This window comes from Hibiscus syriacus, unplaced genomic scaffold, assembly GCF_006381635.1.
Source record: "Hibiscus syriacus cultivar Baekdansim isolate YM2019G1 unplaced genomic scaffold, ASM638163v2 tig00012104_pilon, whole genome shotgun sequence".
NCBI classification, from domain to species: domain Eukaryota; kingdom Viridiplantae; phylum Streptophyta; class Magnoliopsida; order Malvales; family Malvaceae; genus Hibiscus; species Hibiscus syriacus.
Window position 1 is genome coordinate 17,753 of NW_024062265.1, and position 122,809 is coordinate 140,561.

At 33.5% G+C, this 122,809-nt stretch overlaps 9 protein-coding genes, 1 long non-coding RNA gene and 5 pseudogenes across 13 annotated transcripts; 10 read left to right on the forward strand and 5 right to left on the reverse strand.

Moving 5' to 3' along the window:
- The first annotated feature begins 5,180 nt into the window (after nucleotides 1–5,180).
- LOC120205046 (probable disease resistance protein At1g12290) lies at nucleotides 5,181–8,026 on the forward strand. The gene has a single exon (XM_039204993.1). It carries the CDS (start codon nucleotides 5,333–5,335, stop codon nucleotides 8,024–8,026), a length of 2,694 nt encoding a protein of 897 aa, XP_039060924.1. The 5' UTR covers nucleotides 5,181–5,332.
- Nucleotides 8,027–12,472: 4,446 nt separating this feature from the next.
- Nucleotides 12,473–14,449, forward strand: LOC120205075 (annotated as a pseudogene).
- A 108-nt stretch (nucleotides 14,450–14,557) lies between these two features.
- On the reverse strand, nucleotides 14,558–17,078 carry LOC120205077 (phosphatidylcholine:diacylglycerol cholinephosphotransferase 1-like). The gene is made up of 2 exons (XM_039205014.1): nucleotides 16,603–17,078; nucleotides 14,558–15,081 (listed from the first exon to the last, which is right to left on the reverse strand). Exons 1-2 carry the CDS (start codon nucleotides 16,987–16,989, stop codon nucleotides 14,965–14,967), a joined length of 504 nt encoding a protein of 167 aa, XP_039060945.1. The 5' UTR covers nucleotides 16,990–17,078; the 3' UTR covers nucleotides 14,558–14,964.
- A 4,967-nt stretch (nucleotides 17,079–22,045) lies between these two features.
- On the forward strand, nucleotides 22,046–24,489 carry LOC120205047 (annotated as a pseudogene).
- Nucleotides 24,490–25,396: 907 nt separating this feature from the next.
- Nucleotides 25,397–28,053, forward strand: LOC120205078. The gene is made up of 5 exons (XM_039205015.1): nucleotides 25,397–25,728; nucleotides 26,085–26,229; nucleotides 26,906–27,135; nucleotides 27,433–27,606; nucleotides 27,765–28,053. The coding sequence occupies exons 1-5, from the start codon at nucleotides 25,555–25,557 to the stop codon at nucleotides 27,849–27,851; spliced, it is 810 nt and encodes a 269-aa protein (XP_039060946.1). The 5' UTR covers nucleotides 25,397–25,554; the 3' UTR covers nucleotides 27,852–28,053.
- A 7,709-nt stretch (nucleotides 28,054–35,762) lies between these two features.
- LOC120205079 (protein TSS-like) lies at nucleotides 35,763–53,532 on the forward strand. The gene is made up of 25 exons (XM_039205016.1): nucleotides 35,763–35,996; nucleotides 36,074–36,135; nucleotides 36,870–36,962; nucleotides 37,043–37,115; nucleotides 38,627–38,932; nucleotides 39,720–39,778; nucleotides 40,020–40,151; nucleotides 40,238–40,279; nucleotides 40,359–40,892; nucleotides 40,998–41,149; nucleotides 41,290–41,785; nucleotides 41,875–41,937; nucleotides 42,023–42,124; nucleotides 42,211–42,528; nucleotides 42,604–42,696; nucleotides 42,796–42,897; nucleotides 43,054–43,158; nucleotides 43,256–43,389; nucleotides 43,604–43,787; nucleotides 43,881–44,012; nucleotides 44,091–44,203; nucleotides 44,287–44,368; nucleotides 44,459–45,913; nucleotides 47,974–47,976; nucleotides 53,519–53,532. Exons 1-23 carry the CDS (start codon nucleotides 35,921–35,923, stop codon nucleotides 45,887–45,889), a joined length of 4,884 nt encoding a protein of 1,627 aa, XP_039060947.1. The 5' UTR covers nucleotides 35,763–35,920; the 3' UTR covers nucleotides 45,890–45,913; nucleotides 47,974–47,976; nucleotides 53,519–53,532.
- LOC120205080 (triphosphate tunnel metalloenzyme 3-like) lies at nucleotides 47,502–65,819 on the forward strand. 2 transcript variants are annotated; one of them, XM_039205019.1, is made up of 2 exons: nucleotides 47,502–48,186; nucleotides 65,809–65,819. In XM_039205019.1, exons 1-2 carry the CDS (start codon nucleotides 47,584–47,586, stop codon nucleotides 65,809–65,811), a joined length of 606 nt encoding a protein of 201 aa, XP_039060950.1. In that variant the 5' UTR covers nucleotides 47,502–47,583; the 3' UTR covers nucleotides 65,812–65,819. The 2 variants fall into 2 exon arrangements, with proteins under 2 accessions (XP_039060950.1, XP_039060949.1); XM_039205018.1 differs by lacking the exon at nucleotides 65,809–65,819 and having other exon boundaries at nucleotides 47,502–48,261.
- On the reverse strand, nucleotides 48,390–55,113 carry LOC120205081 (annotated as a pseudogene).
- A 149-nt stretch (nucleotides 65,820–65,968) lies between the features above and the next one.
- LOC120205086 lies at nucleotides 65,969–85,942 on the reverse strand. The gene is made up of 3 exons (XR_005524000.1): nucleotides 85,802–85,942; nucleotides 79,143–79,155; nucleotides 65,969–65,978 (listed from the first exon to the last, which is right to left on the reverse strand). It is a non-coding gene; the product is annotated as an uncharacterized LOC120205086 (long non-coding RNA).
- LOC120205082 (probable protein phosphatase 2C 60) lies at nucleotides 85,782–94,875 on the forward strand. 2 transcript variants are annotated; one of them, XM_039205020.1, is made up of 10 exons: nucleotides 85,782–85,923; nucleotides 90,260–90,323; nucleotides 91,002–91,110; nucleotides 91,498–91,651; nucleotides 92,918–93,043; nucleotides 93,337–93,460; nucleotides 93,580–93,656; nucleotides 93,930–93,985; nucleotides 94,248–94,299; nucleotides 94,425–94,875. In XM_039205020.1, exons 1-10 carry the CDS (start codon nucleotides 85,807–85,809, stop codon nucleotides 94,683–94,685), a joined length of 1,140 nt encoding a protein of 379 aa, XP_039060951.1. In that variant the 5' UTR covers nucleotides 85,782–85,806; the 3' UTR covers nucleotides 94,686–94,875. The 2 variants fall into 2 exon arrangements, with proteins under 2 accessions (XP_039060951.1, XP_039060952.1); XM_039205021.1 differs by having other exon boundaries at nucleotides 85,807–85,923; nucleotides 94,248–94,293; nucleotides 94,420–94,598.
- Nucleotides 94,876–95,203: 328 nt separating this feature from the next.
- LOC120205083 (putative ALA-interacting subunit 4) lies at nucleotides 95,204–97,758 on the reverse strand. Its single transcript, XM_039205022.1, has 8 exons — nucleotides 97,550–97,758; nucleotides 97,163–97,221; nucleotides 96,798–96,872; nucleotides 96,580–96,696; nucleotides 96,347–96,417; nucleotides 95,799–96,096; nucleotides 95,415–95,704; nucleotides 95,204–95,345 (listed from the first exon to the last, which is right to left on the reverse strand). The coding sequence occupies exons 1-8, from the start codon at nucleotides 97,632–97,634 to the stop codon at nucleotides 95,294–95,296; spliced, it is 1,047 nt and encodes a 348-aa protein (XP_039060953.1). The 5' UTR covers nucleotides 97,635–97,758; the 3' UTR covers nucleotides 95,204–95,293.
- A 319-nt stretch (nucleotides 97,759–98,077) lies between these two features.
- On the forward strand, nucleotides 98,078–99,238 carry LOC120205048 (annotated as a pseudogene).
- A 2,844-nt stretch (nucleotides 99,239–102,082) lies between these two features.
- LOC120205084 (Golgi SNAP receptor complex member 1-1-like) lies at nucleotides 102,083–106,268 on the forward strand. Its single transcript, XM_039205023.1, has 5 exons — nucleotides 102,083–102,343; nucleotides 103,657–103,896; nucleotides 104,328–104,495; nucleotides 105,601–105,714; nucleotides 105,844–106,268. Exons 1-5 carry the CDS (start codon nucleotides 102,302–102,304, stop codon nucleotides 105,955–105,957), a joined length of 678 nt encoding a protein of 225 aa, XP_039060954.1. The 5' UTR covers nucleotides 102,083–102,301; the 3' UTR covers nucleotides 105,958–106,268.
- Nucleotides 106,269–110,486: 4,218 nt separating this feature from the next.
- LOC120205085 lies at nucleotides 110,487–114,387 on the reverse strand (annotated as a pseudogene).
- Nucleotides 114,388–116,621: 2,234 nt separating this feature from the next.
- LOC120205088 lies at nucleotides 116,622–121,047 on the forward strand. Of its 2 annotated transcripts, XM_039205025.1 has the most exons (5): nucleotides 116,622–117,034; nucleotides 119,171–119,221; nucleotides 120,431–120,493; nucleotides 120,589–120,705; nucleotides 120,804–121,045. In XM_039205025.1, the coding sequence occupies exons 1-5, from the start codon at nucleotides 116,717–116,719 to the stop codon at nucleotides 121,011–121,013; spliced, it is 759 nt and encodes a 252-aa protein (XP_039060956.1). In that variant the 5' UTR covers nucleotides 116,622–116,716; the 3' UTR covers nucleotides 121,014–121,045. The 2 variants fall into 2 exon arrangements, with proteins under 2 accessions (XP_039060956.1, XP_039060957.1); XM_039205026.1 differs by lacking the exon at nucleotides 120,431–120,493 and having other exon boundaries at nucleotides 120,804–121,047.
- Nucleotides 121,048–122,809: the final 1,762 nt, after the last annotated feature.

Sequence of the window (122,809 nt, forward strand, 5' to 3'; positions counted from 1 at the left end):
ATTTAAAAATTAAAAATTAAAAATATAAATTATTTCAAATACCACTGACCATTAAGCGCGGGTTCGAAAATGCCATTGACATTTCAATTTTGTCAATTTTAACACTGATGTTTATGTTTATTACGATGACATTTCATCTCTGTGCCGTGACGGTAGTGATATGTCTCCCTCATCAAAACGACAGCATTTTGACGCAACCATTTTGATACTTAAAAAACCAAAAACTATTTTTTTGAAAAATTTAAAAAAACCCCAAAACTACATTGTTTTATTATATGTATTTGATTAAAAATTGCTTCTCATGAGATTTGAATCAATACTAAACACCCAACCACCAAGTTAACTTAAAAACTTATTCTATTTTTAACAAAATTAATATATATGTTAAATAATAGTTGTATACTTCCATCTTCCTCGCAAATTCATAGACGTTTCAGTGATGCCAATCAACTATTCGACTAAATGCCAAACTCAAGATTTTGATTTGGCTTCCAGGTTGAATACCCAATCTTCCTTGAAGATTTTCAATTCAATACTCGACGTTCTTGTTAAGAAAGATATTGATCAAGAACCCTTCGGCTAACGTATTATGTGTGCAAAATTATATTCTTGCACTCGTCTTTTCCATTGTCATCTCACATAATATGATACCAAAGCTTTCCTCTTTATATATGTATATGAATTCTCTCTCTCCTTTATCTTCAAATAATAAAAACCCCATACATGTTCAAAATGGGATATTGGCAGTGGTAGTGGTTATGGAGGCCAAAGAAGTTATGGTGGTGGTAACAATTATGGCACTGGTGGTAGCTACGAAAGCAATTCTGATCAGTCTGAACAAATTTTTGCCATCTTATACGTTGATCTTTGCCCTCTATAAAGCTTGATGCTTTTTCAGTGTTAAAAAAAATCTTGGAAAGCTCGAGCTTGGCTGTTGAAAATCTTGAGCTTGGCATTTTGACGAGCAATTGATTAGCATTACTGAAATGTCTATGGATTTGGATTGATAAGAAAGATGAAAATATACAAATACTATTTACCATATATATTAATTTTGTTGAGAATATAACAAGTTTTTAAGTTAGCATGGTAGTTGGGCATATAACATTTGTTTGTGGAGAACCTTGGTTCAAATCTCATGAGAAGCAATTTTTAATCAAATAACTCTAATAAAACATCGTTTTGGATTTTTTAAGCATCAAAATGGTTGCACCAAAACGATGTCGTTTTGATGAGGGAGTCACATTATCACCGTCACGGCATAGAGATGTCATGTCATCGTGCCGTAATGAATTAATGGTTGGATGGTATAATTGGAGCTAAACATAAACATCAGTGCTAAAATTGACAAAATTAAAACGTCAGTGACATTTTCGAGTCCGCACTTAAAGATCAATAGTATTTAAAGTAGTTTACCCTATTTTAAAAAATAACATTTTGAGATAACCTCAAAACTTTGAAAGCCTTCATTTGAACCCCTAAACTCATGTCGACCGTCGCCCTTTTCCGTTGATGAAGCTCCACCCAACTTCATCTCCCCCGAAAACCAAAACCCTTATGTGTATGGGATCCTAAATTAAATTAGAATCGAATTCTTAAATTTCATTGCAAAAACAACTAATTAATCGACTAGTTACCAATTTAGGGCGCTGCGGGTTGTTAATTTTCCCCCACGCGTAACTTACTCCTGAACTTGACTTTTTGGTAACGCATACCACAAAATTTTTTTTAATTAAAATGAATATTTTTTAAAATGACAAATACGTTTTTGGGTGCCCAATCACACCCTAATCAAAGGTTGGTGGCGACTCCTCGAATCATGTTTAATCATTAACATGTCACTAAATTATTTGAAATCGAGCTTGTGTTTTTTTTTAAAAATTGTTTTTGATAGTACCAATACTTTCTTATTCTCAACAACTAGAATTTTTCACCTTTTCGATGTTAATAGGAGAATATTGTTCGAAGCTCTTCAAAGTGAAGCAGGGAAGAAGCTACTGAGGAGATCTGGAAGAGCTCCTGATGATATTTTCAGTGTTGTTCTTGTTGAAAAAGATAGGTAAAATGATTCATGTCATAAACCGCAAACGACACGGTACTATCCCGGAATCGTATTGTGTCGGTATAGTAAGCACAATATTGTTGTTTCTTTTTATCGTCCGCTTAATCTCGAGATTTATGGACAACCGGAAAGGATAATTGCGGCTTATGGACATGTAGACATGTAGTAGGACATCGCCGGTCATTAAGTTGTTAAGCTTTCCGACTCGATTTGGTTTACCGTCTTTAATCATTAAATTTGTTGATGGAATTTCAGATCATATATTAAATCAGAAGCGGTGTTGAAGATCATGGAATACCTGGAATTGCCTTTCCCTCGGCTTGCATTCTTCATGCAATTCATACCCTTGTAAGTCATCCCTTTCGGATTCTCAATGGTGATCTCTGTCATCATTTCTTTGTTTTCGATTTGCGCCGATTGCAGGCTCGTAAGGGACTTCATGTACGACAACATCGCGAACAACCGGTATGCGATTTTTGGGTATTTGACTTCTTGCAAGATATGAAGCAATACAATGAATAGTAAGTCATATATCACACAAAAATGGAGGGCATCTTGATAAGTCCTGCTGTATATGAGTCCTGATGTTTCATCTTGTTTCTTGACTAATTATGTTGTAAATTATGAAAGGTCTCACTATGAATACGATACATATATTAAGCATTTATCGTGTTTAAATGTGTTGGTGTCGTGTTTATTACATTGTTTCACCCTGCTGTGTATGAGTCCTGATGTTTAAACATATAATAATCCTATAGCGATCCAGATTTCTAACTCTGCGTCGTGAAATCGTGTTGAAATGTACCTAAAACTCAATTTTTCACTGCACATAATCATACATGGAATGGTCTTCTAATGCATCATGCAAGGTGTGTTTTAAATAGTTTTGCCCGCAAGTAGACTCACTAAAATTGATAGTTTAAGTATTAAACACGTAATTTATCAAAAATATTGGCAGGCGAAGTTATAGCTAGGGATATTCGCGTCGTCGCTAGTAATATACATATCCTCCACTATTTCACCATTTTTTTCTTCATTAACATTCGCTAATAATATACATATTCGGATATGCTTATAGATGAGGCGAAGCTAATAACAGTTTTGCTACTTAAGAATACTGAAGTTGAATTAGGTTTGGAAGGTGTTAGGGATAGATTAAGAGAGGTGTTGGAGTGGGATCGTATCTCTCGAAAATTTTAAATTTTCATATTGATGAACTAATTCCATTTCCTCCAAATTATTAAATTAACTTCCTAAATGTTTGTAGACCTCACACAAAATTACACATCTATCCCTATTTTTTACACCCAATTAAGTTCCTATATTTTTAAATTTTATCGATTCATCCATTTGACAAACGATAATTGGTAAATCTAATGGATTTTTTATTAGTTGGTATCTAATATCACATCACAATTTTATCTAGTGATATATCTAAAAATTTATTTATTTTTAATATTTTTTTAAAAATAGAATTATTTTAGAATTATAATATTTTTTAAATAAAATTATATTTAAACATTTTTATAAATTTTATATGGTACTACCGTTGTGTGTCACATGAAAATAATATCTTAGAGATAATTGTTAAAACTTAACTGTCAAAGTTACTCAAAATGCTCAATTGATTCAATTTAACAATTCTAAGTTTCAATTAATTTGATTTTTCAAATTATAGATTTAATTGGATAAAAAAATAAGAGTTTAATATTTGTAAAAAAATTCTAATTTTTTTCAATTTAACAATTCTAAGTTTCAATTAAATTGTTAATTCTCGAGATGAACTAAAATACAAAAAGAAAAGGAAATTTTTTTTTATAATTTTTTTTAAATATTTGTAAAAAAATTCTAATTTTTTTCAATATTTTTTTCTAACATTCATTATTAAAGGCTCAATTTTTGTCAATACTTTCTATTTTTTCTATATTTATTATTGGGGACATACTTTTTAAAATTCAATATTTTCTAATATTTATTTGTTGTTATGAATCTAATTTTTCAATACTTTTTGTTGGAGGTTTAATTTTTTAAGTACTTCCTACCAGTTGGTTTTACCATGATATATTTTTTACACAATAATATTAAGTTATTAACATCTTGAAAATGGATTCAAAATCCTGCTCAAGCCATCGATATTAAAGAATATTCTCATCAAGTCATGTCGGTTAGGCAGAAGAAATCTTCTCATGTCTCTCCTTTTCACATCTCGATTATAGTCATAATGTTGATCACTTTCTTTCTTAACAACAATCGTTACAAGTTTTGTTTATTTTGCTCTATTTTAAGAAAACATATGCTTCTTCACCATCACTGTTACTTGAATAAGGCCCTTAAGCTTTCATCTATTTGATGGTGTCCCACTTGAATCGCTCTCGTTGCATCTTCTGGGTTCAAACTCTGTCGAATGTCGATGTTGCTACCTTTACATAGTAAGTCCATGATGTTACATTGTCGATGCCATCAGCTTCTGAGGATGAACGCGAAGTTGGTTTTCTTTCTTCTCTTATGAGTTCTCTCTATGATAAATGATGGGATTGTGGTTTCAAACTGGGTTTTTTTACCCAAAAATCACCTAAAAATAAAATATTCTCTATTAGTCTTCTTTTTCTAAATATTTTTTAATCTAACATATTTTTAGAGGAGAGAGAAAGAGGCGCGATTGGTGAAAAGTGCCTTAAGAAGAAAGAGAATATAATTGTCAGATTTCTCCTTGAAGACGCATCCCTTAAAGAGAATTTTACCTTGTTTGGAAGACGCATCTCCTGAGACGTGCCTTCCTCATTTTTTATTATTTAATTAATTAATATTTTATTCAATTTTTTATTATTTTTTGTTTAATATATAAAAACAATTAAATAAAAAAATTAAAATTCAAAAACGTGTGTACCTCTAGGAATGGCATGAGATACGAATCCGACAAGTTTCTACCCGATTCGACCCATTATTCTTATTCCATATTTGCTTTTAGTTAAAGGGTTTTCTCTGCATTTTGCAGTAATTTCATAGCACAAATCCTTTGCCTACTCAGTACTCATCTTCCAAACCAAAACCAAAAGCGCATCCTTTATTTTGAAGCAATTTCTTTTTGAAGCTTTGATTTCTTCTTTCTTGTTTTTGTTTCCCCTTTCCTCCATAACAAAAATTAATCTCTAGATTGTTTCTGTGTGTGTTCAATCTTACTTGCTTGTTTTTTTCTCAACCATCGAATTCCAGATCCTCTCACCAGGAAGTCTAGTTTGATTTTGAAGTCCCCAAGTATTTACCAGAGTCATGGGCAATTGCTTCTCTGTACAATGTAGTTTCGAAAATATCCTCATTCGTGGTTGGGATTGCATCGTTGGACGGGCTAATTACGTGTGCAAGCTTAAAGAAAATCTTCCTACCTTATCTGCTGCTCTTGATGAACTGAAGGTTCGAAGGGATGACGTGCAATGGAAGGTTGATCTGGAAGAACAACGGCTACTGAAGCGACTCCATGAAGTTGATCTATGGCTTTCACAGGCGGCAACTATGATAACAGAGGCGGAAAAGTTGATTGAAGATGGCCGTCAACAAAGAAATAACTTGTGTCTCGGCGGCTGCCTCTCCAAGAATTGTCTGTCTACCTACAAGTTCGGGAAAAAGGTGGCCAAAATACTTGAAGACATAAAGGATCACATAAGTAAAGGAGTTTTTGACAAGGTAGCAGAGACTCAGCCCGCTCCTTCAGTTGTATTACGACCCGAGGAGCGGCCAATTGCTCTTGAATCCACATTCGAAAAGGCATGGAGTTGCATCATGGACAAAGATGTGGGGATCATTGGCCTCTACGGCACAGGAGGCGTTGGAAAGACAACACTCTTGACCCAAATCAACAACAAGTTCAGCACCACACCACAGGGTTTCGACATTGTAATCTGGTCGCTGGTGTCTAAAGATTACAATGTTGAAAAGATTCAAGACAGGATTGGTGGGAAAATTGGGTTTTCGGATGAATCTTGGAAAAATAGAAGTGTTGACCAAAAAGCTGAAGATATCTATGGAGTCTTGCGCCACAAGAGATTTGTTGTATTATTGGATGATCTATGGGAGAGGGTGGATTTGAACAAAGTTGGGATTCCAAAACCAACCCAAGAAAATGGTTCCAAACTAATTTTCACCACTCGATTAAAAGAGGTTTGTGGCGAAATGGAAGCTCGACATAATTTTAGAGTGGAGTGTCTGAAATTCAAGGACGCTTGGAAATTATTCCAAGACAAGGTTGGAGATGAAACCCTCAATAGCCATCCAGATATTCCGAAATTAGCCGAGCAAGTAGCCAAAGAGTGTGATGGACTGCCTCTTGCACTGATTGCGATCGGCCGTGCCATGGCTTGCAAGACAACACCTGGGGAATGGAAATATGCAATTGAGAAGTTGAAGCGATCGGCGTTACCCAAAATGGAAAATGAGGTATTTCCGCTTTTAAAATTCAGTTATGATTATCTAGATCACACAATGAAATGCTGCCTCCTATACTGTTGCCTGTATCCTGAAGATTATACTATTCCCAAAAGGAGATTGGTGGAGTATTGGTTTTGTGAAGGGTTGTTGAATGAATTTGATAGAATTAGTGAAGCTCAAATGCAAGGAGACTACATTGTCAACTCTCTTCTCAGTGCCTGTTTATTGGAAAGAGGTGGAGAAGAACGTGTGAAGATGCATGATGTGATCCGTGACATGGGTTTGTGGATAGCATGCGAGGTTGAAGAGAAAGAGAAGAGTTTTTTTGTAAAATCAGGGGCTCAATTATTCGAGGAGCCAGCTTTTAGGGCATGGGAAGGTGCAAAAAGGATGTCGGTGATGAAAAATCAGATTAAAGTTCTCAAAGGAACCCCTAAATGCCCTAATCTTCAAACTTTGTTTCTTAGCGAAAATAACTTGCGGGTGATCAGCGATGGCTTCTTCCAGTTTATGCCTCATCTAACTGTTTTGGATTTGTCGGCGAACATTGAATTAGAAGGACTACCAAAGGGAATTTCACGATTGATTTCTCTAGAATGTCTTGATCTATCTGGGACTGGTATAACAGAGTTGCCAATGGAGTTGGAATCTTTGACAAAACTGAAAATGTTGGACTTGACTGGCATGTTTCTCAGAAGAATCCCACAGAATTTGATATCTAGTTTTTCCGAGTTGCAAATATTCAGGTTGGGGCATCTGTCAAGTGGAGTTTATCCCGAGGAAGACAATGTTTTGGATGGGGGTGATAATGAAAAGCTCATAGAGGAATTGAAAAATCTGAAACATCTGAATAGACTAGGGATAATAATACAAAGCATGTCTGCTCTACAAAGATTTCTAAGCCACCACTTGTTTCGATGCAGCACCGAAGCACTAGACTTGGGGTATTTTAGGGAGACAAATGTGTTTAATGTTTTATGTTTAGAAAACATGGAGCGTCTGGAGAGGTTAGAAATCTTTGGCTGTGGAAACATGGAGGAGATGAAAATGGAAAAACTGCATACCAGGGGTTCTCCGAGTACTAATTATACTTCAGGCTTCCACACGTTGAGGGAAGTTAGTATTGTAACATGTCAAAAATTGAAGGACGTTACCTGGCTGTTTCTTGCTCCAAATCTCAGGTCTCTTTCGATAGCTGGGTGTGCAAAAATGGAAGAAATACTGAGCGAGGGAAGACTCGGAGAAGTTGCAGATGTGGTGGGAATTCCATTCACTACACCATTTCTGAACCTTCAAACACTAAGTCTCTGTGCACTACCGGGATTGAAGAGCATATACTGGGATGCCCTACCCTTCCCATGTCTGAAACGTATTGAAATAGTCGTTTGTCCAAAACTGAAGAAGCTTCCTCTCAACTCTGACAGTGCAAAAGGGAATCACATCACCATTAGGGGATACCCATACTGGTGGGAACAGCTAGAATGGGAGAATGAAGCCACTCGAAATGCTTTTATGCCATCTTTTCAAGCACGTGTTTATTGAAGTGAAACAATGTCAATTTTTTATTTAGGGTAAACAAATATATATATATATATATATATATATAATTTATGTGTTTGAACTTGAAATTTAGTCAAATTATCAATACTATTTTTATTTGATTTGATTAATTTTTGGGTTACTCCGTTTTAGTACTTAAAACTTTTAATTTTTTTAAAATCATACTTAACGTTTAATTTTCATTTCATTTAATATCCACTGTTAAAAAATTAACACGTTTAGTACCTAAACTATTAGTTGTAGTTTGTTTCAGTACCTAAACTTTCAATTTTTTCAAAATCATACCTAACGTTTAGTTTTCATTTTAGTACTCATCGTTAAAAATTTAATGTGTTTAGTACCTAAACTACAAACTTTTAATTTTTTCAAAACCATATCTAACATTTAGTTTTCATTTCATTTTAGTACTTTGTAGTTAAAAAATTAACGCATTTAGTACCTAAATTATCATTTGTGATTTGTCTTGGTACCTAAAATTTCAATTTTTTCAAAATCATACCTAACATTTAGTTTCATTTCATTTTAGTAACTGTTGTTAAAAACTTAATGCGTTTAGTACCTAAACTATCAATTTTGGTCTATTTTAGTACCTAAACTTTTAAGTGTTTCAAAATCATATCTAACGTTTAGTTTTCATTCTATTTTAGTACAATGTCGTTAAAACATTAACGAGTTTAGTACATAAATTATCAGTTTTGGTCTGTTTTAGTACCTAAACTTCCAATTTTTTCAAAATCATACCTAACGTTTAGTTTTCATTTTAGTACTCGTCGTTAAAAATTTAATGTGTTTAGTACCTAAACTATCAGTTTTGGTCAGTTTTAGAATCTAAACTTTCAATTTTTTTCAAAACCATATCTAACATTTAGTTTTCATTTCATTTTAGTACTTTGTCGTTAAAAATTAACGCATTTAGTACCTAAACTATCATTTGTGATTTGTTTTGATATCTAAACTTTCATTTTTTTTCAAAACCATATCCAACGTTTAGTTTTCATTTCATTTTAGTACCCGTCTTTAAAAATTTAATGCCTTTAGTACCTAAACTATCAGTTTTGGTCTATTTTAGTACCTAAACTTTCATTTTTTTTTCAAAATCATACCTAACGTTTAGTTTTCATTTCATTTTAGTACCACGTCGTTAAAAAATTAACGCGTTTAGTACCTAAACTATCAATTGTGATTTGTTTTGGTACCTAAACATTCATTTTTTTCAAAACCATACCTAACGTTTAGTTTTCATTTCATTTTAGTACCCGTCGTTAAAAACTTAATAGGAGAATGAAGCCACTCAAAATGCTTTTATCCCCTCTTTTCAAGCTGATTGACGGAATAAATCAATTGTGAACCTCATCGTGAATGGATCCTTAAAAGAACTTTAAATTCTTTTTATATATTATATATTAATTTTATATTTGTATCTTTAAAATTTTATAATATCTTACCTCTGAATTTTTAAAATACTTTCTAAAAATAAAATCCAACGTGGGTTTCATAACTTACTCATGCTCACACTGTTCTTAAGGGTCAGGAAAAATGGTCTTACCTTATACCATGGTCAAGCCTACAAGCAAAGTTTTAGTATTCGACACGAGAAGTCAATTGAAACGAAATCATCGCCTAGAAGTAACCTGTTCATCCAACACATCAAAGATCTATCATGGCATGACATTTTAAAAATATATATATAATTATGTTTAATTTATCTTTCAAAAAATAAAAATCATAAAAACAATTAAAAAATTTAAACTTTTAGTTGTTTTTATTATTTTTAAATAATTTTTTAAAACCTGTTTAGGATTTTATTAGAATTTATTTTTACAATTTTCAATATATATTTTTTATACGGAAAGAAACCTGATTCAGTCACATTGTAAACACTTCCTTTTATCAACGAGATTATTCGGTAAGTTCATATAAAAAGAGTCAAAGTGAGAATGTCAGTATACTACTTGAGCCATTTTAGGTATTAAGCCAAACTGCAATAATTGCTTAGTTAAGGCATATGAAATTGATTGTTTTAAGATTTCGATCTAAAATTTTATGGAGAAAAATAATAAATTAAATATTTTATTTTAGTAAAAAAGGTATCTTAAACCCATGATGATTTTTCTACGCTCGACGAGCAGCGATGGGCATCACTAACGACGAGCACCATTAATTTAATTTATAAAAATTTAAATGCTAAATGACTCAACGTATGATTATAAATTAGTTAAAAATTTAAAGAAAAATTAACTAAAATAAATGGTAAACTATATCAGTTACCACTTAATTATTGTCCCTTTTCATTTTAACCAATATTTTTGAAATTTTGTCAATCGGGTCACTCAGCTATTTAAATGCATTCAATTAAGTCACTCGTCGTTAATATTTAAGGGAAAAGCTTATGTGGCAGTTAAAATATTTGGTATAATTACACATTTTGGTCACTGTTACTTATATATTCTATCAATTTAGTCCTAATTTAAATAAATTAAAATAAACTTAGCCCTCAAATCAAATGATGCCATGTATAATTACCAAATTCAACTTTTTTTTAATTTATTTTAATTTTAAAAGTTATGATATATTTTATATTTATAACAAATCTTTTTTCTAAAAAATTGAATAACTCAAGCAATAATTTATGATATTAAATTTAAAGCAAACTAAATTTATCGCCCTTTTGATATAGGTCAATCTTTTAGTGAAATTTTTTTCATGCTAAGTCCATCGAGAATCTTATCAATGTAAACTTTTATTAAAGATGAACATAAATTTTTATGGTAGGAGGTGAATTTTTAAAATTTTAAAGGAAGAATTTGTCAAACGTGAAAAAAATATATGTCACATTTTCTATTAGAAATTTACTAGATAAAAATTTCTTAGTTTTACAGGTTATATTAAATCACCTTTTTTTAGTAGAATGTCATTTACAAATAGTAATAGGATAAAAATTTTGTCCGGTAAATTTTATATGCATGGGCTAATCAACTATATTTTCCTTACAATCAAAAGAGGTTATGATACCATTGACGGGATGCTTCTAAGAACCATAAATAGAATTTCTAGTAAAAAAATTATTTCGTTTTAAATATAGAATATGCCATACCTTTTAAAATCTTTTAAAATTAAGATTTGAGGGTTAAGTTTATTTTAATTTATTAAAATTAGGACCAAATTGATAATATATATATAAGTAACAGTGATCAAATGTAATTATATCAAATATTTTAACTGCCACATCAACTTCTTTGTTAAATATTAATTGCAAGTTGCTTAATTGAATGAATTTAAATGGTTGAATGACCTGATTGACAAAATTTCAAAAATATTGGTCAAAATGAAATGAGACAACATTTAGGCGGTCTACTTGTATAGTTTACCCTTTATTTTAAATAAAGAATCTTTAAATTTTTAACTAATTTATAATTATCATTAAGTCCTTGAGAATTTAAATTTTTATAAATTAAATTAACATGACATTTTGCAGCGTTTTGTGTTCACAAACGCCGCTAACTTTTGTGGTGCTGCTTTGACCAGGACTTCTTGCGGCGTTTTTACTATCGCCAAACAGGAAAGCTTTTAGTGACGCTTAACTATAGGACTGAAAAACGCCACTAAAAGTTTATTTTATTGTAGTGATGACAAGAACTATAATAATCTTTTTAGAAATATATATATATATATATATATATATATATATATATATATATATATATATATATATTTAATAATTTATGTGATTATAAATAATATTTGTTCATAATTTTATAGTATAGTAATAACGTACACACATCATGTTAACACAATTACTCAAATATAAATTCTGAAAAAAAAAATATAATAGTTCATTTTATATTCGATAAATTTGAAATGACCATCTAGTTCAGTTGGTAGAGCACAAGGTTCTTAACCTTGAGGTCGTGGGATCGAGTCTCATGGAAGGCATTTCATAATTCGGATGTCTCCTACGGAAGCTGCCCACAACCTAATATTGGGGGCAGCCTACTATCTTACCTCCCCTTATCCCATTACATATGGGAACAAGGGACAACCATTTATATTCGATAAATTTAGAAATAATTTCCAAATATAAGTTCCATGATCAAAAGGATTGACTTTGAGCAATTGGTGATGTGATGAGGAATGATCGTTCCATGGCTCCGGGGGCCACTGTAGATATTTAAATTTTGATTTATTTTGATTTTGTCCCTATTTTTTATTATTAGTTATAATTCGTCCCTGAATTAAAATCTTGACTCGGTCCTGAATGAAATCCTGTTATTTCTGTGCTATCTTTTTGTTTTAGCCCTTGAGTTTCCTAAATAATCTTCCACTGTCATCTTCATGGATTAGATATTATTTCCCAGATTTTCTCTCTATATACTAATTCAATTCTTTCACCTTTTCTAACCAAAAGTTATCTCCTTTTTCATCATTGTATCTTGGGAACAAAAGGGTATTCTCCATTGGAAGAAAATGGCAGCTGTCTTTACATCTCCAACTCAACCCTTTTCATCATCCAATCGATTGAGAGGTACAGTGTTTGTATTCATGGATCGGTCGAGGGGAGTTCAGGATGATCACTACTGAAATTTTTAAATTTTCATATAGTTTAATTATTTTTTATATTTTTTTATTGATGATTTAATTCCGTCCTCCTAAAATTTTATGATTAGTAGATGGCATAAAATTAGGGTTATTTTCATGTCTAAAGTTGTGTGCTTTTCAATGCAGCTAGTAGCTTTATGGGTGCCTCATTGCCCAGTAATTCTCCAAAGTTGAAGAGATCAGTCAAGATTAGTGGGAGAATTAGTGCTGCTGCTACTACTGTTACAAAAGGTCCCATGGAAGATATTAAAGAGTATGGACTCCCAACTTACTTCTATTGATTCCTTTTTCTTACAAAAAGTTGTATGGTGAGATTTGAACCCAAGACCTCGAAGTTCTCGGGATGTCTTGCTTGTCGTTTACGGCAAGCCAAGAACTTGTAGGGGTGGAAAATGGAGGAATTCATCCTCTCCAAATGTGTTAATGTTACATGTTGAACTTAAATGTGCCTCTCAGGTATACGCTTCCTTCGTGGGCGATGTTCGAACTGGGGAAGGCTCCTGTTTATTGGAAGACGATGAACGGTCTTCCTCCGACTTCCGTAAGTGCACCATTGCTACGTTTTGATGTCATGTTGCTTGAGCTATACTCTTTAGTCTTTTTTGAATGACAGGGAGAGAAGCTGAAGCTTTTCTACAATCCAGCCTCGAGCGAACTTGCTCCAAATGAAGACTTTGGGATTGATTTTAATGGTAATTTCTCATACTCTTGTCCCTTTGCCTTTACTAATGTGATAAGAAGTACAGTCCATTGCTCGGTGACGAAAAGAACACAAACCTGTCGAAAACCCAAAATTACTCAAACATGAAATGATTTGAACTCAAAAAAATCAGAGTCCGATATGAGCCTATGACTTGATGAATTTGTAACTCTGCAGGAGGTTTCAATCAGCCTATCATGTGTGGTGGTGAACCGAGACAAATGCTGAGGAAAGCTAGAGGCAAAGCTGATAGTCCAATATACACCATACAAATATGTATTCGTAAGCATGGTATGTATGTTTCATAGATTTCAATTTTCTTTCTTGCGAATTTCCGATTTCTTTTTCCTTTGATTTCCGATCGATCACTTGTCATCATCTTCTCTAGTTTCATTTCGCAGCTGTGAACTTGATATTCTCATTCACAAAATGGAGTTGATTGGGATGGTCCTTACAGACTACAGTTTCAAGTTCCAAAGGCATGGCAAAACAGACCAACTGAATTCTTTAACCAGGTAAAATATGTTTGTATTTGATGCATATTTCGATATGGACATGAAAATATGATCTTCTAAGCTCTCGAAATGCATGAAAGTTTGGAAAATTTTGAATATACTCTATTCGATTCGACACGCACACCTTAATCCGAATATCGTGGTAACAGGGGCTAGCAGGGGAGCAGAGTAAAGAAGATGCATGTGACAGCAATATTTCCAGACACAAGTATTGTTGTGGATAGATGTGTGATGATTGGTAACTTGTCCAAGGAAGGAGTAAGTAAAAAAGAAACCTGTGTTATTTCATCTGTTTTCTTCCTCATAAGGTGAAGCATCAAGTTCATATATGAAAATTCGTAAATCCTTGACTCCATTTGCAGGGCGATCGTTGCAGTCTTGAATCTTGATCTGGTTATGGGATGCATGGACACGAACTCGCACCTGTACAACCCTCTGGCCAATGTAGACGACGGCTCATGTCCTATTGATTCCAATGCTGAGGACTAGTGGTTAGCCAGTTGCATCTCTTATGCATCTTAAATTACTCCTTGTAGTTCTCAAGATTAAAATGAAATGTTAGTTGTATAGGATGTAGATAATGGAGTCATCAACAGTGTTACAAAACAATAGAGGATTGGACCGATCAATTGTTTATCCGGTTTGACATGTCCAACCAAGAATCTTTGATTCGGTTAAGAACAGAAAAAAAATCGAACTCTCTCATCAAGTATCTAGTAGTACTACAACCCAAGACTCGAACTAAAATCATATCAATAGATGGAGTACTCTAGTTTAATAACATTCACCATTTGGAAGGATATCATCAAACACAAGTGCACAGAAGCTGATTATAAAAGCAGTATCTTTTTCTTCAAAATTCGAAGATCTAAGAACATGTTCATTGACAATACCATTACTAGTTCCTCCCTATTGACTACGCTTACTTCATTGGTACCTCACGTAAGAGCAACTTTTTTCCTGCTCTCTATATACTTGCCCGCGAGCGAATCGAATAAAATCCCGGCACCGACGCCAACCGCCAAATCGATCGTGTAGTGAACCCTTGTACCGAGTAATCTCATGGCTTGAAGCGCATTGAGTGTGTCGAATAACCATGCCAATTCCCATCACTGCATTCTCCTCATGTCCAACGATGCAATCACCGATCCATCAATGTGGCCGGAGAAGAAGAGGAAAAATGAGACATTCCCTACAGGAAAATCCATCCCTGACCCTACAAATTCCTGCCATTCATCAAAGCTTCAAACGTTAGCGCTTATATCAAAACCATATGTATGTATACCAATGTTTCAGATCAGAATATTTCAAACCATGAAAATTTAACACAAGCAGCTGACCAATCAGATAGTCTTGTTTTCCCAACCGGATAGCATTATGCAGACGGTCTGGTATTGTGCTCTTCGGAATTAGCCACCCAAGGTTGGAACCCGAAACCAAACCTAGGGTAGCAAAGCTTTAAGGCACTAGTAGGTGCTCAAACAAGACAATACCGAATCGCGAGCACGTTGCTATGCGATGCTACGGGGAGAATGAAAAGTGAGCTTTTTGCTACACGGATCACTGCTGATCAGTTGGAAGAGATTCAGGTGCTTTTCGGGTTTAAGATGGGTCATCTCTTTGTTAGGTATCTAGGAGTTCAGAATTATCTGAGAACTGTTATCCCCTTATTGAGAAGATTAAAGCCAAATTGGGACTTTAGGGTCATCTTCACCTTAGCTATACAGGTCGTTTGCAGCTTGTTCTTTCGATTATTTTTAGCATTGTTAATTTTTGGCGTCGGCGGCTCATTCTTCCCCAAGCGGTTGTTAAACGCATCGAGCAGTTTTGTGTACGGTTCATTCTTCCCCAAGGGGTCTGATTCCTCGGCTGCGGGTGCAAAGGTCAGCTGGGCTCAGGTTTATTTTTCTAAAGTAGAGGGGGGTTTGGGGTTGCGAGATTTAAAGTACTGGAATATTTGCGCCTTTTTTTTCCTTATGCCAGATACCTTGGCTAGACAGGGATCCTTGTGGGTTGCTTGGATTCATTGCTATGTGCTAAAGGGGACAAGTTTATAGCAAGTTGAGAGTAAAAGTCATTTTAGTTGGCCTATGAGAAATGCAGAGAGCAAGCTTTTCCCCTCCTTGGTGGTGTGTCGAACTGGAACATGATTACTCCCTCTTGGCTTTGGTCGGAGATAAGGGCTAAGGGTAGCATTGTTCCCTGGCATAGGTTGATATGGTTTCCTCTTAGGGTCCCTAGGCACTCGGTTATTGTTTGACTTGCGGTCTTGGGACGGCTTAACACGAAGGATAGATTGTTGCGTTGGGGTATTGTTGATGACAATTCTAGTGTGTTCTGCTGCCTATGTGAGGTTCGAGATCATATCTTCTTTTCCTGCCCGTACTTGAAGGAGGTGTGAGGGTAAGTTTTGAGATTGTGTAATATTCCTAGGCCTGTTATGGCTTGGGATCAGGAGCTGCAGTGGGATGTTACTTTTCCTAAAGGAAGATCGCTGATTTCTTGTATTTTGAAGGTAGCTTAGAGCGCTCATTTGTATTTTGTGTGGTCCGAGCTCAATTGTAGAACTTTCAGAGGCCACGAATTGAGCTCAACAAATTGAATTCAAAAACAAAACCCACATTTTCTTGTTGTTTTTGGTTTGAGATCTCAGGATATCTCATAGTCGTCTCGTGATCTCTCATTATATTCGGAATCGAATCGAGTCTAAACTTTTCAAAAGGAAAAGGAAATGAACAGTCGCATACCGTATTAAGAGCGGCTAAAATGGAATTAAGTTCCGGCCACGAAGCCAGTACGCGATGGAAGGAGCGTGTGACGACGAACCCCAGATCAAACGGCGGTGAAGAGTCCGGCACCATCCGGAGCGTGTATTCCACGAAAATGAAAAACAACAGCCCCGTCGCAAAAAAGCAGGGTATCCGGTGATATTTCGCGACATAAACGACGTCGTCCAGTGTCCATTTCATGAACGATGCCTTCCCGTGAGAAATGTCACCGTCGGAGTGATGAACGCCTGTTTTCTTGCTTGCCGTGACTTTGACGCCGTTTCCTTTTCCGTTAGCTCTGCCGGAACGTTTGTGGCGGGGGCTGAGAAGGGTTGTCGTGGCGACGGTTGCCTCGGCGGCGGTCATTGGCTGCTAATGTTGGTCGGAGAGAGGAGATTTGGAGAAATGAAAGCAGAAAGTGACACTGGAGAGTGAATGCTTTGATAGAAGAAAGAAAAATATAATGGCGGGGGTTTACAAGGAACTATTGACAAGAAAGTTGTAAACTATTTTTGGTATAATAAAATATTAGCCACTAAACTATATTCATATTTCTAATATGGATCTTAAATTTTTCTTTGTCCACTATTTTGGCCTTTTTATTGCGATAAACTAAAATGACTCTTCTAATCAATTAATGAGTGAATATGGAGGAATATGGAGGATTAAATTGAAAATAAACTTAAGATCTTGAAATGCTTGAGTCACTGTATTTCGAATTAAACGATTTTGATAGTTAAAAGAATCATTGTTATTTTTAGAGGTTCTGGATTCGAGCACCAGCGACTGTAAGATATTTGAGGGTTAATTATTAAACGATTGAGAGTATTTAAAATATATATTATCGTTTAAAAATGTTTATAACATATAAAAAAATTAAATTCAACAAACATTTTTCATTAAAGTGTACTTATAAAAAGAGTAAAGTAAATAGATGATCTCCCGACCATAGGGTGATATTTTATTGAGTCTCTCGACTATTAAAAATTACAAAATAATTTTCTAATCTGTGTTGCTTTATTATATACAGTGCACCAATAAATGTAACAGAGAATCGAATCATAGTCCTATAGAAATCATATTATAAACACTTCTAAAAGTTTTTATTATAAAATATAAAAAATGGGTAAAATTACCATTTCGGCATCCAACTTTATTGGTTTTGTTATATTAGCCCTTAAACTTTTAGTACATTTCTTTTTTTTTTTGAACATTTTCTACTTAAAGGAGAAGAATTTTATTTCTAATGAGTATTAAACCCACAATTTTATTTTTATCAAATTAATTCAAAAATGATAAAACAATAATTACATCTTTAAACTATCATCAATCATTTTTTTCTCTTTTGTCATGTCATTAAAATATCAATTAATTCATCCTTAATGAAATGTTGGTTTTACTTTTTATTTTTCAAAAATATATTTTTAAAAATTTCAATGAAGTGATTAAAACGATGAGATAGTTGACGTCAGTGTCTCAATAAGAATAAAATAAAATTATTTTATATTATATTTGAACTAGTTTGATAAAAAAAAATAAAAGTTTGAGAATTAAAAATATATATTAAAAGTTTACTCGCTAAAATAATTAAATTAGTAAAATTAGGGGACTAGAAATGTCATTCTCCCATAAAATAAAAACAATGATCATGGATTCCGTTTTCGGAGAATCCAAAGTGCATATTTTCGTGGACTTTTTTTTGTTAGTTTTTTATTCGTTTGATATAATAAATAATTTTATATAGACATAAAACAGTCAATTAATTAACTAAAATATTTCAATAAATATATGTTTTTTTATAAATAATAATAAATATATGATATTTTATCAAACGTTGAATATTATTTTTTGGTAAAAGAACTTTCAATATTATTAATAATATGTTATATCATACCATAACATTGAATAAAACTATATATTTATAAAAATTTAAATTCAAATCTTTGATATATTTTCTCCCATCGAATTTAACGATATCATCGTTGTGTTTTTATATCGAAACTAATCTACATTGTCTTTAAATTATTATAATATGTCGATCCATTTTTAGTTACCCTTATTATCGGAAAATCTTTTTTATTGAACAAGATAATCGTGTTTTTCGATCACTTGATCATCGAACAACTCAGTATATTTGAATGTCTCAGAGAAACCTTTACCCCTATTATCGCTTGATGTAACCTATCTTGATTCGAATCAATATAAAAATGGATTATAAATATTAATACGAACACGAACACGAGCAAAACTATATTAAATTAAAATCATCGTTGCTTTCGGAGAAAACAAAAAGAATCATGGCTGTCGGTGTTGGACTAGCCGTGAACCCGATGGGTCCTGCATATTATATAATATATAGCAAAAGTATAAATGAAGTTTAATATAAAATATAATTTAGTTTAAAAGGCCCAAAAAACGGAGAATATATTACATGAATATGCAGACAAAAGTGTATTTTTGTTTAAATTTAATGATTTTTATTTTATGGAATCGAGGGAAAATCAAATTTAAGTAAATAATAAAAATTAAATTTATTAAATTAATTGAATGAATAAGTGATGAGGATTAAATATAAACTATACTAATTTTATTAACATATTCTTCTATTAATATTAATAATGCATGACTTAATCAGCATTGTAAAAAATTATTATATAAAATCATCACATTTTTTTGAAATCCTAGTTTTATTAAATTGTAAAAAAATTTAAAATTATAATAAGAGTCTACAACTAATATCGTAAATTAAATATATAATTTGGACATTTTTCTATAATGTTGGAACAAGAAACTAGTCATTTTAGATCATATAAAGATCATATATGAAAATGTTAAAAACCCAACCAATAGACTCGAACGATAAATAGATACGAATAAATTTGATTGCATCCGTAAATGAACTAAAAAAGAGGATTAAACTATTGAAAGACCACTGAGAACTGCAAATCAGAACCTAATATAGTGAGAAACTTAGAAATGGAGAGCAAATTGAAGTACTTACCCTAATCGAATTTTGTTGGTATTCATAAGTGATAGAAATCATTTTATCTATTAATAGAGGACAAATTGATGTATTACAAAATTACGCAGCTATTGCCAAAGTTGTAGATATAGTGTTTTGAGAACACACCTTAACGATCGATGGTTAACGATGGCTCTGATGGGTGGTTCAACAATGAAATCACTATTTTAGTAAATGATGTTGAGAAGGGTAGCGACATTGATCCACAATAGGCTCAACAAGCTCTTGAAATAGCGGAAGCTAACTTTAGGAAAGCTGAAGGCAAGAGGCAAACAATTGAGGCAAATCTAGCTCTCATACGGGATAGGACACGAGTAGAGGCTATCAACACAATTTCGTAACTAGTTGGTTAATCAAAAGAATTTTCGTATAAACATAACTTTTGGTTTATACATCCCATTTTGATTTTGTCGATTAAATAGAATCAAATACAATCAAAAGTGAAATATGGTTTTGGTCTAACGAAAAATTTAAAAACTGAAAACGAAAATAGAAAAGGATGAAAAAGATAGAAAATCAATAAAAGAAGGTGGGTAGACAAACTTGACTTCAGAGTAAGAAAGATCAACAAGATTATAAATAAAAGTCATTTTGATCAGTCGTGACGTCGTCAAATTATACTCTGAAAAACATGAAGAGAAAAGAACGATCAAACGACCAATAAAAGAAGATAAAAATATCACAAAGATAAAATTATTCTTATTAAAAAATTAAAAAAAAAAGAATCAATGGTCGATAATCAGCATCACAATGATATCGTCGTAAGCTAAATAAAATTATTTATTTATATATATATATATATATATATCGACACAAACTTTAATAATAATAAAAAAGGGTGAGATTGTTTCTAGGAAAAACCCTAGAAGAAAGATAAAGCAAATCATCGTATTTAAATAGTCTCAAGTATAATTTATCCTACTGAAAAAATACATAAATATGTATGCAAAACGATGAGTCTTCATGAAAATTGTGGGACGTGGTAGGAGGAAGGGTTATTATTATTATATGTCCTAGTACAAAAGTATTTAAATAATATCTCAAAAATATTTTAATATTTAAAGAATTTTGTTGTTAAAAATATGTGTTTAAAATTTTTTTTCGTTATAACTTTAGGTGTTTAGATTTAAAAAAGATTATTGAGTGACACATGTCACGTTCAAATTTTTAAAAAAATTAAAATAGTATTTAAATAAATATGTTTTTTTAAAATCTAGATATAACATGTGTCACTTAATGATTTTTTAATAATATACACATAAAATATAATGGATAAAATTTTATGCACATATTTTTAACGAAAATTTTTTTATACCCAAAAAGTTAATTTTGACTTTAATTTACATACTTATTTTTATATTAAGCCTTATTATATTACTTATTAAATGTTTTCTTTATTCATGAAGACGACAGTTTTCCCATGAATGAATAAATAAATAAAGTAATCTCCCCCCGAAAAGTAAAATAATAAAAAAAAGTGGGACGGTGGTAGGTAGGGCTAAGAATCCACGTAACTTTCTAATGTTTGGCTTTTAATTTGTTTTATTTTTTAAAAAGAGAGGTTATTTTAAAAATGGATATATGTCGCTTTCCAATGTTTAAAACAGGGTAAATTATAATTTTTATCACTCCATTTTAACCTCATTTATGTTTTGGTCACTAAATAAGAGGGGAAAAGTTTTCCTCTGATTTTTGGTGGATATATGACGATCAAAACCTCCATTTGAAGACCTTAATGGCGGAGAGACCTCTCTTGAGACAGGGAACAATATATGTTTGTTCGGGCTCCATCCAACATTGGACAATGAAAATCGGAGAACAAGAACATGAAACGTTCAATATAATAGTGGATCCAGGAATATTTTTCAGGGTGAGCACATATGTATTAATAATAATAAAAATTCGTATGGGACAAATAGAAATAAAATTACAGGATAAACACTTTTAGTAAAATGAACAACTAATATAAAAAAATTTGAATTCAAGGGTGTGCATAATAAAATTTTAGGATTGACACATTTAGTAAAGTGAACAATTAATATAAAGAAATTCAAATTTCTAGACGGATCCTCCAGTGAGTCAGTGCTAGATTTATGGGGTTTAGGTTGATTTTCAGCCAAACGGCCACCATATTTGCCTTCAAGAGCAATGGAAAACTTGGAACTCATCAATCATGTAGGTGGTGGCCAACGCGATGGTCACTCGCGATTAGTAGTAAAATCTGGGTTGAATGATTAGTGCACTTTATAAATGTTCCGCAGTCATGGCAATCGTTAGTAATTAGTTGAATTACTCTTTATTGCTATCAAAATTTTCTCATTCCTACCTACGGGATTGGTTCGAATGCTATTAGGTTATTTGGCATAATTATGATTAATGTTTAAACTATTATTTGTTTATAATTTTTGTTATACTATCTCTGTAGGAAAATGCCTCAGCAGATTAAGGCACCCCAGCAGGTCCCTTCATTTGAGTATGAGCTTTTAGAAGGAGACCCTGACCAACTTAGGATAGTCGTGGCCACACCATCTCAGGCTGCACCATGGATTAACCCTTTGTCGCTGAAACTTAAGCATAGGATCGGTTGAGGCCCTTTCGGTGATGTTTGGCTGGCTACTCATCATCAGTCCGGTTTCGATTTTCAAGAGTACCATGAAGTTGCCGTTAAGATGTTGCATCCATTGAAGGAGGAGCATATGCAAAATTTCATTGATAAGTTTGAAAAGTTATTCTTGAAGTGTAGAGAGCTCCATGGTGTTTGCTGGTTGCATGGTATCTCTGTTCTAAATGAAAAGGTGCACCGTGCCGTACTTTTCAATGCCTTTTTCTACTTATGTATCGTATATGTATGTATGTATGTATGATTGTATGTATGCTCTAACTCAACATAGATGTCCTATGTCTTTGGTACCCTCATGGCACAGTTCCTTGAGAGTGTAAAGTGTTAAATTTCTAGTCTAGGGTTCGACTTGGATTTTCCTTTTGGACGGTGAAATTGAAAGTTCGATCTAAATAGATAGTATTTGATCACAAGATTGATTTGTTTTTACGCAATTTTACAGATTTGCATTGCTATGGGGTTTTATGAAGGATCTTTGGGTGATCAAATGGCTCAGTCAAAAGGTGGCAATCTCTCATTGCCTGATACGTTAAGGTGATAAGTTATATGTTTTCTTCTTTGTGAAGCGTAAGGTGATTTTAGTTGAATCCTTGGAGATCTTTTGAGAAACTCGCTGATATTTACAGGTACGGGATCCAGTTAGCAAGAGGGCTCATGCAGTTGCAGTCAATAGGGTTGTTGGTTCTCAACCTAAAGCCTTCCAATTTCCTTATAAGCGATCGTGATCAACTAGTTCTTGGGGATTTCGGAATCGCGTATCTACTTCTCGGGGTTCCGTTCTCCGACTCTGATATTTCTCTTAGGCTTGGAACTCCTAACTACATGGCTCCAGAACAGTGGGACCCTGAAGTGAGAGGTCCTTTATCCTTGGAGACCGACGTTTGGGGATTCGGGTGTAGCATAGTGGAGATGTTGACTGGTGTTCAGCCATGGTTTGAGAAATAAATTGAAGAAATTTACCATTCGGTTGTGATTAAGAAAGAAAAACCAGAGATACCGAGTGGCTTGCCTCCAGCAGTTGAGAATGTTATTAATGGTTGCTTCGAGTACGATCTCAGAAATAGACCGTTACTTTCAGACATTTTACATGCCTTCGAAAGGTGGTTACTTTTTCCTTTCTTTCTACCCTTGGCTTCTTATACTTCATTTCATTCGATGCATGTTGCTTTCTCTTTAGAGACGTAGGTGTTTGTGTTTGTGTTTGTTAAATGGTTTCCATGCATTCCCCGTTTCGTAACGACCCGATTGTCTTGCTGTAGTTTTACCGTATTTGTGTTTGATTGCATCAATGGGTACTTTGAATGTACTTGCAGCTCACAAAACGCTATTCATGGTGATGGGGGATGGATTGGCAGTGGAAGCCGACCGTTAAAAGAAAAATCAATTATTAGCGGTTACACCTCTTGGTATCTCTCCAAGGATCGTCTTCAAGTGGGCGATACGGTTCGGTCAAGAACCCCTTTGAATGCCCGCAGACCCCAAACCGTGGATGTTCGTGAAGGAACTGTTGTTGGTTTAGATGGTGACGCTGATAAGAATACCTTTGTTCTGGTGAAAGTTCCCGGAATGCATAATGCTCTCCGAGTTCAGGAGTCGACACTCGAGAGGGTCACATCTGGCTTGGCAGCGGGCGACTGGGTGCGCTTGAAACAGGAAACCAACACTCATTCTCCCATGGGAAATCTACATTTGGTGCGGCGTGATGGGACCGTGACAGCGGGATTCATAGGATTAGAGAAACTTTGGACAGACAAATCACACCAGCTTGAAATGGCTAAACCATATTACACCGGTCAGTACGTGAGGCTTAAGGCAACCGTGCTTTCTCCCAGGTTGGAATGGCCACGGAAGAGAGGAGGAGCATGGTCTAGCGGAAGAATTTCCGAGATACTTCCAAACGGCTGCCTTGTCGTAGAGTTTCCAGGTATATTTGTTTTCGGAAATGAACCCAACAAGCTTTTGGCCGACCCCGCCGAAGTAGAACCGGTGTCTTTCGATACTTGTCCCGGCATAACCGAGAAGTACCAACATCTCGAGGATTTCTATTGGACTTTTAGGCCACTAGCAATTGCCTTTGGTTTTATTAACAGCCATTAAACTCACCATAACGGTCGGTCGCGGTATAAACGCGATACTGAAGAAAAACCGGCCAAATAGCAAGGATGGTGCTGGCCGGAACCCGGGTTGGAGGAGGATGATATTAGATGGTGGTTCCACCAAGTAAATTAGGACATAGCTTTGCGCTAAGGTGAAGAAAGGAAAGCATAAATAAGGTTGTGAATAAGTGTGTAAATATTTATGTACTGAATTTGAATATCTTTGGCTGCTTCATATTATTATAAAGCATTCTCCATGGCCAACTCTGCTCTAAGCTTTCTCTGCTTAACATTTATCCTTTGCTTTAACTATTTAATTTTACAATCAAGATTAAAATAATTTTGGGTCTATTAATAAATAGTAAATTATATAAAATTAAAATAGAAAAAATAAATATTAGATTTTTAGTAGAGTCAACGTAAAGGGACTAGAATCAGAATTAGACCTATTATTACCTCAGATCACGTTAACGTTATAAAAAATCTTCGCCAACTTCGCAGCTCTGAGAATCTTACAACACGCGCCAGTCATCCCATTCTAAAAATGAGAATGGGTAAACTACGCATTTAATATTAGGTTTAATTCGTTTAAATATTTAAATATTTTATTTTTTAAAAATTATATTTAACGTTTAATTTTTATTTTATTTTAATATTTTACCGTTAAAAGTTTAACACGTTTAGCATTTAAATTATTAATTTCGATCCATTTTAGTATTAAAACTTTTAAGCTTTTTAAAATTTTATAGTTAAATTTTGAACAATATACTAAAATGAAACAAAAAAATAAAATTTATAACAATAAGTACTATAATAAAACAAAATTTAAACTGTATAATTTTTTTTTAAAAAACTAAAAATTTACCTATTAAAACGGATCCTAATTGATAATAGTTTAGGTATTAAAAGTGTAATTTATCCAAAAAACTAAAAAGATGAGAAACAAAATACGCCGCCGTTTTACAGCATTTTGCTTTCTTCTCGACGAGTTCACCACCTCTATAAAATTGGAAACACGTATCACCAAAAACCTAAGCCTGAAATTAGAATTCATCATTTTTCTCGTCGACCAAACAGAAAATTTCAGTCCTAAAAACTCGATTTTTTTCTTAGTTTTCTTAATTAAAGTAGAAAGTAAAGAGAGGGGGGGATTGAGGTCGATAGTGAGCTTCTTTTATTTGATTTAGCAAAGGATGTCTGCGGCAGTGTGCGGCAGCAAGAGATCATTCTTCGAGGATATCCCGTCACCGCCACCGGCTTCTTCCTCTAAGAAGATCCGGCGCTGCTCGCCGTCATCTCCTTCTTCTGTTCACCCGCTATCTGCCCTGAATCACCTCCAAGCTCTCTTCCCTCACATGGACCTCGAGGTATTTCGCCCATTTTATTAATTTTGTATTTATATTCGTCAATTAAGATGCGTTGTAAAAATCTTGATTTGTTTTCGGATGTAATTGCTTGTTGATGAAAGATTAAATTCTAAACTTTGATGCTGGAAAAGAAGGTAATTTGCTTCATTTGATTTTTTGGTAAAAGTCTAACAATTGCAACTGTGTGGATATAAGCCATGAGGGGTTGCAACTGTATTCCGGTCTTATTTTTGCAAGTTCCGGGTTATACTGGATCTTATAGTTGATTACTTGTTTGATTATGTTTAATCGATTCTTTGTTGAGGGTTCACTTCATCTGTTGTGCTCTGTTAATAATTAGCAATTATTCCTTTCAGCTTCTGGAGAAAGCGCTACTAGAATGTGGAAATGATATAGACTGTGCCGTCAAGATGCTGCAGGAACTTTGCTTAGGAGCGCCAGAGGTTAGAGGGGGGAAGACCCAGTGTCCTGTTGAGGAATTGGGCACAACTGCTGAGCAGGGTATATGCCTAACTCTTGAAATTGCGATTCATTTAAATTTAGCATTGCCAGCAGAGTTTCTGATCGACCTGTAATATCACCATTTGCTTAATTCTATTGGAATTTTTTGCTTACAGTTTTATTGTTGATTTGCGGTTGATGTTGCATAATAGTTTCTATGATGAACCGGAAATGTTTCAGTACCAACCCATGAATTGCACGATTCTATTGCTATCTACCTTCGTTTCGAGACTAGTAGTTTTTACTTTTTAGAATATTCTACATGCATAATGGTTAAATTTATATTCAGAATAAGGGAATAAAACATATAGGCTTACTTGGAGTCTGCAAACTGTGAGATTATGCAAGTGCTTTAAAATCATCCTTTTGCTACTAGTTATCATTGATTTGTTCAACTGTCATCAGAATGGATACATTAATTAGAATGAATTAACGAATCTTCTTTCTAGACACCCTATGTTGTATCTCCTAAACCATAGCTATATGCTTCCAATATTTTATTTTGGTTATAATCAGTTTCAGTAAAAAAAAAATTCTGTAGCTTTTACTTCATTGAAGACTGCTACCTGAACATTAATTATTCTATGTCGAATTGTTGTGCTGTAATATACCATCTACTTTAAGCCGGGAAGTTCTCACTTTGTAAGGGAATCTCGCATCTTCGTTGGAATTGCAGGTATATCGACTAATGATGGAGAAGCTGCTGCTGCTGTGACAGTTCAGAATCCACCCGCCTCTGAAAATCTGCCTGTTGATGGTGCTGCATGGGTAGACTTGTTTGTGAGGGAGATGAAGAGTGCTACAAGTATGGAAGATGCCAAAGCCCGTGCCTCTAGATTGCTGGCTGTTTTGGAGAATTCCATAAGTAAACGTGCTGCTGTAGAGACAGTACAAAGTTTTCACAAGGTCTTATCTCTTAACCATCTTTGCATCTCTACCTATCATGCTTTTTCTGGACTCGCCAGGAGTCTTGCAGAACGTATGAAGCTAATTTTAGTTGAAATGCTATATGGACACTCACGTTAGTTGTTGACATGAACATGCTTTAGCTTAATAGGGATCGATATGTTCTGCAATGAAACACGTCTGTTTGTGAAGCTAGGGTCAGCCTGCCTTTATATCAATTTTTAGTTGAATTGAACATGCTAATATCAGACACATACCTGTATCAGTATCAAAAGCTCACTTGAGGTCAATTATCAGGAAAATACCATGTTAAAGGAACAGATTGAAGCATTGATTCAAGAAAATACAGTCCTCAAACGTGCCGTGGCTATCCAACACGAACGACAAAAGGAGTATCAAGATAAAAACCAAGAGCTGCAACATTTGAAGCAATTGGTTTCTCAGTATCAGGAGCAGCTGCGAACTTTAGAGGTTGGAATCAAAATCTCTCGAAGTTCTTGATTTAGTTTTAGTCGATAAAATATTTGCCTATAACATATAAAGAAAAAGAATATCATCAGCATGTCATGTGCTTATGCCATACAGACTTATCAAACTCATTTTCGTATTTTGTTTGTATTACTGAACAGGTAAATAACTACGCATTGCTAATGCATTTGAAACAAGCACACCCGAGCAACTCGGTCCCAGGGCATTTCAACCCAGATATCTTCTAAAGGTAAAAGATGGAGCGTAGGGATGGAATGGTTTAAAGCTTTTGTAAGTTTCAGCATATAGTTTATAGCGCAAAGATACTTCTTAATCAGTTTGCTTTTGCTGATATGCTTTCTAAAGAATCGTGGTGCTTGGTAATAAGGTGTGTTGATTTAGAACCTCCTCACGGTTTGTTGAAGGAATCAATTGAGTTTTCATGCTATATACTAAGACCGCTTTTAATTGTTTACAGTTCGGGTTATTGATTTCTATGCTATCCATCACCATTTTCGTAACGAACATAGCCGGATATCCAAATTTTCTCTTCTAACAAATCGATGTCTTTTTCCGACCTAGCATGAAGTTTCAGAATTCTTCAACTTCCATTTTCAAGCACGACGATTTTCAGGAGTTGCGAAAGGCTGTGGTCCTCATTGACTTTGCCGTTAGGATTTTCAAAGCAGAAGTTTTTAGGTCGATTGAGTGCAAGCTTGACGCTGTCGTCGTCGTTGAATACACCAAAAGGATTAATGAAATTGAAAATTAATGAAATTTTTTAGTGGGATGAGACATTAGGTCCCTTAAGCAAGGTCAGAGGTTCGAATACCGGCGTTTGTGAATGTAGCAAACTGGGTTGGGATGGTCGTCCTCGTCTCTGTAATATCCGATCTAGATTAGTCGGTTAATAAATCGGATACCAGTAATCAATTAAAAAAAATGAAACGTTGAGAATGTCTTGCTATATGTTAAATAAATGAAGATTTTCTTTAAAAATATATCACAATAATTTTTAATGATTTAATAAATTTACGTCAGATTCTATCATTAAAATTAATAAATCGATTACGAAAAAAGAAGGCTATAAATAAAAGAGCTGATTATAAAATTGATTGTAGTTCAAATACAAGAGTTATTTCACCCTAAGTTACATGCTTCATGTAAAATTAAAAATAAATTATGTCACATTGAAGAATTGATTATTATTTAGCATCTAATCCGAAACTTTCACCAAAACCTAATTTCCTTTTTTTAGATGTGTGGGTGGTTGCTTTTCTTTTCCGTCTTTGTTGATCAGTAACGACATTAACTTTGATATTAGTTGTTGAGCATTGGTATTTTTTATTGTCGTTTTATTTTCTTATATTTTTTTATTTTCAATATGTATGATACGTTTTTTTCTGTCTTTTGGTAAATTTTTCAGTCGCTTGACTGTTATTTTCCTTTATCTTTTTCTGATAGTTGATTCGACATTGTCACGACGGATCGAGATGGCGCTTATCTGTTATTTTGTTCATCTTTTATGCTTTGAGCCCTCATATTGGATTTAGATACCCGATTTGCATTCGTGGATAGATTTTCAAGTCGCTCAAGTCTGACTTGCGACTTATCGGTGGTCTTTTAGTAGCTTGATTCATTTTTTTGATTTGTTTGTCAATGCGATCAGATCTGTTTGTACTATCTTTGTTCGTGTTTCTTGGTTAGTTTTTTAATCATTCCTTGTATGGTTTTTATGTGATCTTAAGTGACTAGTTTTTGTGTCAATAATTATAAAAAATTATCTTAATTGTGTATTTAATTTAGGATTATAATTGTAAATCTTCATTCTAGTTCGGGATATTTTAAATCATTTTATTTTAATAAATAAAAGCTATACAACTACATTTCAAAACCAGCACCAGTGGTCTAGTGGTAGAATAGTACCTTGCCAGTGCTACGGTATAATAGACCTGGGTTCAATTCCCGGCTGGTGCATCTCTTGGGCTGTGTCAACAGCTGCGTTAGTTCGAAGTCTAGGGTACTTCCAAATCGTCTGATACCTTGACGATCCCAGTCAGCGCTTCCGAGCCTCAATTTTTTCAACTGTTTTTTTTATGATGATGATGTACAGCTTCATGAAAAAGCAAATCGGTGCAACTTTTCTGCCCCAATTTTATCAAAACACTCCAAGTCTTTCCCAAAGATTCAATCCTTAATGGCTTCTTCATCGCTTACCCATTTCCCCCCATCATCTCGCTGGTAGAAACCTGCAAATCCACGGACCAAATCAAACGAAATCCACTGCCGAATCATAACATTAGGCCCAACTAAAACACCCATTTTCCCATAGCAAAGTTATTTCCTCTTGCCGTATGAGTAAATCGGGTGTCATGGGCCATGTACTCAAGGCGTTCGATCAAATTCCTCAACCGAAGAGCCTGTTCCTTTGGAATACAATGATCGGAGGCTACTCTAGGACTTATTGTCCAAAACATGAAGCCTGCAATGTAGACCGACTGGCTTATCAGTTTGACATGTACCAGGAACTATGGAACATGAATACGCAGATACGTCCATCCTAAAATTCGAATTTTCTTTGATCAATTATTTATTTTACTCATGGAATTCATCTTGAAAATTTTCATGCACAGTCTAAAATCTGAATTTTCTTTGATTAGTTATTTATTTTAAGTATAGCGTTCATCTTGAAATTTTATTTATACCCGTTTTATTTAAAAAAATTATGTTATTAAGGTCCGTCTGTTCACCTTAAAAATATTTCTGAATTTATTCCTCATTCAGTCTACTATTAGAATTTTCAGAAAACGATAATATGACTGTAAGAGTACCATAAAAACAAACACATTATTTTAGAACATATGCATGAATCACGATGTCGGCTCCTGTATGCGTGCTATGTAATGATTGAGATAAAGATATATATTCGACCCTAATCTCGTGATTTTGTAGTTTTGAGGCGTTACTTCCTATGACAAGTAACAACAACTCGAACTACAATAAATGTTTATTGTAGTATATGAATTTATTTTTAGGATAAAGTACATAAATAGTACTCGATTATAAGATATTGTTTTATTAATTTCTTCGATTATTAAAAGTTATAAAATGATCATCCGACTATATATTGTTACTTTATTGAGTCCCCGACTATTAAAAGTTGCCGAATGATCACCTCACTATTTATTATGTTCCAAACTCATCATTTTTTCGTTGAAAATATAATGATATTATGAGTTGAACATTAACTTGTTGATTGTAATAGGATAAAATCTGATCACATAATCTCAAACGACTATCATACATGTCAACATCCAGCTTAGATAGCCACCAAATTTTTTTTAAGGAATGGATTAGTTTGGAACATAATAATAGTCGGATGATCATTTTGTAACTTTTAATAGTTGAGGAGCTTAACAAAGCAACAATTTATAGTTGGATGGCCAATTTATAACTTTTATTAGTCAAATGACTTAATAAAATAATATATTATAGTCGAAGGACCATTGTGTACTTTACCCTTATTTTTAATAGTTAATTTCATATTTAATTTTTTATCTAATTAATTATATGTTTAGTTTAATATTTAATTTTTCTAAAAAATAATCAAGTGAGATTTAAATTCAAAAAAAGCTTATCTTAACCGTAATAAAATAATTATGAATATATCAAATTGAGATAGTAAAGGTGATAGTTTAAATGGGTAAAATGACAAATAAAGGCATTTATATTTAGTTGTTAAGCACATATATGTTTTATGATACTTTAGTCTTTATTAGAATAAAATTTTGAATATATTTTTTAAAATTTAATATTTATAAATATTAACCTTGTGAGATTGATACATACTATTAACCTTTATAAAATATCAACACTACGTTTTTCTACTTTTATGTTTTGTTATATTTTCTTAACTAAAATATATTTGAGAATCTACAATTAAAAAATAGAATAATAAAATAAAATTTCACTAAAATATATTAGGATGGAATGTATTTCATTAGATTAGGTTTTATGGCAATGATGTAATTATTGAAATAATAATGTCAAATATGTCATTTAACATCTTATTTTGCAATAAGCTCTCCCGAACCGTTGGAATTTTAAACGTTTTCATTTTCAACTTATTTTGCACAATAATCTCTTTCAAAAGTGTGTTTACCAGACACTAAAAATAGAGAATTTGACTACAAATAAATTATTTATGCTCAAATAAACTAAAAAAAATTCAAAAAAATTGTTTACCAAACACCTCCAGTGTGACGACGAGTATTATAGAGTAATTATGAATATAATTATATGATATTTATGAATTTATTTCAACGGTTAAATGACGTATTCTTCTTATTTGAAATCGTTAATTTGAGTATATGATGTAATTAACTTATTTTAATATTTTCCTTAAAAAATAAAGGCTTTCTTAAAGGGAATGCACGTATTCATACATGACAGATGCACCTAACTTACAATTATGAGATATATATAGGCTTAATACACAAATAATTAATTAAATTATCACGAAAAATGTTTTAGTACTTAAATAATTTTTTTTTGTTAAAAATAGGTGTCTAACGTTATACTTTTAAGTGTACAAATGTCAACCGTTATTAAATTAGACCGTTAAGTGACACGTGTCACGTTCTGGTAATTTTGAAAAATTTATTTAAAATAAAAAATATTTTTTTATTTAAAAAAACCCAAACTTTTAAAACTTTAATTTTAATCCCTTTGCCATCGCCCGTCGCCACCAACGCTGTCAATCGACCGAACACCCAACGAAGTATGACCGACAAACCACCCACAAACCAAAAGCTTCATACTTTCACAACTAATCGAACATCCAAAAATGGTGTAAATGAAAATTTTTGTTTTAGGGTTTCAAATCCATAAAAATCCCTTAGATCATGGTAGGCCGTTTGGGCACCTAAAATGGTAACAAAGAAAACGTTATGCACCTATTTTTAACGAAAAAAAATTTAAACACTAAAATATTTTTCGAAACAAAGTTTAAGATGCTATTTTTGTATTAATCCAAATATATATTTTGAAAAATGATTTTCTTGATTTGTCAATAGATTAGACGTGAAAATAAAAGGCCAGGCTACTTTTGTCATTTCGATTAACAACATATTTTAGGTAATATTCTCCATCGTTCAAAATTAAAGAAATATTGGAAATATCGAAATTATATTATAATATAAGGACAAATTTAATTCCACGATTAAAGAAACAAGGCATTAAGTACCTTAAGTAAGGTTAAGAGTTCAAATCTTGATGTTTACGAATTGAGCAAATTAGATTGGGAGGGTAGCCCTCGCCTCTATAGTGTCGATTTAGATTAATCGATCAATAAATCAGATACAATTAATTAATTAAAAAAATTAAATGAAGCACTAATTATCAATTAAAATAGTGCCGAAAATGGTACCTAACCACTTTATCAAGGTCAAGACTGACATCGTTCTTAGACAATTAAAAATAATAAATAAATACCAGATTTTGTCTTTGTGTAAAAAGCTTTGGATGAAGTACATAAAGGTCCCTAGATTATGCTAAAATGATCTTTTTAATCACCAAACTTTTAAAAGATATAAAATAATTATTAAATTTATTGAATTATTACAAAGTGATCATCATGATGTTTTTATAATCAGAGTTTGGTAAATTCAACGAAATTTAATAATCATTTGTAACAATTTGATAAAAATAATGATTATTTTGCAATAGTTTGATAATTTAATAATCATTTTATAATGTCACAATGATATTTTATAATAATTTAATACATTTAATGATTATTTTATATATAACTCCCGAAAGTTCAATGATAAAAAAGATTATTTGAGCATAACTTAGAGACTTGTAGTGTAAATTATCTAAAATATTTTGTTAAAATTTATTTAACTAATGATTTGTATATAGTGGTGGCAAAAGATAATGAGACTAGTGGGGGCATGCATCCCCAAAAAAATTGAAAAATTATAGTTTAGATATCTAAAATTTGTAAAATATTTAATTTGGTCCCCGAAAAATTATTTGAAATTCATATTAATTTTTAATTTTTTTGAATAATCCTAATCAAATACATCTCATAATTTTTAAAAATTCTCATTAAGCCTCTCAAAATATAATAAGTTTTAGTTATACCCTAATTTTTTAAAACTATAAATTGAACCCTTCAAAATTTTTAAAAATTTTAATTTAAAACTCTAAGTTTTTTTTAAATTTTAAGTTCACCCCAAGCTCTATCACCAAGTTCCGTGATGGTTTGTATACAACTTTATCAATATGTTATTTGTATTTTATGTAGTAATTTTGAGATATTTTATTTAAACACTACATAAAGATAAAAAATCATTATAAAAATATTTATTATCATATAAAAATAATTTTGTAATATTACATTATAGGGAAATTAAATTAGTTTTGGATATTTTTTATAAATTATTTTTTATATTATTAATGTTTTAAAAATCTAACTCCCCTGTATCATATTTTGTTCACATCAATCATGCATATCAATTTTTTAATAAATTAAATTTATATTAGTGTAATTGAATATTTGATAGAGTTGTAAATAAAAAAATATTCGATGAGCAGTTCGATTTCGATATATTCCTCGAGCTAACACTGATAAATATAGACAAAATTTTAATGTACACTCGATTCGAATCAAAACTAAATTTATTCGTTCAATTTCGATTCAATTTTAACCCTAATATCTCTCATGTGTACTATTTTTTTCTAAAATTATTTTATTATTATTTATAAATAAATAATAATAATTGCATGGCTAAATCAGGCATCTTCCTCCAACTGTCGGAGCCAAGTGGACGCACGAAACCAGACTACAAATTCTGATGAAAATGAAAAGATGCAAACCCAATAACAAGCTTCCACGTGGCGCTTTCGTGACCGTCCTTTTTTCTGTTACGATTATTGTATTGGTTTCACATTCTTTTTTACTCCATTATTTTATTTTTATAATATCTATGTCCCGAGATTCTGTAGTATTAAAAAAAATATCTTACCTACCAAATCTTAATGCCAATGGGGTCTCATAATAAAATAAGTAGTAATATAATATAGGGTAAATTACGTGTTTAATATCTTATCAGTTTTAGTATATAAAATTTTAATATTTTCAAAATTATACCTAAAGTTTTTGTTTTATTTTAGTACTCGTGTTCAAAATTTAACATTAATTTTTGAAAAAAAATGGAAGTTTAGGTAATAAAACGGTCCAAAATTCATAGTTTAGGTATTAAATGCGTTAAGTTTTCAATGGTGGAGGTACTAAAATGAAACAAAAACTAAATGTTAGATATGATTTTAAAAAATTGAGAGTTTACGTACTAAAATAGATCAAAACCGATAGTTTAGGTACTAAATACGTAGTTTATCCTAAAATATACAAGTTAAATATTAATCGATATAATAAGATAAAATATTAGATCTTTTAAGTAAGATTGCAAATTTAAAATTTGATATTATAAATAATAAAATAAATTTGAAAAAATTATCTTAAAATGAATCTCTACAATATTCGATATAGATTAATCATCGGTCAATCATATACTAATGAGTTAGGTCTTGGGTAAGAGCTTTTTTAAATTTGAATTTGATTTTATTATATTTGAATTTGATTTTATTATATTTAAATTCAAATTAAATAATAAAAAGTAATAATATTTAAATTTAATTATAAAAATATTAACATCAATTTTTTAATATTTTATCATTTTAAAATTCGAGTTATAAAATTTTATCGGTATACTTTATTAAAATTGAAAAATTAGTCCTACTATTTTAATTTGTTTACATTACTCCACATGCTATCTATTAATCCAATTGAATAACCTTTTTAAAACTTTGATGTTAAATTGTTAATCTCGAAATCAATAATTTAATAATTTCTAGTAATAAAATCAACGGTTCAAATCCATATATATTTTTTAATAAATAGACTAATTTTTTCAATTTCATAAAATTCGATGATTAGAGGAGTAACTTTTCAATTTTCATAAAATGAAAGGATGAAACTCATGATTAGTCCTTTAAAATCAAAGAAGTCTAAACTATATATATATATATATAACCTTATATAGTATCTCCTTAACATTTTCAAAAGATTTCATCATTCCTCAGCTCTTCAATAATTTTCTCTTCCCTTTTCTTCTCACTTTCGCCTGTTTCCAATCATTATTTTCCGAGAGAATCATTAAAAAAAAGCACATTTGCTTTTGGATTTTCCGGGAAAATTACAAACAAGGTTTTCATCTGCAAACTTCAGTGAAGCTTCTCAGTGTTGCTGCAAATGGCCCCAAAGTCGGGCAAAGGCAAATCAAACAAAGCAAAACCAGAGAAGAAGCATAAGAAGAAAGAGGATAAAGGTAGAAGAAAGCTCCCCCTACCCTTTAATGAAAATTATTATTTTATTTTATTTTATTTATTTATTATTATTTTGCAGTTATTCCCAGTGTTCTTGACATCACTGTCGTTACACCCTATGAATCACAAGTTGTGCTCAAGGTGCTTTGCATGATTCGATTACCATTTTCATTAATAGTTAAATGGGTAAACTATGTGTTCAGTCATCCAATTATCACTTTAGTTTTATTTTAGTCATATAGTTATTTTATTTTCAAAATCATCACTAAACATCACTTTTTGATCTTGACCTACCCTAAAAAATTAAAGGTAATATTGATATGTCGGTAATGTCATTTCATCACAGCAAAAATGTCACGTCAACGAATTATCAAAATAAAATTAAAATATAATGTTAGTGATATTATGAAAAAAATAATTAGATGGTTAAAAATATAGTTTACCCTATTTAAATTAAGGGCAAAATATGTATTCAGTACTTAAATTAATAATTTTGGTCTATTTTAATACATAAACTTTAATTTTTTTCAAAATCATACATAATATTTATTTTTTGTTTCATTTTAGTACTTATTGTGAAAATTTTAACACATTTAGTACATGTATTATTATTTTTTTATCTATTTTAGTATCTAAACTTTAAATAAATAAATAAATTTAATGTTAACTTTTAAACAGTTGTACTAAAATGAAATAAAAACTAAAATTTATGTATGATTTTGAAAAAATTAAAAGTTTAGGTACTAAAATAGATTAAAATTAATAGTTTAAATATTATACACGTAATTTATCCTTAAATTAATAATTAATCGTTTGAAATATATACTAATTAACGATTAATAAATGTGATTTTATTTTTATTTTATTTTTTGAAGGGTATCTCAACTGATAAAATAGTTGATGTAAGAAGGCTGCTGGCTTCTCATGTTGAGACTTGTCATCTCACAAACTATTCTTTAACTCATGAGGTATTCTTTTTCCTTCTAATTTTCCCCCTTTTTTACATATAAAATGTTCTTTAATTATTTATTTTAAATAAAATTGTTAGGTCAAAGGGAAGAGATTGCATGACAAAGTAGAAGTGGTTACTTTGAAACCATGTTTGCTCACAATGGTTCAAGGTAGGTTAATTTCTTATCCGGTTACGATTTAACCGATCGAATCGAATCAAATATTATCGATTTAATTTGATTTAATCGATTTTAAATATCGAGTTATTCTGTTAATTCAGTTGGTTACTGATTTTTTTATTTTTTATTCAAATAAATTATTAACATCCACACTAGAAAAATCAAAAGAAATATTTTCCTTGGGTGAGCGTTTAACCGAGTCGAATCGAGTAAAAAACTTTCGAGTTATTTGAGTTGACGAATCTTATTTTACAACTCAAAGTTGATTTGTAATTTTTTCGAATCGAGACGAGTTTTTGAGTTTTTGTTTAAATTTAATTGTAAATATTTATAATATTATGATATTATTTGATTATAAATTAAATGATTTTTGTTATAAACATATGCAATACATGTATATTTTTTCATATTTTTTCATATGTAATAAATATGTATCATACAAAATCGATGGACTAGATTCTGACATATAAATTAATCTACTAATTATTAAAAAATTTGAGTTATTCGAGTTACTATTTAAGTTATTCGAGTTTTATTTTATAACTCGATTTGAACTTGAAATTTTTTTGAGTCGAATTTATGAATTTATAACTTGAATTTAATTCGAATCAAGTCAAAAAATTGATTTTTAAAATCGAATTTTGCTTCTCTTAAAACTCCTAACATATTTGTAATGTGTAATAAAATGTAATATTATATGGCTAAATAGGGCAATAGGATCACATGCAGAAGACTGACGAAGCTTCAGTCATAAATATCTAACTTGTCGTTTTTCTTACATTACAACGACCTGTGAAAGATACCCTATTTTATAATAAAAAATAATTGTATTTTATCATTTAGAAAAATAGATACCACTAGTATTAATAAGGGTAAAGTATAAAAATTGTATCTTTATTATATGATATTATTTTATTAAATTTTTTAATTATTAAAAAATTTAAAATAATTATTCGATTATAGAATATTTATTTATTGAGTTCATGAGTATTAAAAGTTACAAAATGATCATCTGGCTATTCATTATGTTCTAAATTCATCTTTTTTTTTGTCAAAGAAATTGATGGTTGTCTAAGTTGGACGTTAACATGATGACTGAAATATGATAATTATTTGAGATTTTGTGATCATATTTTATCATATCACATTCGGCATGATAACGTTCAGCTTATAATATCGTTTATTTTTTAATGAAAAATGATAAATTTGAAGCATAATGAATAGTCAAATGATTATGTTATAACTTTTAATAGTTGTTTAAAAAAATAACACTTTATAGTTGAATGATTATTTTTTGACTTTTAATAGTCGATGAATTTAATAAAATAATATCATATAATTAGGGATAATTTATGTACTAATATTGATAATTCATAAAATTAAAACTTGAATTAAAAAAAAGTTTTAAAACGGAACGTTTTGCACGAGTAAAATTAACTTAATAGTTTTATCACATTGCCCAAAAGGTTGTCCTAAAATTACGTTCCTGCCACTTAATGCAGAGGACTACGCCGACGAAGCTCAGGCGGTGGCTCACGTGCGGAGACTCCTAGACATCGTAGTGTGCACCACCAGGTTCTCGAAGCCCAAACGAATCCGATCACAATCATCATCGTCATCAGGGCCGTCTGTTTCAAAATCCAGAAAGGTCAACGCTGCTCCTGCGCCGTCCGATGGAGGAGAAGGGTCAGCATCAGCGACGGCGTCGATTACGGAGAGCATGGAAATGGCTACCATTCATCCAACCCCCAAATTATCAGAATTTTATGATTTCTTTTCATTCTTTCACCTCTCATCCCCTATTCTCAGTAAGTGCCACATCCCCTATTTTTAAGGTAAATAACATGTTTAGCACCCGAAATATCATTTCTGATTTGTTTTGGTCACTTATCTACTGTGACTTAAGGGTCATTTTTACCCGTATAGTAGATTTAATTTATTATTTTAGTCCTTGTGATATTTTCGTATCAATTAACAATCAAAGTTGTTTAATTGCATCATCTTATACCTTAATCCGTAAATCCTAAATCCTAGCCCATAATCCCTAAACTTTAACTTAAAGCACTAAACGATAATAAATATTTTAAACATTGATGCAATTGAACAATTTTGATGATTAAATTTATGCGAAAATATCATAGGGACTAAAATAATAAATTGAGTCTATTGTAGGGTAAAAGTGACCCTTAAGTCTATCTATTATTTTTTTTCAAAATCATGACTGACTTTTAATTTTGGTTTTATTTTGCTCATCACAATTAAAAAAATTGACAATGATATTGACATATCACCATAAGGTAATATCATGTCATCATTGAAAAAATATGAAAAATACTATATTAGCAAATCTCTTATTTTTTTTAACGGAGGATGACAAAAATGGAATCAAAATGTAAGAATAGGTATAATTAAAAAAAATAGTTAGATGACCAAAATAGAATGAAAGTGATAGTTGGGTACTAAAACTGTAGTTATTGCTATTAAAGTCTTAATTTTTTACTCGAAAAAAGGGGAGTAGTTGTCCAAATTGAATTCAAGACCTAATGTTAAAGTTTTTTTAGTTAAATTGTTATTTACCAAGTATAGGTTTTGCAGATGTGAGGAGGTGTGAGGATGAAGAAGAGAGGCATGAAGGTGACCATTTTGTAATGCAGGTAAAATCTCACTCTCTACATGTTAATAAACCCTCCTAATGGTTATTTACATATGCTTTACTTCATGTTGTCAACTTGCCATTGTCACTATGATGTGGTTGTATTGCACTCTAATGGTTTACCAAGCCAGTTGAATGATGATACTTAACATTGTAGTTTTTCTTGTATATTAACCGGCTTTTCATTCCGATACGGCGTCGGTTTTGCTAATTCGATGTTTTTACATGTAATGTGTGTGCAGATAAGAATCTGCAATGGAAAGATGATGCAGGTGGTTGCATCAGAAAAAGGGTTCTGTACTGTAGGAAAGCATTATTTCCAGGCTCACTCTTTGTTAGATCTTCTGCAAAATTTAAGCCAAGCCTTTGCCAATGTGAGTACTCTCATTTATAATTCATTCGTTTCGTTAATTAGCTTATCGGTTCGATTTCGATTTCATCTCTGTTGTGCTTGTTGCAGGCATATGATTCCCTTATGAAGGCTTTCTTAGAACGAAACAAGGTGATGTTTTCGTTATTTGCATATGGGGTAGTTTGACCTTACCGATCATGACGTTGCTACACTTTTTTTTTCGATCCAGTTCGGTAATCTTCCATTTGGATTTCGGTTAAATACGTGGCTTGTTCCTCCCCCTGTTGCTGAGTTTCCGTCGAGCTTCCTCTCTTTCCCGTTGGAAGACGAACGATGGGGTGGTAATGGTGGAGGCCAAGGAAGAAGTGGTGAGTATGATCTTTGGCCTTGGGCTACATATTTTGCAGTGCTGGCTAGTCTTCCTTGCAAAACCGAAGAGGAGAGGATGGTCCGAGATCGCAAGGCTTTTTTGCTCCATAACCGGTTTATCGATGTCTCGATTTTCAAAGCCGTTGCTGCAATTCAACATGTAATGAATTCCTGGTTAATTGCCAATGGTACTGTGAATAGCCATCCTGGCTCGGTCCTTCATGAGGACCGCATAGGTGACTTGTCGATTACGGTAAGACGAGAACCGACAGATGCGAGTCTCAAGCCTTATGTAAAGGTTTTTGGCCATCTTTCATCTGGCATGACTGCTATTGAAACTGCTAAAAAGAACTTACTTGAAGGGATCACTGCAGATGAGAGTGTAGCTTTTCATGTAAGTCAAAATCTCCTCTACTTAGGCATAAGGGTAGAAGTTTCAGTTAAAAAGCCTTTTTCGAATTTAAATCGTTGTTTTCACTAAACCGTAACCGTCTTACAGGATTCTTCCTCATTGGGCACTGCCATTGTTAGACATTGCGGATACATTGTGGTTGTGAAAGTCGTTGGAGATGTGAAGGAAATGCATGGTGCTGAGTATATCGAAATTGATGATCTTCCAGATGGAGGAGCCAATGCCCTTAATATTAACAGGTCTGGGTCATTAGCGCATGCTCTTGTTCCTCTTTCGTGCATATATTACATACATGCTCTCATTCCGATGACTAGCTACGTTTTACCTGAAATCGATATATCGTTCTCTATGTAACGATGGGGTGTTGAACTTATTTCAGCTTAAGGGTTCTACTTCACAAGTCGGGCACTAAAGAAACGAGTGGAGGACAAACACAGCAAGTCAACTTGACTGTTTCCGAAGCTTCTGGATGCCTTGTTCAGCAAGTAGTTAAAGAGAGCCTGACCAAACTAGAGGAGATCCTGGTCGCTCGCGAAAGGTCGATTAGACTGGAACTGGGTTCTTGTTGGGTGCAATATCTACAAAAGCTGGAAAGTTCAACAGAAACGACGTCGAATGGACCCGGTCATGATCGTGAGGCTGAACCGGCTGTCAAAGGTCTTGGAAAGCAATTTAAATGTTTAAAGAAAAGGGGTAACATCAATAGCAAAGTTGACAAGGAAGAAAATGATTCTGAGCCATGCAGTATGAATGTGAATTTTAATCAAGGACATCAAAGCATTGGTGAGTCCAACAATGACGTGGAATTGAAGAACCTGATTTCAGAAGAAGCCTTCTCCCGTCTCGAAGAAAGCGGAACCGGTCTTCACGTAAAGGTTTCCGGGTCACTCTTTCATTTCTCCTATATTTACTTGTTAGTTTTTGCTTAAAGCTTGGCATTGATTTGTTGTGCTTTCTGTAACAGTCACTCAATGAGCTCATGAAGATGGCATACGAATATTATGACGACATTGCTTTACCAAAGCTGGTACAATTCAAATTCCCAAGCCATTTTCTTTCAAAACATTTTTTCAAAGTTTTATGCAGAGTTCATGAACCAAATAACTTATCAGGTAAAAGACTTTGGATCGCTCGAGCTCTCACCGGTTGATGGTTGTACACTAACCGACTTTATGCACTTAAGGGGACTACAGATGCGTTCTTTGGGTCATGTGGTGAGGCATTGCTACCTAAGTTAGATATATTGAGCTATCAAATACTGTTTCTTGTTTGTTGGCTCTGATTCTGTTGTATAAACCAGGTTGAACTTGCCAAGAAGCTGCCTCATATACAATCACTCTGCATCCATGAGATGGTTACTCGAGCTTTCAAGCATGTCGTCAAAGCCGTCATTGCATCTGTCGACAAATTTGAGGACTTGCCTATGGCTATAGCTTCATCCCTAAATTTTTTACTTGGAAATAATGGAGTGGAAGATGATGCTCGAAATGAAAACGATGACTATTCCCTAAAACTGAGGTGGTTAAGAAAGTTTCTTTATGCAAAATTTGGTTGGAAACTGGGAGATGAATTCCAGCGGTTGCGAAAACTATCCGTTCTTCGGGAACTTTGCCATAAGGTACGATCTGTTGTCGACTGCTTCGGCTGCTAAGTGCATCAGATACTGGGTTTCACTGGTGTTTTCTTTCACCAGATTGGGCTAGAGTTGGTTCCTAGAGATTATGACATGGAATGCAAAGAACCCTTCAGAAGTTGTGATGTTATTAGCATGTTTCCTGTTTGTAAGGTGGACATCTCTGTTGCGATATTTTTTTCGTTCTAAAATCGTTATTATCCAATTGATCCAGCTTGTTATGGAGTTAACATAACGATGCTTGTGTTGCAGCATGTAGAATGCTCTTCTGCAGATGGCAGAACGCTGTTAGAATCATCCAAGAGGGCTCTTGACAAAGGACAACTAGAAGATGCAGTTAATTACGGGACAAAGGTATTCGCCATGTATCTTATAATCCACATCCGCATTCATATATCGTCTTCAACTATGATACCGACTCAGTCGAGTCCTACAATAAATTAGATAAGTTTTACTTGCTTTATAGGATTTCCCAATAGCTCTCATATTATGTGTTACTTGCTTTTGAAGGCATTGGCAAAGATGATAGCCGTATGCGGTCCCTACCATCGAACTACTGCGAGTGCCTACAGTCTTCTCGCTGTGGTTCTCTACCATACTGGTGATTTCAGTCAGGTACCCTAACATTCTGCAATTATTGCAGTCAGGTGAATGAAATTCAACTTAAACTGCTTATGATTAGATCGAAACTAAGTTATTTCTTCTTGTTTAGGCAACTATATATCAACAGAAAGCTTTGGATATTAATGAGAGGGAGCTCGGCCTTGATCATCCGGATACGGCGAAAAGCTACGGGGATCTTGCTGTATATTATTATCAGCTTCAACATTTTGAAATGGCTTCGAGGTGAGTCCGAGGTTATTGTGGTCTAGCATTGCATTCAATCTGCCAAATATCTGTGCTCTCATTCTATACCTCTTAGGTAATCTTGTACTTGTAAAACTGATGCTTCGGATTTTCATCTCGAGTCCGTTTCTTGTTCGATGATGGTTCACTCTATATACTCGAATACCATACACTTACGAGCTTGTGTTATTCTTCATTTTTTCCATTTTCGCAGATATGTAAACCGCTCTTTATTCCTTCTTCATTTTACTTGTGGATTCTTTCACCCGAACACCGCTGCGACTTATATAAACATGGCTATGATCGAAGAAGGGATGGGAAATGTTCATGTCGCTCTCAGATATCTACATGAAGCTCTTAAATGCAACCAGAGACTACTCGGAGGAGATCACATACAGGTCTGTCTCTTTCTCTCCAACTGTATGCATATGTTCATCTATGCCCAAATTTCTCATCGCCTGATTGTTTTATTCGGTTTCCTCCCTCGAAAGACGGCTGCAAGCTATCATGCCATTGCTATTGCTCTTTCATTGATGGACGCATATTCTTTATGCGTGCAACATGAGCAAACTACATACAATATACTTCGAGCAAAACTCGGACAAGATGACCTTCGTACACAGGTAAATACCTCTGTTAACACGGGGTTTATCGAGATCAGCAGCAACCATTATCTGCGGATTAACCTTGTTAAATTGCAGGACTCCATTACATGGATTGAATACTTTGAATCAAAGGCTTTAGAACAACAAGAAGCGGCACGAAATGGAACTCGAAAGCCAGATGCATCCATTGCAAGCAAAGGTCATCTTAGGTACAGATTCGGTGTCCCTTGATTACTAGCTATTCATTTATATAATTTCTTGCAGCAACAAAACCTGTGACCATTTGTTGCAGTGTGTCGGATCTCCTCGATTATATTAGTCACGATCACGATTCTAAAGGAACCGATGTACAGAGGAAGCCGCTGCGTGCCAAGGTACAGGATGTTTCTGGCCATGTTGTCACAACTCTTGAAAATCAATCTTGATTTCACATATAATGGTGACATTTTCTGAAAACTTGGCAGGTGATTCCTATGAGTGATAAAACTCATGATCCGCATCACAATTTAGTAACAGATACTGCAGATGTTAATGAAATAGGAATGGTAGCTTCTAATCGTCTCGAAGAACAAGAGGAAACTAATGATGTTACTCGAACTGAGCCGATAGTAACAAGTGAATTCGTCGAAGAGACAACTTCCGATGAAGGGTGGAAAGAAGCCAATTTGAAAGGCCGGTCGGGAAATGCCGTCGGAAGGAAGTCCAGAAGGAGGAGAACCGCACTTGCAAATCTAAAGGTGAATGGATATGCAAACGTTAGAGAGTGCAGCTTCAGGCCAGAAAGTATTTCACCTGTGAGAAAAACTGCCTCTAAGAACATTGTAAAGGAGGTGCTTCCTGTGAAGCAATCCATGTCCCGTAACTCGAGCCCTGGTGCGAATTCAGTTAGTTTACGAGCATCGGTTTCCAAAGGCTTCCCCCCTTCAGTTGTCATAGACTCGAAATCGCTTTCTTACAAAGAAGTAGCTGTAGCACCTCCAGGTACAGTTCTAAGGCCATTGCAGGAGAAGGTAGAAGCACAAAATGAGAGTGACACTGAACAGAAGATGTGCACCAATATCTCTGTTGTTGATAATGTTGCGGATGATGATGATGAAACCGAAGGAACTCGTGTTAGCGAAAATCGATCAGAAACAACTGCTTCTGAACTTGATAAGGTTACTTCTGAGGCTGCAAATGTTGCAGATAATGAAGATGAAGGAACTGAAGGAACTCGTGATGGTGAAAATCGATCGGAAGAAGCTGCAATCGAACTCGATAAGCTTTCCTTCGAGCCTACAAACATCGAGGACGGGAACAATATCTCTGTTGTTGATAACTTTGCAGATCATGGCAATCATGAAACCGAAGTTCCGAGGGGGAGTAAACTATCAGCATTAGCGGAACCATTCAATCCAGGATCACTCTACATGAACCACCAAATAAAACCACTTGCTTTCACAAGTGTTTATGATGTAACAGCCAGTCAAGCCATGCTTGCTGAGCCCGTCGAACCTCCCGTTGCAGTTCGAGTTCGTTGCGGTCCCCGGTCGCCGTTATATCACAAAAACAATCATCCTTACACCATCACATACCGAACTCCAAACTCGAAACGAACAGAATTTCGACCTCCGAGAGTTATGAACCCCCATGCACCCGAGTTCGTACCAACAAGTGACCCTGCAGTAACCAACAACAAGCTCGAAAATTCGGAAACTTCTTTGGATGCCATAATGGAAACTCAATCCAGCAGCTGTGAACAACCAAGAACATCGGGCGTAAACAAAAACAAATCGCGGGACGGAGAAGGATTTACGATCGTAACGGATCTAAGGCGAAACAGGAAGCCGTTTACGAATGGAGTGAATGCAGGGCTATACAATCGTCATCAATCAATATGTGCTTCAGTTATATGAACATATTAATCTTGCTATTAGGAAGCTGGTTTTAGTTCCTATGTTTTTTATCTGCAGATCAGCTTGTAATGTAATGTAGCTAAATAATCTTTTGTAAATTGCTTCTTTGTTTACAGATTTTTGTTTTAATAAAAAGGAAATTATATTTTAATCCTTTTACTTTCACTTTTTACAATTTGATTCTTAAAATGTAAGAAAACTATCTCATGAAGAACAAAAGTGTGCTCTTTCAAAAACACAGTTGATAGAACACGATTTTATCTTATGTGGCATCCTACGTCAGGAAATGTACATCATTTTCTTAAATAATTTGTTATAGGTAGGGATCTAAACGAGCCGAGCCGAGTTGATCTTGAGTATTGCTGAGTTCGACTCGACTCGAAAACTCTAAAATAGAGCTTACGAGTTTAAAATTTTCAAGCTCGACTCGAACTCGAAATCATGAACTGAAATTCGTAAAAGCTCAAAAATGCTCGGAATGAAAAAAATTCTAAGACTTAACTCGATTGAAGCCTAAAACTCGAACATGAACCATAAACACATGAAAACCTTATTGTATTTAAAAAAAATCAACACATAAATGTTAATATTATTAATAATTTATTTTAAAAAATTAAAATCATAATATATTATATTTTTGAGCTGCTTATGAGCTTTTCAAGTCGAGTATTAAGTAGCTCGTTCTGCTCATTAAGAACTCGAGTCGAGTATTTATCGAAACTTGACCAAATCGATTTCGAGTAACTCTCGATCTATCTTCTCATTTACAGTCCTAATTTTAGGTGCTATTTTCTTGAATGATAAAAATAAGGGTAAATTACACGTTTAGTACTTAAATTATCAGTTTTGATCCGTTATAGTACCTAAACGTTCAAAATTTTTAAAATCATACATAAAGTTTAATTTTTGTTTTATTTTAGTATTTTGCCGTTAAAAATTTTAGTTTTTGTTTAGTTTTAGTACCCTTGTTCAAAATTTTATGTTTAATTTTGAAAACAAATGAAAGTTTAGATCTGAAACAAACTAAAATTGATAGTTTAAATATTAAATGTGTAATTTACCCTAAAAATAATGGTATTATTCATGTAAATTTACCCTCTATATGTCTTGCCTTATATTCTAAAGATAGGTATAGGTCGGATTAGGTCTAATTTTCAGTCAATAAGACCCAAAAATATACACCATCTACCTGAAATTTAACCCTACTTTAGGATGATTTCATCCACCCGAACTCGATCCGTTTTTTTAGATTAAACTCGAACTTGACCTGAAACAAATATTTATAAAAAATAAAGATCTTATTAAAATAATAATATAGGATGATTATTGTAATTATCTCTAAATACATAAGATATAATAAATTAATTTTTCGATCAGGTCGAGTTAGATATTTTTCATCCTAAACTCAAATTCAATCCGAACATATACTCTAAAAAACTTAATGTAACTCGAACCAATTTTTTTAAATAAAATTTGACTCAATAAAGAATCGGATCGAAACTGATCAGGTTTGATTCTCATACTCATCCCACGTTGACATCTTATCCACTAATCATGAGGTTGAGACTAACGATTCGATTCCTTAAACAATGTTGAAATATTTGTTCCCAACGTGGATTAAAACAATCCCTAAACTCCAAATACTTAAAAGATCACGCATTTCCCCCAATTCCTCGTTCGATTTCGAACCCCAAATGGAAGTCGAAGTGAAACTCCGTCTCCCAGACCCCGAATCCCACCAGAGGCTCTCCGATCTGCTCTCCCCGTTCCTCGCCGAGACTCTCATCCAAGAAAACGTCTTCTTCGACACCCCAACCTCCGCCCTCGCCGCCGCCAACTCCGCCCTCCGCCTCCGCTTCTACAACCTCGACTCCCGTTCCGTCCTCTCCCTCAAATCCAAGCCCAAGCTCTCCCGGGGCATTAGCCAAGTCGAAGAACTGGAAGAACCCATCGACCCATCACTCGCCCGCTCCTTTGTAACCGAACCGAGCGGCCTGCTGGAGTTGAGAAACGATTCCCTGATAATGCAAAGGGTGAGAGGTGACTTTGGGGTTAATGAGTTGATTTGCTTGGGAGGGTTTAAGAATGTTAGAGGGGTTTACGAATGGAAGGGGCTGAAATTGGAGCTCGATGAGTCTGTTTATGATTTTGGGGTTAGTTATGAGATTGAATGCGAGAGTAAAGAGCCTGAACGTGATAAGAAATTGATCGAAGAACTCTTGAAGGAAAATGGGATCGACTTTAAGTACTCTGATATCAACAAATTTGCTGTGTTTTTGTCTGGAAAGTTGCCTACTGTGTAGAGACAAAATTCTACATCTTGTTGGATGATTTTGGTGTTTTTAATCATAAATTTCGAGAATTTCTGGAGTTTATCGATCTCGATTTCGTTTTATATTCACGAACAATCTCGCATATACTCCATGAAAATGCTAGATCTTTCATATTTTGACTTGTTGAAGCAAGGTAACTTTGGTCCATTTACCTTAGATATTGTATATATAACAAAATACGTTAAAATCTACATCTTCCCATGTTTGTTCTGAGAGTTCACATATCTTTGATTGTCAAGCTGCAAATTTTAGAAGGAAAAATAAAAGATTGGTTAAATAAAATCCGATCGAACACTGCCGCGTTCCGGTCGGTCGAGCAAACGGAAGGGGGTTTATCTTGATGTTGTAACAAGCATACCTAAATTAGGGAGGGGCATCCAAACCAAGCAAATAAAAGAAACTGTGCTCTGTTAGGCCATTTTATCATCTCTGGGCTTGTTCTGATCCTGGTGCTCCAACCGAAGTTGTTGCCGCCATACTGCTGGCTGAGCCGTTTTCGACCGGTGGAGGCACACCCCATTTGTTTTCGGATTCGAGGGGCTCAAATACATGAACCCCACCATCCGAGAGTCCCAATGCGAATTCATTCGCCTCAGACGGATGTGCGGCGATTACAAGCGGTGAACGTTGGAGCTGCAACATAGAGGGAAAGATCGTGATTTAATTCAAACGGTTAAAACTATAATGTGCAAATACATGACAAGATCTTAGCCGTACGAAATCGATACCCAAGTCGATAAGATCTGGGGAAATACCTGACACTGGCCGGAAGATATGCAGTAGGATTTACGGCATCGCAACCTGAGGTTTGCAACATTAAACACACAAACTGATGCGTCCGAAAAGCTGGCGTATACTAGCTGGCTATCGCAAGAGAACGTCGCGTGCGTTATCGGAGCAGAAGTATCACGTGGTGCCCACTAAACAAGATAAAATTAACATTAGGAGTAGAACATCACATGCTGATGTTTTCTTGTAATAAATCAAACAAGACGAAAACATTTACCTGCTTCACGCAGTCTAGCTTCGTTGTTTCGAATATGGCAAGCTGAGTCTCGTGCACGACAAGAAAATGTATCTGGTCTTGATGGAACTGTACACGCGTGTCCGACAGCGCTGTTGGTGTCCTCCCTGCTGGAACCTGCAAGAATCTACTCTTCTGCTTTTCCCATCCATCAGTGTTCCATACGCAAAGCTAGAGAAAGAACGGTAGATTAATGAACCGAAAGCAAATTTGTTTTTGTCGATGAGAATGCTTTTATCTTTCGAGATCGAATGGTTGATTAGCGAAGAACTCCAGAAGCAGCAACAAATTCTTTGTTTTCTTATCATCGGATAATTTACTAAAATATTTCCCAAGCTATTTGCACCATTGGACAATGACCGAGTCACTATGGAGTGGATTAAATCTAGGATGAAGCTTACTCGCCGTACCATGTACGGAAAAAGAAACGTAGAAAAAGAAATACCTGAGAATCGGCTCCGGATGAGACGAGCACATTCAGTACATGCGAAAAGGCGAGGCCAGTTATCCGTTTGGAGTGGCCTTTAAGTTTACTCTTCACCTGGAAGATTAAACTTGTAAATAAGAGTGCTACGTCTTCGAAATACGAGTGACATGTATGATTCTCAGCATAATGTATCATACCTCATCCACACGGACATTATATATCTGAATTGTCGAATCGTCCATGCCTATAGCTATAATATTATTGTCCTGAGGGTGGAATGCAAGCGAAGTTGCCGCTGGTGGCGGTGGCATGAAAGTTGCCATTGTCTGCAAGGCATCCACAAAAATCATCAATGCTTAAAGCTTATATACACAAATCATCGACAATGGAGGGGAGACAGACGGACATAAAAATCGAAGAAGCATAGTTATTCCGTCATTGATGAGTTACCTTAAACGTCATCATATTAAACAAGGAAATCTTTCCTCCTGATGCTGACATTACATAAGAATCATTTTTCGACAAAGCAAAACACGGTACAGCCTCTTCCGGATTCGTATCAGCGACATCATTGGTCATGAGAATCCCACTTGATGGTTGCCACAGCTGAGGGGATACGCTCGCAGTTGCCTACACAATGATGAAACAAATATGATATTTCGTATTGTGGAACATGTCGTTTAAAGGTATTCTTTTATTATCGAAAAAGTTCCCAAATGATGAGTAGATTGTACCTTGCCATTCGAGTTACGATCACTTCGCTGCCACTTCCACAGCAAGTGAATAGCATTCGATGCCAATGCCAAAATAGCATTACCCGAATTTGTAAAGATCAACCTCGATATCTGCAATAATCACAGCGAAAGGTGATAAGGTAGCCTAATGGCATATAGAAATCCATGAATCATAAAGGTATGTGAATTTTTATATACCTTGGTCACCCTCAAGTTTTCGGGGAGCCTCAAGGATCGACACTGAGATGGTTCGTTGATTTCAGTGAGCTTCCAAATCTTTGATTTATCGCTGGATTCTTCTGTTATTCTGGGTTTTACATCCGCCACATTCCGGGTATCCCCATTCTGAAAAGGACATAACACACGAACCTTAAATTCATGCATCCGAGCTCCACTACTAAACCAACAGACGACGAGTACATAACCATAACAACAAAATGAACACCATCAAACAGACCATTCCAGCAATAGCAGTCACAGAGGCACTTCTCTCTGCAAGTCCAGCACTACTAGCAGCTGCGGCAGCGACCGAGATTGGATTTATTGTAGGCTGACGAAAACAATAAATTGTCGATGAAGATTCAATTAACATACAGAACCGGTATAGCAACGTGCTAAAGGAATTAAATGAGACAATAATACTACCTTTGGGGCTTCAGCTGTTCTCGAGGAATCATAAGAAAGATTCTCCAAAGTGCGCAACAATCGCATACCATCTAAATTTGCCAAAATCTTAAGCCCATTATCATTTGTAGAAACAGCCAAGAGAGAGCCATCCTTGTTAAAGCGGATGCGTGGGCTTGCCTAACGATTAGGAAAGAAAAATGTAAGCTGCTACCATCTTAGAAATGGTACGAAACTTAATTGGACATAATTGACTTACCGGAAGTCCTCCTTCAGCATCAAAACTGGTCAAAGGTTGAACGCTGTCCATATCCCAGAATTTGATCGAGAAATCGTCACCAGCGGCCAAGTATCTGTTCTTGGTTGTGTCAAACTGCACAACACCTAAAGAACGTTTGCGGAACCCTTGATAGGTTCGCTTCACAGCCCCTTCACTTTCATTCCATTCTACGATATATGACTCCCCCTCTTTACTGGTGCCACAAGAAAAGAGCCTACAACACCAACCATCAATTCGAGAAAGGTCATTAGAAAATTGAAGCAAAACCCTATCCTGATAATTCTCGACAACTAACAGAACATGAATACGAGATATAGTGAAAGCAAACTAACCTTGTACCATCAGCACTGTAGGCCATGGTTGTGCACCAACGACCAGGAGCTTCATAGTCAACCCGTGAACCCATATTATCATACAACCATGCCTTTATCTTTCCGTCTACAGCAGTTTGAAAAGATAAACTGAGGCAGAAAAAGTCGATAGTAAGCACATCATGAAGACAAATGGATATGAGCACACGCACATAGGATATGGAGATATGGTCTCCAAGGATCCTCCAAATACACGAAAAACACAGAAACATATGACCATACTCATGTCCCACACTCGAGTCCAAATAACATATGGCCATAGTCCAGTGAAGAGTGCATGACACCTACCGCAATAAAGAAATATCCTTACCTGAATGTTCTCTTTATAGTGCGGGCAGACGGAATAAACAGGAGCCTCGTGGCCTTCAAAGGTGTACTGTTTTGTACCATTGGTAGCATCCCACACCTAAAGCAAGACATGAAATTAGCGAGGACGAGCAATTTTTTCTTGTAAACTAATAACCAACCAAGTAAAATGAAAAAAACAACCTTAATTGTCTTGTCATCACCGCAAGTTATTACACAAAGTTGCTTATTTGGATGAGAGAACGCAATATCATTTACACCACCAGTATGAGCATCAATCTAGATTGGAATTTTAAATATGATTTTGGTCAGGCAAAAATCAGCAAGAGGATTAGAGGGAAAACACACACACAACCCAACGGAACTAGCTGCAATATATACCTCGAGATGTTGTCGAACCTCCTCGCCTCCATGATAAGAATATATTTGCACAATGTGCCTTGAGTAAGCAACTCCTGTTTTTGGAAAAGTATGACATGTCAATCAACGTTCCCATTTCACTACTACAACTATATACATAGGTTTATTCTCACCAAATAAAGAACCATCGGGGCTCCAAATTACACGGTTTACAGAGACAGCAGGATCTTTGACTAGAGCAGCCTGGATTCAAGTACATATATTCTGTTTAGCGTGTCAGAATAAACAGTGCAAATGAGCATGTTAAACAGTCGACGGCACTAACCTGTAGAGTCATTGAACAGGCACTAACATCCCAAACTTTAAAGCTTTTGGAAACCAGCCGCTCCCGAGAGCCAACTTCCCACAACGCTATGTCTCCAACGTTGGTACCAACTGATTCATCAAATTCGGAATATGTGGAGTAGAATCACCAGTGGACAAAAACAGAAAACCACGAGCAATTATGATAAAACAAGGCATTATACCATACCTAGAAGTAGAGTCTGTTGAACAGGATGGAAATCCATGCTCATAGGAGATGAACCCTGGTTGAGAATTCTCGCGACAGCCCTCGGCAGATCATCAGGTGCACTGAAAGCCTGACTGTGACCATGGCCCTGAAATGGTACCGACAACACATTGACTGGAAGATTTACCTGCACAAAGTGAGCAAAGATCAGTAAAATAACCTTAGGCAGAAAGAAACAAGATCACACGCAGATTACGTATCAAATAAGTCGATTAAAATAAAACCGCAGTACTTCGTCAGATATCCCCATGGGCCTCGTCCTTTTGGCAACATGATCAGAGTCCCCAGATGGGTAGTCTACAGATGGATTCGTTGGAGTCCTTGGATGCTTCAATGCAGCTATAAGTCAATAATGAAACATGCCGTTAAAACGAAAAAGGACTAGACGGAACAATGTCGTCATTGCTAAAAACAAACCTAGAGAGGAAGTGATTACAGAAGAAAATATTGAAAACATTGATAAATAAAGAGGAAGAAACAACTACCTGGTATTGAAGAAGGGCCAAGACCGATTGCTCCACCAGAAATAGCCGGATGAGTTACAGTTGAAGGATTTGACATCCAACCTGCAAGGGGTGCCGGAACTTGTGCAGGTGTAGGTTGAAAAGGCTGAAGACGTAAACCGAGGACATTAAGAACAGGATAATGAAAGAGAATTCAGAATGGTTCTATCGAGCTGGATACCCACCCCATGAGCCCCTAGGGGAGGAAAACCTCCAGCTTTCGATAAGGATCCAAGAAGTGGATTGTTTGCAGGTGATGGTGCTCGGGCACCATTTGGCTGTCCACATGAGTGATCCACAAATAGAGTTTTTATATCTGGGTTTGACCTCGGGTTTTTACAAAGCTGATGCTGCCAATTCAAGCTGTAATGGCAAGAGAGATCAGTTTTCTCTAAAAGGCCACAACTAATACAACTCCGTTTCATTTAAAACAACAACGCTAGTAAGAACTCGAGATGAATGCCACGCGAGTTCATTGCATAAATAAATGTTCATCGGAAACTACAACCCGTTCTTGAGTTCCCCACTCCATACTTGGACAGCTGTTCGTTCTCCCTGTTACGAAAGTTATGCATTCTTCAGTACCCTTGCTGCCATTAATCTATTTACCAAGACGCGAACTCGTAAACACAAGCGGCATACCTGAAATTCTCCAATGTCAAGAGCTGAGTGATTTCCTTAAAAAGATCCTCATTGAATGTGGCAAAAACTTTCAAATCCTTCACCAATATCTCCACGGCCTTTGACCGGTCATGCCTAAATCAAATTTGAACATTCGAAATCAAAGCCCCAAACTTCCAATGATTAATAGAACAAAATGAAGAATGCAAAAGCTTACTTATCCAATGCCTCGAGATACTTCTGCTTCCTGATCTCGAAGAAGATTTTCATGGAATATCGATTATCATCGACCTTGGTGAAACCAGACAGATACTTCTCAACCTCATCCCAATTTCCACCATGAACTTCATCCTCAAAATATTTCATATTGAAGAAAAACCCAGATTCCTGTTCGAGCCTGTTTAAATCCAAACAAATAATGGCCACTGAGTTATCAGCTAACAACAGCTACTAATCAAGCTCAAATGGCACATCACGAAAACAAAAATATTACTTGTGAACAGTTTCTTTGAACTTTTCTTCATCCAGAAACTGTAAGATCAAGAACACCAGCTCTCTGCTCAGAGACGACATCGTATCCGGCAGACTTCGGTTCAACGAAATTCAAAATCTCTGAAAACAAACACTAGATCTGCAAGAAAAATACCAGAAAGAATCAGAAAATGAAGATAAATTCAGCTCAAAATACAATAAAAAAAATCCCAAATAAAACCTAAAAAGATCGTTCAACCATCTTCGACCGAAACATAATGAAGAAGAAGAGGGTAAATTAGGGTTTTTATCATTTAAAAAAACCAACAACTTTATACCATTTAGAAATCCAATATGCAATTTTGCAACGAATGGAAAACAAAGCAGAAAGAAGAAAAAAAGACATGGAAAAAGCAAAAAGAAGAAAGAGAAAAGGTAAACAGATTCTTTTAGACACAAAAAACATGAACAAAGGTAAACAGATTTGTTAGAAACTTACCATCTGAGATCGATTTTCAGACATGTATAGATAAAACAAACAGATTTCCAAGGTTAAAACTTTCAACAAAAAAAACTCACAAAATTTTAAAAAGAAATCAAGGAAAAAAAACTCAGGGTAGCTAGAGATTCCCTTTCTCTCTCTAGAAAACAATTTGTATTCCTTTTTATATAAAACCCAACCTTAAAACCTTGCAGAAATGTCGATTTTTATAGGAAAGGGGAGACAGATAAAGAAGATGATAAGCTACTTTACATATCAAATCGGCTTATCAAAATGGATAAGCTCTTGTAATAAGTAGAATGACTAATGTATACGTACAGTGAAATGATAGCCCCTATTTAGCCGGCTAAACCTCGTCGAGTCTATCGGTGCGGAATCTCTAGCTGACAGCTATTCTACTTTCGAGAAATAATTCTCTGTAACAGATCGTATTCGGCTTTTTATCTTACACCGTCGATATGAATTTTTGATTTTTCTTGTGACTTCAGTCGACGGATCGTGATAGAGGTTAAGGTGAAGGTGAGGAATAGGGAAAAATATCCTGGAAAGCGATCTTTACTATTCTCAGATCTACCGAAGAAAAACGACAGCCTTTTTTAATCTGAGGATCTGACCCTGGATTTCTCTGAATATTACGGGGCCTGCCATTCATATAATATCACGTGAAAGTTGATGATTCTGAATTTATCGTGATATATCGGGAAACGATAAGTTATGGGAGCGAAGGCAATAATTAAAACCGATAATATATTTTGAAAACCCAACATGATAATTTTGTATTGTTAACGTGCACACGCTTTGAAATAAATGTTACGAATAAATTACTAAAATAATATAATAAAAATTTAAAATATATATTAATCGGATTTGTTTAAGTGGTAAACAACTTGATATCGCTTAAAAAAGTATGGAGTTTGAGTCCTTGTGTATGCAGAAAATTCTCGTTAGAAGACTCATCCACGAAAATCAGATGTGCGATCTAGATCGGTCTGAATTAGTTAATGCAAAACTTTGAATACCAAAGAGGCAACCAATTTTTTTTATTAAAAATATAGATAAAATCTCGAATATATGAGCGTCGATAAGAACGAAGTCAAGATTCTAACTTAAAAGGATGAAGTATAATTAACGATAAAAAATAAAATTGATAAAATAAAAATAAATTAAAATTAAGAATTTTAATTTAAAATTTACTTATTTAATTTTTTTAATTATACAAATAGGGGGCAGTGCCCCTAGACAAAGCTATTCATTAGAAATTTATACGAGAATATATTAAATTTACAACTCTATATACATAATTAGGATGACTTTTTTTTACTCAAATTTGGTGTATTTTAATTTGATTCGATATGATCGATTTCAAAATTTGGGTTTGGATTGAGTCGGTTTTTGTATAAGGTGAAGTCATATCAGGTTGAATTTAGGTTGAAAGTGAAAAATATTCTATTTAACCTGAGTTGCGATAATAGTATAATTTTCTTCTATATATTTATAAATAATTATTATAATATTATTCTTTCTATACTTTATTTTCAATTAGTTCTTTTTGCCAAATAAAAATAAATTTTTTTATATATATTTACATCGGGTTGGGTCAATTGGATGCAGGTTTTATCTCAAAATTTAAATAAAACTTTGAGTCGAATGGAATCTCCGTAAACTCAAATTCAGGTAAAATATGTATATTTCTCGAATTATATCAGATTGATAAAAACTCGATATGATCTTGACTCGTTGTCATCCTTATATTTAATTGTACGGACATAATAACTCTAATTGAATAAAATTATAATCATACAATGGTTACGCATTCATTAATGATCTTTATTTTCTTTAAATTTATTTTTTCATCAAATTAAAAAATAGTTGTCCCTTGTTCCCATATGTAATGGGGTAAGGGGAGGTAAGATAGTAGGTTGTCCCCAACACTAAGTTGAGATCAGCTTCTGTAGGAGACCTCCAAATTATGAAATACCCTCCATGGAACTCGATCCCACGACCTCAAGGTTAAGAACCTTGTGCTCTACCAACTGAGCTGGATGGTCATTTCAAATGAGTTATACAATAATTTTCTTTGAATATTCCCGGATAATTATAATTTAGCATATATTTATAATTTTCTTAACATATTGATAACTGCTTGAACTCAAGATCTTCAAAGAGAACAATATTTCATTTTACAACTAAAATTACTTATTGAAGTAAGTTGTACAATAATTTTTTAGGGTAAACTACACATTTAATACTTAAACTATCAATTTTGATTCGTTTTAGTACTTAAACTTTTATTTTTTTAAGCATACCTAACATTAAGTTTTTATTTCATTAAGTAATAGGTATGATTTTGACATAAAATCATTATTAAAGAGGAGTCCCAAATTATAACAATAAATTATTAAACTTTTTTTTACATAAAATTATTAAATGTTATTCTAAGGAATAGGTTATGATTTTGTTTTTATTGTTATGGATAACTATGGGTATATATAGTAGGAAGTTTTTTTCCTACAAATGAATTTAATCGATCATAACGTGTCTTTAAGAATTTAGTTAAGATATTTATTTTTATATTTTTTTATTAAGATAAGACGATTGCAAATTAATATTTGTTATAGATACTCTTAAATATTTGACAATAAATATTCAATCACCTTGCTGCAATCACTAGTGTTCAAACTCATAACCTCTATGAATAACAATAATTTTTTAATTTGTTTAAATTATGTCTTCTTTAGCAGCGTTTGTAACAAAAAATGCCGCTATATACTATATATTTAGCGGCGTTTGTATCCATAAACGCCGCTATATACATAAGCATTTTACGGCGTTTGTGGTAAAAACGCCGTTAAAGAACATAACTATTGCGTCGTTTGTGTGAATAAATGCCGTTAAAGAACATACCTATTGCGGCGTTTGTGTGAAAAACGTTGTTAAATATTAACACCTATTGTGGCGTTTTTATTGAAAACGCCACTAAATATCGACAACTATTACGGCATTTCTATTGAAAATGCCGCTAAATATCAAAATTTATTGCGTCGTTTGTTAAAAAATGCCTATAAATCTTAATACCTATTGCGACGTTTGTGGGAAAAACACCACTAAACATCAACATCTATTGCGGCATTTTTTGTAAAGACGCCGCTATATATCGTTACATATTACGGCGTTTTTGACCCCAAATGCCGCGGACTTTAGCGACGCTATTTTCAGCGGTGCATTTTGCGGCGTTTGTAATATCGTCACAAATGTTTTTAGCAGCGCTAGAAAACGCCGCTATAGGTCAAAAAAATGCCACAAAAAACCATTTTTGGTGTAGTGCCACTGAGACGGTGGCAGATCCAGAAATATTTTTCAGGATGGGCACATATACGTTAACTGTCATAACCATTTTTTTGTAAAACAATTAAATATTATTTTTAAAAACAATTATGACTTTAATTTGGAAAAAATGGGTGATTTGGATTAATTTGGATTAACTTGAATAGAGTCGCCATCGACCTTTGGGTTAGGTAGGTCGAATACCTAAAAACGTCTTTTTAAAAGAAATTTAAGAAAAATCATTTTTTTAAGACAAAAATGGTCTACATTTACCAGAAATCAAATTTAACGGGTTCGGGAGTCGGTTACGTGTGGGGAAGGGTAAGCACCCCCACAGCGCCCAAAATTGGTACTGTGTCGCTTACACATCGTTGTAAATGGTGGAAATTATAAATCAAATATAAAGTTAAAATATGATCTATTTATCGAACGTTGATTAATTTGCTTCGAATTAAATAATTAGAGAAAATTCTTTAACTCGAAAAGAAATCTCGAAATTAGCAATCCTCCATCGGGAAAGCTAACTCGACTATTTCTCATCTATAAAGAATATTTCCCTCTTGATAAAATGTGAATCGAATATGAATAAAATTGACGTTTGCATACAACAAAATAAATTGATTAACTAAAACATGAATCGAAAATAAAATGGAAAAAAATTTGAAGTTTATATTTACATAAAGTAAAATAAATTACTATTTAAAATAACACACATTGCATCATTTGCACAAATTAACAAAATATACTCAACTTATTTTAAGTTACTATGTCGTTAAAATGCCGTATCGGATCGCACCACTTCGACCAAGTGATACTTTCCACGCTCATTCTACGCATACGTGTTCTTAAAAGTATTTGGACAATATTTAAATAAAGAAAAATGGAAATAAATAGAAATAGAAATATGTGAAATAAATATTTACAACAAATAAAATTAAACATATTTAATTACATATGGTACAAATAGATACATAACATGAAAAATGTACATACATAGGGGATTAAAATAAAAGAAAATTAATATTACAAACCAAACTATAATGACAAAAAGTACTTTGAATTACAAAAACCCAAAATAACAACATATAAACTCAAAGGACCAAAATAGTACAAACATGAATTTCAAAGGACTAAAATGAAATAAATAGAAATATGAAGGGATTAAGCGGTAAATAAAAAACAGAGCCAGAATCAAAATATTAAACATTTACAAGCACTAGAAATGAAAATAAACCATAAACAACATCTAGGACTAAACTGCAATAACCAAAAACATGAAGGCCGAATCATAATTAAACCAAAAGTAAGATAATGACTAAAATAATAGATTTATAACTATCATAGCCAAATTTGAATATCAGAGAAAGTACACAACACCTAAGATCAGTGACTAAAATATAATATTTATAAATGTCAGAGATAAATTCGAAACTCAGCCACAATACATAACATATAAACTCAGGGGCTAAAATGAAACTATTACAAACATTGGGACCAAAGTCAAATATCCACAAAAATGACATAACATACATTAGTAGGACTAAAATATAAACAAGGAAACATAGATGCCCAAAACAAAAGAAAATAAAATAGACATTAAACCAAACATCAAACAATGACTAAAATAGAATATATACGAATATGATGACCAAACTCAAATAACAGTAAAGATAATAAAATGCATGGGATCAGTGATTAAATTAAAATATTTGAAAATATTAAATCCAGAATCAAATATAGACAAATATGATATAAAACATGAACAGGGACTAATATATAACATTTGCAAATTTCAGGACCAAATCCGAATATCAAAGGAAATGCACAATAAACTGAAACAGTGACTAAAACGAAATAAATATAAATATCACAACCAAATTATAATATCAGCAAACATAATATACAAATTAATGACTGAAATGCAATCATTAAAAACTAAAGGCTCGAAATAAAACAATAATAATTTCATTAAATGACTTAAATAAAGCATTACAAAGGAGAAGGGACCTAAACTGTAGTTACCCCATGCTTGCAAAACACGGGGTGCCCAGACCCTTGAAACGGCGCCGTTTGGTCAAATTACATAAGCCCAAAAACGGGCATTCATTCATCCATCCTCTCATTTGCCTCTCATCCAAAGAAAACAGAAGTGAGAGAGTTTTAAAACTCTCTCAACTTCTTCACATCGGGGAAGAAAGGGCCGCCTCATACCGGCGGCCATCCCGGAGGCCCATGACGGCCGGCACGGCAGTGCCCGGCGGTCGGAGGAAGTAAACAGTCTCAAAAGACCCCCCTCCTTTACCCTCAACCCGAAAATCACCCCTACCTAACCTAAAACCGACCCTAAACCCTTAAATCTAAGGTATACCTTTTGAGAAAACAAGAAACCGGTGACCCTTCCTCCTCTCGATGACTTCTCCGATCAAGGTATGGTCTCCTCCCTCTCTATTTCCCTCTTGGTTTTTTTTATTTTTATTTTTTTGTTTGGTTCGAGTAGTTCTCTTTTTCTTGTTTTTTTTTCTGGTTTTTTTTTTCCCTGAACCCGAATGCCCCCCCGTTTTTTTTCTCTGTTCTCTGCTCTTAACACCCTTGAATACCCCATCTTGTCTGGTTGCATGCTTGATTTATTAGGGGTTTTGAATGAAATCATGAAGCCTACGGGGTATGGGGATTGTTTCTCTGATTTGGTACGATTGAATCCCGAAAAAATCGGGATTTAGAATGATATTTTAATGGGTTTTAGATTTGATATATTTTTTTGACTGATTTGGGCACTGTGGATGACGTTCAGTTACTGTTTGGAAGCTGGATGACAACGGCGGTGGCTTGGGATCGTCGGCGGCACTCACTCGGCTGAGAGGCTAAAAGGCGACGACGGCTGAGCTTCAATTTAGGGTTTAAAACCCTAACTAGGGTCCCTTTGGACCGTTGGATCAAATCTGATCCAACGGCTGAAATCTCGAGCGACTGGAACATTGAGATGAAACCCTAGCTGGGTTGTCAAGTGGGCATGGGATTGGTATTGGGCCTGAACCGGGTCTGCTCCAGCTTGTTGGGTATGCTGTTGGGCTTAGGGATTAGGCCTGCAAAAATTTGTAAATGTAAATTAAATAATAATAATAATAATAATAATAATAATAATATACAAAAAAGACCCGGACAAAAACGAGTGTCTACAGCTGCCCCTCTTTGCACATTCTTGTGTTAACAAGAATAGGGCAAAGACGACAATACAACACGTTTTTGTCTGGTTCTCTTTCATTTTCCTATAAATTGGATAATGTTGGTTGTTGGGGACGCCACTGCTCATACGTGATGAAGAGTTCTTATCGTCTAAGGGTGACATGGTTCCTACGTGATGAGGAAATCTAGTCGAGGGATGACACTGCTCATACATGATGAAGAGTTCTTGGCCATCTTTAGGAAGGGTGATAACTCGGTTCCTACGTGATGGGGACGACTGGTTATCTATGGTTGACACGGCTCCTACGTGATGAGGAGATCTGATCTGGGGAATGACACGGCTCATACGTGATGAAGAGTTCTGGCCATCTAAAAGTGATAACACGGTTCCTACGTGATGAGGACGGCTGGTTATCTATGGTTGACACGGCTCCTACGTGATGAGGAGATCTGGTCTGGTGATGACATGGTTCCTACATGATGAGGACGGCTGGCCATCTTTAGGAGTCATGGTTTCAAGAGAAACCAAATTAAAGATTTGTTTCAAAAGAAACAAACCCAGAGATTTGTTTCAAGAAAAATGAACTCAAAGATGATATTTTTTTTTAAAAGCAACTGTCTCAAAAGAGACAAAATTCGTTTTAAGGGAAACGACTCAAAGACGACGTTTAAAGGGAAACTGTCTCAAATGAGACAAAATTCGTTTAAAGGGAATTGATCTCAAAGATTAGTGTTTCGAGAGAAACAAACTCAAAGATGTTTTTTTGTTTTAAGAAAAACATACTCAAAGACTTTGTTTGTTTTGTTTCAAGAAAAACAGATTCAAATGATGGTAAAATTTATTTCCAAAGAAACAAACTCAAAGATTTTTCTCAAAGAAACTGTCTCGAGAGAAACAAAATTTTGTTTCCAAAGAAAGAGATTCAATGATTTTTTTTTTTTTTGAAAAGACATTGTCATAAGAGACAAAACTTTGTTTTTCAGAAAATGGTATCTTAGTGAGACAAAATTTTGTTTCCAAAGAAATAGCCTCAATGATTTTTCTTCAAAAGAAATTGTTTTAAGGGATAAAACATTGTTTTCAGAGAAACCAACTCAAAGATGATCTTGTTTTAAGAGAAAATGTTTCAAGAGAAAATGTTTCAAGTGAAACGACTCAAAAATGGTTTTATTTCAAGTGAAACAAACTCAAAGATTTTGTATTTCTAGAGAAACTGCCTCAAGAGAGTCAAAATTTGTTTTAATAAAAACAATCTCAAAGGTGGGTAGTTTTAAAAGAAATTGTCTAAACGATCTCAAATGTGGGCATTTTCAAAAGAAGTTGTCTCGAGAGACAAAATTTTGTTTCAAAGGAAACAAACTCAAAGATTTTTCCAAAAGAAATTGTCTTTAAGAGATAAAATTTTGTTTCAAAAGAAACAGACTCAAAGATGGATCTCATCTTAAGTGAGACCAAATTTGTTTCAAATGAAACAATCTCAAAAGTTAGTTTTCCATTAAAAACTGTCTCAAGAGAGACAACATTTGTTTTTAAAGAAATAGACTCAAAGATGATTTTGTTAAGAGAAACAAACTCAAAGATTTTCAAAATGAACATATTCAAAGATTTAATTCAAGAGAAACTGTCTCAAGAGATACAAAATTCATTTTAAGCGAAACAGATTCAAAGATTTTTTTCAAAAGAAATTATCTTAAGAGAGACAAAATTTTGTTTCCAAAGAAACAAACTCAAAGATTTTTTTCAAAAGAAACAATCTCAAAGATTTTTTTTTTTCACAAAATTGTCTCAGGAGAGACAAAACTTTGTTTCAGACTCAAAGATTTTTCACGAAATTGTCTCAAGAGAGACAAAACTTTGTTTCAAAATAAATAGACTCAAAGATTTTTCAAAAGAAACAACTCAAAGATATTTATTCAAAAGGAACAAACTCCAAGATTTTTATTCTAAAGGAACAAACTCAAAGATTTTTTTTCAAGAGAAACTGTCTCAAGAGAGACAAAAAAATCGTTTTAAAAGATTCAAATATTGTCAATTTTGTTTATATGGAAATGATCTCAAGGGTGGTTTTCAAAAGTGTTTATTTTGTTTCAAATGAAACAATTTCAGGATTTGTTAAGAGGGGAAATGTCTCTTGCGAGACAAATCAGCTTTGAAAATCTCAAGTGATATTAATTTTGCTTTAAGTACAACAACCTTGAAATTTGTATTATGAGAGAAAATGATGTCCCAAGCGAGACGAAATTTGCTTTAAGATATAGTCTCAAATGAGACAAAGTTTGTTTTTGATATAGTCTCAAATGAGACAAAATCTGTTTTTAGAGAAATTGTCTCAAGCGAGACAAAGTTTGTTTTTGAGAAACGATCTCAAGTGAGATCAACTTTGTTTAATGTGAAACAAATTCGAAATTTGGATCTCAAAGGGAAAAGGTCTCAAGCGAGACAAAATTTGTTTTGAAAGAAACAACAATCTAAGGTGAGATTTTGTTTTTAGTGAATCAAATTCAAAATTTGTATCTCAAAGGAAAAATGTCTCAAGCGAGACGCAATTTGTTTTAAAATTCTCAAAATTTGTGGAAAAATGTCTCAAGCGAGACGAAATTTGTTTTGAAATAGATACGATCTCAAATGAGATCAACTTTGTTTAATGTGAAACAAATTCGGATCTCAAAGGGAAAATGTCTCAAATGAGACAAAATTTGTTTTGAAATAAATTGTCTCAAGCGAGACAAAATTTGTTTTGAAATAAATTGTCTCAAGCGAGACAAAATTTGTTTTTAGAAAAATCTCAAAATTTGTGGAAAAATGTCTCAAGAGACTGAATTTTACTTCAATAAAAAAAAACTCAAAGGTGATAGATAGTCTTCTTGTTCCTGTATGTTGAGGAAATGTCTTGATTATTGACTTCAAGAAGTCAAATCATTGCTTCTTCAAGTTAGAGATATCTGGTCATTTCTGAGCTTTGATTTCCTGAAAGATCAAAATGATGTATTTTTGACTGACTATCTTGGATGTTATGATGGATGTCAAGATGAAATTTATTTGATTTTTTTATTGAATTTATCCTCAAGCGAGGAGAAAAATGTCTTTAATACGCATGATGATAAATGTTTGATGCAAAATTTATGTATCATGTATGTATATGTATGTATGTATATATGTATGTATGTATGTATATATGTATGTATGTGTATACGTATGTATGTATGTGTATACTCTTCTCGATCTAGAAGGAGAATGATCGCGAGAGCAATCTTCACTCTATCATTGATTCAACTTGTCCGTATTTCCACCAATGTGTACTCTTACAAACCTTGACCTGAGACCATTTGTTTGTTCCATCAAATTTTGCCCTAAAATTTAGCTTCTCTTGCCCTAGCTTCGATCTTGAGCTTCAGATAGATATTTTTTAATTCCAAGATACGCCTCAAGAGATTATCTTGTTTGAAAATGTTTTTCTTCTTCTTTTATTTTCAAAAGTCTGAAAATATTAATAGTTTTGAAAAATGTTTAATCAAAAGTTTTGAAAATATTGCTCCTTTCAAGGTTTCACAATTGACAAATCATAAAACAAGAGTTCATTGGATATCAAAGAATTAATTACTCTTTTAATCCCTCAATAAATTATAGCTATTTGACAAGTGTCAAGATCAATGCTATCTTTGAGAGATGGTTAAGTAAGGAAGGATAAAAGTCTCAAGTGGTTATTTTTGGTCAAAGGTATGATATTCCCATTTATTTGATGTTCTCTGATCTGATGGAGTAGCTTCTGTACTCAGTTATTGGAAGTGTTCTCTGACTCCCAACTCTCATGTTCTCATTCATGTTGTGTGATGCCTCATCAAGGGATTTGAGCAATCGTCTCCTATGTAATAATCTTCATATTCGAGCCGCCCTTTCAGGTTTTCAACTCGAATCCTCCTTTGGTTTCAAGACGTTACTCAGAATTTTACGTCTTTAACCCCCCTTTGTTATTTTTCTCTATCATGCATTAAAGATTTTAGAAAACTTTTTTTTTGAAAATAAAAGATTAATCCTGACGGACGGGATGAAATATGAAGATAGTCTCTTCTGTTTAGAAATCTATGTATGATTAGAATGGACTTTTAAGGCACGTAATGTAGGCCATGGTTCAGGGTTATGAAAGAAAGGGATAAAAGGCCCAAACAAGTGTTTAAAGGTGATTGAACCAAGGATCAATTAACTCTGATGCCTTCAATCTTGTCTTGCTCAATTTGGATCTACTCGCATGTCTTTCTCTTGATGTTTTATGATCTTCGAGTCAAGTGATTCTAGAGTGATTGTGTTTGATTAATCTCACGGTTTGAAGCTCAATGCGTCATTTGAGTCAGGAGACTCTTTGTCTGTGTTCTTTGTCCTCTTTTTGTTCTTTGCTTTTTTCTTTGACTTTTGCTTTGATTTTTCTTTGTTTTTGCTTTGATTTTTTTCTCTCTTCTCTTTGTTTTTTTCTTTGCTCTTTTCTCTTTGATTTTTCTTTGTTTTTGATTGGATCTTCGCACTTGATGTTTGGTTCACCTTTCAGTATCTCATCTGGATCAATGTATTTACTCATGCGCAGATTTCCTCCAACTTGCCCCCCAGTGTGGAGGGTGATCCTTGGTTAGGGTTGAATCAGAATAAAATATCATTCAGGCTCAAATGGGGACACAAGGGATATATTTTCTCCTTTTGTGAAGGGATAAAGAAAGAAAGCCGTTCATCATCTCATACACAGAAGTCCTTGCAGAAGAGGTATCCCCAGGGGATAGATTTTCAGGATTAATTTTTATTTAAATGAAAACAGTAATTAATGCATGATAGAATTATTTTGAATGAATTCTATTTTTTTCTTCGCTTCTTGCTCTCAACATGTCTCAATTGCTCATGTTCGTTTTCAGAAAATTGATGCGAGATGCCCCACACTGTGTCTTCTTTGTAGGAAGGTTTATGTTCAAGTGAACATCTTGTACTCAATGTCTGTAGGTTTTATTGGTAGAAAAATGTTGGTTTTACGTCTAAGAAGACGATGGTGACTTTATTGGCTCAAAGAAAGGTATGGGTATAACTTTTGTGTCTCAAAAATAAATACAGTGTTTCAAAGTGGAAAGAATGTTTCAAGGTCTCAAAGAGATAGAATGTCAAAAATTGGTTATTTGGTAGTGACCAGGAATTATTTCGGGTAAAAATTGAGAGATTTTATTTTGGGTTTAGACAGAATAAAATAGGTCTAATCTTGCCATATGTCAAAAATCTATAATTCTTGAAGAATTAAAAGAATATGTAATTCATTCGATATTCAAAGAACTAAAGATTAAAATTTGTTCAATTATTTAACCTTAGAAGGTAGTATCATTTCAGTCATCAAAGCTTAAAAATATTTAAGCAAATATTGAAGAAAGAACAAAAACGAGTTCAAACAAAACAATCTCTATGGATGCAAGTGGTTGATGCAATGACTTCTCTGGCTTAGTATTAGGATACCCCTGAATAAATCATATTATGGATTTTGTGCTTTAGTGTCTTGCAGTTCTCAGTGGAATGTCTGGAGCTTCTTAGATGGAAATTGTGCAATGGATCAACATCGTAGACCTCAGGGAACGATGACTCTTTTCTCGAACCATCCTGGAAGACTCAATCGAACAAGCTTCTATCGTGTTGATTTCAGCTTCTTGCTTATATTCTCAATATGGTCACGTGATCAGGATCACTTCCACTGACTTCTCCACAAATTGATCCCATGTTTTTATGAATGATGCATATGAAAATGCTTAAAAATAAAATACATATGCATAAAATGCAAGGATGCAAATGAAGATGCAAAAATGTTGATCCCAACGATGAATATCGTAGAATAATTTTCACCAGAAATAAAAACCTTCACATTACAAAACAATCCACTTCACAGACATGCCTTCGCTTAGATGGTGAGCCTGGAATGGATCACTGCTTCATATCGGATCTTCGTCCTCAATAATGATGCCCCTCAAGCGCTATGTAAACAAACTCTTTTAATGCCCCGGCGATGCTGAAGTCAGTGCATCACTCTTCGATGAATAACGTCGGAACGATCGTAAATAAATCTACTGCTGGATTAATCCCCAGACTTCAGTCTTAAATGTTGCACGATCTTCGAGCTCACTGCTTTGTCTCGGATCTTTGTATTTGGAACTGATGCCCCTAAAACATTCTGTAACCTAACTCTGTTAATGCCCCAGTGGTGCGGAAGTCAGTGTGCCGCTCCTTGATAAATAGCGATGAAATGATCGTAGATAAAAATCGACTGCTGGATCACTCATCGGATCAGTGGCTCATCATTTTATTCTCGAACGTTGCACGATCGTCTTGAGCAAGTCTCCTTCTCGTACTCTGTGCATTTCTTTTTAGCCTTCGGTGCATGTCTGTGTACGCGACTGCTTGGTTGAAAACTTTTATCTCTTCTTGTGAAAATTTTCTCTCGAATATCCCCTTGCTGATCAACATTTTCGCATTATGTTATGATGATGCAATGTAAAGAAGAAAAAAAAACAAAAACAACAGAAAATAAATAAGTTAGTGCACACAAAGAAAATAAAAGAAATTAGTTAGTACAGGTAAGACAATCGATATAGATAAAAGTGTTATTAAAAGATGAATATAACACATACCCATCATGATATCTACCCGAGCATGCTTTAAATAGATAATAGTCCTACCCGTACATGTTATCTACCCAAAATGAATAATTTCAAAAAATGGTCCTAACCGCATGGTATCTAGTTCGCATGCTTTTATTCAAAAAGAAAACAAATTCTACGAAATTAAAACAAAAGATAAGGGTTTAGAAATATTCCTCCTTTGTGTACACCTATTTTAGGTACCTACTGACGGACAAAGGTTCGGTATGACTATACCTAGGGTGATCGTTCGACGGTTCACTATATGCTTGGTTTCGGCTCTAACGGGAAAAGGGGACTCGAATTGTCCTTGATGTCGGTGCCCCTTGGACTGCCAAACCCTCGATCCTCACCCATTACAGGTTTCTAACGGAACGAGTTCAATTCGAGGGGATTCAATGTCTTATACCCATACGAGGAATAAATCCCTACGAAGGTATAAGATATGTATCCCATGGGTTATTTGCTAAAACTCATACGAAGAATAAATTCTTACGAGAGTAAAGCACTTTCCCCGACTAATTTGGATCGAAGCTCGTGTCTGGAGCTTATGTTATGCACATGTATGTGATGTGTGTGAGGAGGAACATACCTACCTTTGACTCAAAATGAAAAAGAAAAAACTCGACAAAAACTTGGACAGAGCTGAAAGCAAAAAGATAAAATGTTAGTATGATAAAAAATGAAGCAATTAAAAACTTCAATAAATGGATCAGAAGTTAACTAAAGAATTGAACTCATAATTTTGACCACAACGACAATGTGTAAGCGACCTACAGCTTGACTCTCTAAAAAAAGTCCCCAGCGGAGTCGCCAAGCTGTCATAACCATTTTTTTGTAAAACAATTAAATATTATTTTTAAAAACAATTATGACTTTAATTTGGAAAAAATGGGTGATTTGGATTAATTTGGATTAACTTGAATAGAGTCGCCATCGACCTTTGGGTTAGGTAGGTCGAATACCTAAAAACGTCTTTTTAAAAGAAATTTAAGAAAAATCATTTTTTTTAAGACAAAAATGGTCTACATTTACCAGAAATCAAATTTAACGGGTTCGGGAGTCGGTTACGTGTGGGGAAGGGTAAGCACCCCCACAGCGCCCAAAATTGGTACTGTGTCGCTTACACATCGTTGTAAATGGTGGAAATTATAAATCAAATATAAAGTTAAAATATGATCTATTTATCGAACGTTGATTAATTTGCTTCGAATTAAATAATTAGAGAAAATTCTTTAACTCGAAAAGAAATCTCGAAATTAGCAATCCTCCATCGGGAAAGCTAACTCGACTATTTCTCATCTATAAAGAATATTTCCCTCTTGATAAAATGTGAATCGAATATGAATAAAATTGACGTTTGCATACAACAAAATAAATTGATTAACTAAAACATGAATCGAAAATAAAATAGAAAAAAATTTGAAGTTTATATTTACATAAAGTAAAATAAATTACTATTTAAAATAACACACATTGCATCATTTGCACAAATTAACAAAATATACTCAACTTATTTTAAGTTACTATGTCGTTAAAATGCCGTATCGGATCGCACCACTTCGACCAAGTGATACTTTCCACGCTCATTCTACGCATACGTGTTCTTAAAAGTATTTGGACAATATTTAAATAAAGAAAAATGGAAATAAATAGAAATAGAAATATGTGAAATAAATATTTACAACAAATAAAATTAAACATATTTAATTACATATGGTACAAATAGATACATAACATGAAAAATGTACATACATAGGGGATTAAAATAAAAGAAAATTAATATTACAAACCAAACTATAATGACAAAAAAGTACTTTGAATTACAAAAACCCAAAATAACAACATATAAACTCAAAGGACCAAAATAGTACAAACATGAATTTCAAAGGACTAAAATGAAATAAATAGAAATATGAAGGGATTAAGCGGTAAATAAAAAACAGAGCCAGAATCAAAATATTAAACATTTACAAGCACTAGAAATGAAAATAAACCATAAACAACATCTAGGACTAAACTGCAATAACCAAAAACATGAAGGCCGAATCATAATTAAACCAAAAGTAAGATAATGACTAAAATAATATATTTATAACTATCATAGCCAAATTTGAATATCAGAGAAAGTACACAACACCTAAGATCAGTGACTAAAATATAATATTTATAAATGTCAGAGATAAATTCGAAACTCAGCCACAATACATAACATATAAACTCAGGGGCTAAAATGAAACTATTACAAACATTGGGACCAAAGTCAAATATCCACAAAAATGACATAACATACATTAGTAGGACTAAAATAAACAAGGAAACATAGATGCCCAAAACAAAAGAAAATAAAATAGACATTAAACCAAACATCAAACAATGACTAAAATAGAATATATACGAATATGATGACCAAACTCAAATAACAGTAAAGATAATAAAATGCATGGGATCAGTGATTAAATTAAAATATTTGAAAATATTAAATCCAGAATCAAATATAGACAAATATGATATAAAACATGAACAGGGACTAATATATAACATTTGCAAATTTCAGGACCAAATCCGAATATCAAAGGAAAATGCACAATAAACTGAAATAGTGACTAAAACGAAATAAATATAAATATCACAACCAAATTATAATATCAGCAAACATAATATACAAATTAATGACTGAAATGCAATCATTAAAAACTAAAAGGCTCGAAATAAAACAATAATAATTTCATTAAATGACTTAAATAAAGCATTACAAAGGAGAAGGGACCTAAACTGTAGTTACCCCATGCTTGCAAAACACGGGTGCCCAGACCCTTGAAACGGCGCCGTTTGGTCAAATTACATAAGCCCAAAAACGGGCATTCATTCATCCATCCTCTCATTTGCCTCTCATCCAAAGAAAACAGAAGTGAGAGAGTTTTAAAACTCTCTCAACTTCTTCACATCGGGGAAGAAAGGGCCGCCTCATACCGGCGGCCATCCCGGAGGCCCATGACGGCCGGCACGGCAGTGCCCGGCGGTCGGAGGAAGTAAACAGTCTCAAAAGACCCCCCTCCTTTACCCTCAACCCGAAAATCACCCCTACCTAACCTAAAACCGACCCTAAACCCTTAAATCTAAGGTATACCTTTTGAGAAAACAAGAAACCGGTGACCCTTCCTCCTCTCGATGACTTCTCCGATCAAGGTATGGTCTCCTCCCTCTCTATTTCCCTCTTGGTTTTTTTTTATTTTTATTTTTTTGTTTGGTTCGAGTAGTTCTCTTTTTCTTGTTTTTTTTTCTGGTTTTTTTTTTCCCTGAACCCGAATGCCCCCCGTTTTTTTTCTCTGTTCTCTGCTCTTAACACCCTTGAATACCCCATCTTGTCTGGTTGCATGCTTGATTTATTAGGGGTTTTGAATGAAATCATGAAGCCTACGGGGTATGGGGATTGTTTCTCTGATTTGGTATGATTGAATCCCGAAAAAAATCGGGATTTAGAATGATATTTTAATGGGTTTTAGATTTGATATATTTTTTTGACTGATTTGGGCACTGTGGATGACGTTCAGTTACTGTTTGGAAGCTGGATGACAACGGCGGTGGCTTGGGATCGTCGGCGGCACTCACTCGGCTGAGAGGCTAAAAGGCGACGACGGCTGAGCTTCAATTTAGGGTTTAAAACCCTAACTAGGGTCCCTTTGGACCGTTGGATCAAATCTGATCCAACGGCTGAAATCTCGAGCGGCTGGAACATTGAGATGAAACCCTAGCTGGGTTGTCAAGTGGGCCTGGGATTGGTATTGGGCCTGAACCGGGTCTGCTCCAGCTTGTTGGGTATGCTGTTGGGCTTAGGGATTAGGCCTGCAAAAATTTGTAAATGTAAATTAAATAATAATAATAATAATAATAATAACGATAATAATAATATACAAAAAAGACCCGGACAAAAACGGGTGTCTACATTAACAATATAAATTTTTTAAATGAGATGGGTACAACTAAAATTGTAGGATGGGTACCGTAACTAATCGAAAAAACTCAGATTTCAGGATGGGTAAGAAAAATTTCAAAGTGAACACCATCAATAAAATAAGTAATTAATCAAAGAAAATATGTTCCCACCCTCACCAAGCTGTAACTCCACCACTAGACTGAAATCAATTTTTTTTTATAAAGTATACTGAGATAAGTTGGTTCGTATTTATAGTGTGTGTTTTTTACAATTAGATTTGGGTTTACTTTATTTGTACACCCAACTCAATTAAGAAATGTGTGTTGATAGTGATGATTTAAGGTGTATAAAAGTCAATTCCGTGATTGATTACATTCTAACATGCTAAGGCCATAATTAGAAAAATTAATTAATGAAAATGATTTTCTTGTGAGGGAAAAAACATCGTGAAATCAAAGCAGTCCCAGACACTTATTAAAATTAGGCTAAAGTATATAAATATTTTATTTTAATAAAATATTAATATCATTAGTTTTCTTCTTTTATAATATTTTTTAAAGAATTTATAATATTTTAGTTTCTAAATAATTAGTTTTTTTTATTAATTCTAAATAATTACTTGTTTAAATTAAATGATCAGAATTTTAAAATAATGTATTTCAAAATACTAAAATTTTAAAAAATATTCCAATTTTAAAACTCATTAAAAAAACACACTACAGAAAAATAAAAAATAAAAATTCTCTATATGTGTAAAATTTGTAAAGAAGTGTCCAATCTTAATATAAGAAAGAAAACGACAAGTATATAAAGTCAAAAGGTAATCAACATTAATTATTACCACTTAATTTCTATTTTCATATTATAATTATATATGTTGATAATAATATAAAAATAATTATTTTTAAAATTATAAGTGCAACCATAGTATGAATTATAAATGATAATTTTATCATGCTCGCTAGGGATAGACACGAGATTTTATATTAGAGGAATAAATTTGAAATTATAAAATTCTAGGCTGAGAAAATATATTTTCAATAAAAAAAATACATAAAAAAATCTAAAACATATGATAATTTTAAATTTTTGATAGACGATTACTCCACCCGCCTCCACTTAGGTCCATCCTTGATGCTCATTGTACTCTAAACGTGTGAAATTATTTTATATAAAAATATATTTATAAACTTTATTTCTTTAATAGTTATCAATGGAATGATAGAAGATTTATTTATAAATTTATTAGTCTTTAAATTAAAATATTAGTTAAAATCTTCACTTCATTTATTTAAAGTCTAAAATAATACTTTTTTATTACTATTAAAATATATTTTTTTAATCTCTTATAAACTTGGTTGATACTTGAGAACTTAATAATATATATTCGAATAATTATAATTATAATTAATATATTTGTATAAATTAATAATTAAAATGCATCTAGACCAGCAATTAGTTGGTCTAGTGGAATAAGATACTAGGTTACTTAAGTAAGATCAGTGGTTCGAACCCTAACATTTGTGAATGGAGCAAACTGGGTTAGGAGAGTCGCCATCACCTCTACAATACCCGATCCAAATTAGTCGATCAATAGATCAGATAAAAGTGATTAATCTAAAGTTTTCCGACAATGTCAAGGTAAAAAAAAGTAATTTACAAAAATAAAAGAAGCTTTTTTGGAAAAAGAAATATGAAAAAAATCTAGCACCAATGAGTTGAATCCAATTATTTTGAGAATTTAATATTTAAAACTTAAACGGCCACATCACATGTTCAAAGTACCACGTAATTGTTGAGATCGAATCATCCACTACCAAAGAATAAATAATTTTGTAGAATAGTCCAAATAAATCTCTATTTTAGGACCCTAAAGTGGCAAAAATGCCTAAATAATGATGTGAGATTTTTTAATTTCTAAAGTCATGTAGTCATCCGATTAATTTTTAATATAGAGTGTTTTCTACAGGGTTTTGGGATCTCTCGACGTCTTCAGGGATGGACTAGATTTCTCGATGTCTTTGGGTGAATTCAATTGTGGAAATCCCGGCGTCTTTAGCATTTAAAAAAAAAGTTGGCATTTTTACACAAATATCACCTTAACAGAAATTAATTACTTGTTAGGCACTGTTTAAGAAAATTTAACGATCTAGCATATTTTAAATACTTTCTATAAAATTATTCCTGCATTAAATTACACAATACAATTATGTCTATCAATTACTACTTGACATTTTCTGATGCGTTTTCGACTATTTCAAAATCCTATACGTATAGTATATTCTAGGATTTTGAAAAATAATTTTGCAGAATGGCTCGACACATTCACCGCATAGGATTTTGAAAAATAAATATTAGTTATAAAACTTTTATAAATATTTTTCAAAATCCTATGCGGTACATGTACCGCGTCTTTCTGCAAAATTATTTTCAAAATGATGATTTGTAATATTTTATAAATTTATTTATATTTTAAATTACTTAACCTCAAAGTTTCCTAGAATATATTATACGTATAGGATTTTGAAATGGTCAAAAACGCATCAGAAAGTGTCAAGTGGTAATTGGTAGATATAATTGTATTATGTAATTTAATGCATGAATAATTTTATAGAAAGTATTTAAAAATATGCTAGATCCGTAAAATATTCTTAAACATTACCTAACAAGTAATTAATTTTTGTTAAGGTGATATTTGTGTAAAATAACCAATTTTTTTCCTGGAATCCCATTAAAGACTCCTAGAAATCCATCTAACAATGAACACCCCTGAAGACGCCGAGAGATTCCAAAATTCTATAAAAAACACCATATATCAAAAATTAATCAGATAAATACATTACTTTAGGAATTAAAAATTCCCACATCATTATTTTGACACTTTTGCCCCCCTAAGGCTGCCTTAAATTGCATAAACCGAAACCCCTTTTTCAAAATTTTGAATTAGTCAAAGGTCTTTCATTTAATAAACAATTCAGTCAGAGGTCTTTAAATAAGGATTGTTAACTTCCAAAAGTGTGACACGTGTGAAAGTTAGTAAAAAAAAGGAAAAACTCCCATTTAATACTCTAACTATTAGTTTTATTTTATTTTAATCAACCAACCAACCAAGGATGGAGTCAAGATCAAATATTGGGAGAGATTTAATTTTAAAATAATAAGGGCTTGTTATGTATTTAATCTAAAATTTGAGGGGACAAAAGTCTAATTTTACTTAAATTTAAACTAATAAAGACCTAAAATGATATTAAACTAAAAATTATGGGAGGGGCAAGAGCCCTTCCCACTCCCCATATAGCATTGTCCCTGCAACCAATTATTTTTTTTAAAATTATATTTGACGTTTAGTTTTCAAAATCAATGAATAAGGAAAATCAATTTTTTAAATCATCAAGGAAAATCAATTTTAATTAAGGCAAATTACAAATTTTATCACTGAGCTTTAAAAGTTTTCAATTTCGTCATTGAATTTAAAACATTGAGTTTTTGTCACTGAACTTTACTCCATCTCTCATATTTTGGTCACTCTGTCGTTAAATAGTTAACAACATCATTTAGAAAAACAAAATTTCTACTAAAATGACGTCGTTTTGCATCTACATAACTATCTATTTTAACATCGTTAACTATTTGGCGATTGAGTATAAAAAAAAATTAACATCTTAAGTTCAATGAGAAAATAAAAATGATTTAAAGTATAGCGAATGAAATAGGAGACAGTGAAATTCAGTTACCAAAATTTTCATTTACCCTTTAATTATATTTACTATACGAGCGGTGGAGCAATTGGAGGATTATAATCTCTGTACTATTATATAATTATTCTGACCTTGCTTTAATTACCTTGAAAATAATTAGGTACACCTTTTAATTATTTTATAATATATATATATATATTGTTAAATTAAAAGTTTTAATGATTAATTAGTGAGAAAGAGAAAAGGCACTTTCAAAATCTCAGCCGTCCACATAGAGATGATATGACAATAATTAATATTTTCCTTTTAATGTAAAGTTCTATTATTAGAATTCAAATTCATAATTTATATATATTTTATCAATGATTAAATATATTATCTTATAATCATTTTTAAATGGTTAAACAATTCACTGCTGGTATTTTAATTAAAAATTGTTACCCATTAAACTATAATTTTATAATATTAAAAGTTTAATAGCTAAAAAGATCTTTTAGACATAATTTAAAGTATACGTATATATTTTACTCTAAAAATTTATATTTTTATCCATCTTGAAATTGTAAAAATATGTCATTTCACTATTAAAATAAATATTATTTGAATAAATAAAAATGTAATTTAGCCCCGTATTAAAGTAGTCGATGAAGGACAATTAGTTGCAATTTTAATATTTCTGGTTCGGGTCGGGTCAGATTCTTTTAAAGGTGATGTTTCAGTTGAGTCGGATTCGGATTTATGGCGAAAATTATCCGACATGACCCGAAAAAAATATAATTTTACCTTATATAGTTAGGAATAATTACAACAATATTCTTCTATATATTATTTTTTTTCAATCAAATCACTGTTTTTATTAAATAAAATAATATTTTTATTATTTTGAGTCAGGTCTGATCAGGTTCATATTTTATCTCAAAAATCGGATCGGGTGGAGGGTATATATTTTTTGGGTCGGGTCGGGTCGGATGAAGGATGTAAAATTTTTGGATCGGGTTAGGTTGACCGAAACCCGACCCATGCCCATCCCTACTTGTACTTAATATAAAACAGTTAATTTTACATTTTTTTAGGATCATTAGATAAATAAAAATAAATCGTATATATATTTTTATATAAATATCTTCTAATTCTCCTAATATTAATTTTAATTGTCTATTTTCATTCTCATTAACTAATTTAAACAGTGTGAACAAATCTAATTTCATTTATAAATATTAAAGAATATATATTTTTTAGAATATAAATAATTAATGTAATTAGTAAATGGTGAGAGTTGTATTTATTATAAGGAATGATTCTCAACTATAAGGATACTATTTATTAACTCTATAGAATATTAAAAGTTATAAAAATGGTCATCAAATATAGAATATTACTTTATTAAGTCTCTCAATTATTAAAACATACAAAACGATAACCCGATTATTTATTATGTTCAAAACTCGTCTTTTTATTAAAAATATAGTGGTAGTCGAAGCTAGACGTTAACATGATACCTAAAATATGATAGTCGTTTGAGATTCTGAGATCATATTTTATTATATCACAATTAGCGAGTTAAGGTTCAGTTCAAAAAATCATTAATTTTTTTAACAAAAATGACAAGTTTATAACCTAATGAATAGTCGAGTAATGATTTTATAACTTGTTTACTTTACTCCGGTTATAATGTGAAATATGTAATGGTGGAGTTGATAGACTCCCATGATTTGGACAAACAAACCATGAACCGACAAAAGAATTAATTAATGGGTAATAATTAGTTGTCCTCGATACTTTAATGGACATGCTATTTTCATTCTTGATTTGATTAATGACTGATTCACTATAGATTTTATTTTATGGCTATTTTATTCTTATAAATATAATAATGATTATAATTATAAGTAATATAATTCTAATGAAGATTTACGAGTATAACTATAAATATAAATATAAATTAAATTATAATTTAGACATTTTCTTATAACAATTAATACAAAAATTAGTCACTTAGATCACACAATGATCATTAAAGGAAAAGGTCAAAGAACCTAATCAATGTTCGAATAAAATAAAGATACGAACAAATCTAACTGCATTGATAAACAAACCACAAAAGACAATGAAGCTACTAAAGGTCACTCACAAGTAACAAATCACAAATTAGAGTCAAAGTACGTAAGAAAATCATCCACGAACGCAAAACGCGTATCCAAATAAATATGAGGGCCCAAAGCAGGGAATATCATCATAATAGCAAATAAGCGACATCTTGATCAGTCGTGGCGATGTCAAATCAAACCCTAAGAAAAAAGATAAACGAAAACAACAGCAAAAGGCCGTAAACTACCAAAAGACAAAGAAAAACGTGTCACAAAAGTAAAGATAAACGTGTCATAAAGGCATATAACATGTCACAAAAACATAATTATTTTTATTACAAAAATAAAAAATAAAAGAAAAAAGATAATTGACATCAAAACTAGTGTCGTTGCCGGTTAAACAAAATTAAAGAAGAAAAATTTGAATTGATAAATAAAATTGACACAAATTGTAAAAAAAAAAAAAGAAAGATGAGGATAAGGAAGAAAGCGACTGAGGTTTTTTATATCATAATAGATTTATATTAGAATTCGTAAAACTAATTTTATTTACTATTGGTTAATTATCATTATTTAAAATATTTTAATGAAATAATTTTATTAAAATGAAAATTAAAGAAATAAATAAGAAAAAGAGAAATACAACTCAAAGTTAGTTTATAATCAAGTTAAAATTGAGATTAAATATTTAACATGTATTTTTAATAACAAAATTTTAATTAAAAAAGTTGAAAAAGTGATAAAAGAAAAAAAGTACAATTATCGTTCGTGGTAGTTGTTTTCTTAAAATAAACTTAATTAGTTAATTGTAAGGTCAAATTATGGTTTTGGTTTATGTACCTTTTTTATCTTCAGAATTCAGTCCCTCTAATTGTCTAAATTAAAAACTGAAGTCTCATTGACAATATTGATAAACTTACTTTAAAATTTAAATCAAACGTTGAAATATCGAAGTTTAACTTAATCAAATTTAAAGAAAAATACATTAAGAGTACTATCAATTGCAAAATTTTCAATTCAGACAATTACAAGTGTCAAATTCATGAAAATAAAAAGACTAAGTTTCGAAAGTTTGAAGAATATAAAGATTGGGGATATAATTAAACCTAAATGAAAGTATGCATCATGTATGAGTTATGTTTAGATACGAGTCCAATATACAAGGGCCGAATTAGGATGAAATTATCGGACGGGTCAAGTTGTTTATCTTTGAAATTAAAAAGGTTCTAAAAGATGATCAAATCACAAAAAATCAGCCACTATTAATATAGGATGAGGCGTTAGGTCTAAAGTTCATAGCATGACATTACAAATGAAATAAATTAGGTCGATAAACAAATATTTTATAGTAAATTTTTGTAATACCTACCACATAACCTACCACATATGATCATATGGTTATTAAATGAACTAATAATCAAATATAAATTAACCAACGAGAGAAAAAAAAGGCAAACGATAATTATAAAATTAGGTTCATTAATATTGAAATTTTACATTTGACGGTTCACTCGCAATAAGGAATTCAAATAACGGTCGAATAGCGATATAACCACCGTTATATCGTGATCGTGATGACGTTCGAAACTGTTGTCGTGAAAAATAGAGGTGTTAAGCGGAATCACACTAATAGCGATGGATCACGACCATTATTTAACATATAGCGATAAATCACAACAATAAAGAGCCGTCATTATGTTGTTTTATTTTTTTTAATAAAGTAGTTTTTTTAAATCAACTCATTAAAAAAATTAACGATTACGATACACACAATGACTGCAATAACATCCATTATCTCTAGGGATGGCAACTCAATCCGAATCCGATGGGTTCCGACCCGACCCGATCGGGTCGGATTTTTTTAAAAAAAATTCGGGTTCGGGTCGGGTCGGGTCGGTTTTTTTTAAATGCACGGTTCGGGTCGGGACGGGTTTAGGGTAAAAAAAATCCGACCCGACCCGACCCGAAAAATATATATAATTTTATCTTATATATTTAGGGATAATTACAATAATATCCATCCATATATAATTTTTTTCAATTAAGTCACTGTTTTCATTGAATTAAATTTTTTTTTATTATTTCGGGTCGGGTCGGGTTTCTAAGTCATATATTTGGGTCGGGTCGGGTCGGGTCGGGTGAAACATTAATTTTATCGGGTCGGGTCGGGTCACGGGTGGAGAACCCTTTCTTCTCGGGTCGGGTCGGGTGGCCTAAAAACCCGACCCGACCCATTGCCATCCCTAATTATCTCTGTAACCACGATAAATGTAACACGATCGAAAATGCAACTACAACAATAAATTAAATCCCTGTTTAAATTATTAAATATTTTTTCCTGATAAATATATCATTTATGAACGACTAATTCAATTTTTTCATCGAATCCTATTAATTGATGGGATTGGTTTAATTAAATAATTTTTTCTGATAAATACTTTCAACTGAACTAAAAATATTAAAAACATAACATTTAAATTCCGTGAAACCTAAAATATTATATTATTTATAATATTTAAGATTACGCATTTCCTTAATCATATATATCTCACATTAGAATCAATCTATTCTTTAGGGACAAAACTTCAAATACATCACTGTCTATGCTTTATTCAACACAAAAAGAAAAACCAATACGTCGAAGCTTCCATGCTCATTGAGAACGTGGTTTCCACGCGCTAATTGACCGGAGTGTTAAGACGAATTTTATCAAATGATTAGGGACATGAATTTTTTCAATAAGATAGATTTATAAAATTGTATAAAATATAAATATATTATTAATAAAAAAAGAAAATAATTTAAATTATATAAAATTTTAAAATCCTCTGGATCCATGCCAAAATATAATAAATTTTTTATTAAAATAATGCGACAGCTTTGGTCTCAAGTTTTGGTCACCAATTTATCGAATCAAAATATATATCGTGGTATGTGATAAAAAAGGAGATATATCGTGATATGATACAAAAAGAAGAGATTATTATAACATATTCTTTTAGAAATTTAAATTGTCAGTTGTCAGTCATCAAGCAGTGGGTCTTTCAGCTGTAGCTGAGAAAGTGGAGTTCAGCAATCAATCACTTTCTCTCTCCTTTTTTTATTTTTTTAAAAATATGTTTTTTAAAAATTATAAAATATGCATTATTATTTAATAATTTTTATCTGAATTTATGGCTTATTAATAATATGTACACTAAAAATGTATTTTATTGATTTTTAAAAATTAAAATTTTTAGACTTGATCATGATAATTTTAAATGTTTTAAAAAATAAATTTAATTAGATATATATTTTGGAATTATTTGACTAAAGATTTATAAAATATATTTTCTCATATTTTTATCAATAATAAATTTTAAATAATAATGAGTCAAAATTAAAAAAATTGACCCAAAAAAGTAAATAAAAGACATTTTAAATGGGTAAGAGGGAGTATATCATTATAATTATGATCGATCTTAAATTTTAGGATAAGTTATGTGTCTAGTCGTCTAATTATTTAAGCGGATTCATTTCGGTCGCTCAGTTATATATATTTTTAAATTATATTTAATGTTACGTTTTATTTTTATTTTAAACACATGCTATTATAAAACTAACATGATTGCGAACTTGATATACGTTGGCTCTCGTACTATTTTTTCTCTCAATGTGACCCTCTAACTCAAAAAAGGAACCCAATGTGACCGTTTAACCAACATTTTTTTTACCAATAACTCAGTTAATTCCTACTAATGTGGATGCTTTCTCAAATCTGTTACGAAGAGAATACTACTTGTGGTTGTTGGTAAAGACAAAAATAATTAGTTTGCGGTTGCATGGGAAGTTGCTGAAGAGAAGAAAAAGAACCATCGAGATGATTTTTGTAAAAATTTATGGTTAACTTAGAGTATCACAGTGACGAAAGACTTAAACTAATATTGATCAATGACAGAAGACGTTGGTCAAAGAGTCGCATTGAGAGGAAAAATAGAACGAGGGCTATATTGGGTTTTTTTCAAAAAAAAGTGCATGGGCTTCGCGTACCCTTTTGCCTATTTTTTTAATAATGACGTTATATTGATACATCACCATAAATTTTTAAATATCAGGGATTTAAAATAAAATTAAAATGTAATATTATATATAAATTTTAAAAAAAATAATTGGATGAATAAAACTAAATAATCCTAATAATTAGGTGAAAAGAAAATCTTAGATTTACGAGCTAAATCATTGTTGTATAAAATAGATATACAAAATATAAAGGCATTATTATATAAAAAACCAAAAAATTCATTTTTTAAGAGTATCTCATAAGTAGATTTGTTAGAAAAATACCTCAAATTGCACACATAAAACCAACTTGCGTCCTACGATTCAGAGGAAAGGCATCGCTTTGTACAAGACGCGAGGTACGTCCAACGTAGACGCACTTTTCAAATAACACAATTTAATATTAGTATTAAATACCTTGAGTTACGCAGAACGCGAGGTTCCTGAGATATTGCATCATCTTAAGAAATTTATCATGAGTAGTATTCAACATACCTAGCGTTTCCCAAAGAGCGAGGTATTTAGTTTTACATCCCAAATCACAAGTGCTTATAGGTATATTCGGGGGCATGCTCAGGTATTTAATCTAAACAATTTTGTAATTATAAGATTAGAGGCGTAGTATTAGAATTTATCTTTCAGTTGAGGCCAATATCGAGACATAAGAGATATTGTAAGCGGATTAAAAATCACCATGAAAATGGTTCCAAAGTTTTTTTTGTGCATGAAGAAAATACTAAAATGATTTAGTAGGCATGAAGGTGCGGATCATAATTAAATTTTTCAAAATGTTTTGATGATTTTTTTTTGCATGATACTGTTGAATCAACTTGGGAGTAAGTTTCACGAAAGATGCCTTACTGCTAACAATACTGAAGTTTTATATAGAAAAGGCATGTATAATTATTTTAGTGGAAAAAAATTCGGAATTCAATCTACATTGTTTGAAGCAAACAACCGATAGAGGTAATATCAACGTCATATATATCTATGACCTTATTATAATTTATTCCGGGAGTGAATGGAGGGATGAAATACTTCGAATCGTGAGAACTATCGATCCCACGAAAATAAATTTAGAAGTTATTTGTCCGAAGATGAACCCGTTTTTGAGGTTAAAGTCGTGACATCGTCACAACATTACATTCCCATAACAAATCGAAACATGCAATTGTCCTACCAACTGTTCGCGTAATTCATACCATCAACTTCGACAAATATATTATAACAACCTTGAGGTCTCTGTATTAGCAAGTTTTGAATTTATTAGCTTTAAATTGAACCCATGAGCACAATCAGAAAAGGGAGCGCATGACATGGCGGTTTAACAGGGAAAATGGTGCACGGACATACCTACCAACGAGGTACGTGGCATTGAGATTCTTTACAAGCTGTTGCATGAAGTTGCAGCAAATACCACATTTTCTTGCATGGTACACAGCCACCAGAAGCACGTATTCTGCATTGAATACCATGGCGGAAGAGCCCCTTCACTTTCCGACAATTTGGGTATTGGCAATGTGCAGAACGACATTGTGATGCATGCACCAAAAGGTCAAGCATTTTCCTCAGCTGAAAATTTCAAGAACCAATCCAGTTAGACGAACACATCTAGAATCTCGTGTTTGCAGAGTCAAACTCATTTTTCCAACCATCTACATGCACACGTTCTGCAATGGATGGATGATTTGTTAATTTATGAGGATGATCAATTCCCCCATCCTTTTGGTAACATACATTGCACACATCATAATCAGGGCAAACTTCGCAGCGCCAACCTTGGCCAGTTTCAATGTCCAGATGGCATACGTTATAGGTAGTGACAAATGCAGGAGCAGTTGGGTTGTGAAGATGGCAGAGTACCATCATCGAAGAATGTTTAGCCTGTCTTAGGGTATCATATTAATAGTTTAGATACTAAACACGTGCAGAACGACATTGTGATGCATGCACCAAAAGGTCAAGCATTTTCCTGCTGAAAATTTCAAGAACCAATCCAGTTAGACGAACACATCTAGAATCTCATGTTTGCAGAGTCAATCTCATTTTTCCAACCATCTACTTGCCAGATCAGATGGAAACTAACATATTTCGGGGAACATACACACTTTACAATTTAGGATATTTCAATGTTCAATTGCAGCAAGATTGATTTGATCCTGTCTCTACTACAAAGATCAATTGAACATAGATTAATGACCATTTATATAATGGCATAATAATAAAATTACACCAAATTTTATACTATGGTCGTTTTTTTTATCTCTTTTTTTAGCATTTTAGCTCCTGACGTTTTACTTTGGAGCAAAATATCTTATTGGTGGATGAAAATTGTTAGTTGATTAATGTTTTTTTATTGATATGGTAGGTCTATGTGTGATATCAATCATCAAAAGAATATTATTAAACTATTTTTAAATATATTTTTTATAACCGTATATATAATTAATTATAATTATAGTTTATTCTAAAAATAATTTTTTGCTGAAGTGGCATCACACATACTTGCCAAGTCTGGATATACATTGACAGTTAGTCAACTAACAATTTTCACCAAATCAGAGGATATGTTGTTCCAAATAAAACGTTAAAGTCTAAAATGCTCTAAAAAGATAGGGGGCAAAGTGACCATTCGGACAGACGTCGGGGTAATTTTATCAGCACACCTTATATAATATGCCTAATAATTAGGGGTGGGAATAGGCCAGGCCGGCCTATGGCCTGATCTATATAAAGTCTGGCCTGGCCTGACCTATTTAATAAAAAGGTTAGGCTCAAGCCTTTTTAAAAGCCTATTAAATTAAATAGGCCATGCTTAGGCTTATTAAAAAACCTTATAAGCCTGATAGGCCAGCCTATTTAGAGTGACTACTTTGTAAAATATACTAAGTTAGAGTGATTCAATATGGATTTTACTCTAAAATTAGTGACTAAATTAGAAATATTAAATATTTATTGTAAAATAAACTTTTAAACATGTCATATCGAGTTAAAATAAAAGACTTTGACAGACTACATGTCAGACTCAGGCTTATAAAAATCATCGTAGGCAAGACTCAGGCTTATTAAAGCCTGGCCTGGCCTATTCCCACCCTACTAATAATTCATTTATGAGTTGGATTTGGTTGAACCGGGTAGGCCCAAACGGCTAATTTGGCCCCGAAAATGATTTATAAAGAAATACAGAAGCATTAACAGATAAATAAACAGACGGTTCGCCATCTCAAAGTGAGTGCTCTTTCTCACCATCTCGAACCCTAACTTGTTTATCCGTTCTTTTAAATTTAATTTGTCTCTTTGTTTATCGATTCTCGTAGATGTACGTATTCTATTCGATCTCCATTACTTTCTTTCCCGGTTTCAATTTCAATTCGATCTCCGTTTGATGATCCCTTTGATACCCGGGAAACCAGTGGAGAATGAAAAGCAATGAATTTGATTGAGGGGGAACAATCTTTGGAGAAAATGAATCAACGGGGTTACTTTATTAATCTAGAATTAACTTTCTGATCAATGGGTTCATTCTGTTTGACTTGCCATTGGTTTCTTGATTTAATCTCTGATAACAGTTATAGTATATGCGATTTACTGGAACATATTGCCATTTGTTCGTCGATGGAATTAGTTATTTTGCATAAATCTGTGCATATCTCACTTACAGCATTTATTTTTGTTTGTCTCTGTGTGTGTGGTTTCTGTCCACGTGGTGAGGATTATAGCTATGTGTGTTTTCATGTGTATAAGGTTGTAAGGCAAAAATAATTGATTACTGTGTACAAGCATATGCATATGGTTGTGTCATTTTTGTATGTATGAAAGTTGAATTTGACAATACAACATGTAGTTGATAATTTTTTCCTGACTTACAGGAAATGGGAGTATACCTTAGTACGCCAAAAACTGAAAAGTTTTCAGACGATGGTGAGAATGACAGGCTTCGGTATGGATTGTCATCCATGCAAGGATGGCGTTCGACTATGGAAGATGCTGTGAGTTATCTCCTTAATCTCATTGTCTGACTTAATACACTGACTTTTAATCATTACTTGAAGTGATGGACCTCACCTTCGGTCAGTAGTTAATTGTACTTTATGCTTTTTCTATATCCAATATATTTTTCTTAACAATGTATTAAATGATATCTATCACATAGTCATGTCTAGTACATAATTAACATGATGTATGAATATTCTTAAGATGTTGTTAGTTATCATGAGCTTTTAAGTTGGGTGCTAAGATTGAACTATCACAAGGAAGCGGCTTTAGAAATTTCCTTGGTGCTTCCTATTTTTTAATATATATATCAAATCAATGTATCATAAACGCGGTTATATGTTAGTTTTCTGCTTTTCTAAGTAGATTAAAATGGCACGAAAATGAGCTGACATGTAATTTCTTATTTAAAATTACTTCATAGCTTGGTTTCTCTGTTAAGAATTTTACATTAAAAAATGCATCTGGTGTGGACATTGCTGATAAATGGATGCTAAAGAAATAAGAACATGATTTAAAAGTTGAACATAGATGCATTCATTTAGAACTACCAAAGATCCCATGCATAATAATGTGATATTTGTTTCGTAATGAAACATAAGTTTCCTTTTTTACTTTGTTGTATTTTTTTTGGTTGGGGTTATTTGTATAAGAAGTTTGTCCATTTTCAGACTACATTTGTCCTTTGGATTGAAGAATGAATCTTGCCAAATCTAACATTTGAAGGAAAGTAGAAAGTCCTACTTGAATATTTATTTTCGCTTCACGTGTGTGCATGCCTATTTGCATATGTTACAAATCTGACATATCTGGACTCACAAAATTAGGGAATTATATCCCTAATAATCTGGTTGTTGATCTTTGGGAAATTATTTCCCTAAAATCCTAATCAATATGCAAGTTGTAAATAGAAACAAGATATTCTATTGAAAATGCATAAAATAATCCTAAAATCCTAATCAATGCAAGTTGTAAATAGAAACAAGATACTCTATTGAAAATGCATAAAATAATCCTAACATTGTCCCCATCTTGTAGGGCATTTCTCACAAAATTAAACACTACCTAGATATGAGAAAATGCTCAAGAGGCACTTAGGAGTTGGGATTGGAAAAAAACCATGATTTAGGGAATGAGAGCACTTGAAAAGAATAGAACTTGGGAGATTGTCGAGCTACCTAAAAGAAAAAAATTATAGCTAAACTATACAGACCACTTAACTATTTAGCCCTTCTACTTTTGCCACCGATCTTTCAATTTGGTGTAGGACACCACTTAACTATTTAATTTGTTCAATCAAACCACTTCCTATTAATATTTGATGGAAATGCTGACGTGACAGCTAAAAGAATTGGTATAGTTATACATTTAGTTCTTAATATTTATATATTATCTCAACTTCGTCCTAATTTAAATTTAATTTAATAAATTAACCATTCAATCAAGATTTGACATGTGTCAGCATAGAATCATGACATGTGTCGTTAGTGACACGTGTTATCACTCGATTGGATAGAAAATAAAGGAGCAAGAAATTGCCCTTAGGTGGATTTGAACCAGCGTCCAAAGGGTTGATAAAGATCGCCCCAACCATTACACCAAACATCCTCAATGGTTTAATATTTACAACAAATTGTATTTATCCTTTTAAAGCTTGATAATGGTAAAAGAAAATAAAAGTATATTGAAATTAAATATAAGAGCACATAAATAATTAAAAAATCTAATATTTTGTTTATATATAAATACATTATATTTTAAAATATTATAAAAATATTTAACTTTAAAATATAAAAAAATGAAACTATAAAATATAATCACCTAAGTGATACGAAAATAAAAAATTATAAAAATATTAAATTTATTTTATAATTAATATTCCATTAATTATAATTTAAAAAATATATAATGTATTTAAATATAAATAAAATATTAAAATTTTAATTATATATGTGCTCTTATATTTAATTTCAGTGTACTTTTATTTTCTTTTATTTTCTTATATTTAAAAAGATAAATATATTTTGGTGCAGTGGCTAGGGCGTTGTTTATCTACCCTTTGGAGCTAGTTTGAATTCACCTAAGAGCAATTTCTTACTCCTTTATTTTCTATCCAATGTGTCACCACCCGATTGGATAGAAAAATATTTAATCAAATAAATTAAAATTAATAAAAAAATATACTCCAATCATGTATTGACATGTGTACATCATGATCCTATGCTAACACATGTCAAATCCTGATTGAATAGTTAATTTCCTAAATTAGGACGAAATTGAGAGAATATATAAATATTAAGGACTAAATGTATAAATATATCAATTCTTTTAACTGCTAAGTCATCATTTCCGTCAAATATTAACGACAAGTGGTTTGATTGAACAAATTAAATAGTTAAGTGGTGTCCTACATCAAATTGAAAGATCGGTGGCAAAAGTAAAAGGGCTAAATAGTTAAGTGGTCAACTGTATAGTTTACCCAAAAATTAATTGGATGTAAATAGGTGTTCACAATAAAAATATAATGTAGATGGGACGCTTGAGAGATATAAAGCACAACATGTTTCCAAAGGCTATGTTCTAACATTTGGGGTAGATTATGTATAAACTTTCGAACCTATTGCAAAATTAGAACTATTAGGATATTGCTATCTTTAGTGGAAAATAATAATTGGACGTTACAACAATTTGATGTTAAAAAATGCCTTTTTACATGGAGATCTAGAGGAAAAGGCTTTTATGGAGACACCACCTGGGCTTAATCAAGCATTTGGTACTAACAAAGTATACAAGTCGAGAAAGACACTTTATGAGTTGAAATAATCTCCAAGAGCTTGGTTTGGAAGATTTACCAAGGCTATGGAAGGAATGAAGTACAGACAGAGCTTAGATCATACACTCTTCATCAAACGATCAAAGGAGAACTAGATTTCTGCCTTAATAGTTTATGTGGATGATATCATTGTGACAGTAGATGATAATGAAGAAATCAACCAACTAAAAGACTGCTTATCCAAGGAGTTTGAGTTAAAGACCTAGGAAGAATCCAGTATTTCCTAGTAATTGATGTTGCACATTCAAAACAAGGGGTTTTTATCTCCCAACAAATGTATGTCCTAGACTTGCTCGGAGAAACAAATGTATCATCACAAGCTACGAGAAGCTGAAGACAGCCCAAAAGTTGACAAAGGAAGATATCAAAGGCTGATTGGAAGTTCATATATCTTGCTCATACAAGAGTAGACATTACTTAACCAGTAAACATTCTAAGTCAGTTTATGCACATTCCTCGAGAGGGGTACACTTGTAAGCAGTTACAAAGTCCTTCAAATCCTTAAGGGAGCTCCTAGCAAAGGAATTCTATTCAAAAGAAAAGGAAATCTCTACTTGGAGCTGTTGGAGGCATACATCGACGCAAATTTGGCTAGATCCATTTTAGAAAAAAAATCCTCTTCAAGGTATTGTACATTTCTTGGAGGAAACCTTATATTTTGGAGGAGTAAGAAACAATCACTTGTCTTTAGATTGAGTGCTGAAGCTGAGTTTCTAGCAATGGCTACTATGGGTAAGGATTGTATTAAGAAATTTGAGACTCAAACAAGGTGTTATGAAATTGTACCTTGGCAACAAGTCAGTTATCAATATTGCACACGGTCCTGTACAACATGACTGAACAGAACATGTAGAAATTAATCGTCATTTCAGTTAGGAAAAGCTTGAGAATGGACTCATTTGCACTACGTACATTCCTACCAAGAAGCAAATGAGCAACTGGTAGAAATCTTAACGAAGGGACTCCCAAGTACAACGTTTCAAAGTATCACCAACCAAATGTGAATGGAAAAAATCCCCTCAACAGCTTGAAGAGGGATGTTGGTAAATCTGACAGATTTGGACTCGAAAAACTAGGCAGTTATATCCCTAATAAACTGGTTGTTGAGCTCTAGGAAATTATTTCCCTAAAATCGTAGTCTATGCAAGTTGTAAAAAGAAACAAGATATTCTAATGTAAATGCAGAAAATAATATTGATATTGTGTAGTTAAAACTTTCCTAGATTACATTCCTTGTAAACTATAAATAGCTACTAACTATTGTCAGTAAGAGAAATAAGAGAATTTTTTTTCAGCCTCTTTGGAGAGTGATTACCTGATGCATGCCCGTCTGTGTTGGAGATCTTTATGTCTAATAGTTTATGGGATACATGTTTCCTTGATAAAATCACGCATTTGATGTCAATTTGTGTTTATTTCCATCTCTCTGAATGACTATTTATCTACCTTGGGATAAGGTAAATTTACCTTAAATATGAATTTACCTTGTGGTTTAACAGCATGCAGCTTATCCAGATCTGGACAACATAACGTCATTTTTTGGTGTTTATGATGGTCATGGAGGTAAGGATTTGAACTCTTTTTTCGTTTTATTCTCAATTACTTTTGTCAACAACTTTAAAGTTTCAACTCAAGTATTGGAGGAAAAGAAAAGTTTAGTTTTCTTGCATCAAAGATAAATCTGATGTAAACTTTTTTTCCTGTTTCTGGCACATAGTCTATCGCCACAAACTAATAAGCAGAATATAATGTTGACAGTTTTTTGGTCCTTTTAGCATAAAAATTCCTTGTTGAGCTATTTCCTTTTTTCAGTTCTAAATGATTTATTTGAAGGGAACATTTAGTGTCAAGTTGAGCCTGACAGTCCTTTAACAATTTGACTTGTGCTGATTCTCCAATTATCTTGGTAATTGTTCTCAATCATACCACTAAACAGAGTGAGTGAATAAAATGCACGTCTGACTGTTACGTCCCAGTTAATATTATTTGTAATGTTTCTAATTAGGAAATTTGGAGAGAGAATTTAAGTCACTTTAGTTGAGTAGGTAAAATATTGGTGTCTGGAAAGTTTACCTATTCTCAGCTGCTTACAACAGGATTATTACATTTGCTCTTATTCCCATTATTCTTTTTGGAGCTTTCATGATTTTAAAAGCCTTTAATTGAATTAGTTTTTCTTAGTCATTAAAGTATGTGGGCCAAGTCTTTTAAGTATTTTCTACGTGGTTCATTTATCTGCAGGTCAAGCAGTGGCTAAGTTTTGTGCCAAGTATCTTCATCAACAGGTGCTCAAGCATGAGGCATATTCAGCTGGAGAAATAGGGACTTCACTACAGAAATCCTTTCTCAGGTTAGCAATAATTCAATGACCTGTCATAGATCAAGCACAAGGGCCTTTGGCATGTAATATGGAGCATATGCTTGGAACTAATGAACATTACCACTCAAAGTTTGTTACTGCCTAGACACTGATGCAATTTATTTTCATAGGACTTCAATTTATTGGTTTTCCGAAGAGTTATCTATAGCTTTATTCCGGCTTCTATTGCTACTGTATCTTGGATGTTCAGACTATTCATTGTCTGGCCTTTTGGTTTTCTTTTCACTGTCATTTGAATTTGAAGAGTAGGATGAAATTCATTTCAGAATAAAACATATGACATGAATAAGGGTGCTTGTTGGTTAGTTTCTTCTTCTGCTATACATGTATCCAACAGCTGTTTTGTTGATCATGCAGAATGGATGAAATGATGCATGGACAAAGGGGATGGAGAGAGTTAGCAGTCCTGGGAGATAAGATAGACAAGGTTTCTGGCTTTATTGAAGAACTCATATGGTCTCCCAGAAGTGGTGCAGCCAATAAAAATTTTGATGATTGGCCTTCTGAGGAGGTATTTTTGTGATAAACAGCTGAGTTTCTTTTTATTGATACGAAAAAATTTCATTTTGTATTTTCCTTTTTGATCTCTAAGTGTCTGGTCTAGAAATTTTTCAAAGATATCCCATCTGCATGACTTGAAATATTTTTTGGTTGCTGTAACTGTCCATTCCAAGGAGTAAAATATGTTTTCAACTTACCAATTTTGTATGTTATCAACAGGTACAATTGTATGTTTATAGTTTTTTGTATTTGGTGTATTCTTGCATGATTAATCGATTTACAAATAAAGTTTGTTGGTAGCTTATTTGGTAAATTTGCAATAGTATCTTTGCAGTTTATATGGATATTTTTAATACCATTTTTCTTGTGAATATGAAAAACTTCAGCATATGATGTTAACAAGCAACATCACTTTTATGAAATAGACTTAATTGAAACAACTCTCTGAAGTATGCTAATTTAATTGACTTAGGATATAGTAAAGTTTCCTATATCGCTTTTGGTGCTAAATCAAGAGATTGATATTAACTGAAAGAAAGTTATCAGAAACTTCTTGAGTTGTTTGATAAGGCTTTGAGAAGCCTAAACAACTGAAGATGGATAATATAAAGCAGAAGGAAGATCTTTGTTTGAACTTTAGGATTTTATTAAAAGGAGCTTAATATGAAGTGGATTGTGGAAAGTAATAGAAGAAGCATGCGGATGCTTTTTCTAAGGTTCAAATTGTTGTTTCTTTGCTGTTTTGACTCGCAGCAGCAGAAAACTGAAAATATGATAGGAATGAATTTTCAGTCCAGTGTACAGTTTGGGGTTGCATATTTAAGGAATATTTAAGAACCTTACTGCCGCTGCATCAGACAGCTCGAGCATATTCTGCTGTTCACTAGGATTCTGAATTCTTGACATAACTGGCTTGTTTGTATCACTGCTGGATGTGATTGACTACTAATTATTCTAGTTATAACCATGAAAGCTTGACAAATCTTCACTTTGTTATATAAATTGCATAAAAACTAACTCTGAATAGTTGTTGCTTTATCGATATGTGGATAACAAACATGTATTATCTGAATATACTCTAAAGGGTATGTTTGACGTTGTTAACTCCCCTTGTGGAGTCTAAAAACTCCACTAGTGGTGAATGAGATCATATAGAGTCTGAGCAAACTTTAAGATGATTTGTTTAATTCTTTATGTAAGAAGCTTTTATTTGATTCATTAAATCTCTATTTAGCCTGAGCAATTCTAGATGAAACTTGTTTTGGTTTGGAACTAGGGCCCTCACTCTGATTTTCATGGACCTAATGCTGGAAGCACAGCCTGTGTTGCAATAATTAGAAACAAGCAACTTATTGTTGCCAATGCCGGTGATTCCCGCTGCGTAATATCTAGAAAGGGTCAGGTACATTTTTTCCCCTTTCTGCTGAACTATGAAAATACAACATTTTCATCTATAGAAACTTCTCTGAAAGCCTCTAAAAATTGTGAGGTAAGGGATGTCTGCTTTTAATATCAATTAATGATTTGAATATAGTGGTCACTATATTTGCGGCTAAGGTAGTCTTGAAGGCATTTATCCGTGCTCCTTTTTTTTCTTTACCTCTCCTTCAAATATGCACATGGGTTCCACTTCAAGGTGGCATAGTTTTACTGGTGTGATTTTCGAGATTTATTCAATAAAATTTTATTTTACAGGCTTATAATCTGTCTAAAGATCACAAGCCTGACCTTGAGCTGGAGAAAGATAGGATTCTGAAAGCTGGTGGTTTTATTCAAGTGGGACGTGTCAATGGAAGTTTGAACCTGACTAGGGCAATTGGTACCTTCTAGATGCCAGTTTAAATGTTTTCTATTGATGAGAGATTTTAGGTGCTGGGAGAGGGGGAAATGGATCTTATTTCAATTCCTCGTTGATCTGTAATTGTCTTTTGCTTGCAGGAGATGCGGAGTTCAAACAGAATAAAACCCTGCCAGCTGAAAGGCAGATTGTAACAGCTTTTCCAGACATAAACATTGTGAGTAGCTATTTGCTTTAATATGTGGGTAATTATTCTAACTCATTTTTAAATTTCGATAATGATCAATTGATTTAATAAAGGAACTATCCTTTGTTTTTAATATTTATTGTCAAAAATTTTAAAAATAAGCTATCTTTATTGTAAGTTTAGTACCCCAGATGCATATATAAAACTTCTGCTTCATCAGAAAATCAAGATCTCATTCCCATTGATATTCGTATCCACCCCTTTCCCTTTGTTTATACTTAGTTTTTGCCCTCTTTGAAATAGGTTGAGCTTTGCGATGATGATGAGTTTCTTGTTTTAGCTTGCGATGGGATTTGGTAAGTGAATTCATACGATTGTTTCTTTTGCAAGAACTTGCATCTTTTCACCCTCTGTAATCAAGTTTGGGTCCTACCAGGATGACACATTAAGCTGGAGTGGTTGGTGAGGATGGGATTTGTGTAGCCATACCTAACTCCATGGAACTAAGATTACATACATGTATATACATATATGTGCATGCCTGCTCGTACTTGTGTATGTAGGTGTTGTGCCTGGTGTCTGATATTCTCTGTCAATGTTGAACTCAGCCATCACATGTCCTCGTATGTCGAGCCAACAACTAGTGGATTATGTTCGAGAGCAGTTAACCTCTGTAAGTTTGGTCTCCCACTAAGCATTTTAAAGCTCCGTTAACCCAAAAGTATTTATCGATCACTCTTGAGCCTGCTGAATTGACATGTGCATTGACCTAACATCAATCTCGTTTTCCCTGTGCAGGAAAATAAACTCTCAGCTATCTGTGAGAGAGTATTCGAAAGGTGTTTGGCTCCAACAGCCGGTGGTGAGGGATGCGATAACATGACGATGATCCTTGTTCAGTTCAAAAAGCCTATTGGTTTGGGCTCCTCGGAGGAGCAACAACAGCAGTCATTGACCGATGAAACAGCCACCGTAGATGAAAGTGCATCAGGATCTGTGTCCGGGGTGACAGATCAAACAGCCACCGTAGATAAAAGTGCATCAGGGTCTGGATCTTAAGAAATCATATTAGCCCCCTTTCATATCTGACCTGTTTCCTTCAAAGATGTCAGCAGAAGACGAATACTGAAGTTTCACATTTTAGGAAGTGATTTTCTTGTGATATGATTGTTTATATGTATAGTGTTCCAGCTTCCTTCCATTGAATATATCCCTATCTGTTAAGGGAATTTTTTTTTTGTATCTGTCAGCCTTTTTTTCTCTCTGAAATTCCTCATGAGATACCAACATCACGTGTCATTCTAGCAATTAATGCTTCATTTTGTAGGACATTGTTTCCTCCAAATGAGTGTTTTTACAAGATTGACCACTAAGATTTGTTTTGCATTTTCTAAAAGTTCTTTGACATCATAAAAAATGTCAGATCATTGCAAATCGTGGACTTTGTTGTCAGTTCAATATGTTTCTTAGCTAAATTTTTTTAATAAAACCAATTGGAAAATGGATATATTATTGGGGTTAGGACCACAATGGATTACAGTAATCATAACATAATAATTAGAATGAAAGTAGGAAAAGAAATGAATGCTAAAATTTCCTTGTCATTGGAAGACAGGTACATAAGAGTAGTGAGATTATATGAAATGCATCAAATGATCCTAATATGGTTAGCCAGATGGACTTCTGTTCCAGGACAAGTAGGATGGATCACCAAGTGGTCTGCCAATTATCCAACACAGAATTGATTAATATGTGTGTATATATATATATATGAAAAAAGAAACTTACCTTGGCTTGACAACATAAAGAAGTATGAAGAACACTGCTAGAAACAAGCATAGCCCTCCAACAATAATATATGCAATTCCCAAGAAATCATTTTTCCCACCCATCCAGCTTGTGGTTGAAAGCACCAACTTCTTCTTTCCCCCAAAACTGTAGGTGTTGTAATTGTTCTGTATTACCACCTCTATTTTCTTGTTCGCCGGGAGGTCCTCCTCTATCCTCCCGTATAGTTTTCTGAACGACGGTAGAGCCGCTGTCCGCATCCATACCATCAGGTCCTCTTGTTTACTTAACTGCATCCACAGAACATCATTTATATCCTCTCCCTCCAAAGCGAACCAAATATTGTTTAATGATACGAACATAACAAGCATATGTTGTACTTACCGGTAAGGAGGAGTTGAGTTTTGCACCTCCAATCAACCCTCCACTCTGGAAATTTTTCGGATACACATCCTTTCCGAATTTATGATCCTTGTCACTCTTCCACGCTATGTCATGTTTGTTTACTTTTATCGTCTTACTATCCAATGAAAACCCATATGTGTCATTAAACAAACTCCATGCAACGAGGCCACAGGGAACAATCGGACCGTTCTTTGTTTTGTCTTCAGGGGTACAAGCCTTTATGTCATTCTCACCTGCCTTGCTCCTCAATTGTTTATCACTCCGACTTTTTACGTAACTGCAAACCATTATTCAGCATTTATAAATATTTCGAAAGATGAAAACTCAGAAAATATTGAAAGATTTTCGAAATGAAGCACCATACAAGGAAATGCATAAGACAGACTATCAAATCTTTTCATGAAACAGTTATATGCCTAAATCAGATCTTCTAAATCCAACAAAATGTAAACATTCATGAAACTTAACCACAGAATTCATAAATACGTATAAATAGAGAATTTTGTTTTGAATATGATTTCACGCACCGGCGATGGTTTTGGTAGTAGTTATCAAGCTGATAATAGATATAAATAGGCTTTTTCATCAGCTTAGGGACCTGGCAAAAGAGGAGAAAAAGGATAGTTTAATGCTCATTAGCGTATCCGACATGTTAAGATGAAATGTGGAGGAATACGTAAAACAGATACAAAAACAGAAATCCCTCGAACACTATGAACAAGAAAACCAAAATAGGATACAGAGAAAGCTTCAGACTAACGGCTAAAATCCTAACGCAAGACTTGTCAGTATGAGCGCTTTGGATAAATTTAAGCTTATCATTGGAATAATTAGGGGGAACACAACTGTCATCATAGCGATCCACAATTTCCACCACCTATATATACATCAAAACAAAAAAAGATTTTACGTTCAGCACGGATCGAATAGCAACGAACGAACACATTTGGAGACAATAAAGTGTAAAGAATGCACTACGTGCTCCGACGTGGACAGTGATACAAGTCCCAATGGGATGAAGACCATTCCGATGATTGTAAATGCTGCAATGACCTGAAAATCCCCCCAAAAATGGAAGCTTGCATTAAAATAAACGTGAAAGAAAAATCATAGCTTCCTCCTTCCTATGAATCTAAGGCATAATATATGAGTTCAAGTACCTGATCTAATGAAAGTTCCATCCATCCATACATGCATGCATACCATAGACACACATATACATATAATATGTATAAACATATACATGCAACATACATACATGCATATACATGTAACATACATACACATATACATGTAGCATAAATACATACATACACAAAGAAGATAGAGAATCTGAGACATACCAATCCAGGTGTAAGAACTGGTTTGCAAGCAGGAAGCTCTTGCTGGGTGAACCTAGAATCTGCAACCCCAACAAAACAAGGGTGAGAATTTACCACAAGACATTCTTGATTCGCAAAACTATATTAAAATCTTCATTCACCAAGGAACAAATTATCAATAACAGGACATTGAACTATATAATATCCCAACCAAAACCCAGAGCTTCTTTTCCTTCTTATTTCCTCATTGGGTACTATAAGCCACATTGAGTCCAATTTTAACAGATAGATAAAAAAATTTCAAGAAAAAAGGAAATTGAATTAAACAAAAAGAAAAAAAAAACAATTCAGCATTGTATTACACTTGCGAGATAGATTAACCGGTAAAGGGAAAGAAAGGGAACGTACATTGGGTTTCCTTGAATGCTTCTTGGCGGAGATTTTGAATTCGAATCACCACCAGCGGCGGAGATCGTGGTGGCTCCGTTAGCATCCATTATGTAAATTTGTCGTGAAAATATCAAAATTCACTTCTTTTTTTTCTTTCCCCCGGATCCCTATGCGAACCCCACACTATAATCTTTTTATACGAGTGTTTGTTTTTAGCACGTTAGTTTCGAAGGAAATAAATTAAAAATGAAAATCAAGAAAGTTGGAACATAAAACGACTGGAAAAGAGAGAGAATCGGACCGTGCATGTACTTATAACAACCCACCTAACCTATGGATACCCGCAGTTTCGAATAGGGTAAATTACATGGGTGAACACCAAACTATGGTCAAAACACCAAACTATGGTCAAAATTCATTTTGACTACAATATTTCAATTTGATTAAAAAGACCACCCAACTTTGTAAATAATTCATTCAGGCCACTCTCCATTAAAAAATGGCGCATCTAGGCGGTGTAGATGAATGGATTTTATATTATTGTTAATGCCAGCTCGGAAAAAAAATAAAGGACAGTTACCTACTTGTGGGACAGATAAATATTGCGGTTGGCAATTCAATTGTCCGTCCAGCTCAGTTGGTAGAGCGCAATACTCTTAATCTTGTGATCGTGGGATCGAGTCCCACGGTGGGTAATTCATAATTCTGACTGTCGGAGGTCTCCAGAAGCTGCTCTTAACCTGACGTTGGGGGCATCCTACTATCCTACCTCCCTTACCCCTTACATATGAGAATAGGTCAACCAATTTGATATACCAAAAAATAGCCTTGAGCTAGTGATTGAATTGGTTCCTTATCATCTAAAGGGGCAGAGGTTTGATTCTCTCCACCCACATTGTATTACAATTTTCATTTGACTTTATGCTTTCTCGTTGCTTGCTTTCGTTGACTTCTGTGTATCATTCTCTTCATGTTTTCTCTTTTTAAATTTAATCAGGTCTTACGTTTCTGTCTATATACAGAGATTTTTTCGCAGGAATTTATTTGCATAGATTACTTTCCATTACATAAGCGCATATGAAGACTGTTTAACTATGTATTTATTTATTTATTCATTTATTTATACATGCATTGCATTTATCTTTATTTTTAATTTTCTGCTGCGGAGGTCTTAACTGAAATGTTCTCAACCTGACATTAAGGGCACCTACTACCTGTCTCCCCTTACCCCATTGCATATGGAAATAGGTTTTTGTTGTTGTTGAAGACGTTTCCGCCAACGATTTTATAGAGCTTTTGAGGCAAAGTGGGATAGATTTCAAGAAAAACAATGAGAAGGGTATTGATGCGAAGAGGTTCGGTGAGCTTTTGATGTCTTCGGGTATTGTTTTGAATGATAATGTGCATTGGGTTACTTTCCATAGCGGCTACGATTTCGGGTACTTGCTTAAGCTCTTGACCTTCTGGGATTTTCCCTATACGCAGGCCGGCTTCCTTAGTATGACAACCATTTACCTTCCCACTTTGTACGATATCAAGCGTTTGGTGAAGTTTTGCAGTAGTCTGCACGGTGGATTGAACAAGGTCGCCGAGTTGTTGGAAGTCGAAAGAGTCGGTATTTGTCATCAGGCAGGTTCGCCGGAAGAATATTCCGGCATGTTATACGGTTTAGGTGCTTAGAGTGGACAGAGTACGCAGTCGCAGTGACAATGAAAAGTAATAGAAACTAGAAGAAATGGTTTGCGTACGAGTGTGCCTTATATATATATTATTTAGTTTTAGTGGTGTTTAAACTCGGTTTTAACCGAATTAACTGACATAATTAACCGAATAAATAAAAAATATTAAATATTTAATATATATTACTTATATATTATTTAAATTTCGATCAATTCGGTTAATTGATCAATTAACCAAACTTAGTTCGATTCGGTTAATTTTTTAAAAAATTCTTCGGTTAACTTGAAGGAAAAAAATTTGGTTAATGAAATTTGGATAATTCGGTTTAGTCGGTTAACCGAATTACCCGTTTGAACACCCCTACTAATATTTACGTTTTGATTTTATTTTGGTGATACTGACGTGTCACTATAAGATAGTGTCACGTTATCATTGAAAACAAAAATAATGTCACTTAATCAATTTTGTTAATTTTTTAACTGCGAGTGTTTAAAATAAAATAAAAACGTAATGTTAGTGATGATTTAAAAAATAACTGGATGATCATAACAGAGTGACCATAAAATAACCAAAATGATAATTGGATAACTAAATATGTAGTTTACCCTATAGTTTATTTAAATTTATGAAAGTAATTAAATAAAGGGTGAATTACACATTTAGTACATAAACTATCAGTTTTGATTAGTACCTAAACTTTCATTTTTTAAAATCATACCTAACATTTAGTTTTTATTTTAATTTAGTACCCGTCCTTAAAAACTTAATGGACGAGCTCAATGGTAGCGTCGTTTACAATCGTCGGCCATCTCATCTGTTGGTTGATGAAGTCTAAACTTTTCAGCTTGAACCTTTTCGACTCGCTCAATGCAATTTTGACATCTTTCTCATAGAAAAACTACTCGATCTCCCTAAAATCGATGATTGACTCTTTAATTTCTTCATCATTCTATCTCCATGGTCCACATTTCGATGGGTTTGAAACTAGACTATGTTGGTCGACTCGTCATTCTCTGCGGTCTACCGTTCGGATTGGTCGTTTGTCCACCAGAGCTATGTCAAAACAACCTGTCCATTAAGTTTTAACGATGAGGTACGAAAATGAAACAAAACTAAACATTAGAATGATTTTGAAAAAAATGGAAGTTTATGTACTAAAATAAACCAAAACTAATAGTTTTGGTACATAACTAGGGGTGGGAATAGGCCAGGCCAGACTTTAATAGGCCTGAGCCTGGCCTATGATGATATTTGTAGGCCCGGGCCTGGCCTATAGCATGTCAAAAGCTTTTATTTAGGCTCGACCTGGCCTGTTTAAAAGCCTGACATGTTTAAAAGTCTGTTTCACAATAAACATTTAATATTTCTAGTTTAGTTACTAATTTTAGAGTAAAGTCTCTATTAAGTCACTCTAACTTAGCGTATTTTACAAAGTAGTCACTTTAAATAGGCCAGCCTATCAGGTTTATAAGGCATTTTAATAAGCCTAAGCTTAACCTATTTAATTTAATAGGCTTTTAAAAAGGCTCGAGTCTGACCTTTTTATTAAATAGGTCAGGCCAGACTTTATATAAGCTAGGCCGTAAGCCCCTGTAGGCCGACCTGACCTATTCCCATCCCTATACTTAAGCCTTAAATAATTTTTCAAATAAATAAATACAAGAGTAAAGTATATAAATAGTCTTAGGACTTTTAGGGTACTTGCATTTTGGTCACCAAACTTTTGAAACTTAATACAATTATCGAAGTTTTAGGTAATGTGACACATAACTCCCGTCTTCTTATTCTTCTTCTTCTTGAAAAAAGAATCATGGAATAATGGTATTCGGACAGCTCAAAACATGTCGACTTCACTTTTATGGAAAAAATCCGACCCGTTGCTAGTTTCAAATGTTCGGTTTCAAATGCTCCGGTAGTTCTTAGGTAATGTGCAGGAGGTCATTCTTGGTACAAAGCTTGATGTCCTCTTCCCTGCTATCCCTTTGGCCATTGTTTCTGTTTTCTACAAGCTTGGTAGAGTAAGTAGTTAAACCATGTTTACGATTATTGTAGAAAATAGCAATCGCAATTCGATGTTATCGTTATTCTTTTACTTGATATGTTCGAAGATCATTGGATATTTGCTTTGAGTTTGCTTGGACTTACGCCGCTTGCCGAGTGTGTGAGCTTCCTCACTAAGTTATTGATCTCCTCCTTGGTCTTGGCTCCTCTCCCCTTTGTGGTGGCATAGCCAACCTCGAGAAGGAGCAAAAGATATGACAGAGTAAACCCCACACACCGAGAGAGAAAAAATATAAATGGAAGAGAAAGTATGGGTTAATTAAGGAAAAGTTGTGAAATGAAAAAAATGCAGAAGCAAGCAGATGCGAACTCGTTGCTGCTGCTGTTGTTGGGATTGCTTTGCCTCATGTGCCACTGATGTTCAGATATGCGGCAGCGCCAGATGTTTTGGTTGCTGAGTCTACACTACCATTGTTGAAACAATGAAACCCCGAAACAGATACCCAGAAAAAAGAAAGAAAGAAAAACTCAGAAACAGAAAGGTGAAAACATGGACAAAGATGGTGGAATTTAAGCGATTCAAGAAGCACAGGGTGAGAGAGAGAAGAAGGGGAGACGTAGGGTTTTATAGGTGAGATTTTGTGAGGAGGGGAGGAGGAGTTAACCGAAATTAAGTGTCGTCAACAAAAACGAACGGGAGACTTCACTTAAAATGGACTAAAGCTTCAATGATTGTATTTCAAGTTCTAAAAGTTTAATGACCAAACTACAAAGAACCTAAAAGTTTAGGGACTATTTGTATACATAAAAACCTCAAAAATTTTCGGATCAGGATCTAAACTATAAATACAATAGAAGGAAGGTGAATTGGGGATTACGCAACATCACAGATTTGCCGTTGGGATTTTGGGTTGGAGAGAGGGAGCAGACGGTATATCTCTGTCTCTCCAAACAACCGCTAAACCCCCCAACCCCCTCCCTAAAAACGAACCATTTTCAGCCCTCCGATCCCCTTCAATTCTATATTCTCCAAGGATTTTGTGAGAAATATTCGAAACAAGAATTTATTAAGCGATTGATCTGCGGTTAATGATGGAGGTGCCTATCTCATGGGATGCTCTACGCAAACAGGTTTGTTGATCTTTTTCTTTTTTCATTTTTTCGCATTTTTTTGGTGTTTAATTGTGTTTGACTGAAAACTCGGGTAGAGAATAACCTAGGATTTTGTAATTCTGTTGGATTTGATTGATTAGGTTTCAATTGTCGTGGAATTTTGGATTCCTTCTCGATGTGCTTGAGTTTTCTTGTTGGAATTTGTTGAAATAAAATGGAAATCTTGGATCTTGATCTATTGGCCCTGATTTACCGCCTTTTGAGGGTGATTGTATAGAGGAACAAATAGAGATTATGGATTTACTGTTCATAGAGAAAAGGAATTCTTTCTGTTTATTGGATCTTTTTTAAACTAATTAGAGCCTCAACAAAGAATCACAGTTTTATAAAAGCTTGTTGCCTTTTCTGTTTGTTTGCTTATTTTTGAAATTCCGAGTTTCGTTACCCTAAAGTAGTGTGTTTTGGCAACTCATTAAATGAATGATCCAGTCTAAGGCGTGTGTGGAATTTAGTTTCATTCTATTTAAACAGAGATGTGTTGGTGTGTGTGTTGGGGGGGGGGTTTCAAATTTTGTTTTGCCAAGAATGGGGGTTTACCTGTGAAGAGGAAATGCTGGAATTTCCTTTAGACACTGATGAAGATAAATGTTGTTTTTCTTTGTTGAAGTATTCATTTTAACTTCTGGTTTTGCTGAGTAGTTGATGTTGCAAAATAAAACTAAGGGCAATTTAACCTTCTGTCAAGTTACTTGCCAACAACTAGAATTGGGAGTTATTAATGATGTCATTAAGTTCAATCTAATGATGTATAGGTGTTTGATTAGTTTGTTATCTTACCTGGTGTGGATGAGAGTGATAGAAGATACAAGTTTATTGATTATGTTCCCTGAATAAGGTAAACAGAATTTCATCCAAAAAGTAAATGGATGGCTTTCCATGGTGGTCCGTATAGCTTATATAACTGGTTCAACAACTGACATTACTCTAGACAGGGTTCAATATGCATTTAAGGATAATCTATATAGGTTAATACTGGAAAGTATGATTTGGGTCCCAATATCAAAGTTTTTGGGAAACAGGTGCCTCATAAATTTCTTTTGGGAACATTTATCTTCACCTTGTAGTCTTTTTCTTGTTAATGCCCATTTTCAATTATATTTTCAAGTTGTATATGCAATTCATTTGACATCATTCAATTTGTGGCATTGGGATTTTTCTATCGAATTACATTTTTTGGGCATTAAGAACCTTTTATTTTCCCAAATGACAACAAATATATCCTGAAATGGCAATAATTGTTTTATGAATAAGTTTGTTCACTATTGTTGCAGGCAAGGAAACTTGAAGCTCAATTGGATGAGCAGATGAATTCATATCGTAAGTTGGTTTCCAATAAGATTTCGACCAAAAATGACTCAGAAGAGAATGATATTGAGTCTGGTATAGACCGGTTACTAAAACAGCTACAACATGTAAATATGAAAATGCAAGACTGGGTCTCATCTGGTGGATCTGAAATGGTTTCTCATACCTTGACAAGGCATCAGGAAATTCTTCAAGATCTCACTCAGGTACTGTTTTTTATAACATATTTTTGTTTTTGTGTCTGCCAAACAATCATCGTCCTTTGCTTTTTCATTTTTGTCCCTGTAAGGCAAGCCTTTACCCCTTCTCTCTTTCAGTTTAAAGCTAAAACAAAAGTGGCTTCATGTCTCCCAGCCTGTTTGGAAACCAAAAATAAAAGCAAAGAAGAGATTAAGAGCATTTATAGTGAATGTTAAATGTCACATATCTTATTCTTATACTGGAGATACTCCAAGTATGCTTTGTCTCCACAACCATTTCTTTTTTGTACCCTGCATACTAGTTTAGTTAGACATCTTCATTAGTCTGTAGACACACTCATAGGCTTTTAACTTTCTGTATGCACGTTTTGGAAGCTCCAAATATACGTTTTTTTTCTATGAAAACTAACCTGATGTTCGACCCAATTTAAGTGCAGGAATTCTATCGTCTTCACTCTAGCCTTAGAGCTAAACAAGAACATGCTTCACTATTGGAGGATTTTAGGGAGTTTGATCGGGCTAGATTAGATTTGGAAGAAGGTGTGGATTCCACAGAACATGCTCTAATTAAGGAAAATGCAGCCATCAGCCGGAATACAGGACATGTATGTAAGATTAATAGTAGTTAACAATATCTTGTTTAAGTATGATTACATTACTTCATTCCTTATAGAGAAATGCCTTAGATGTCAGTTAATGATGGATACTTGGTGTTTAATAATAAATTGATTAGTAATGAGATTGAGGAGAGACAAATGGAAGAAAAAGAACTCTGAATAATATCATGGATTTAATGGTGGCTCTTTAGGTGGGTATGCATTTGTGTCATCTTCTCATTTATAATACCCTCATTCCTCTTTCTTCATTTTGAGGTTTAAAAGGAATGGTTTACAGTTGGCTACCAGTCTGAAGAAGTTATGATAAGGTTGATCATCATCACCGCTTTCACAAGTTTGTCAGAAAATCTTTGAGAATTTAATATGTATTCTCTGTAGATCTATTTTGCAGGTGTCATCTCATTCAATTAATTAGTGAATTTCAACATTTGTGTTTTTTACATGAAGATTATGACTTGCGAAGTATTTGATAATTGTTGTTCGGGAAGATTCAGAGTTAGAGAAGTATACATTGACTCTTAAAAAGTAATGAACATGTCAACTTCCTAATATAGAGAGGGTGAAATCAAAACTTAGTAGTGCCTAACAAAGTTTAACTTGGCTTTAAATTCTTGACCTAGTCCCTGTCTTTTTTTATGTGTCAGACTAATCTTTAACCTTTAGAAGCAAGTAGTCATATTAAAGTGGCCTTTGTTTGCCTTGTTTTGTGTTTTAGTGCCACCTGCTTATTTCTATCTGAAAATTATTTTTATAATTTTTCTGGTGAGATGTGTAATGAATTGAAGTTTTCTTACCAGCTTGATTTATTTTTAATATTTACATATGATTTATTTTTAATATATGTTTCTTACCTGTTATATGTACCCATTTTTAGTACAAGTCTCTTTTGAGTTTATACTTATACTAGAAGATAGAAATCCATTGTTCATATTTTTCATCTTTCCAAAGAAGAAAAACCATCATTATTGTTGCGATTTGCAGATGCAAAATCTAGGCAACTTTCAAGCTTCCTGTTAACTGATTAGTACTTTGTCAACTATCTGTCATCACTCTTAGTTCATATTAAGTTGCCAACTAAAATCTGGTTTTGTAGATGGATAACGTAATTTCACAAGCTCAAGCAACACTTGGTGCACTTGTTCTTCAACGTTCTACTTTTGGAGGGATTAATTCAAAGCTCGGCAACATTAGCAGCCGTCTACCAACGGTATGAATACTTGCTAGTGTTTCTAGTAATGTTTCAAGCTGCATACATTTATTAGGTACTTTAATAAGCTAGTGTTTTCAATTGCTTTATCATGTTTCGACCGATACATGGTCATGTTGGATGATGCAGGTAAATCAGATTTTGTCTTCAATAAAGAGGAAAAAGTCTATGGATACCATCATTCTTTCTCTGGTTGCATCTGTATGCACATTTCTCATCTTCATCTACTGGTTGAGCAACTGAACAATGTACGTATCTATGTATGTATGCATGCATGTATTTTGTGTTGTTGGCCAACGATTGTGGTGAAACAATTTTCATCCGAGGTTTGATGCCGCCCTCGTATAGAGATAGGAAGGGGTGTTATGTTATGTTGTAAGTTGATATTTGACATTTCTAGTGGGCACTGCATGTTGCCTTCACTATGGGTTTCCCAGTATATAGGTGAAAATTCAACATTCACATATGCTTAATTTCATTTTTTCTTTTCTTCCCCCTTGGGCATCATCCATGTTAAATGAGTAAAAGCTACAAATAAAAGATCATTTCATTTCTTCTTTTTTCTTGATTATGATTTCTTTGCATGTGACGGAGGGCCTAATTGAATATATGTATGCATGTAAAGCGATGACATGTGATGTGACAATGTAGAGAATTTTACCACTTTGTTACTATGTATCTTTGGGGTTGAAATGGATTGTTTTGCACAATGATTTCCATATTGATTTTTCCATGCATAAGATTTAAATCCAGTATTCTTTTTACAACGGAAACTGAATTTTATTAATGAAAACAATGAAATAGATCAGAATTACAATGCACTCGGAGAAAATTAGGGATAATTGTCAGAAAAACAACTCATACATAAAACAAAAATTTTAAATATAAAGATACGAAGAAAAAACGAAACTTTTCATTGAGAATAATGCCCAATATCAAAAGAATTCAGTATCTTTCATAAAATTATGTCTATGTCGAATGAGACACATTATGAACATGATAAAGGAATGGTGTGTGAATCAAACAATTTGATAAGTTATTTTTCTATATAATTCTGATTATACCGGTAAACATAAAAAAAACAAATGTCGTGAGGATATATACTATCACATGCATGAGAAAAACGTATCTGATTACTTTTGGTGTTCGAACATCGCGCGTGTAAGAGTATGAGTGTTAATTATTTATTGGCTAAAGCAAGGATTGGTTACGACTAACTCGGCTCCTTTCATTAGCTTCTTTTGGTGTTTAAATTATCTCTGTTTTCGTTTCTGGTTTGGTGCTCGATCTTATCTGATTACTTTTAGGATTGTATTAACATTATGAAATCTATATATAATATCGTTAGACACTCTTTTTCTCTTTCTGCTAGCTTATTACTAAGTTTTTTTATTAGTTATAAATTAAGAGGGAAATTTTTAAGAAGATCCTTATTCTTATAAAAAAAAATCGATCTTGTATTCCTCCTATATTTATATGGTTCAAACTATATTGACACCACCATGCATTTAGTTATATTATATCATGTTAATGACACCGATAAACATTACTATATTTATAAGGTTTGGAGGGTTCAGTTTACATTGAAACATTAAAAGAGATTTGTTATCAAATAATCTTTAAAATATATTGTTTTTATTCAAGACAGCCAAATAGATGTTTTATTTTGAATCAAGGAGACATACATGTCACACCATCACCAGAGCAAATGCGACGAGTATTGGTGTATTCTATTCAGATATTTCCATCAGAACATTTGATTGCATATCCCAATCCGAAGAAATTTAATATCACAAGTTCCTACGCAACATTGATCATCGTTCAAGCAAATATTCCGGGAACAGGCATAATCGTAACCCTCGTCCCATGGGAGGAAATTGTTGCTGGTCCGAACAGCCGTGGCAATCGGAGTGGCTGCAATTAAAAGAACCACAGCCATTGCAGCCAAGAGTGAAGCAAACTTGTTGGATTCCATTTCTTATAGCAATTTGCTTATTGGATTACTCGTTGGAGTTTTGGTGAGTCTTTATCGTCACCCAATACTCCTTTATATAGTCGAGCAAATGTAATAAATGTCACATTTACACGAAAATTACAAACGGATCAAGTTATAAAACATTCATTAAATGAGTTTCGATGTGTTGTCCTTGAGATATATCATGGATTGGTGGTAACGTAGGTTTTAATATATCTAAATCTGATAGTATGGAAACTTACGTGATATTAAATGAGTTTCAGTTGTTTTGATTGCTTTCTTGTAATAACTTCATTACATGTCGTTCTCTCTCGAAATACAAGCCATGCAAACCAAGAAACCACATACTCTTTCAGAGATGCTCGATCCTTCAACGCCCAGAAACAGAAGCCTCGTAGATGATATCAAGCTGCAAGGTGAGAAGCAGGTAAAACTACAACCAGAGCAAGTCGGCATGAGGAATTCTCAGGAGTTCACGGTCTTCGTTAACATCCCAGAAAGATTCCACTGGAAAGGTCTGTGGCTGTTGTTTGGGAAAGTCGGTGAGGTAATTGATAGTTTCATACCAGCAGAAAGGGACAGAAACGGATCTAGATATGGATTTATTAGATTCAGGAGAAGTGAGGAAGCAATAAATAACTTAAATGGATACATAGTTCAGGGAAGCAGACTCACGGTATCTATGGAAAAATTTACAAGTAGGGATTAGTATTGCAGGAGGAGGAAAACTCATATGGATCAGATAAAAGCAGGTAAGCGAAGGCAGTGGGGAAAGGAAAACGCTAAAGATCTTCATGGGATTATTAAGAACAATGTCAGAAAGGAAAATACGATCTCAGGTCCAAACAAAGTTGCTGGAATTAACTCAGTAGATGAGAGTAGAAGAAGAACCACTGGGCATGTTGAAGAAGAAGAACTCGGGAAACTGAACAAGTCTTTGGTTGGTAGAACAACAACGGTATGTAGCGTCAGTAGCATCAACCAAAGATTGCAAGAGCGGGGTTTAGACAAAATAAAAGTGCTAAGAATAGGAGGTAAATCTTTTCTGTTGGCAATAGAAGATGAGGATTTACTTCTAATGCTTGAAGACCTCAACTGGTCGTATTTGAAAGAAATCTTTGAGGAGATAAAGATGTGAGAGGAGGATTTGGCGGAAACGGGAAGAGCAACCTGGATTGAAGCTCTGGGATCCCTTTGCCATGTTGGAACAATACTACATTCAAAGAATTGCAGAACTCTGGGGTTCGTTGGAGGCGTTGGGTGAAAATGCAAACCAAATCATAGATGGAGAAAAAGAATCCATGCTAATTTTCACTAATCACGTGAAGAGGATTGAAGAATCAGTGGACATTGAAGTGGAAATCTGGTTCACAACATAAGGGGTGTTTGGTTCAAGGAATGTGGGATTCCCATTGGTTGACCGGGAATCTCATTCCCGGTAATGTTTTATTACCAATAGTAGATTTTTTGGGGTATATTACCGGGAATGTCATTACCTCCCTTCCCTTAGGTATTGTAACATTACCGGCGTTTTGGACTAAAATGCCCTTAAATTTTTATTTTTTTTCAAAAATATCCTTCTTCTGTCATTGAATAATAAAAATTCTACGAATGTTAAATTACAAATTTATCCTTAAATTATTTTAGATTTACAAAAAAAGTCTATAATTAAAATTTTATATGAAGTTTAGGGGTTAAATTTTTTTTACCCTTTCATTAAACATTTTTTATATTTTTAATTTTGTAAAAAAATTATATAATATTATGAATTTAATTTTTTAAAGAAAATATATAAATATTTTACAATTTGTAATATTATACAAATATATAATAAGGACAATTTGGTCAAATATACATTCCAATAATCTTTTATTCCTTTGACCAAACACGGTAATCTTACATTCCTTCTAAACCAACCAAACACAAAATACAACATTCCCAGTAATCATATTCCCTGGTAATCTTTTATTCCCACTGGTAATCTTACATTCCGTGAACCTAACGCACCCTAAGAGTAAACCAGTATAAAGGAATGGTAAGCAAGGGAGAGAGTTCTTCGGCAAAACATTATTCGAGCGATCAAAGTAGGGAGAGAGCTACCTAACCCATACATGAAAGCCTAGATCTGCCACTGAACCTAAACCTAAATCTTAAGTACATGAAAGTCTTATAATGTATTTAAAAAAAATACATATAAATGTTAATATTATTAATAGTTTGGTTGAAAAAATAATTATTTTTTCGAGTCGGATATTAAGTATTTTGCTTCGACGCATTAAGAATTCAAGTTGAGTTCATTCAATTTGAATATCAATCAAAGTTTTAACTCGAATTCTGTATCTCATTTACGGCTCAAACCTTAAGGCCTATATCAGTATATTTTTCGAGTAAAAAAATTAAAATATGATCTTTTATATTAAAATTGATTAATTTATTCCGTTTCACAAAATTGCACAAAAATGAATTCGATTTATTTCAAGTTTATTTTTCGTTTCGAAAGTCGTAATGTATTGTGCTACCTAAATAATTTTCACTTTTCATGCCCATTCTACAAAAGACGTTCTTGAATATCGATACGAGTACAAACATTTCTAAAATATACTGATATAGACATTCTAAAAATAAAAGATTTTACTGAAAATGATTAAAAACTATAAACTAAGGTGAAAAATATAATGAAATTAACAAAAATAAATAAATGTAAAACCAACACAATGAATAAAAAAAATATTTCCTACTTCCACATTCATGTAATTATTATACTTCAATAATCAAAATAAGATTAACTCTAAAATTTGAACCATCAACCCATTGAACAAAAACAAAAACAAAAATTTGAACCTCTAACCTCTTTAAAATTTCATGAAAGCAGGTTGCACTGTGATGTACTCTGCTTCTGAAAGTTTTACACGCTACATCGGCTTACCGGTTCAAGTTCTTGGAATCCGCAGTGTCCCTGAGACCAAGCTTCGAGAGAGTTAAACAGTAGGAATCCCAGTCGGTTCTTCGGAGATACTTCAACAGCTTCTTCCTCTTCTGCACCATTGCTAGAAGACCTTTTCTTGAGTGCTTATCCTGTACAACAATGATTCATTATAATGATAAATTTATCTTCTACTTCAGACTGAAAAGGCAGTAGATCTCGGCTTCAGATGAACAAATTTCTTGCTTTAATGATGATCTGAGGTTGCGGTGGGGCATGACTAAGCAAGAAGAGTAATACAAACAAAGGGCATTGCAATTCTATGCCATCTCCATGCAAAATAACAATAGTTCAACTCGCAATTTTAAACCTTGTATTAGATATCTCCAGACACGAATGTAAAAAAATCGAATTTATTATTTCAAAAATGAAACCACTAACAGCAAAGGATAGAACTAGCATTCTTGGGAGGAAAAGTATATAAAAAAATTATTCATGAACACTTTTTTATCATGTATCCTTGAGAGATCAAGCTTCTTGCCCTTTTTCATTTTAACACAGAATATCAAGTTAAAATAATCTGAAAACCTACAAGATGCTGATCAATCAGCAAAAAGTAAAAAGCCATCTTGTAATCCGTTCTGACTTCGACCACAAAAGGTGAAGTAAAAATACCAAATGATATACTAATGCATAAGAAGCACCTAAATATAATGAAAATATCATTTGTAATGTCACCTTTTTGTGTAGAACTGATGATAGATGTTTGATCTTGGTAGTGAGTGTTGCCACTGCAGGAAAACCAGCAAAAGGGATCAATGGCTCGAAAATAAAAAGGATAATTAATGATGAATGACAGTTCCTAGACTAACAAAACTATATCGAAGTCTTGAAGTAATTGTTGACTATTAATCAAACATGATGTTAAAAGTATTAATAGTACACACACAATTATGCATTAGCATTTCAAAAATTCTCTATCTTCTCAACAATCATTGTCTACACTATGATTCCAAAAGGATCCTTTTGGAATGTTGGGTTTTGCATACCAGATGATAATATCTTTTTGCTAAGTATGTTTAGAATAACTTTATTTTCAATTTTATCTTATTATCCACCATTTAATAATATTACATTATAAACAAGAGCCTTTCTAACTTAGAAAATAGTACATAAAAAGTAGCAAAAACATGTCGGTGAAAGAAGGTTATACAGTCAATGGTCGAAGAACAGTAAGGGAATGCTTCATGCCTAAACGGGTAAATATTACACTAAAAGAATTTAAATATTTTACCTTGAACACGTGCCGATCCACAATCTGACTCAGACATCTTAAATTCATCTCTAACTTTTGCAAGCTCAATTTTCATTTTTTCACCAGAAGACATATTATCTGGATGGAAATGCTGCAAAAGCATCATAACAGTATTAGAACTTAAATACAGATGATTTTAGTAAAATAAAACCACTAAAAAAAACTCAATCCTAGTAATACAGGGGATAGGTTCATTGATTAAGATATGAATCCCTGCACCGACTTGTAGGCCAAAACAAAAAAAAGTCTTAATAGAGGTCAGTCACTTCAATCATCCAAATGATAAGAGAAAAATAAAAGAAGGAATGAACAAGACACAGGTAATCACCTTAACTTTTTAAGTGTATCCATGAAAAATGTTTGCATAAGAAAAAGCAAAAATTAAATAGTACTGAGTTTGTGCATAGGAAATAGGAAACGATGCATAAGTAACAAATACCAATAACCACCAAGACTCTTAACTAAAATTCAGTAACGGAAAGGGAGAAAGAGGGAAAAATATAAACTTGCCTTTTCAACTAAATGCTCCTTTGGAGGTCCCGTCATATACGCTGGAGTTCTACCGAGAAAGTCCATATTTCAATTCTATAGGCTGAAAAACGAGAGATCAAATATCAATTTATTATATGATATTATACATGTCATCCTCCAGAGCACAGAGTATGCCAGACATGATCCCTCAGTAGTAGCACTATTCAATCCACCGAAATCTCATATTCCACAGCCCAGAAAAGAAGATCTTCAGAAATCTAGAGAATATTAAATTCATTTTTCCTTCAGAAAGACATTTAAACTGAGTTTCCTAGTCATACAGAACTATCTCCTTCACTCGGATTTCAGAAATGAAAATTACACGAGTAGAATAGTTCCATTGATTCAACCATATTAAAGATTTGATTTACCATTATAGGCTTATAGCTTCAGTTTTGAACATAAACGAATCTGAAAGAAATCCAAAACATTGCTCTCAAAGTTTTTAGTTGCAATGAAACTGTGTCTTCCATATAGGTCGATTAGTAAAACCAGAGAGGTTTTCGTATGAGTTTTTGTTTATCCTTCAAGCAATAGAAAAGTCATGTTCAGAATTAGTGTGTGCCTATTTAAGAGGAAAAAAAAGGCAAACCATATTTTCTATCTGGCTCGATAAATCGTTGGTGACTAAAATCACCAAGAGTTCACGCAGAAGTTTATGACATTCATTCATATTATTGACAATCAATCTTAGCAATTGAATATCAAATTTAAGATTCTTTTCACTCCATTTCATGATAAATCCATGAAACAAGCACCTAAATGCTTTTTAACCACCTAATTGCCATTGAATACAAAATTTAAGATTTTTAACCACATAATCCATGAAACAACGCAAAATACCTTATGCCAACTGATGTGAAGTCGTGAACTTTAAAAACAAAATCATTAAGTCGAAAACTTACGATGGACATTTTTCCGTTTTTCATCTTCAGACATCTTCAAAGTACGTAAACTCTCTTTTAAGTCGTGAAAGGAAAGCCCGCTGTTCCTCGCCTCGTCTTCCTTCTCTTCGATTTCTCTCAACTTCATCAGCCTTTCCTTCAACTCCTGCAACGAAAACCCTCCTTCCCCTTCCTTTTTCGGCGGCCGCAACTGGTTCAACTTCTGCCCTAACTCTTCATAACCATACGTCTTAACAAACTCTGTCTTCATCGCAGGCTCTCCTCCTTAGCTCTATCTTTCATCTCCCTCCCGAAAATGGAATTCGGCAGGTCGGTTAATGACCCGCCGATCACCGTGGAGACCCGTTTGTCATCTGAAGGGTTCAACCTTAAAGTATTCTTATACTCAGACAAAGACAGAGAGGACCCTTGTTTTCTCCCCACGTTATTCGCCCCAGGATCCGGTTTCATTTGCTTAAGACTATTCTTTATAAAATCAAAGGATACTTTCCCACTAGGAGCAAGACCATCAGAGCTTTCGTTTGACTCCCCTCGTTTCGCTAAGAAGTTTTTTCTGTATGATTCTTGGAATGAAAAAAGGGGGGGCGATTTTGAATGAGTAGGAGAGGATTCAGCAGGAGGCACGGCAGAACTCCGGCGGTACTCGGAGAGATTCTTGCGAATTTCATTAAAGGAAGCGCTCGTGAAAACGGGTTTGGAAGTGGCGATTCCGGGTCTTTGTTTCTGTTGCTGCTGGTTGGCTCCGGCATTGCCGAAGTACGAAGAGACTGAAGAGGGGTTATCGGCGGAGTAATCGCCGTTCGCGGCGGCGTTTCCATTGTTCGGGCCGTTAGAAGAAGTGGAGAAAAGGCGGAGGAGTGATGGGTTGGCGAGGGATCCGTGTTTGGATCTGGTAAGATTGACCGCCATAGCTATGTTGGAATCGAAAGAGGGTCGATTTTAGGGCTTTGAAGGTGACGAAGACAGTGGAAAGGGGGTTTAGTGTTTTGACTGAGCCGGTTCTCTTTTTGGGTCGAAGCCAAGCTGGACACTTTGGGTTTTTTTGGCCCGCTAGGGTATCCGAATTTTTTATTTAGCGGCACTCGAATTTTTATTATGGGATTTTAACGTGACGAGTTTCAATAAAAAATATTTTTTTATTTAAATTCATCATCTCGAGATGATAAGTTTTAATAAATATATTTTTATTAAAATTTATCACATCGAGGTAAAATCTTCGAATAAAAATTATTTTTTATTGACGAGTTTCATGCATTGTTGAAAATGTCGCCCAAAATAAAAGTGTTTGTTGTATGAGTCTTAAGTTCCCATTTCATCTTTATCATATTCGTTTTATGATTTACTTTATCGACATTGACCCTTCCTTGACGGTTGCTTATTTAACCTCCCTGATGGCTCTTGGAACGATTACGATGCTTCATTTGGCTTGCTCTCAAGGATAGACTCCTCACTAACCATGTTCGTTGCCAACGAGGTTTCTCTCAAGATCCAGCTTGTCCTTCTTGTTCCTGTCATAATGAGACTCTTCTCCATATCCTTAGAGATTACATGCACGGTGGTCCAAGAAGCCTAGGTTTTCATTACACGTTATCGATCTTCCGATAACTTCTTCTGTGCTCCCCTCTTGGACTGGTTGGTTATGAACATTTCTTGTGATGGCATATTGTCCTCGGAACATTTTGTTTGCTTCATTAATTTGGCAGTCTTGGAAATGGCATAACATCTCATCTTTCAAGGCCAAGCTATTGACGTCATGTCTCTCATAAATCTTAGCACTTCATGGGCAAATCACTACTACAAAGCTGTTGCGATGTCGACCTCCCCCAGTCCTCACAACGTTGAAGTTGTCCCGTAGAATCGCCCCAACCAAGGTTGGTTCTGTTTAAATTCCCGTGGCGTTGTTTCTTCGACTTCCAGCATTGGGTCGATGGGGGGGGGGGTAATACGTAATGATGGGGGAAGCTTTCTTCTGGCTTATTATCGATATTTGAGGCCATCTTCGGTTCTCCTTGCAGAGCTCTCGGCAATACAAGAAGGTCTCCATCTGGCATGGTCGAAGGGCCTTAACCGTATTATTATCCAAACAGATAGCTCCGATCCCTATGACTCCTCTCCCACCAGCCATTAATAGCTCGTTCTCTCTTGTGAGAAGCATAACCTCGCTCTGTTCTAGGAATTGGTCGTTTGAATTCACATTAATCCGACGCGAAGTGAATCACGCCGCTGACCATCTAGCCAAGCTCGCATTGAAGAATGACCGCCTGCTCAGAGTTCTTGAAGCTGCCCCAGACTCCCTTTCTGCTGTTCTGCACCGAGATATGTCCCCCCATGTTCGCATGAACGCTTAGAACCCGGCTTTAGCCTCCTTTGTATTAAAAAAAACAATATTATTTTGGTATAAATTATCATGTTATAATATCATTAATCCTACACTTGAAAATCATAAATTCTCAACCTCTTTCCATTTGCAAACCCTAATCTAAATCAATAATTTCCGTCAAAATTTTGCCAACTTAACGTGTTGATTAGGATATAATCATATGACTCGTCCTATCATAATTTCACATAAAATATCATGTTAACATATATCTATCAAATGAAGATAAGAAATTTTAGTATAATAGAAAGTTTGATACGCAAGATAAATACGACTTGTAACATATATTAATTTGTTGATAAGATCAAATGGGTTGTGACGACTGTAGATAGATCCTTCTCTTTTATCTAGACAAAGAATTGTAGTCGATAGTGAATCAACTATTAATCGGTGTTCGAGTATTTTGTCTTCACAAAGAGACAAAAAAGAGAAGAGCAAGTGTGAGGTGGTGTCGTCCTTTATCTCTGTCTTGATCGATATGTTTCATGGTTACACTTAGAGTCAGTGTCAGGTGTATGGTCTATAATTACTCGAAGGCTGATAATTAGGTGAATATGATCAATTTGTGATAGATTTAATTTCGACAGATCATGTGAATTTATCAAAGATCATATCAAATAAATCACAACTTACTGGGCAGTGTTAAATATTCAAGGTTCATTCGAGGACATTCTTCTTATGTCTTACGAAATTCATTAGTGAACACCTACGAGATTTTATTGTTTAACTTTTTAAAATCAAGGGATTGTATGTCAAATTTACCGAAGTACAGAGACCGATAGAATATTTTGACAAAAATTAAAAACCAAATCGCATGACTTCAAAACCAAGCATCTATTATTTTCTTCTTTCGATATAAATACATGTTTGTTTCCCATCATATTTTTTTTCTCTTCTTCTCTGCCATTTTTCTTTCTTTTTATTCCTTGCTTTAACATTCCATTTTCCTCTTTGGAAAACTCAACCAAGTTGGAGTATGAGTGAAGATGAGTGGGTCAAACAAGCTTTGACCGATTCCACGTTGGCGGCAAAGGCCTTACTCAGCCTCTTCCGATCGGAGTCTCCGCCACCGCGGTCAGCCAGCGCCACCTCCCAAGCTTTACAACTCGAGTGGAGCGTCCGTCAACGCAGGTCCAAGCAATTTCTCAAGAAGAAAGCCGAACAGGCACGTGCCAGCCCCAACACACCACTTTGTTGGAGCGGTGGCGTGTCTGTTAGCGGAAGCGGTAGTGGTGACGGCTCCGAGGAGTCTAGCCGTCCTCCTTTGAAGCCTGTTGAAAACGCTAGATCTAAGGTTCGTATCTCTCTTTTTGGACTCCGTGACTCGCGATTGTTGACTCTGGTATTCAGTTCGGTGGTTTTTCGTCTTTTTGCCGTGTTTTGTATTATTGACGGAGTTCTCTTAAATACAGTGTTAGGACTTCAACGTCATTCTACATTAGATCGAGCGTCGTTTCCGGCCACCGGACTTATTTATTCCTCCGTTGACCGAAATGCCCTTTCCTTTTTTAAAAATATTTCTCGCTTATTCTGCGAAGAGAAATTTCGGTGACTTCCATTCAACGCATGGATTCACATTTTGTCTTTTCATCATTCTCACAATGCTCCCCGTGTCATATCTACTTCCGGAAAAGTCTAAAACACCCCCGTCTCCCTGGACATTTTGGTCATTATGTTCTTTTGGTATACCGATTTGGACATCTATAATCTTATTGATTTCTTGATTATATTTAGTTTTAATTACATTTGAAACCAAACCGGATAGGGTCGATATCTTTACGTTAAAATGACGAATTCATCATGAACAATCCTCAAGAGATTAGGAGTTTCGAGGGACAACATGGTAAAAACATAAGTATGACGGGCCTGACTTATCAGTTGCGTGGCGAAACGGGTTTTTTATTTGTAGTTTAGGGTTGGTTAATGTGATTGGTTTCAGCTTCATATACTTCAAAGGAAAATGCGTTCTGTTTGGCTGTTTTCATCGAAGGTGGAGAGTGGGTAATGATTCAGTGCGCTCTCAACTACAGTTTCTCTTTTTCCTCTTTACTCTGACGTGTCTTTATAGCATTTCATTGGATGCATATGACAGCTTTTATACGGAGAAATCCAATACCCTTTTTGATTGGGCAGTGATGCGTGAGAGTCAACAGACTGTCGTAGGAAACGAAAAAGTATACCCTTGGGCACCGACGGACCTAAAAGTTTAGGTGCAAACTTAGTAGTTATATTAAAATATTTAGTGGGTATAAAATTGTATAATTAATAAAAAAATACAAAAAAAATTAAAATATAGGAAATTTAAAATTTCTAGGGATCTTTAGCACCATGCTTGGGGAATTTAGGGGTGTGCAAAATGATCCAATCGTTCCTATATGTTGATCTGATTCGAAATTCTAATATCTAATCCGTTTTTTATGTTAGAATAATTTGGATTGGATTTCTGAAGGGAAAAAAACTGAGTTTTTAAATTTTAGATGCACTTTAGTTTTATAAATAAGTACTTCACTAACCCATTAAATATATGGTACTAAAACTTGGATTTTTTTTAAAATTAGATAATTATAATTTTAGATATATAAAATTTTTAGATATCCAAATTTTCGAATCACATATGACATGTAGAAATGTGAGACAAAAAACACATTTTGGTGGAAAACTGTGGTCAAGTGGGGACCACTTTCGCCACCAAATTTATGGCACAAGCTCTGCCATTTTGTTGATTGGTTGGTTATTAGGTTGTTCTACCAAACCCTAAACATCACATCCTCTTTTAGGACCTCGTAGATTTACACTTTGTCTTGGAATTCGATAATTCTAAGTTATGCAATTTAATTATATGCCATGAATTTTAAATCTTGATATGGTGGCCATTTTATTATTATAGTTTTAGACCTCATCCTTGAATTTGAAAATTTGAGATCTTGTAATTTAGTGATAATTCTTGTGTTATATAAGTCATGAATTTTGAAATTTGAAAAGTGTAGTGATTAAAATTGATTAAATTAGGGTACATGTATTAAATATTTTTGTTGCGGAACGCCGTAGATTTACCTCTTGTTATCGAATTTGATAATTCTAAGTTCTATAATTTAGTTATATTCTTTTACATTACGAGTTATGAATCTTAAATTTCGATATGATAAACATTTTTGTATTCGGTTTAAACTTTGTTATCAAATCTAATAATTTTAAGTCTTGTAATTTAGTTATTCTTTTGTTTTATATAAATCATGAATTTTAAAACTGGAGAGTGTAATTACTAAAATTGATTAAGTTAAGAGTATCTGTACTAAATATAAAAGTTATATACAATATAGGGCCTAATGATAAATTTTGGTCAAATATAGTATATGGATTAATTACAGAATTTGACCAAGGAATATGATTGTTGACTATCTTATTTCAGTCCGCTCTTTTTTTTATTTAGGTTGCGACGACAAAGGAGATTACCCCTCCAAAGCGGTCTAGGAGGAAAAGGGTAAGCACTTTCAACATTTTGACCTCTTCCATGTTTTTCGGTTGGTTTAAGGTCTACGTGTCTGGAAAATTACATTAGGACTTGGGTCTCCATCATGATGAAGTTTGAAATTTTTGTATTGGAATCTAGATGAAATTTTAAAAATATATTTTAGAAAGTATCAGAAATGTATATTTTTTCATAGTCCAGGTGATTACAGGCTTCATTTATTAAATAATCCAGGTGAGAAACAATTTTGAAAAATAAGTGTTTGAGAATTATTTCGGGATCTAGGACATTTACTACAGTGCACGTGGAACTTGTCACGAGAAGGTGATGAGTTCTATACAGTTTTGTTCTAATCCGTATGGCAGGTTTTATATTTTTAATATATTTTATAGAACTTGCCATCTCTCATGACAAGTTACACGTGTACTCGAGTAAATGACCTAGATTTCAAAATTTACATGATTAGAAGATAGTATTTGTTCATGATCTTTTTTTAGCCATTGACAACGTATATACCCTGCAGATGTAGCTGCTCAAACCTATGACGTTTAGGAAGAATAATACTCCCTTTGATCGATAGGATCACTCAATGGGTTCATCAAAAATTTATTTTTGTTATTCAATCAAGAGATTACAAAGGATTAAATTTGATTATTATTTTCTGAAAAGGGTTAATCAAAGCATGAACGGGAGGGGGCTGCTTCCATTTTTTGGTCTAATAGCAATTTAAGTCCCCATAAGTTTAAATATTAGACACCAACTCTTTATCACCCCACTCTGTATGTTTTTCATGCATGGAATAGGCTTATGTCGCCATATTTAGCGTTTTGTTGTTTCCATTGATGGCAGTGGTAGTAATCTTGGAGTCCACGATTGTATTATATTGATGGCTTGAAAATATTTTAATGTATTTGAATCTATATCTATAACTAATTGATGAAGCAACCTTTAATCCCTAAACTTGACCCTTTTTCCAACTTGGTAGCTGAACTTTTTCTTCCCTTCTCACTAGTCCTTAAATTTTGATCCATTTTTAGTCCTTTTGATGATATGGCACTGTAAGAGTGTTCCCCGCTGCACAATCTCAGAGTACCATGTCATCAAGAGGACTAAAAAGGGGAAAGTTATCAAATTCAGGGACTAATTAGGCTCTAAAAAAATTTCAGGGATTCCATTGCTATATTTATTCCTTACAGTAGCTTAACTTTTGGTTGTATGCAGACGTTAGCTGAACTTAAAGAGGAGATACGTTCACACTTGAAGGAAAACAAGACTTTAAAGAATGTATGTTCTCTGACTTCCTATACATCTCAAATACTTGTATTTTGGAACATTTCTTTCTTTTATTGAAATGCTTTCCGCTATGCGTCATCGAGCAGGAATTGGAGATTGCGAAGCTCAGATTCGAGAACATCAGAACCGAAAACGAAACGCTGAGCAGAAAGCTCGAATCCGAGAAAGAGAGAGCCACGGAAGAAAGCTCTAAGAGAACGAAGGTGAAAAGAGTTTTCTCCTCTTCAACTAGCACAGCGTTCTGCATGTGCTTCCAAGTATGGATTCTTGGTTTACCTCTCATTTCTCTCTTACTCTGCAGTTCGATTATCACCCGGCACCGCAAACGGCTGTCGAACCAAACGATGCAATCTCCAAAGCACCCCCGCAAAGAGAAGTAACTTCTCGTACAAGCATACTGCGTACACCTAATGGATGCTCTGAAGGACAAGATACGGCAACGGCAAGTTGCAACGAAACATCATTTGGGCTGCCGGATCTCAATCTTCCGGTCGAGGTCGGTTTAGGTTGAAGTTTGTCGAGGGAAAATAGGTGAGAAAATTCATTATTTTTCCACAAAAATTCAATTGGTAGCTAAAGCATTAACATAACAGTCCTAGAGGTTGCAAGTAGATGTTTTTCTAGTATTATTAACATAAATTGACCAATTGAGATTAAACAATGACCATACGAGGATAAGGTTAAAAATTTAATCAAAAAACACAAGTAAAAAACAGATATAAAAAGATATGATCGCATCGGTAAATAAACCACAAATGAATAAAGCTACTAAAAGATTACTGATAATCTGCAAATTAGAATTGAACAAAGTGAGAAAAAATATTCATGAAGAGCAAATCGGGTATTAAAATTTAATCCGATGGTCTAAAGCATAGAAGACTAATATAATAACAAATAAATAATATTTTGATCAGTAGTAGCGATATGCAATCCAACCCTAAGAGAAAAAGGTAAATTAAAACAACAGTCAAACGACTGAAAATGTGTTACAGTAATAGAGAAAATATGTCATAATAGTATAGGAAAATGTATCATACAGACAAAGTTATCAAAAATAAAAAAAAATATTTGATTTATAACTTAGCCATCAAATTTTATCTCTTTGTATCTTTTTATTTATTAGATATCAATAATATTTTTGAGTAAAAGAAAATGAAAATAATAATTTAAGTGAAAAAAATAAATCTGAATTTAAAAATTAAATGGTAAATAGATCACTAAATTCTACAGTAAATTCTAACTCCTAGTGATTGGAATATCAAACAAACAATTACATCCGTAAAAGGTAGTCCAACCTATGAGAAGGCTTAAATTTTAGGGTAAATTACTTGTTTAGTATATAAATTATCAATTTTGATCTGTTTTAGTCTCTAAACTTTTAATTTTTTTAAATCATGCATAAAATTTAGTTTTTATTTTATTTTAGTATCATGCCGTTAAAAACTATAGCTTCTGTTTCATTTAGTGCTATCGTTCAAAATTTAACATTAAGTTTTAAAAAAATTAAAATTTAGGTACTAAAATGGACCAAAACTAACAATTTAGGTACTAAATGTGTTAAGTTTTTAACTATTGGTTACTAAAATAAAATAAAAAACTAAATGTTAGGTATGATTTTGATTGTTTTTTTGAAAGTTTAGATAATAAAACAGACTAAATCTAATAATTTAGATACTAAATATGTAGTTTACCCTATTTAGTTGTTGAGTCATTTTTGCTTCAACATCTAATTAAGCTGAAGAATAAATTAATTTTTGAATGATAGTTAGGTATTGCTTGTCTTTTTTAGGGACTAATAGAGGAAAAAATAAAGGCAAAGATAAGGAAATTATTTATAAATTTCAATGTAAGATGCCCATCTTGGTATACTAACAACAATTTCCGGCATAGGACCTTAATCTTTCAAGATTTTTATACAAATCCTTCACAATTCCAAAAGTTACAAATTGGTCTCTAAGTTTCAACCAAACTCCATCTTAATCCAAACTTGATTTCAAACACACCAAATCATTTTTGTCATCATTCTAAGTCTTTATGAAAATTTTGAGAATTTTTCCAAATATTTCCCCTTTGGCCGAATAGTTTTATTCTTTGCAAAATAATCCCTAAACTTCATTCAAGCTCAATTTCATCACCCACACAGCATGTACAACAAATTCAACTCGTTTCCATATCAAATATAAATCAAACACAACATTTTCCTAAACATAACCCTATGACCGAACCATATATGTAGTCTTACACTTGATTTTAAACAACTTTCATGCTTAATTTCAACTTCGCAACACTTTTAACATCAATAATCAA

What these genes read in the sequence shown, in the direction of transcription:
- LOC120205083 (XM_039205022.1), bottom strand. Translation starts at nt 97,634, where the DNA reads ATGCTAACGGAGCCACCACGATCTCCGCCGCTGGTGGTGATTCGAATT. An exon ending in TACTACCAAAACCATCGCCG is followed by an intron (nt 96,097 to 96,346) that starts GTGCGTGAAATC and finishes AATGGTTTGCAG; the next exon opens with TTACGTAAAAAGTCGGAGTG. An exon ending in AACTCAACTCCTCCTTACCG is followed by an intron (nt 95,705 to 95,798) that starts GTAAGTACAACA and finishes CTGTGGATGCAG; the next exon opens with TTAAGTAAACAAGAGGACCT.
- LOC120205084 (XM_039205023.1), top strand. Translation starts at nt 102,302, where the DNA reads ATGATGGAGGTGCCTATCTCATGGGATGCTCTACGCAAACAG. An exon ending in GGGATGCTCTACGCAAACAG is followed by an intron (nt 102,344 to 103,656) that starts GTTTGTTGATCT and finishes CTATTGTTGCAG; the next exon opens with GCAAGGAAACTTGAAGCTCA. An exon ending in TTCTTCAAGATCTCACTCAG is followed by an intron (nt 103,897 to 104,327) that starts GTACTGTTTTTT and finishes ATTTAAGTGCAG; the next exon opens with GAATTCTATCGTCTTCACTC.
- LOC120205079 (XM_039205016.1), top strand. Translation starts at nt 35,921, where the DNA reads ATGGCCCCAAAGTCGGGCAAAGGCAAATCAAACAAAGCAAAACCAGAG. An exon ending in CTTTCTTAGAACGAAACAAG is followed by an intron (nt 40,280 to 40,358) that starts GTGATGTTTTCG and finishes TTTTCGATCCAG; the next exon opens with TTCGGTAATCTTCCATTTGG. An exon ending in ATACTGGTGATTTCAGTCAG is followed by an intron (nt 43,159 to 43,255) that starts GTACCCTAACAT and finishes CTTCTTGTTTAG; the next exon opens with GCAACTATATATCAACAGAA.
- LOC120205078 (XM_039205015.1), top strand. Translation starts at nt 25,555, where the DNA reads ATGTCTGCGGCAGTGTGCGGCAGCAAGAGATCATTCTTCGAGGATATC. An exon ending in TCCCTCACATGGACCTCGAG is followed by an intron (nt 25,729 to 26,084) that starts GTATTTCGCCCA and finishes TATTCCTTTCAG; the next exon opens with CTTCTGGAGAAAGCGCTACT. An exon ending in AGCAGCTGCGAACTTTAGAG is followed by an intron (nt 27,607 to 27,764) that starts GTTGGAATCAAA and finishes ATTACTGAACAG; the next exon opens with GTAAATAACTACGCATTGCT.
- LOC120205088 (XM_039205025.1), top strand. Translation starts at nt 116,717, where the DNA reads ATGAGTGAAGATGAGTGGGTCAAACAAGCTTTGACCGATTCCACGTTG. An exon ending in AGCGGTCTAGGAGGAAAAGG is followed by an intron (nt 119,222 to 120,430) that starts GTAAGCACTTTC and finishes GGTTGTATGCAG; the next exon opens with ACGTTAGCTGAACTTAAAGA. An exon ending in AAAACAAGACTTTAAAGAAT is followed by an intron (nt 120,494 to 120,588) that starts GTATGTTCTCTG and finishes GTCATCGAGCAG; the next exon opens with GAATTGGAGATTGCGAAGCT.
- LOC120205046 (XM_039204993.1), top strand. Translation starts at nt 5,333, where the DNA reads ATGGGCAATTGCTTCTCTGTACAATGTAGTTTCGAAAATATCCTCATT.
- LOC120205077 (XM_039205014.1), bottom strand. Translation starts at nt 16,989, where the DNA reads ATGACCGCCGCCGAGGCAACCGTCGCCACGACAACCCTTCTCAGCCCC. An exon ending in TTTTAGCCGCTCTTAATACG is followed by an intron (nt 15,082 to 16,602) that starts GTATGCGACTGT and finishes GATGAATGGCAG; the next exon opens with GAATTTGTAGGGTCAGGGAT.
- LOC120205082 (XM_039205020.1), top strand. Translation starts at nt 85,807, where the DNA reads ATGGGAGTATACCTTAGTACGCCAAAAACTGAAAAGTTTTCAGACGAT. An exon ending in TGTTTATGATGGTCATGGAG is followed by an intron (nt 90,324 to 91,001) that starts GTAAGGATTTGA and finishes ATTTATCTGCAG; the next exon opens with GTCAAGCAGTGGCTAAGTTT. An exon ending in TTCGAGAGCAGTTAACCTCT is followed by an intron (nt 94,300 to 94,424) that starts GTAAGTTTGGTC and finishes TTCCCTGTGCAG; the next exon opens with GAAAATAAACTCTCAGCTAT.
- LOC120205080 (XM_039205018.1), top strand. Translation starts at nt 47,584, where the DNA reads ATGGAAGTCGAAGTGAAACTCCGTCTCCCAGACCCCGAATCCCACCAG.